The 144,179-nt window shown below is 38.2% G+C and overlaps 5 protein-coding genes across 5 annotated transcripts in view; 3 read left to right on the top strand and 2 right to left on the bottom strand.

The window, feature by feature from the left end:
- Positions 1-12,615: 12,615 nt before the first annotated feature.
- LOC139725216 (uncharacterized) lies at positions 12,616-32,564 on the bottom strand. The gene is made up of 8 exons (XM_071636306.1): positions 32,431-32,564; positions 25,221-25,310; positions 22,761-23,029; positions 21,162-21,339; positions 19,992-20,143; positions 15,733-15,959; positions 13,920-14,024; positions 12,616-12,684 (listed from the first exon to the last, which is right to left on the bottom strand). Exons 1-8 carry the CDS (start codon positions 32,481-32,483, stop codon positions 12,616-12,618), a joined length of 1,143 nt encoding a protein of 380 aa, XP_071492407.1. The 5' UTR covers positions 32,484-32,564.
- A 4,073-nt stretch (positions 32,565-36,637) lies between these two features.
- Positions 36,638-44,933, top strand: LOC139725204 (low molecular weight phosphotyrosine protein phosphatase-like). The gene is made up of 5 exons (XM_071636296.1): positions 36,638-36,798; positions 38,535-38,725; positions 39,484-39,545; positions 43,424-43,523; positions 44,518-44,933. Exons 1-5 carry the CDS (start codon positions 36,756-36,758, stop codon positions 44,602-44,604), a joined length of 483 nt encoding a protein of 160 aa, XP_071492397.1. The 5' UTR covers positions 36,638-36,755; the 3' UTR covers positions 44,605-44,933.
- Positions 44,934-52,410: 7,477 nt separating this feature from the next.
- LOC139725203 (2-amino-3-ketobutyrate coenzyme A ligase, mitochondrial-like) lies at positions 52,411-131,833 on the bottom strand. Its single transcript, XM_071636295.1, has 10 exons — positions 131,782-131,833; positions 129,267-129,511; positions 128,056-128,145; positions 126,695-126,914; positions 126,008-126,104; positions 125,149-125,318; positions 121,918-122,027; positions 120,668-120,769; positions 53,807-53,930; positions 52,411-52,517 (listed from the first exon to the last, which is right to left on the bottom strand). Exons 1-10 carry the CDS (start codon positions 131,786-131,788, stop codon positions 52,411-52,413), a joined length of 1,272 nt encoding a protein of 423 aa, XP_071492396.1. The 5' UTR covers positions 131,789-131,833.
- Positions 55,710-91,277, top strand: LOC139725211 (uncharacterized). The gene is made up of 3 exons (XM_071636302.1): positions 55,710-56,386; positions 86,048-86,131; positions 90,527-91,277. The coding sequence occupies exons 1-3, from the start codon at positions 55,949-55,951 to the stop codon at positions 90,911-90,913; spliced, it is 909 nt and encodes a 302-aa protein (XP_071492403.1). The 5' UTR covers positions 55,710-55,948; the 3' UTR covers positions 90,914-91,277.
- A 10,265-nt stretch (positions 131,834-142,098) lies between the features above and the next one.
- The window catches only part of LOC139725202 (uncharacterized), a 14,627-nt gene continuing 12,546 nt past the window's right edge, over positions 142,099-144,179 (top strand). The window contains exon 1 of the mRNA XM_071636294.1: positions 142,099-142,397. Coding sequence (XP_071492395.1) covers positions 142,149-142,397 — 249 coding nt within the window. The 5' untranslated portion in view covers positions 142,099-142,148. The remainder of the gene's footprint in view (positions 142,398-144,179) is intronic.

Below are 144,179 nucleotides of genomic sequence, written 5' to 3'. Positions count from 1 at the left end.
GAAGATATCCGAATTTGACTTCGCTCCAACTCTCGTGCATCATGTATCAGGATCCACTCTACCTGGTTGACCACAGGAAGAGTCTAGAAGGCCTGGGAAACGAGTTGTCAAAACTTACAAAATTAACGAGGCTTTCTCTCAGCAACTTCTACGGCTCCGAGATCATGATCAGAGTGTTAACGACGGTACTCCCCGAGCTGCCGAACCTTGCCGAGGTGGAGATCGGGCCTTCGGGAGAGGGCCTCGAGCATTATTCGGATGAAATTGAAGAGGCTTGTGGCGGTGTGACTGACGACACGATTCAGGCTTTCATCAAGGTTATCAAGAAGACATCTTCTCTGAAAACCCTGAAGCTGAGTTGCTATGGTAACTTCGAGAAACTTTATCAGTTAATGAGAGCCGAATCGAAAACAAGGGCAAGGCGGCCAAGTGGAATGTAAGTTAATTTATATAACGAATATAGAGCCCTTTAATCACTAATAAGTTCCCATATAGCGCGTGCATAAAGCATTGATCGTACTGTCTTTAATATCCTTGAATGGATCATAGGACAAACGCGTTCATGGTGCATGTCTTTCTCCATCCTTCCATTTTGTTTAATGTTTGACAGAGAATATTACTAACAATTTAGAAAAGACATTGTTCAAAACACAAGTACATGCTCGAGTTGATCTCTTATAAGAAAACTTTTTCTACAAAAATAATATCAAAAAAGTTCCTCCATATTATTTGTTTCACCTCGTCATTGCTACGATTGTAACACTAAATAGTAGGAGCCTACATTGATCAGTATTATTGGAAATGCACTGTACGAGAGAATATCTACTGTTATCATGATTATGACGATGACTATCATTATCATTATTATCAGTATCGTTTTCATCATCTTCATCACCATCTTCTTCATCATTATTACAGGGTCTACTCGCAGGATGGAAGAGAAGAAGGGTATTGGCTTTTCCGACGTTGAGGGCACTTGAGTCTCCCCCGAGATATTCAGAGACCCATTGAACAAAGGACCTGACCCACCATAAACCAACAGCCCCATCATGCAATGGATTCAGGATATCACTGTCGAATCTTCAGCAAATGCCTCGCGTCTTTTTTACACTACTTTAATGATAATAATAATAATAATAATAATAATAATAATAATGTCTTATTTACCCAGGGTGGCCTCTTCAGTGTCGCACTGCTCTACCAGAGGGCCCTGCCATCATTATTACACCTGGATCGAGAGGGACATGGTGGGTAAAAATATCTTGTCCAAGGACGTAAGCACTTGGCGGGATTCGAACTCTGGTCCTCTGATCGGGAGTCGGGAGTCTTATCCACTATGTCACAGCGCCCCCACTTTCGATGCCCAATGTGAGAAAGAATAACACACTAGCGTGAATATTGACACGCATTCACGAAAATAAGAGACGATGACACAAAACTGCGATGACGAAATCGTGCTTCAACTATTGTATCTCAATAATTTGGTTTTAACCTATGTTACGACTCCCGTAGATAAATTATTCGTGAAAGGATAAGGTTTTACTACATAGGGTCTACGGTGGCTTTTGGTACGAAACATGAGATGCGACACCACGATACACTTTCAAAATTTAACCCGTTGTTGTTACTCATTCATTCAGAATTACACAAACTTGAAAAAATTGCAGCTTGTACATCACTTATCGTTGAAAGGAAATTCTTTAACCCGAGTAATGAAGAATGATTATTCATATTGTAATCGAAATTCCTCTTGTATTGAATTCGACAGGCATGTTGCAGGGTCAAAGTTAGATTATTCGTGAACACTACACAGCGGCAGGATGCAAGTTGAGAAATATGTGCACCATAATTTGCCGTTGTACAAGCCTCAAGGATTATGTTTTATAGAGACAGCCCAAAGATTATTTTTGCAAAAAGCCTCACACCTAGTTAAAATTCTCCCTTCCATCAAAATTGCATGTCTTGATTATCACAGCCAAGCTATGATATTTCACGCCTTTGTACACTCAGACTGAATGCTAAAAGGCATTTTAAATACCCTCTATCATTATTATCATTATATTAATATTATTATTACTACTACTACTATTGTTACTGATATCATTATTATTGTTATTGTTACTGTATCATTATCATCATCTGACGCACTCATGTCGTCTGACAGGCTTGATTAACCTTCTATCAAGTTTTGACAACATGAAAAGACTTAGACCATCCAGGAAGAAATACTGCGATAAGCCACGATATTGGCAAACAAAAAACGTTATACAAGTAATCAGCAGATTCCCCATCAGCGCTAGATTCCACATGAGAACTGAAAATCAATATTTTCCACTCTCATGCCCCCACAAAAGTACTATCATTCAAGTATAGGACTTACTAGACCCCCTTTTTCTTCTGGATCTCGCTCTTGTTGACAGGTCTATTTCGCGGGCCCTGCATATAATTATACGAACCACGTTTGTCTCCAGGACCGTATTAATGGAAGCACAATTCCAGAGCTACCAAGTCTCACGCATTCTGCGTGAGACCCAAGCATTTAGGGGCCATCTCACGATCTCACGCATTGCACCCATTTTTCTCACGCATCGGACAAAGTCTGCATCTTGGGCCTATAATACGGAGCATAGCTCAATAGACTAAAGTGATAGTTGCAATTGAAGGTATATTTCCCTTTTGTCTTTCAAAATAAGTGAAAAATAGTCACTTATGTATGCACCTGATCGCACCATTAAGAGCTAAAATTTGAAAAAGCTCCCTACCGTGGGAGGCCACGGGGGGACCCCTCCCACACCCTCGCTCGCGTGCACATTCGCGCGCCGAGATGCCGAGTCATGAAAATCTCACTCATAAAAATTTTTTGAACTTGGCATCCCTGCAATTCCCTGTCAATTACGAGTAGTACCAGGACTACCGGTGACTAGAACGAAACAGGTCTATATTTTATACCCTGTCGTTTTGGCGCTTGGAAATTTATGACAGCCTAGTAAGCTGTGGCATCAGTTCTGGACTTTGGAGATATGTTTTAGTGTTGCCACTATTTAAAGTGACAAGTATTTATGCATGCAATGCTATTATACGAAAAAAAAAAGATGAAGGCAAAGTACTTCAATGCTTAGTTCTGGAGTTCATCTTATCATATCCAAATGAATGTTTTGCAAAATGTAAAAGTCGCGGTATTAAGGGTCTGTAATACGAATATAATGGGAGGAAAAATTAGTGGCAATAATATACAGCATGCCCCTATCATAGGTGCATTCACTGGTAATCATACAGAAGTTTAAGCTTTATGACACCGTCTTTACTTACGTTATTCTTAGCGACACGTTAATATTCTTTGTTATACATATTAATCATCTTGCCTTTGCAATAATTAATTATTAAACATGTTATACTGCTTTCATGTGTATAGGCTATGGATCGAAGTTACGATAAACGTTCAAAGCGTATATTGCCTCATGAAAAGGCTGCTGGCTTGCATTATATCCAGCATAATAATCATGCTTTGAGGTATTGTGATGTCATAATATAAAATATGTTCATTATATAGACGTATGCATAATCTTATGAAAGCGAAGTCCTCTGCGTTACTAAGCAGACTTTGAATCGGTGATAATCGATTTGAAAGGCAATCGACACTGGGGTATGTGATTTGTGTGGTTGCTAACGTTACCTGCTTTGTATGTATGTGGAGTGGCAATCATTCAAAAGATGTATTCTTATATATAAGTGAAGCAGATATCATAAGCTATCGTTAAAATGATATGTGATTCAATAGATAAACACTACTGTTCTATAAAGGCAAAATTCAAGTAACGTAATCATACTTTGTTTATTATCAATCTTATGTATACTGAGACTATAATTATATAATGTACTTGAAATCTATTCACGTATATATCTCGCATTCTGCAATTGGTTTTGGGCATTCGTGTCTTCAAGAATGTCATTTCTAGATAATGTACAGAGATTGGGAATGCTTATTCTCTCACGGTAAGTGCGCGATTGTATATAATGTTGCACATTCCAATTTCGGAGTGTAGTCGGCTACAGCAAAATTTATAAAGAAGTATTAAACTGCACAATAAATGTAATCTTTGCATTGTATTGTATTGTATTGTATTGTATTGTATTGTATTGTATTGTATTGTATTGTATTTATTTTCGGTCATTAAAAAGATATACAAACAAAGATATATTACATAAAATAGACCTTCGACGGAGTAGGGATGACCCTACTCAGCACTGTTATCGCAACAACGCTGTTTTACAGAGGGGTCCCTTACATAAGAAATATAAACAAACAGTATAGTTACATAAGAAGAAAACACAAACACCCGAAGAAATATTTCAGTTGAGAATTATATACAATTATAAACTTCGATGATTAAAAATATACACTGAAAAAAAGACTACGTATATTCAACAGAGAAAGAAACTGAATGAGGAATATACATCTACACGTTACATAAACAATAGTCACATAAAATCAGAAATACAATTTTCTAATCCCTTTAAGAATATATCTGGACTTGAGGTCAATTTCAAGGTATAAGGCAGTGTATTGTATTGCATCGATCCCCTATAATGTGTTGTTCTTTTACAATAATCAGTACGAGGCTTTGGGAGAAGAATGTTACCTGCGTTACGAAGAGAATATGAATAACAGGAAGGCTGGAATATATCATTCATGTATGAGGATAACATATTATGAGTTGATTTAAATACAAACATATTCAAATGCTTCCTACGTCTAGATTCAAGAGAAGACCAATTTAGAACAGAATGAATTTGTAAATTAGACACATGTTCATAAGGATTTGTTTTCATGATAATCCGCCCAGCGCGATTTTGAAGAATTTGCAATTGCTTGATATACTTTTTATGACTTGAATCAAATATAATATCAGCGTAATCAAAAAGTGGGAAGATAATGGACTGATAAATCAACTTCAGATTAGATTCATTGATAAAATGACGAGGTCTGCCTAAATTCTTCACCAATTTCCCTGCTCTTTTACATGAATTCTCGATATGAACATCCCATTTCAATTTGTTATCAACAATAAAACCGAGGTATTTAACATGATCCATTTGTTGTATTGGTATACTGTTCATTAAAAAAAAATAATATTAATCTATTACATCTATTCAACATAATTATACCTTGATCCAATGAGTAAAGATAAAGTCTTTTCAAAATTCATAGTTTATTTGCACACATTCATTTATAAACACAAACCAGATCATTATTAAGATTCATATGTACGCTATCAATATTACTATCAGAAACATACACAACAGTACCATCGGCATATAATTGGATTTAGCAGTTAGGTATATATCTGCATAAATCATTAATAAAAACGATAAACAAGAAGGGGCCAAGAATCGATCCCTGTGGGACTCCATAAGATATAGGTAATGGAGTTGAAAGATGTGAATGGAGTGACGTACAAATGGATCGCCCCTTCAGGTAATCAATGAACCATGGCAGACACTCATCTGATACCCCAATATTGCGTAATTTGGTTAAAAGCAAATTCGCTTCTGCATGAGGAAGAAGAGACGGCAAACATTTCTACGCTTTGGTATAAATATTGTTCTCTGTGATTTTTTTTAATTGTTCATGACTCGGGATTCAAGAAGGTTCATCGTCTCTTTAAAAACACAAATTCGTCGTCCACCAGTAGATAGATAGATAGATACTGTAGATACAATAATCAATTGTAGATAGATGGATTGATTGATTGATTGATTGATTGATTGATTGATTGATTGATCGATCGATCGATTGACAGACAGACAGACAGACAGACAGATAAGGATAAAGAGAATAGATAGTCAACACCTACTACCCATGCACACCGTACGAGAGCCGGGTCTACTTATTATATCAACCCAATTAGGAACCACAAAGGGTTCAGACGAAACCATTATTGCTCTAATTAGGAAAGGTTAAAAAATCAAGTCATCCACATTTAATAAATGTATAGAGTCTACGCGCGACACAACGACAAACGCGTTTAGTCCACTGTATGCACACGTGTTTATTCCTCGAAAATGAATCGGCAACAAGATTATTTAAGTACAATTGTACATGCACAACAATTTAGATTTGTGTAGCATATGAGTGTGTGCAAATGTGAATGTAATGTGTGTGTTTGTGTGTGTGTGCGTTTGTGTATGTGCGCTTGTTCTTCGCTATGTTTTGATGATTTGCAGAAGTTTTTGAAGGAGATCAACATTTCTTGGAAAATGAACTGACACAGCAAAGATGACACGGTAAAAGGTAATAAGATGAACTTTGTTTCAAATCATTGCTTTATTGATAATTGTAAATCATTCGAGTTGCAGCAAAGAAATACCAAATAGAATGTCTCTTCAGGCAGAGTCACTGGAAATTCACTTCCAGTCGATCATTTCATCTATCCCAAAGTTAATCCCTCACGTGACTACATAATGACGTAACTCTGTACGACAAAAGAAAAAAAGTACACAATTCCTCAATTTTCACGAGCAACTAGAAACGACCCTTCCGCTTTCCTTAATCTGACCGACGTAGTACTGAAATAGGATCCGTTGTGACCAAATGACAGCTAACCCCGCACAATTCAAAACGTTGGACAAGCCGCAGAAAAAAAAAAATCAATTATACCCAAATTAATATAAGCAAGTTTTAATTCTGATGGATAATCCGAAAGATTTTCCCACAGCCCTTTTGGACTTGACCTAGACAAGGCTGACTGCACCATCAAAATTCCAGTCGAAATGCTTGCTCCACACTTTTCGTAGAGGAGTGGACAGGAGATACGACCTTATTCCTCCAAGCTGCCCATCTTGACGCAACTCTTATCAATATCCCTAAAAACGCCTGAGGAAAGACTAAACTTTTGCAGCGCTTGAAAGTGTTCAAACAGCATGGCACAATGAAACTCCTTGCAAAAATGTTACATTTAAAGTGTGTTATACAGTGAAAACTCAGTACAACAAGATCATTGGGTTCAAGACAATTTGTTCTTTATATCAGATATTTTGTTATATCAGTAGTTAATAAACAACACAAAACAAAGGAAATAAATTCATTGAGACTGGAAAAATTAGTTTGTTATATCAGGTTATTTGATTTATCAGATATCTTTGTATTGATTTTCCACTGCATCAGGGTTTGCAAAAACACCGACGTACAAAGAAATGTCAAACTTCAGGACCTACAGTAAGTTCACTTCATTGTAACAAGACTTTGCTCAGTCACTGTAGTTAGCATGGAGAGTTCATGGTAGTTTTCTAAGGGTTGGTGTACAAACAACAAGATCAACTACTGATAATGTCACTGACCCTGCAAGAAAATATCCAATTAATAAGCATGCGACAGATGGAACAAAATGACACCTTTTGGGTCATAAAAAATATTACAGACACTGTTCTGACATCTTTTCATCTTTGCAGATTTGACATAATCACAAAATTGATATCAATTCATGCTTTGTTGTCATATATGAATATGATAATTGAAATCAGGAAGGACACAACAAAATGAGTGCAGCTCTTTCATAGGGTGCGTTCAAGCGCTCTAAAGCAAAACAAAGCGAACTGAACCAAAGCGTACCGTACCTAACTGTGCCAGATATGAAGCGTTCGAGCGCTCTGTCGAGAAAGCGTACCTCATGAGCTATTTCTAGAAAAGGTCACGCATTTTTTCGGAAGAATGTCATCCACCTGGCACTTAAACTACTTACAGCTGTCCCGAACAAAGAAAATGATGTCTTTGCATTGTGACGTATGCGCATGATACGCACATGCTTTACAGCGAACTTTCGGTATGCTTTGGTATGCTTTGGTACGCTTTTGGAGCACATCGGGAAGTGGTCCACTTTTGGCTCGGTACAGTACGGTACGGTACACTTTAGGAGCATTCGAGCGCTCCTCTGGCGCGGGTACGGTACGGTACAGTTCGCTTTAGGAGAGCGCTCGAACGCACCCTTAGAGGGTTTTGTTATGTCAAGAATAAAAACAAAATACAAAGCATTTGATCGCAGAATGGGTTAAGCGCTATTTTAGACATTTTAAAGTAAGTCAATCAAATAGAGCAAAATTAAATATTTCAAGTGATATCTCACTTGTTGTACAATAAGGAATATATTTTAAGTTATGATTGAACTTATCTCATTTTGTCTCATTATTTTCTGTTTTTAGCAGGTTTAATCACTAATATCTCAAATTGACAAGAATGGAGTTAATTCCTTTTGCGATGAAACTCTTAATATACATGGAATGGGACCTCCAAAATTACCATTATATCAGGTAAAAAGATATACAGTGCACTCCCGTTATAACAAACATTGTTATAACGAAATTCCAGTTACAACAAAGTAAAAAGTCAGATTATCCGCTCTATGTTTTTTATTATCTATATGTTTGGTTATGAAATTTTCATATAACTAAATAAAACTGTCGTTCCTGAGGACTTCATTATAATGGGAGTCCACTGTACTTGTATCTTGTTGCATCTGACCTCGGCTCGTTTTAACATGGTTCCACTGAAATGTTTAAAAAAGGTTACTTCAATATAGCAGGAGGTAGGTCTGTATCACTTTTCAAGTAAACTTCCCCAAAAAGGCATAAATACCTGTACGACTGTAACACTCACAATGTAAATGTAACATTCCTTGTAACATGTGGAAGAATTCATGTTAATACATGCATCACATGAGAACATGCACATAGATATTTGTAGAATTTCAAATATCTGTATCTGAACATGACATTGGATACATCCCTACCTGCTGAAAAAAAAAAAAGAAGAAAAGTACCTTAAATATGAATTAATGTTGCATCAATGAAGCTTCAAGTCTAATTTTTGGTGACTAGAATTCAGGAGCCAATAAGAAATTTATACAAAATGCTTTAGCAGTTCAATTTCGTCTCATATTTTGCATGGGAAATCCTGTTCCAAGTTATATACCTCTGCAGAAGATTAAACACTGGTCAAGGTCACTAGCGCATATAGATATAAATATATGCTTGACAGAGAGTCCAACTGTCTTTTGGAGGGGATTCCTATTAGGGTGATAGCAAATGGCATTTTCCAGTATAACTCAAGTAGCTTCAAATCCAATAGATTGCTGACTAGTTGCCTTTTGTTTGAGCAAAGCTTAAAGTTCACAACCACACACAGGGTTTTTCAATGTGCCCAAGTTTGTTGCAATGTAGTAATCACGGAATTCTCTCATGAAGTGAAGGTGCAGTACTGGATGATATGGGCGACTGTCAAACTGTGTTAAAACTTGTTCCTCCTTTCGACACATGCATTCTTCATCACCTGAAGACCCAAACTAGCTTGACCATGAGACAAGAAGTTGGGAGAAATGGGTCAAAAGTTATCCCACTACAATTCTCTAGGCATCCTTTTCTCGATGATCACCAAAACAAAGATATCAGTTGTTTTTGTTCACACAGCATCTAAACCAGGACCAAAAATTCAAAAAAAAAATTACATGATAACTGTCTATCATTTCAGGCATATAAAGCTATTGAATATCATGAAGTGGGCAAGGTACAGTTTCCTACTGAATCGTTTCTAATCTCAACTTCACAAAAAAAAAAATTATAATTATAATTAAACTGGAGGTTATCTTGAATTGCACAGTGCAGATGCTTTGTAAGAGTTTTCAAGCATTCCACAAAACTCTGGCTCTTTGTATGCCACTGATTGACCAATAATGTGATTAGTTTGTTCATTCAGCACATGACTGATTCTCTTACAAATAATCATGACCTCTTTGTATTATTAAGCTTAACAGCAATCTCCATGTGCAGCTCTCTCACTCACAATGATAATCATCATGATAAAAGAAGAATTAGTAGATTTTGGATTATCTCCAATTACCCAGAGCTCTTTTCAGAACTCCTGCGAAAACTGGTGGAGAAGGAAGCCAAAGGAAAGGGCAAAAGACCAAAAACACACTGGAATGGATCGGGACTGAAGCTCGCATGTGACATTTTCATTTGGCAAATGATTTTTGTGAGGTTGTACAAGCTGCACACATGATGTTACAGCAAGTTGCAGGGGGGGGGGGGGGAGGAACTACTGATAAAGTGCACCAAATGTCACCTGCTGTGGGAAGTGACCAGTTTCAATCTTGAGATACCACCTGTTTGAACATACCCGTTTTTTCTTCAAGCAGTAATGACCTTGTGCCGCTGCCACCAAACAAGACATGAAGTGATCTTCAACTCCCAAAGTACAACTCACTTTCAAGTAAGGCCATCTTCATCAAAAAATCTCATGTCCACATAGATTTCTTTTGAGGTAACTTTTGTTTCCAGAGTGTAGCAGATTTGAATTCATCCGGTATATTCCGCAAAGGATTCTTGTGATCCATCCCCATGAAGGTCTGATACAGCCGTTGAACATCAACTTTGGGGACTGGAACAACTTTTAAACGCTCATAATTCTAAATTTTCCGGTGACAAATGATTTGTCTCACCTTTGTGGTACTTTTAAACAAGTTATCACAAAATATGGTAGCATATTTGGCAAGAATTTGAACACAGGTTTGACCACATCAGCTCTGAAGTTTGATGCAGTTGCAGTTTGTCAGAGAAAAGGCAAACTAACACAATAGGTCTGTTCAACACACCTAAGTAAAATGCTTCATGAAAAACAAAAAAGGAAGGTTTTGAAATTCAGAACGTTCACAGACTTTTTGAGGTTTTGACAGGAGGTAGTTATGAGATGAATCTTGCAATTTTTCAGGAAATATCAACATTTGCTTCAAGCACATTCACTATTTTGTGCAGGCCTTTAACTTCTCAGGCCTGCGGCTCTATTAAGAATGTAAGCTTGTTTTCTGTTTCTCGTTAATGATTATCTCAACAAAGCCTCATGATTTAAATACAATTTTCTCATAATATGAAAATCATAGTACCGGTACATGATCTTTAGTCAATCGATGAGGTGTAGCTACTTTTCTAAGTTACTATCATATCAGAAGCTAATTGCACACACCATATATTTTGTGAGCATAATATATCAGGGGACAATTTCGTAGGTGGTTAAACTTGCTACCAAGAGCCATAATGATGGATTGAGAAATAGATGGTACATGTATTACCTCTTCACAACAATGATAAGACCATGCAAAGTTTGCGATATCTCACCTCTGAGTCAATATACCGTACGTCCCCCAAAAAATTACTACAGTACCCTCCGCAATGATAACTTTAAAAATAGTGAATCAATCCAAATACAGTTTCAGGGTATGAAACTATAAACTCATTGCCCACATCTTATAGAAAACCCTATTCGATTTGCTTCAGTGGTCAAAGAGAAATGAGGAATTTTGTAGAGCATGTCAGGAATCTCTTCCCTCCAAGTTCTGTCTATTGTGTTCAAACACAAGAGCATCCAAGTGCTAAACTTGGAAGAATCAGACTCATGACATGCTTTACAACAATCCACATTTCTCTGTGACCGCCTAATCAAATTGAATGAGGTTTTCTTCAAAATAGAGCTAAGATGTTAAGACCCTAAGGTAGCATATAGACAGTTAATTCATATTGGGTGTTATCAACACGAAAATTTGATTGTAATTTTTTGGGGGACATACTGTAAAAGTGATTGTACTTTGTGCTGCAGGAGGCAATATTTGGGTATGTTGTCGCTTTTGCGAATACCAGTCGACTTGAAAATATGAAACCGTCACAGAGTACTTGGCCTATACGGCATGAAGAAACCACTTCCCTCCCTTTCTCCCCCAAATGGTGTCTGGTCACACCTAGGATTAAATTGTGACAAAGAGCTGAGAAGATGCTAAACATTAGGCCAAAAGAGAAAAAAAAAAGATGTATTGGCGTAACGTGACCAACCCTAAAAATGTCCCCAACCCTAGAGATTTCAAAAAACAAATCTTCATTATCGGCTTCAATGATAGCACAATATTTCGATATCGATAGTGCAATCGTTATTGCTTTGGCGCAGGCGCCATCTTTTTCCGCATTTCACCGGTTCTCATATAAGTTTCACAACTTCCATCATTTTTTTTTCTTTTTTGCGATTTATCCTCTTGATTTTATTTAATCCACATGTGTAGTAGCATGACTTTTTGCTTTATTTTGGTTGTTTTCACAAGCTTTTTTTTTGTACTTCAGTATATGGAGTTGTCCAGTGTTTGCTTCACTGCAAAGTGTGGCAGTAAAATATTGCGCCATGTCATTCACCTAAAAAAATTAATCTACGTACCCTATTTTCATATAGCCCAGTTATGCCAATACAACTTTTTTTTTTTTTTTTTTGGGGGGGGGGCCTTACTTCTGCTTCCTGGGGCCCGTTGCATAAAACTTACCATTGAATTTCAATGGTAACTACTGTCAAAATTAGGCATAACAGCCAATCAGCATCAAGGATTATAAAATTTACCGCTAATTTGAAGACTTACCGCTAAAAAGGAGCAGTAGGTCCAGCGGTAAGGGTTTTATGCAACAGGGCCCAGATGCACTCTCTAATTCTAATTGCATTTTTCGTCATAACACTCTATGATAGATTTCTTGCATTTCTGTTGTGGTTTTCTATTCTTATCTTTTTTCTTGGAACATACAGTACGGGGGGCGATGTCATCCAAGTATATCGATCTCTTCTTCGTCCGATGCCTCTTCCTTTATACTCTGTGATAGCGAGAGAACCTGGAAAATGGGAGAGAATGAATAAGGGATTTAGTTAAGGAGAACATCCTGACATAAACTGTAAAGCCCGCCGCACACTACACGATTTTGCACCGATTCACCGGTCTTAAGACCTTAAGACTAGAAGTGTGACGTCACAGTCTTGCCATTTTCTAGTCGTACGACTGGGTCTTAGCGCCAGTCGTAGAGATTTGACATGTTGAATTTCTATGACCAGTCGTGAGCTTTCAGCCATTCACAATGCAGTAAAATGCAAGCGCACACAGTGCGCATTGCGCACGCTTTACAGTCGTAAGTATACTCGGTCGTGTAGTGTGCGGTGTCCGGTCGTACGACTGGTCTTAAGACCCAGCTTGGCTTAAAGACTTTAAGACCAGTCTGATCGTGTAGTGTGCGGTGGCCTTTAGACAGGTGATTTGCGACGCTTACGCGAGATACTACATGTACATGTGTATAAAACCAGAAATGTTCGTATGTATTTTAATCATGCAAATTTTGCAAGAGCCGAGATTCACAAAATTCAAATGGACGTCAAAGTTCTTGTCTACACTATGATGCATTGGATGCCAGTGGTAGTTGGTTCGCAAAAATTTCATGCCATGAAAAGGACGTGGGCTCCAGTTTGTAAGAATTTGTGCAGTGAATATTTCTTGCTTTACACAATGCTGAAGTTAATTCTGGTCACTGTTAAGTACACAAAGTCAAAAATAAAATGGCATACAAATGATAGCAGCCAAATGAAAATTTGAGTACTAAACCATACACTTTCATGTGTATAAAACTTTTGCAAATTTCCTCCGGAGCAAAGATTTGCAAATGTCAAATGCACACGAAACACAAAAAGCTTTTGTCAACACAATGCATTGAATGCCAGTTATAATGTATGCAATCACGGTTGGCAATCCAGTATTAAGCTTCATGCCACAGAATAAGTTGTCTGCTCCAATTTGAAAAAAGTTTCACGCAGCAAATGTCTATTGTCTCCCATGGCAATATCTACAGGCACAGGTAAAAAGTGAACAACAAAGAGCTGTAATTTGTTCGAGACAATTTCAAAAAGTACTGACCTCTCTTGTTTCCCCAAATGACAATTCTACAGCAATACCCCTCTATCGGTCATGAAGACTCACGCACTTACAGAAAGAAATTACACATTTGGCAAATTATGAAGAATAGAGGTAAATATCTAACATCAACGGGAAAGAGAATGAAAATTGTGAGGATTTTTAGTCTACCTCTTCCTTGTGAAATAATCCACTCCTTCTCTCCTTCGACGCTTGGCGGTAGTCTTTTCTGGATCTCCTGCGCCACGCCCGTAGTGATTTTTGTCGCTTTGATCTCTGAAAAGGACAAGAAAATTGCAGACATGGTAAGTAGAGATTGTTACTATCACAACAGAGAAGGAGACACACATCAGACTACAACAGTCCATGACTTCACAGCAGGACGGTAAAAAGAAAATAGAAAAACTATAGAAGCACTCTGAGAGACCTCCGCCAAGCATGCAGCTCATTTCCACCTTCCACCACTGATCTTGTTCTTCCATAGAGATCAGTGATTTCCACCCATACGTATGTGTGCTGAAAGTTGCCTGATTTCCCAATAAAGAAGCTTTTGTTGCGTCATCAATTTCTAGCTGCGCGGTGCGCCTCACCTTAGCAGAAACTAGAGCATGCACTGAAATGCACTGAAATGCATATGAAAACCTCAAAAATGTGCAGCTTGAACTCCTAAGTTCATTGACCCTACCTGCCAAAATATATAGGTATCATACCCCTGTATTTCTCTCCCAACAAGTCAAATGTGAATAAATTTCACTAGTGTTCTGTATTCTCCATCCGTAAGGTCACACAAATTTTCACTGAAAAGAAGCAATGAACTCAGGGCACAGCCTATGCGCCAGCACAACCAGATTATGGCATGTTCAACCTAGCAAATAAGCTGCTAAACCACTGCACAAGTAATTATGTAAAGGACTATGCAATTTGCCAAACAGCAACTCGATATCATACAATGAATCAGTCAATCTTAAATGAACAAAGCTTTTTTCTGCAATTAATGAATTACAACTTGTTTTCCTTTTTTGTTATCATCTACCAACCGCTGTTGCTTCCGCGCCTTTGTTTGGGAGCGTACGCGCAGCGCCAACAAGTCGCTTTGCCGAGCCGTCCAGACTACTGCACAACGTGTCCACTGCATTGTAAAGTAAGCTGTGTGAATGAAAACACAAACATGCACACACTTTCTTATACAGGTTTTATTCCGTAGTTTGGTATATGAATATCCCGCACATGCACTCAGTACTCCTTCACATCGAGGGACATGGAGTTTGCGTCATTCAGCGTTAAAGGGACTGTACAGTACCGGTTGAGGTGAGGATTCAGCTTGTAACATTTTGCGAGATACTTGGAAACCACTCTATGAAATGTTAAAGACCATACAATTCTAAGGGGAATCAAAAGTTTATTTGATGAAAATCGGTTTTGAAATGACTGAGATATCTAAAAACGAGGAAAAACAAAGAGATCCAAATAAAAGTCGGGGCTTGTCAATTTTATTAGGATCGCATTTTTGGATATCTCAGCCATTTCAAGGCCAATTTTCATCAAATAAACGTTGAATCCTTCTTGAAATTACATTCTCTTTCATATTTCATGAGAGGTTTCTCTTTATCTCACCAAAAAAAGTTATAAATCTGAATCCTCACCTCAACCAGTACTGTACAGTCACTCTAACACACACACACACATGCACACACACAAAAGAACTAGGAAGCATGCAAAATCAGGCAGAAATGCAAACAGAATTTGTTGTCAAAACTTACAAAAAGAAGGGTGAAAGTTTCGAAAGGAAAAAACATTTTTTTTTTCTTCTTTATGTCGCCAAAGTCTGGATGCCGCTTATGCGGAGGTGCGGCCTTTTCGTCTGAGAATACGGTCCCTAAGAACAGGAAATTACTGTGGCATGCAGAGAGTTAAAAAAGAAGACAAGACTCACAATCTTTTCCAACTTTATCATCGTAGCGACTTTCATGTGCTGCAAACTCACCTTTTTGCTGCCTATCGACGACGAGGAGCCCTCGTCATAGCTCCCTCTATGTTGAGGGGAGGCGGGGAGGCTGGCACACTTTCTCCGCCGCCCGTTGCCGCCGCATCCCCGCTTCCTCTCCGGTCGGGCCAGGAGGAGCTCGGAGTCGCTCACCTCCCCCTTCGCCTCGTTCTCCTCGAGGAAGGTCTCGAGCCGTGCCAGCATCGACTCACTCAGCATGTGGGCCTCTGTGTGTGACAATGAGTAAATGTCTAAGTATACAGTGGAATCATGTCATAAAGAGGTTGAATACAATTCACTCCCATTATTACAAAGTCCCCGGGACCAGTAGTTTTCTTTGGTCATATAAAAATATTGTTTTAGCTGAACAGACAAGTACATAGAAATATAAACATGATAACTTTATGATCTGAATTTTTACTTTGTTGAAGCAAGATGTTTGTTATAACTGTGTTCGGTATAAGCAGAGTCCAGAGTACACTGTCTAACAAAACCCTCTAAATGTGATTTTGCATGCCTTAACACTATATATTTCTTTGGTTTTTGTGCCCTGATATAGTGAGAAACCTGATTACCCACGCCGATGTAATCGGCAGGGGGTTATGTAAAGGGTTCCGTATGTTTGTTTGTTTGTTTGTTTGTTTGTTTGGTTTTTTGTTTGTTTTTTTGTTTGTATGTTTGTTTGTTTGTTTGTTTGTTTGTTTGTTTGTGTACAAGATAACAAGAGAACGGGTGAACGGATTTGCACGAAATGTTCAGGGAATGTTTGGATAATGACAGGAAAGAATCGATTAGATTTTGGTGATAATCGGTTGACCCTTGCAAATTCTGTGTGACCTTGAAGTTTTGACCCCATGGTATAGTGACCACTCTGAACATTTTCCGTTTCTTTGCGATTTTCCGCTACCATACAAATATGGCGCGCCATTTGATCAATAATGCCGATTAACTGTTCATCGCCGAAAAACACTGTTTATCGGCGATAAACACTGAAAAAACACTGTTTATCGGCGATAAACAGTGTTTATCGAACGAAAAACACTGTTTATCAAGTGATAAACAGTGTTTATCGAGAAAAACTATGTTTATCGACCAAGTGATAAAGTGTTTATCGAGAAAAACTATGTTTATCGACCAAGTGATAAACAGTGTTTATCGACGAAAAACTATGTTTATCGATCGACCGATAAACAGAGTTTTTTTGTGATAAACACTGTTTATCGACCGCCGATAAACGGTGTTTATCGAGAAAAATTCTGTTTATCAGTTGATAAAGGTGTGATAAACAGAGCTTCATCTTGATAAACAGATTTTATCGCTCGATAAACAGAGTTTATCGCTCGATAAACAGTGTTTATCGCCGATAAACAGTGTTGTTGGTCGATCGGCGCGCCATATACAAAAGCGCATCTCCCAAACGATCCGACTTCGCTGCATGCAACTCTGTTCGTAAGACGATCCAACTTCGCTGCTCAACACCATTCGTAAGAATTTCGAAATTTACGTTTATTTGAGGAACTATGTCCTTTTTGATTTATGAAAGTTCGGGGTTCGCTCTCCGTCGTCACAAACTGTCCCGTATTTGGTGATTTTTCAAATTAACATTGATTCTTTTTTTGTTTGTTTGTTGGAGGAGCATTCCTCAATCATGAAATAATTTTGCTCGGTCCCAGTCACACTGCACGATATGCGCACTCATTGTCAATGCGTGTTCAAGGCCGGTGAAAATGCATCGCGCTCTACCCTGTTGGCGCAAAATTGCATCGCGGACGTTGCGGCGCTCGTTGGTGACCGAATACTGGTGCAGTAGATATTTGCATTCAACCCTTGCATTGAATAATTGCCGTAGGGGGGTAATTGCCCAGGGGGTACGTAAATTTTGTTTTTCTTTTTCGCTTTTGTGGATGCCATCAAAGATCGTACACTCATACGACGTTTGATACCATCACACTCTCGGCTTGCTATATAACCCGCAAGAAAACGGCGTATTTCTCGATTTTTAGCGTTATTTCAGCGACCCGTAGACCCTAACATGTTACTCTTAAAACGCGCGCTTGGAAAAGTTCCGATTCTGCACTTTTGACAGTGGAATTTGGGGTTTTCGATGGATTTTTGGAATAGACTAAAGGACTTTCGTGTTGTGAATGAGTGTTCTAGTATGTGAAATGATGTGATTTGCGTGTGATGTGACTTTAGAACAAAAGATCGTACACTAAAAGTGTAAGATCTTTGGTAGAACTCACAGGCTGGTGATAAGTCACGCAGAACTGCCCAGTGCAGTGGCTAGTTACCCACGCCGATGAAAATCGGCAGGGGGTTATGTAAAGGGTTCCGTATGTTTGTTTGTTTGTTTGTTTGTTTGTTTGTTTGTTTGTTTTTTTTGTTTGTTTGTTTGTTTGTTTGTATGTTTGTTTGTTTGTTTGTTTGTTTGTGTACAAGATAACAAGAGAACGGGTAAACGGATTTCCACGAAATGTTCAGGGGATGTCTGGATAATGACAGGAAAGAATCGATTAGATTTTGGTGATAATCGGTTGACCCTTGCAAATTCTGTGCGACCTTTAAGTTTTGACCCCATGGTATAGTGACCACTCCGAAAATTTCCCGTTTCTCACTTTGCGATTTTCCGCTACCATACGAAAACATAAACTCCCAAACGATCGGACTTCGCTGCTCAAATGTTCGTAAGAATTCCGAAATTTACGTTTAGGCCTATTTGAAGGACTATGTCCTTCTGGATTTATGAAAGTTCGTTCTCCGTCGTCACAAACTGGCCCGTATTTTGATGATTTTTCAAATTAAAATTGATTGTTTTTTTCGTTGGAGGAGCATTTGCTCGGTCGCAGTCACACTGCACGATATGCGCGCTCAATGTCAATGCGTGTGCAAGGCCGCTGAAAATGCATCGCGCTCTACCCTGTTGGTGCAAAATAGCATCGGGGACGTTGCGGCGCTCGTTGGTGACCGAATACTGGTGCAGTAGACATTTGCATTTAACCCTTGCACTGAATAATTCCTGTAGACACTAATCATAGGGGTAATTGCCTAGGGGGTACGTAAATTTTGTTTTTCTTTTGCGCTTTTGTGGATACCATCAAAGATCGTACACTCATACAACCTTTGATATCAACACACTCTCGGCTTGCTATAAGCAAAATATCCCGCAAGAAAACGGCGTATTTCTCGATTTTTAGCGCTTTTTCGGCGACCCGTCGCGTAGACAATACTCTTAAAACTGGACTTAATTCGCGCGCTTGGAAAAGTTCCGAATCTGCACTTTTGACGGTGGAATTTGGGATTTTCGATGGATTTTTGGAGGAGACTAAAGGACTTTCCTGTGGTGAATGAGTGTTACCGTATGTGAAATGATGTGATTTGCGTGTGATGTGACTGTAGAACCAAAGATCGTACACTTCAGTGTACGATCTTTGGTAGAACGCACTGGCTGGTGATAAAGGACACTGGCAATTAAGTGACCGAATTCTGGTAGATGACCGAATGCACAGTATGTTTACCCCGACTTTGTACAAGGCGTGGGTCTGCCGCCTTTGACGGCCCCTCTCTAGTTAAAAGATTGTAATGGTTTTAGGTCCTCATTATTATGAGGTTCACCTGTATTGCACTGTATGATGCTGTATGGAATACTTTATACCCGATAGATTTCAAGAGTGTAATATATCACACACTGAGACTAATAACAATTTTGCCATTCATGATCAAGTACTGTAATAGCGTGACAGAATGATACTAAGTGTAACCTTTGTCAAGAGAATAGAAAAAGATTCCCTGCCTTGAATATGGTCACTTTATACAAAAATGAGTCCATGTATTGTATTGGAGCACTTCTATTCTTTTTTTAATTTGTCTTTCAGGAAGACTTGACAAAATCAATGTGCTATTTAACATGTTGGTGGCTCATCTTTAAAATCTAAATTCACTGATTTAGCTGTATATCACTGGACAAATATAGGAAGAAAACTCAAGCTCACAGATGTTTTGCTAGGATATCTATGAACACATATCACCATGCTAGAAGGCTTTTTTGACATGATTTATTGTAACACAACAGCTCATGAGAAAAACTGAATACTGTTAATCCAGCTCAACACATTTTCATTGATTTGAAGAATTTAACAATTGTTTAAAAGTTCAATTTTCTTACTTCACACCTTCATTTTTACGCAATATCAGGACAGTTGTATCTTGCTTGACCTAACAGCTTAGATTTATCAATAACAGCTCTACAGAGCAGGACGTACCAATGACGAAATCGTTGTCGCTGAGTTTCGACCGTTTCTCCTGAGACATCATCGACATCACCTCCATCCTCTCACGAGGACCGAGCAGTGAGCGGAGGACAGCAGACAGGTGCTCGGCCACATCTTCCTGCTCCTCTATAGTCATCTCATTCCTGTTAATTGAGATGAGAAGTGATACCAGTCAACTCACTTCACCCTTTGAGTCCCAAGGCACTCATGAGCTACATGTGTAGGTATAGAGCAGCTCTTGATTCGGTTTGACGCGAAAAGTCACCAATTTTCATTTTTCTCTCAAGAAAATTTTTCTTCAGACCTAAGGCCCGTTTCATAAACTTGTCATCAGTGACAACTGCCACATTTCTATGACAAATTTGCTCTCAGCCAATCAGATGCAAGGATTTCAGTAGCTTGTCAAATCTATGACAACTTGTCACTGATGACAAGTTTTATGAAACAGGCCCCTGATTACAATAAGACCAATACATTTTTGCAAATCCTCCTCCGTGGATAAGTTCTGTCTGTTTCTAGATATTTCAGAAAAATGAAAATTTGTGAAATCTTGAATACAAAACAAATGGAAAGTTGTTCAACACCTACATCACACAGAGTTGCCACTCTATCTTTAATACTCTCTAAACTCTGATAGATATAACTTTTGTGTGTAAGTCTGACTTTTTCTAAAAATTTCACTGATCTAACTCACTGATTTTTCTGTTCTGTTTTTTTTTAGACATGAAGCTGTGTAATGTGTGGTAACATGGCAGCAGCCAATAAAATCAAGAACAACATCTAGCTTGACTCTGATGTAGAGTAGCAATGTGCATCAGACTACAGGAAGGTCTTCAGGATTGAGAAAATTCATTTCTATTTCTACCTTCCTCTGGGAAACACATTATACTCATCATATATTTTTGCAAAATTTGTGGATGGGAACTTGTAAGACAATTTTGTGAGAGTTTGTGGAATACCACTGACGGAATGAAAAAGAAGCATTATCACTTTTAAAGAAAGAAAAGAAAAATGAGGATTAGGGGGATTAGGTAATCTCTGTTCATTGGCATTGACAAGTTTCTAAACATCTCTTCTAATCAGCAAACACTGCACTCCATCATGTGTGACAACTGGCGACAAAGCACTGTACAGGTTAAACATGAGACAAGCAGTCCTCACCATCTCTTATCCTCTGTCCTCTTCTTCTTCTGCCTTCTCCTCTGCTGGGCAGTTGACCTTTGACCTGTGACCTTTGACCTACTGCTGTCAGATCCAGTCACTTCAATGCTGCTGCCCTCGTTGATGCACAGGTCTAAGTCAGCGTCCGGCGAGTCAAGGAGGTCAAGGGCCACGGTATCTGGGTTTTGGGGGGGGGGGTGGCAAAGATGAACATGTGGTACACATGACTTGATTGAATCCTTGTACTTACCAGGGTTCGAAATTGGTGATGGTCCGCTGGCCATTGGCCACCCGAAATCACGTCAGACTAGCTAAAAATCGTAAAATTCTGAAGTGACTAGTCCATCTGGCTAGCCAAAATATTGCTTCAGTGTCAAAATTGATTCTAAGTAGTCCGCCTGGCTAGTTTAAAAAAAAAAGTTAAGTGCGACCCCAGCTTACTGGATAAAGGGTGGTTCCATAGAAAAATAAAATTAAACTTGGTTTGAAAACAGACTGGTTGCAATAAGAGCACATGACAAATGTAGATAAATCTTTCACAAATCACAAAATAAAGAATAAAGTACATGGTGACCTCAGTATGAATGTTACAATGGGCAAAAGTGGACACACATCCGACAACTGAGAACAAACGAGCAGTTAAATCTACAACATAATAATTATAAAACCAGAAATATTCACATGAATTTCAATTTGGCAAATATAAAACCAGAAATATTCACATGAATTTCAATTTGGCAAATATCGCGAGAGCCAAGTTTTGCAAAATTAAAATGCACGCGAAAGTTCTTATTTACACTATAAGTATTGAATGCCAAAAATGGCAATTCGCAAAAACTTCATGCCGCCAATTATGTCACCGGTTCCAATTCGCAAAAAATTTCTTGCTTTACTGTGAAACTCTCTCAATTGTAAAAGACTGCAAACAGTATTTTATTTGTCTCAAGTCTAACATATCGTTACAATCATGGGAACCTTAAGATTTACCCATTGGTAATACAAATGTACAATGAAACTCACAGTTGGGATTGAGAAAATTCATTTCTATTTCTACCTTCCTCTGGGAAATACATTATACTGATCATACATTCGCAAGCATAATTTGTGGATGGAAACTTGTAAGACAATTTCATGAGAGTTTTATGAACAACAGTGATGGAATACCAAAAAAGTATCATCACTCCCCCCCCCCCCCAAAAAAAAAAAGAAAAGAAAAGAAAAAAAGATCAGCAATTTCCGACTTGTACATAAACCCCGCATTTCAGTTATGGGAGGCAATATTTTAGCAAATTAGTGAATATCACTTGACTCAGGAATTCACAATTTACTACAAACGAAACAAAACATACTGAATACAAAGTATTAGCAAAGTAAAGAATTACAATAATAACACACAGAGAGAGGAGGGTAGAACACACTCATACACCACAAGAAGAGATAATATTATGTATTAATTATACTACTGAATGATGTTCATCTTTACCATAAAGTATTCGTTCAACTCTGGTCCTCACATCTGGTACCCAAGACATAAGGCAAAAAACAAACAAACAAACAAACTAAAACACAAATTAACAAATTATTTACACAATCCTCTACCTGCAAAACTGGCATCTTGGAGAGAACTTAGATAACCGCTATTCAAGTAAGCTCCACTGATACTAGCAAAGAATCCCTCCGAATCCGCCTCGTCGTCCACCCCTCCTCCAGAAATGGGGCAGTCCTGCGTGCCGGCATGGCATGTCTTGATATCATCAGGCGTTCCCCTCTGGTCGTCGTCGAAGTCGATTGGTTCCGAGTACTGGATGCTGGCTGAGATGGAACTCACGTCATCGTCATCCAAGAGATGGGGAAGTTCGTTGAGTAACCTGGAAACAATAGATAATTTTTTCAGAGCTAAGGAATTGCTTCATTTACTCTATAATGATAATAATCATTATCATCATCATCATAGAGGTATAATGTCCTTTACCACTCAGTCTGAGAGCTCAAAAGGCATGAAAAATTTCTCACAAAGCATAAAAGACAAAAAGAAATGGAGGAAAGAAAGAAAATATTCAGAAATTGCATCATTGACCAATCATATGCTAAATGAAATATTTAACGAGTCTTTTTCATGAATCAAGACTTCGAGACAATTTCGCAAGTGGTTGAATTTTCAATCATGGAGACCACCCGGAGTACAGTAAAGTCAAAGTTGGGAGTGTGAAGAGTAAACCTGCTCAAAGCAAAGGAAGCAATGTTGCATTCACTGTGATGGAATTCGCTATATCTTTTTTTATTTAAAAAAGAAAATAGGCATGCAATTGTCCTCTTTTCTCTGCAGCACGAGACTTCAAACACAAGATATAAATTCAAACATTCCACAAGAATCTGTAGAATATCAGCAAATTCATTTTCTTTGAGTGTCTGTAGATTATGACAACTACATTACTTGTCTATTTTTGTGATTGAAATGCCACATGAATTGTTTACATGCCTCACTCTTTCAAAATGTTGTTTTTCATAGAAGATCAAGGTTTTGTTCACAAAAGATGGAATAAAAATGTAATGTCGCCTCAGTGACCAAATTCATTGTAAAATTTGTAATTATTGTCAGTTGCAGAAATTGCAGTTCACTAAACTGTAGAAACCAAAAGTAATTGATCACTTCTGAGTATTTACGTCATGTTTCATGGTACCATGTAACTGTTACATTTTGTAATGAATTGATTGTGAATTTCTTCATGAATAAAACCTAACACTAAGATGTCTCTAAGATTGATGCAAGATAATTCATCAAAACCTATTGACTTCTAACTTTGTTTCCTGCTTTGTATTCTAAATCTGGATGTCAAGTATCAAGGTATGTATTGCCTACAAAAAAGAATAGAATGTAAAGCAATCTTTTTCTGCAGGAGTCTTGGTTATGTTCATACACAACAAAAACTGTTTAAAAAATAAGAAAAGATTCATCATAAAACAATGTTTCACAGACCCAAAAACAATTTTAGAAATAGGATTTAGATTGTGACTTCTGAAAACGACTGGTCATGTAGGCTCAGTCATGTACAAAATAGCTCATTAGCCCCCCCCCCCCCCCCCCCATTTTTGAAGAGAAGTTAATTAACTCTCTATGTGCCATGTTCGCATGCCGACTTGGTCGATGCAGAGACTCCAACCTCAAGCACCCTTCTGATCTGGAGATTCTCCCGCCTGAATCCCCTAGCAAACGGGAGACTCCAACGTGATGTGCGCGAAGCACGAAGTTCCTTGCTGTCGGGGTCCAACTCTAGGGTCCTAGATGTTATCTCGTGCTATCTAAGGCTTATTTTACAACATACGATGACACAGAGTAAGAAATCATTTCAAGCGGTGAGAACAGGAGATTTTGCAAAAATGGGCTTTCGTTGAAAGTGGGAGAGTTGAAGTCTCTGTCGATGGCGTGCAACTTTGCATATTCTGCTCAAACACACAAAGCTGCTCAAACTAAACATCATAAACTCAAACTAAATATCACAGAACAATGAAAGCGTTTCTTGTGATTCCATTCCTGTTACATGTAGCTTGCATTTTATGTGGTGATTGGCTATATATGAAGCAGTGTTTCCCACTGGATTTTCCACTAAATTTTGAGCCCCTGGCACTATTTTGTGTGCAAAATTCATGCCTCTACAATAATGTAGCTACTGGTCACTTGAAAGAAAAAAAAAAAATGATCATAGATTTGTCATACAGTTTTGCTCATTACATGTCCAGGGTAACAAAAATATATTTAACTTACATATTTTTGAAAAAACAGAATGATTCCTCAAAGAATGATGACGTTGCTTTCTCAGAATAATGTGGCACACAGGAGGTTTAAACCATGGCACATAAAGAGTAATACAAATGTAAGTGTAGCGATACCCCTGCCACATTATTTTGCTCAAACCTAGATTCATTCAAAAGTTATGCAATCTTATCAAAGGAGGGGGGGGGTAGTTTGTGTGTGTGTATGTGTGTGTGTGTGTGTGTGTGTGTGTGGTACAGACTTTTAATAGTGTACATTGTTGTAGGTCTACACCTCATGGTGCTCACCTTGTGTTCTCAACCAATGGGAGCTCGGCGTCCTCTTCGTAGTGCCCCGGAATCAGCAAGTCATCATCAAAGTGCCGGTGGAAGAGGGGGCTTTAGTGGGAAAGAAAAACAAAGCAATGACACATAAACTCAGACTGCAGGATATTATAGTGTCTGTACAACAGTTTTACATAAAGCATGAATCATGCCTCTTTTGATGTGTGAAACAACATTTCCTCTGATATAAATTTATCAGGCTATCCCATTTAGGTTACAACAAAATGAAACACTTACATGTACATAAGCAGTTGGCAAAGCTTTGAATTAAACTTGTGGCATGACTGAGCCACCTGTAATGCACCACGGAAATAAGGTTAGTCTTGCCTCCTCATTTCTCTCACAATTCTTTGTGTTTTGTTTTTTTTTTAAGTCAAGCAGTTTCTGTTGCCCAATGAATGTACACAAAGGAGCACATACACCTATGTGACATAGCCTGAATAAATTTTGTACAGCTGCAGGTGAAGTGTGGACACTCCAGGCTTTCAAGCGGATAATGTAAAAAAGTAGGAATAAAGTAGGAACAGAATCTCTAAAAAAGTAGGAAAAAGTAGGACATGAGAGGGAAAAAGTAGGACATTTGAACAAAAAAGTAGGAATAAATCAGGACATGTGCAGGCAATTTGGAGTAGTTTTCGTCGAGACTCACCAGAACCCTTGATGTTACATGTAAATCTTAATTTGTACTCACAACCCTGCTGCCTCAGCCTCACTTTTGCTCCTAGGAGAGCCTGAAAAATACAACAAAGGCAGACATTCCTTAGAACAATGTCAGGAAACAAACAGAAATGCATGTTCAATCGTACAGGCAGTATGAATCTTGATCACTTACTTTAATACTTGCATAGAAAACACATCATTCTGTGATTGACATGAACACCTACCATTGTGACCCTGCATCGCAACACCAACAAAAGTCGCTACACATGGATTTTTAGTTAAGAGAAGATTCTAAAAGAGCAAACTTTAAGCTTAAAAATGATGTATAACTCGATATAACTGGACTCTCCTAACCTATCCTAATACTGGAATGAAGCACACACTCTGGAAAATGTGAACTGAGTAAAGGGGCTCTGAAGTATAGCGTCTATTCAAGCGCTTAATCTTTATTAAGCAGTGCTAGCTCTGCAATGAATGGAACAAATAACAGGATGTTAACCAATGGAGCAGCAACAATGAAGAGATTAGCAGATTAAGCTTTGCAAGCTTTATTAACACATTCTGTAGATGATCAATGCCGACTTTCAGAGTAGTAGCATCATCCTTCCTAAAGTTATTGGAGTTGAAAGTTAAGAGTATGGACAGTTTTTTTTTTAAAGAAATGAAAAGAGGACTCTATGAGAAACACCTAATCACACTATTCTACCAAAAAAGTGTTCCAGAAAAAGATTGCTAAAAACACAATTTCCTTTTCGTTTTATGATCCCAAACTTTAGTATGATATAGAAGAAGACTTGCTCTTTCAGAAAATATGAAAAACTCAAGATTGGCTGGGTTGGCCCATATTTCAGTCCTAACACAAAATCAGTGTGTAAGACTTATTGTTGGTTTTGTGATGCACGGTCACATAATCTTATCATCCCACAAAATATGTCATAAACATTCCATGATGTGTAAGTTATACACTAATGCCAAAGGTATGTTGTACACTTCCATAATTAAAAGATGACATCTTTTATCTACAGTTATTTGAATGTTTTGAAGTTGTGAAGACGTGCTTCATTTCAAAATGTGAAAATGAGTGGAAATAAGGATATTTGACACAATCAATAAAAAAATATGACACTTTTATCTCCATTCATTTAAAGTTGTGAAGATATGTTTCACTTCAAAGTGTGAAGAAGACTGGAAATAAGGATGTTTGACAAAGCTATTCAAGTAATGCTCAAGACTACTATGCTTTCAAGTTCCAGCTGAATGACCATGAGATAAGCAATAGATTAACTTTCCAAGAGACCTTCAATTTCAAATCCATGTAAGCACGTAACATGTGTTCAAACATTTTAAAATAACAGGAGAATTTAAACTACTTATATGTAGCAGTCAGTATTAGTCTCTGAGAGCATGTGTTATCATAACTTCTGGCAAGACATGCATGAAGAATGGATTGTCTCATGACAGTGAGGCCTTACGAAGTGAAATTATACCTACCAATGCATTAACATCTTTATTTTGCAAATCCTGGCCCACTACAAATCTACACACTCAAATACTGTGAGTTCATGGCACAGTGTCCACCACTGAATTTCCAGAGATATAGATTATCTTGGTACTATCATATGATATAGATGGAAGTATATTAAAGGCAAGCTCAATTTGAAACACTTTAACCAATAGGACACAAAACATCCAAAGAGAGAGAGAAAAAAAATCAAATACTTTACATTTCAGTATCAATCAGGGAAATGTAGTATTGTCACATGTAGAGTAACAGAAGACTAAATATAACCAAATGACTCCACTTTACAAAAGTGAGGAGCATATATGCACATCTGCTTTTTGTTTCCTATTGTCTGTAGTCTTACTGACTTTATAGGTAGCAAAATGACCATTTTTGATAATTTTCTGTAGATAACGAATATAAATCAGTTTTCATTTCTTTGGCGTTCTGTAGATGATAGATTCCATGTATTCTTGAATGAACTTACATTTGTTAATCTAGAAAGAATGGTTGAAACTTATCATTCCGTACTTTCCAATGACTTCTTACTGTTTGCAATTTCTGCCAAATTCACCGCGGATAATTAATAATTCTTTACATTCAACTTCTTTTCAGCTCATCATGACCCTTTTTGTTGAATATACATACAGCTGTTTGATCTTTTTAGGAAGTTTCTCCATTTTGCAATATAATATCATTCCAGGCACTTTTAAGCTCATTCAATATTCTTGAAATCAAATTTCTTCATACAATTTTGAGAATATCGTATCCTTCAGCCTTTGAAATTTTACAAGGTTGAGGTTCTGCTTTTCATTCTCCAGATATTTTGCTGGCTCAGTATTTCAGCTTGTCGATTTTATAAACTACTCTTTACAAGATCTGGGGAATAAACAGTGACTGTTATTATCATTTAAGTCCTTATTTAAGCAAATACACACTAGATGATCTGTATATTTACCATGCAGTTCTCATCCCCCCCCCCCTTAAATAGAGTGTATTTGTGTCCTTTCAATTTTGATATTCTCCATTGTTCTTTTGGTTTTCACCTTCAACTTACAGCTTTGTATGTTGACACAACTGACATGTTACACATCCATCCATTCACTTTTTTCTTCTTTAAGAAATTTCCTTGTCTCACATTTTACCAAGACTCTTTCACATGGTTCAATATTTTGGGTATGTCACTTCAAACGATACATCACACTTTAACCACTTTCATTAAGGGATTTCTGTTCTACCATTTTCTTGCATCTTGTTCAAACTAGCTGGATAATAAAAAGATTTTCAGCCTTAACTAAAATTTGCAAGATCTGTGGAATAAAAAGTTGTCATGGCTTCTAATTTTTCTGCAAGTTGCTTCCACCAAACTTAACAAACTGCTCTTGGCGGTTCAATTTAAAACATTCACACACTTGCTCTTCTTTGTGGAATTAACATTCATTAGCTTTCCTGCTTGTTTGGGTTTTTTTCAGGTATGCTTCAGATGGCTTTTCTCTCTATATATTCCTGTTAGTTCTGTGTCTTCAGGAAGTGGAATTCAACGTCTCATGGTTTCAACTTCGATCAATCTTTAAACGATAGTGAAATATTGTTTTTACCTCCGCCAAGGGAGGAGGTTATGTTTTCGTTACCGTTGGTTTGTTCGTTAGTTAGTTCGTTAGTTAGTTAGTTAGTTTGTCCGTGTGCAAAATAACTCAAAAAGTAGATAACGGATTGGGATGAAACTTGCAGGAAAGGTTGAGAATGACACATGTACCAAACGATTAACTTTTGGTAGTGATCCGAGAATTTTGGGGGAATTTATGAAGGCTTTTTGACATTTTGGCAGGTAGGGTCAATGAACTTGGGAGTTCAGGCTACGTGTATTTGAGGTTTGCCTGCACGCATTTGAGGTTTGCATGTGCGCACTACAGTGCGTGCTCTAGTTTCTGCTGGGGTGAGGCGTGCCGTACAGCTGAGTGTTTATGACGTAACAAAGGCTTCTATATTGGGAAATCTGGCAACTTTCAGCACACAATGCTATAAGTACATATGGATGGAAATCACTGATATCTCTACGGAAGAACAAGATCAGTGGCGAAAATGATTTGTCTGCTTGGCGGAGGTCTGCGCTCTCAGAGTGCTTTTCTAGTTGTGTTTGTTTTCCTTGAAGTTCCTCCATCCTCTGCTTTCTTCTAAGTTCTTCGAGGTAATGTATGTCTTACCTGTGATACAATTCAACCTCTTAAACAATACTTGTAAGATGTAAAAAGCCATCAACTTTTAAGATTGTCCATAAAGAGGTTTCAGCTCTCCTATTAGTCTGTCTTTACCTTTCAAGATGGCTAAGTAATTACTGCTGTTCTCATTCCTTGTTCACAATTTGTGTGATCTGTTAATTACACATTTCTCCCTGTTCATCTGATTTGATGTCAAATTCTACTTTTAAGTGTATGGCAAGCTTACCTGGTAATTTTGAGCGATGATGACAGCTGGTTCAGAACTGCTCCAAGTCCTAGGCTGCAAAATCAGTGGTATCAATCACATAAAGGTCTTCACAGGAGCAAAAGCTGAGGCTGGCAGCAGTCTTGTGGTTGATTGGATTGTGTTGTCCCTCTTTCATGTTGAAGATAGAGGCTCTCCCCATCGGTAAGAATCTGCAACTAGAGTCTACTCATCATTTCTGAATATCAACTATTCAAGTAGCCTTGCACATTTTTTTTTGCGGGTTTTTTCACCAAAAAAGTAGGAAAAAGTAGGAAAAAGTAGGATTTTGAGCAGAAAAGTAGGAAAAGTAGGACAAGCAGTGAAAAAGTAGGAAAAAGTAGGAAAAGTAGGAACACTTGAAAGCCTGACACTCTCTCTGTTTGGAAAGAAATATATTCATAACAATCATCTCGAACTCTGAAGTCCAAATCCAAAAGTTGGAGTAAAACAAAAAAGACAACATGTATGGTAAAGAACAGAGGTTTTTAATTTCATATCTGGTCCAACCCACAGGGGCGGATCCAGGAATTCTGTAAAGGGGGGGGGGGGGGGGGGGGGGGCGTGACAGATATTTCTGGTGCCACTTCCGGGTTTCATTTCATTGTTTTTCTTGTTATTTCTTTTGTTTTTTACGAAAAATAAGGGGGGGCGTGCGCCGCTTGCGCCCCCCCTCTGGATCCGCCACTGCACCCATACATAATGCACTTGTCAATGTAATGACTCACCCCACTACCCGCGGACATGGGTGCGTCATTTCCTCGTTTGGTCCGTCAAATTTGTGACCCAGGTGTTCGTCATTTTACCAGCTTTGTCCGTCAAATTTTTGACCGAGGGGTGCGTCAAAATCCCATCATTGTCGGTCAAAATTTTGACCGAGGGATGCGTCATGGTACGTCACTTGACTATGGAAAATAACACGCATTATTTTAAACCAAGGGGTGCGTCCTGGTACGTCACTTGGCTATGGAAAACTGCACACATTTTTGCACTCTACTACCGGATACACGTACCGCGAGTGAAATTACAGTGAGCGCTGTCCCGCGGCAAGTGAAAATCAAATTCGGGAAGTGTTTTGGAATAAGAGGGGGAAATGCTTGCCAGAATCTGGCAAGCACATAATTTAAAAGCCACCCTTTCTCCTTACATTTTCCCTCCAACAAACCCATGAAATCTGTGGTGACAAAGGCGAATTCTTGACAGTAAAAGAAGCGGCAGCAGAAGAAACTGCCTGCCGCATGCCATTTTCTGCTCGCGGGATAGCCCAACCCAGTGCCGTATACGGCACTGGCCCAACCAGAAGTGCGACGCTGTTAGCTGTGCGAATCTCTACGTACAGCGACTAGGCTGTATGTAGTTACTCGCGGGAATGCCGTGGCGTGGTGTGTACCTCCGCTGCAGCAGTATGCATCCACCGCACTAGCAATGGCCGCGCACACACAGCGCATCTGCACACATGTGATTGTCATGTATGGATTGCATGCACAGAATACATACTACTGTATGGAATATCGTAGCAGCAGCGTGATGTACAGTGAATGACGGTACGGTGCTTACAGGGCCATGGTAAGGGAAACTTGCCGAAACTTTTACAAATTATGTTTACGAACCAAAAGAAAATGAAATTGCTTGAATAACACGTATGCAAAAATCGTTTCAGTATTTACGGGGGTGCGTCAAATGTACCGAGGATGTCCGTCAAAAAAGTGACCGAGGTGTGCGCCACTTTCAACGTGTTGTCCGTCAAAAAAGTGACTGTGGTGTTCGTCACTTGCAGCGTTTTGTCCGTCAAAAAAGTGACTGTGGTGTCCGTCAAAAACCCCGTGTGGTCAGTCAAAAAATGACCATGACGCACCCATGTCCGGGGGTAGTGGGGTGCGTCATTACATTGACAAGTGCATAATTTCAACAGATTTCAATATCTGGTCCCACCCAGCAAAACTCTCCATCACATCAGTGAATCACCAAAATTCCTTCCTACCAATTATAGAACCATTGGGCATTGATCATTGTCCATGTCCATTGAGATTACAAAGCACAACAGTGGACACTGATTTGTCCGTTGTCAAGGCAAATCAATACTAATATTTACAGATAAATTTACAGTACAGTACCAGTAGTAGAAAGAAGCAATCGTTCACATGGTTCATATCATACAATTCATATTTAGATTCATATTTAATATACGGGGGAGATTACTCTGTTACTCAGTCACATGCGTGACTCATTAATTGATAAAAAGTAAATGTCTCACGTCTAGCGTCTGTGGACAGGTGGACACGGTTGCAACGGACCCAATGCAATGCAATGGTATCAATGGTATCTGTGTGTCTTATACACAGCCCTGTCGGTGTACACAACGGCGTCTGGTCGGGCTACTTAGAAAAATATCACCATCGACCGACCATGCACCATCCATCACCGTAAACGCACATGACTTTAGAATCATGAAATCTTCACACGAAGTTCAACGTGTGGGACCGATTGCTCAATCGGATGATATTTCCCAGCTTGTTGGACAGATTAGTGGCATAAATATGACAAACGTACCTCTGCACCGGTGAGAAATTGTAGTCTACAGCGACTGGGTAGTCAGCCAACATTTCGTCAACCGTATGTGGTCCGAACAACGACAGAAACCTCCTATTACACTGCTGTGTAATGTATTTCAACACGGAACCATTTCGGAGAACGGATGCATAATGAATAACAATGGTATGCATGCAACACGTCATGTGAAGATGTGGCAACTGCATAGCTTCTATACGGACTGTATTCATTGGATATATCTCTGGCCCGCCTACCTTACTAACCAATCAAAGTAAAGCTTTCATAAAGGCGGCGCGCTTAATATCTCTTTATGCACGTGGGAAAGATTGGGTTTTAAACTCTGTAGCGCGGGAAAGTACAGGTTGTACTATGTAGGACCAGGGCCTAGGAGGTCTATGGAGTGGCAAGTACTACTAAGTAGTATGTTTGGGTTCAAGGCGTTGCAATGGGATGTCTAGCATTCCACTACGCTTTGAAGTCATGCTCGGCACCGCACTAGTTGCAAGACGAAGTTCGGAGACGAAGAGCGCATTTCACCTTTCGTTGAATGACAAGCTTTATTTCACCGTAAAATTTTAAATGAAATACTCGAATTGATTTAGTATAGTTTAGGAAAGAATTCAATATCATAAACATGTATTTAGTAATTTAGTATTTTCGTAATGCACAAATCGAAATGAAATGAAAATTAGGCCCTGTTAAAAACATGATATTTTTCTATAATGCGCACATATCCGCATGTTAGTTTTCTATCTTTTAATCTGGTATATTTTGATCTTTCAAATAAAGTACTCCACTAAAGCGTGTTCCAGCGTGCTTTTAAACTATTTGCTGTTAAATTTGTCAGTTTTACACTGCATTTTGATTCACTTCTCCAATTCAAGGTACACAAATTCACTGTTGCCATCACATTGAAAGAGAGAGCGAATTGCAGTAGGGGGCATTTAAGTATTTCTAGATGTGAGAGCGCTAGTCGCGATTATTGATGCTCTCTTTTGTCAAAGCACATGGGTAACATCTGTAGTTGAACGCTTTTAAAACTTCTCGGCGGTGCCGCGCATGACTTCAAACGAGAGCAGTAGTTGTCTCTCCCTCTCTAGCACCTCCCTGGTAGGACCAAGGAGGTTTAAGAGTTGGAGTTCCAACTGGCTGTGATTATTCAAACAGCTGTCAGATTTTTATTGATGTACAAAACAATTTCACAGGTGCATTTGTGCCTTTGATGATCGATGTTCGAAGCCGCCGTCTTCCTGAGCAATGTATAGATTCATTTTGAACGTTAACTTTATATTGGCCATATTTTGCTTATTCATTTATTGAATGAAATAAAATGATAAAGCGTGTAAAACAAAAGTCAAGCAGAAATTTGTGGAAAAGTGTAAATCAGAGGTGTATCATGTAAAAATGTTTAAAACTGTCCCATCCTGGAAAGCCGGTTTTATCACTTTTCCACTTAATTCCGACAAAGAAAACTAATATGGAATAATCTTCAAGTATAATTTTGTTATTGATAGATAAATATATATCAGATTAGTGCCCGGGTATGACCAGTAGAGTAATTTTCATCTTTATTTCAGCATTTTTTTTTTTTGCGCAATTATATACTATTCGCACATTCTCGTGTCTGTACCACCAACCTTGAGAAGGGATAGCGAAAAGTAATTACCATCACAAAGACATATCTTCCTAAGGAAGTGGCTGGTGGTTATGCAATGAGACACGATCAAGTCAATTGTCTCCTATCTGCGTGGCAGATCTTGTTTGGCACATGCAACAAATATTTTGATGCATCGAACATAGGAAGGGAAATAAGACGGTTGTGACTCCATTCTCTTGAACTTCCTTGCCCTAACTCACAAGGTCCTGATTAATACTGTCGTTGTGATATAGCTACAAAGAGGTATAGGCGAGCCTAGTCATATCACCTTCTTGCTGGTGATGTAATATGATGATTAAATAGGATTAACAGGTATACATTGATTTGCTGTCATCACATTGGAGCAAGCGGACTGCAGCCTGGCGCCGATCTTCCGGCGATCCTCCAGTTCCTTCTCATCTCCCACTGGAAAAATAGACTCTTTCCCCTGGATTAATTCTGTCCTTCATTCTTTTTTCCATCCTACCTTCCTTCATTTCCTCCTCCTTTAGACATTTTCTTTCCTTACTTCCCTTCTGTCTATCTATCTATATTGATTTCTTACACTTTTTTATTTTTCTTCCACGCACACAATGTACATATACATTTTAGGACTTTACAACTTGTGCACTTTTTAAAGGATATAATACAGTCAGTGTTATTTTCCATTGACAGCTGAATTCATCTAAGTGATTGAATTCTCAAAACACAACTCAGCTTTGCTCGATAAAACAAAAACAACTTGATAATACTGAAGGATAACTCCTTTGCATTATAAAGCTTAGTACCATCGCTTTTATTCTATTTACAATGTAATTTACTATCATGACTATGTACGGGATTGTTGGAAGGGTTTTTTTTTTTCTTTCTCATAATTTTAAATATTGCTTTATGCTCTATACCCTAGGACAGTTCCATAAAGGTTTTGGCGCATTTAAAGGGATGGTATGGTGAAGATGAATATTGAGCTTTGAACCTTTTGCGAAAATACCAAGAAACCACTTATAAAATGTTGTACAGTATGTCCCAAAAAAAATTTACAATAAGATTTTCGCATAGATAACACCCATATGATTAGATTGTCTAAATGTTACTTCAGGGTCTTTAATTATAACATCTTAGCTCTATTTTCCAGAAAACCCCATTGAATTTGGTTAAGCGGTCACAGAGAAATGTGGATTGTTGTATTAGCATGTCATGAGTTTGATTCTTCCAAGTTTAGCACTTGGATGCTCTTGTGTATAAACACAATAGACAGAACTTAGAGGGAAGAGATTCCTGACATGCTCTACAACATTCCTCATTTCTCTTTGACCACTGAAGCAATCAAATGGGATTTTCTGTAGATGTGGGCAATGATAGTTTCGTACACTGAAAAAGTTGGATTGATTCACTATTAGTAAAGTTATCATTGCGGAAGGTCCCATTGTATTTTTTGGGGGGAGGGGTGGGGACATTATGGTATAGAGTATACTATTCTATCAAGAATTCAAAGTTTATTATACAAGGTATGATGAAAATCGGTTTTGGTATGGCCAAGATACGATATCCAAAAACAAAGTAAAACAAAGCGATCCTAAGAAAATAATAATATAAGGTGGGTCCATGCATGCACCTTTTATTAGGATGGCTCTGTTTTGGAAATCTCAGCCATTTCAGAACTAATTTTCATTAAATAGGCCCTAAACGTTGAAAATCTCTCTTGGAATTACATGCTCAATGTTTCATAAAAATTAATGTTAGGAACCTGAAGTTATACGTCTCAACCAAAACTATGCTATCCCTTTACCTTAAAGCTGGATTACTAGGCCTATATAGCCTGTGAGGCCATGTATTGTGATATTGGGGCCTGTCTGTCCATACTTGAAAAGTATCTTTAAAAATGGAGAAAGAGAAAGAATACAAAGACAGGGAAAAAAATACATTCTTCAGACTGAATTTCGATAGGCCCAACACTTTCTTTTTAGTGAGACCCTACTCTACAGGCCATACACAGTAGGCCTACGTGCCTACCGGTATGTTAATCTTCTTCTTCTTCTTCATCTTCTTCTTCTTCTCCTCCTCCTCCTTCTTCCTCTTCTTCTTCTTCTTCTTCTTCTTCTTCTTCTTCTTCTTCTTCTTTTTCTTCTTCTTCTTCTTCTTCTTCTTCTTCTTTTTTTTTTCTTCTTCTTCTTCTTCGATCTTCTACTTCTTCTGGCTCCTCCTCCTTACTAGCTTATCATATTCCTTGTCATTTTTTCTTTTCTTTTCTTTTCTTTTCTTATTTTGTACGTGAGTTACCCACGAGTAGAATATCTTCCATCAATTCGTCAAGTGCCACTATTGGGCATAATTCCTTTTTTTCGTCTGTTGCACTGTATGATCATCCCCAAAGAGAAGAAGAGTTCTGTAACTCGGGATCATCTACTACAGTATCTTCAGAATTGGTTTAGCGGTTCCACCGTGTAGGGCCTACAGGTAAAATCATACGACGTCAATCATGAAGGGCAGAGGTTACCGAAATGTCCGCGTCGCCGCGGCGTGATCGTGATGAGATCCGGAGCCTTGCGACCGACCGCGAACTGCTTCCATTTACTCACGGGCCACCGCTCGCTACAACGTCCGAAAATAATTTCTGGCAATTTGGAAGCCGAGAATCGCATAGTTTGTTATCAGTTCTCTCATAAAGGCGTGATACTTTCTCATAAACATGGCTGTCGCGGCGAATAAATCTGTCCTGTTTGTGTGTTTAGGTGAGTAAAATACAATGCAGAAAGTTGCAGAAACGTGAAATGCTGGAACTAGTCCCATACCTGGATTTTTATGTTGGTCGTAAAACGTAATTTGGCAGCCCGTATTTTTTGTAGGATAGGGCCTACACATGCCATTCTCAAAACAGATGTGCAGAGTTTCTTAAGCATGTTAGGGCCTGCTTCATGTCCTGTGTAGTAAACTTATACCGGTACTGTAGAGCTGTCTAGATGTCTTTCGGTCTCAATGCTGCATAAAATCGTTTTAGATTTGAAAATTATTTTTCAATTTAGACTTTTTTTCTCTAGAATCTAGATCTAGACTAGGAGAGTCTAACGTTGGATTCTACTTAAAGAGCTCTATGGATCTGATTGGAGCTTGCATTCAGAATCATCCATATCATCAGATGATGATAAAGTATCCATAGCATTATGCCATTAGGTAGGTAGGTAATGACAATGCCTTGCCCAGTTTGCAACCCAGGTTGAGGATGCCGGATGTGGCTAAAGTTGGAATGGGCGTGGTTGTTTTGTCCTCTAATTATACCCCTTTTCCAAGTTTTATGCTAAACAAAAGGGGGTCCTGAGCTGAGAAGCTTCCTATAGCAGCCTCAAACAGCCTTTCAGCCCGGTATACACAGACAGAATTCTGAAAAGGAGATCCAGTCGGGTCAGATTCTGAATTCCAGAAGTCACCACCGAAGGTCATTAAATTGCCAGCTAACATTGAATAAACCAGCCAGCTTTCATGACTAATTGCCACTGATAAACGCAATGCCACACAACATGCACACTTTTGCACTCGATCACTTTTGTGGCTATGTAAGAAATTTAAAAAAAAAAAAACTTGTATGGACCTATGGTTACGATTATTGTGGGAATTGATTCAGGCCTGCTAGACTCCAGAGTGAAACCAGCCAGCGCAGTATAGGCAAGAGACCACAACTGTTTTTACAAGTGGGCTTTTGAAACTCCTCACTGCTTGACACTGGGGGTCTGAAACCTGCAGGCAGTATAAACAGGGTGTAAGTTTTACTATATTCTGGGGAACACAGGGAGGTAGAGTTCTTTTCCCGTACCGGTAGGCTATCTGCAACGCGTGCTGCCTAGTCTTCCTGACTTTTCCACCAACTACAACTTGAATCCCAAACTATTTCTTTGAATTAAATTGAATTTTGGCAAAAGAACTGATTTGGAATTTTTTTGGCATTGCAATACATGTAGCGCACAGATTTCTCCCTGAAAGCTCTTTAGGATCCTCCTGTCTGTGATTTAAGTGTACCGGTACAGCTGTATCTACATGTATGTCTATGTATGCCCTGTATCTATTGATTGTTCTAGTCTACTACCCAACTATTGAATACTGTTTTATTTCTCTCTTAGAGGCAGGGAATGCTAGTTAAATGATTAAAAATTTAAGATAATGGAAATTTGTAGCCAACAAGCCATATGTGATTATTATGAACAGTTTCCAAATGATTTCAATACCCATGTGTTCCATTCTAAAGAGATAATAAACAGTCATCTCCTACAAAACATGTAAGCCCTGATGGTTGCTTGCATTTGTTAGCCTGTGGAATCCCCAGTACTAAATTAAAATGGAATAAACTGTTGTTAGTTTGGGGACTTTTTTTTTTTCCTTATATTTAGAATGTACAAGTTTACATTGAATCACAAGTTCCCTGGATTCATCAATCACAGTCTGAATGGTAAGTCCTCGTTTTTTGTTCTTTCTACAGGGAATATATGCAGATCAGTTACGGCAGAGGCACTGTTCCAGGAGATGGCGGAAGAGAAGGGCTTTGCCTCGGACTGGAGGATCGACAGCGCTGCCACCTCAACGTACGAGATCGGCAGCTTGCCAGACAGTCGCACCAATGATACACTTGAGAAGAATAAGCGGAAACGAAGCAAGCACATTGCCCGGCAGGTATGATCATTGTTCTGTCCTGATGATCACTCATAATTAATGGGATCTTTAACTCTGCGGCATGGGGTATTAAAAGTTGTATGGCCCTGAAATGATTTGGTTTTATTGTTTTCCCTCTCTCTTTCTTGAAATATGTTATCTTTAAGACTCTGTAAAAGCTGTTATTTTGATGTACAGACATTTTCGAAAAAGTTAGGTAAGACAGTCTGTTGCCGTGCATTGTGTTTTGTTCTTTCTTTCCTTTTTGTTTGAAAAGCTCCTATGAAAATATGAATTAATGTGCATTTCAATGTAGCAAGTATGATAGTACTTGTAATTGCACCACAAATTCTTTCAGCAAAAGACTTTAATTTTACATTTATAGTTGATTTCTTGTCATTTATTAAGATCTTCTGGATTGCTATGTTGTACTTTTTCCTCCCCCCCCCCCCCCCGAAAAAAAATGAAAATAAAGAATAAAAATGTGTACATTTCTTGTCACTCCATGTATCCCTAAGAGTGTGTATTCAAAGTACTGTGTCATGCACTGAGAGTCAGACAGTTACAGGTAAACATTTAAACTTGCATACCAGCCTGCCCGATTGATCACTTGTGTAATGTGTTCATGACTTCTTGCAAAACTGTGATTTCATACACATAACTTTTGTATCATATGTTTGTTATCAGACAAACAAAATTATTTCTTTTAATGATTCTGGAGCCCAGTGTGGTTTGTATTTCACCAATGTATACTTCACCCTTTACCATTCTCTTTTCAGATCACCAAGAAAGATTTTACTGATTTTCACTACATCTTTGGCTTCGACAGTAGTAACATCAGGTAAGGGTCAAAGTTCAAAGGTCCTTACACTTGGCTATGTGTTTACATACCACAAACTGACTGGCGCCCTCGTGCAGAAGACAGACATGGATCATCACATGAGTTTTATTCCCACCCAAGCTTGACATAGGGCCATAGATTGAGGGCAATGTATCATTGTATTCTCCTAATTCTTGCAAAGTCTGTTTTTTTTTAAAGTACCGGTATATATTCATATCTAGCCTCATTCTTTCATTTTCCACATGATTCTTCTCTCTGTGACCAATGGCACGAGTGATTTCAGTCCATGTGCAGGATTACTAGAACAGGATAAAAAACAGATACCAGAGGTTAAAATGTATCGGTTGTAGACCTGTGCAGGAATGTAGAATTGGAAAGGCCAGTGGATTCATAACAGAACTAATTTTTCCTCGTTTAATTTACGGTGGTTTCAGTGTAAAGTACTTACAGTGAAACCCCGTTATAACGAGTTCGGTTATAACGAGGAACCGCTTATAACGAGGTGATCGCGTTGGTCCCGTTTTCCTTTGCGTGTAAACCTATGGCAGAACGAATCGGTTATAACGAGTTCGGTTATAACGAGATTCCGGTTATAACGAGGACAATTTCGGTGCATCATGATAAAGAAAAACATAAGCAATTTGATCGGATATAACGAGGTTCCATTTCTTGACTAAACTGCCGCTTTCAAACACGCGACAAACGAAACACTGAAAACCGAATTCACGCTATCCACGTCTTTTTTCCGTTTTGCAGAGAACCGTTCCTTCCATGTCTTCTTCTAAATCACGCGTTAAGACACAGGAATGCCTTCCTATGTTTCTACTAAATCATTAAACATAATCATTCGATTTTCTTTTTCGCGAGATACGCGTGCGTGATATTAGGGAAGACGACAGCGCAATGAGAGAGAGAGAGAAAAAAAGATAACGCATTCAAAAACTTTTCATGTAGTAACACTTGTGGCCAAAAATGGGCAATTGGAATGCGTGTACAACTCATCATCATATCCTTTCCATTTTTAGTTCCAACTTCCAGTTCTTTTGCTGGTTAGCAAATATGATTGTGGATGATTAAAGCCTAAATAATTAATGAAAGCATCTCGATCCCGCCAGGTGACAGTAGCGTAAAAATAGTTGAATAACGCATTTTAACCTACTCAATCGGTGTTCAGAAAAAGAAACAAACGCATTTATTAATTTGAATAGATCGGGATTTGATCATTATCATTTAACAGATGATAATTTAAACATGAGTGTGTATGATTAAAGCCGAAATGATTAATGAAATCATAGCGATCTCGCCGGAGGACAGGAGCGTAAAAATAGTTGAATAACGCATGTCACTATACTTAATTGGTGTTCGGAAAAAAGAAACAAACGCATTTAACAGCTCAAGAATGTACAAAACGCGAAGAGATTTTCGAAATAAAATAAAGAATGCAGTTTTAATCCCTTCAGACGCCACTATCATACATTGTATAAAATTACGGCCGAAATGATTCATGAAATTATCGAATTCCCGCCTGGCACCAACAGCGTAAAATACCTCGCAAGTTAACGGTAAACAACGCATACAAGTATGCTACTCTGAAATTATCGCGACCAGGTAACAGTAGCGTACAAATAGTTGAATATCGCATGTTAACCTAGATCAGAGAAAGAAACAAACGCATTTATTAGTTTGAATAGATCTGGGTTTGTTCATTATCACGATTTTAACGCTGCATTTCACAATGAAGATTTTTCTTTCTTTCAGAATGGTCTATGAGGTATACATGTGCGTAAAAAAGGATCACAACGTAACTTTCCACATTCAATCCTGTCGCATATTTTTCAAGAACGGATGTACAAAACGCAACGAGATTTTCGGAAGAAAAGAAAGAACGCATTTTTAATCCCTTCGAGCACACTTCACAATGAAGATTTTTCTTTCTTTCAGAATGGTCTATGAAGTATAGATTTGCGTAAAAAGGATCACAACGTAACCTTCCACATTCAATCCTGTCGCATATTTTTCAAGAACGGATGTATAAATCGCGAAGAGATTTTCGGAAGAAAATAAAGAACGCATTTTTAATCCCTTCGAGCGCAACAATCATATATATTGTACAAGATTACAGCCGAAATGATTCATGAAATCATCGCATTCCCGCTGGGCACCAACAGCGTAAAAATACTTCGCAAGTTACGTAAACAGCGCCAGTATTTTACTCTATTTGCACTAGTTTTAGAAAAAAATTAACAAACATGAATTACAATGAAGTATGAACTTATTTCAACCCCTACTTTTTCGTCTAATTCACAAATAATTTCCCCTTATTATCTCAGTACTAATGATCCATAATTGTGTAATAACAATGCAAAGGATGTTCTTATGATCTGAAGTTTCATTGATGGGTATAATGATGTCGTGCTTATCTTTTTCTTTGTTTTTGATGCGTACGGTTATAACGAGGTACCGGTTATAACGAGGTAATATCGCCGGTCCCACGGACCTCGTTATAACGGGGTTTCACTGTAATAGAATTTTACATACAAATAGAATGTTGAATAGAATTGGACTGATTGATAGATAAGAATGTTTGTTTTTACCTTAAACTTTAATACATTTTTTTTTTTGAGTGAGTGTCAATATGTTGATAGATTGTGGGTTGAAGTAACAGAATGGATTAATGTTAATCCTGGGTTAGAAATATCATTTACATTGGAAGATAAATCATTTGGTTTTTGGGTATTAACAATTCAGCATTGAATTGTATCACTGTGCTTGTGAGATATGAAATTTATGTTTGTAAAATAAAAGTAGTAATTCCTCCTTTAGGGAATATAATGAAAAGGAAAAATGTGTTGCAAGAAATAATCATAAGCTACAAGTGTTGCAGAAAAATCGTGTCTGTTTTGAGAGACATGTGTTCTCTTGATATTTATGATATGGTGTGAATCATGACGATATTTCATTGCCTGTTTTATGGATTAAAATATGGAACTATATAAAAATATGGAACGGAATTCCTCCTGATATTCGAGGCAGCACATCATTACGATTATTCCAAAGGAGATACAAGTTATACCTTCTAAATCAATACATTGAATTTTCTGATTGTTAGGCCGTTTGTGTGTAGGGGTGCGTATGTGTGTGTGTGTGTGTGTGTGTGTGTGTGTGTGTATCTGATAGGTGTGTACAGCCATGTTTCAACTTGCTGAAATTGAGATGTTTTATATTTATCAAAAATATTTCCATGATATGATTTGTTATAATATATGTACATGTATATATTTTTTTCTGGAGACAGGCTTAAATATAAGGCTGTGCCTTTCTGCTTGTCTCCTAACACTATCCAATCATTTTATTTTGTTATACTTCTCATGAATGTTGTTGTAATGATAATGCTTTTGTGTAGTCTAATTGATTGTAATGCTGAATGTTTTCTGTTATATGTTTATTTGTTTTTATGGAAGTGTTAAATAAACCTGAACCTGAACCTGATTACTTTGTTTGAAATAATAATATTATGATGTATTATGTGTTTTGATGACTGCATGTTTGATGTAGAATACTGCATACGCTGAATATTTCGCAAGGTTTTTACTTTGGCGAATTTTGCGAGTCAGGTGCTCTTCGCAAAATTAAAGAGGCGCAAAAATATGGACTCTGATCCCGATGTGAATGTGACGTATACATGCATCTACACTTCTCTGTTCAGTACAGGACTCCATGATCGCGAATTTAACCACTCGCGATGTCGTCGGGAATTCCCAATTTGTGAAAGTTTAGACTTGCGAAATATATGGCGTATACAGTAATAAATATCCCAGCTGGGAAAAAAAAATTTTCCTTTTTTCCTTCCGTCTAATTCTGTTTACTCACCTCTTTAGCAATATCAACCGAGTGAAGCCAAGCTCCAGTAAGTCTGAGGTGCTGCTCATGGGGAAGTACGGCAAGAATGGAAATGAGATTGTGCAAGACCCGTATTATGTAAGTTATCAGCCTTCAGGGGAGAACATTAAGTCTTGTCTCCAGTTTTTTGTCTTTTCCTTTTGATATTCTTTTCTTTTACTTATTTTTATTTTCATGTCATGGTTGTGTAGTGTTCTTTCCAGTCTTTTGCAGATTTCACCAGCAATATGTGATATTTTTTTTCCCATAGATTTAGGCAGCCATGATTATCTTGTATGTGTGTGTGTGTGTATGTGTGTGTGTGTGCGTGTGTGTATTGGATCTCTTTCATAAACATTTGGTGTATGTGTGCAGTGCACATGTCCTATTGTTTTTGTTGCCTTTGTGTTTGTTGGTTTGGGGAGTGGGATCGGTGGTAGAGACTTGTAAATTGTGGGGAGTTGAGCCTAGTGCATTCTGATTCTTCCTTATCATCTACAGTCTATCCCTCCCTCCCTCTCTCTCTCTCTCTCTGTCTCTCTCTGTCTCTTTCTTCTTACCCTTGTCTTTCTTCCTCCTGTAATAGTTGGCTTTGTGTTCCCCCCCCCCCCCCCCCCCATTACATCTCACTTGATCTCCCCACCTTCCCCTGTACATCTGTTATATATTGAGCTTGTATGTGCTGCAGTTCATAAGGATGCAAGAAAAACTTTAATTGTAACACTTTGGGGGCTTTCTGGTATAAAGTGAGATATATTAATCAAAACTGCATAAATCAGGGGGGGGGGGAATAGTTGCCAATTTGAAGGATTAACAATGAATTTGGAGGTTGTGAGTAACCCGAATAGTAATAGTACAACCCAGATGAACAATGGAATAAGCAAAGATAAGGCTTAAATGAAAGAAGTTTTCAATTTTCTCTCATAGAATACTGTAGAATTATGATAAAACAGATACAGCATCAAATCCAAAGATGAGTGATTTCTGTTGATTTGATCGGTCAATGGCTAAGTGTTCAGCTCTGAGGAAGTAGACAAAATAAGAATGAATCTGAATGAAGAATTTTTTCTCTGTTTTCATTCGCATTTGGCAGTACGATCAAGCAGCCTTCGACACAATGTACGAGCAGTGTGAGAGGATGGTGAAGGCTTTCATCGCTGAAGTTGAGCCAGGAAAGTAAATCCCTGCAAAAGACTATCAAACGTGATATTGCCAAATTGGCAACATTGGTAGAGTTTGTGCATGCGGAAATGCTACCGGCTGCCTGTTGATGGTAGCATGGACTTGACTGATTGTAATCTTCTTGGAGAGTAGTGTAAGATTGTGCTGGACTCGAGTTTACCTGCCAGATAATGCTAAAAATCTTGAGTCATCCAATTATAAATCACCCTGCATCGTCTTCTTTGGAACCATTCATAACCTCAGCAACCAAGATATGCCAGGCAGATGGTCCTAAATCTATCCAGAATCAACCCGAATGCCACTGGACCACCTCCTGCAGAGCCATCCTAACCAACACCAATTAACCTGTTGAGGACGGACTGATTTTGCTACAACACACATTTCGAATAGACGCTTGTCCGAGTATACTCGGGACTCGTCCTCAACGGGTTAATGCAAAGCAGTTACATTTTCCAGAATCAAAGCCGGAATTAGTGATGAGATGAGAACTCTACCTACCCATCATCAATCAACCAGTTACTGTACCAGCCTATGGACAAGAGAAGTCACCGAGAGTGTGGAATTACCAACCAGTGTAACTAAGCTTGCCAATACAAAACAGCCAGGTGTATTGTGAGCTAACAAGTTGCAGCTACAATAATATTGTCATCAGCCTTAGTATTATGTGTATGTATATTGAGGTACCGGTTCGACTGTGGAATATCTAGAAGTATTATCTACATTGTATATCAAACTAGAAGCTAAAGTTACTGACTCATTTGATCTGATCTCCAGTATTTTGATCATGGTTTCAATATAGACCTGTATGTGTGCCAGAATTTAAATGTTTGGCAAGTTCAATGACAATTATTTGCACATCTGCAATGTTATATACTGTAGACCCGAGCTTCTCAACATTTTTTAACCTGATGCCAACTTTAGCTCCTTCAAAGTTTTTTTGAGGCTCAGTTACATGTGTATAGACAAAATACAAATATCTTTTTGTCATTTTCACTCTAGGAAGACATAGCAGCCTACTGGTTGAGAAGCACTGCCGTAGACTGTGGTGGTGCGGTCGTTTACAGGTGAATCTATTGTGAGCTTGATTTAATTCTCATGTGGAGCAATTATTTCAGAGCAGAATTTTCATCCGTATCGTCCCTAAAAGACTGTTGAATAAAACAACTCTCTCAGTTGTTTGCAGAATTCAGACGGTATTCAACGTCAGAATGGCTTTCCCTGTCAGAGTTTGATAAATTGTAACTCAAATGCTTTCATTTCTTACACAATTCATGATCAGAATCTGTGTTTGAATGTAAATTTGATTTCATAAACCCCTCAGTCACAGGATTTGTTTTTCTTTCTTTTCATTTTTCTTAAAGGGATCTTTTACTATTGCGCTGTTGTTTTATTCTTCCATTTGTATGAGTTATAAACAAGTGTGTTCTTGGTTTATGCATGTAATTGAACTCATTGTATGAAAAAGAGTTGTTTTCAGGAGGAAGATCAGTTCACCAAGTGGAAACTGGATTTCCATCAAGAAGTTAGTTGTTCTGACTGCAGTGTAAGAAAAGTTACAGATCAATGAAAATTTGAGTGAAGTTAAAAATGTGGCAACCATTTTGATATCAGTTTGAATCATTGGACATGGTCATTCAGCACTTCAAGAGACTTTGTAATGCTGGGCCCATCTTGGTACTGGTCCTGGCCCAATCTTTAGCCTCCTTTCATTAGAGTGTGAAAGAAAGGTATAATTGTGTGCAGTACAGGTATTTTTAGCTTATTTTTTGTTGAAGTTTACAATACATGTATCAGTTAGTGAAATTGCTGTTTTCACATCAGATTGTCTGACTTGTGTATTAGTGAGCACAATGCCTCAAACAAAAATTACAAAATGTATGACATGAAGTCAGAATTGTGTGAATAAACTGGGAGTAGACAATGGCACAGATTGCTGATACTTGATCGCACAGACAATAAACATTTTATTATAGTCAAAGAGAAAAATACACTGATTATGTTTTTGAATGTTTCCAATTATGGGTTTATTTGTTTGTGTTTGTTTTGGATTCTTGTTTTTTAAATGTTGGTATACAGTCAACCTTGTTTAAGTCGACCTTGCATAAGTCAAATAATTGCATTAAAGTGGAAGGTCTTTTCAAGTCCCTTCTCTTAATATTCTTTTGATTTTAATCCCTCAGAAGCCAAATTTTCTCTAAGTCAAAGCTATTTCTTCAGGCCAAATAGATTCGACTGAGGCAAAGTTGACTGTACTTCTAAAAAAATGTACAAGATGTACTTTCAAATAATTCAATATTTCATCAGGAAATGAATGAGTGAAAGCGGTTGAAACTTCACAATTACATGTAGATGAAAGAATGTTCTTTCCTCCCAAAATGTACATGCCAACTTTCGTTGTCTGGAATGCATCGAGCAAAATCAGACCATGCGAAAACACCAACACACAGTCACTCTGACAGAGAAAACACCAAGTATGATCAATAGTCTCTCAAACCATCAGTAGTCAGTAGTTTTATTATTACACAAGTCTTTCAATTCCAAGACATTCATGATTGCAACATGAAACAACAAAATGATTCCCTCCACACACGATATTAACCATTTCCATGATGGCCAAATAAGAATTACAAAATGAAAAGAAGAGAGACACACAAAGACCAGATTTGAATTGCCATACGGCTGTCACCACCATAATGGACAAAGGATTATTGTACACTTTGTTCTTAATCAACCAGTCCAACCGATGGTTACATGCTTGCATGATCAGAGTCTACACTTTGGTATGGAGTTCTGGATGGGAGAATCTCCCGTTTTGGAAAATGCCCTGAGCTGGAGTCTCTGCATTTTGATCACTGGACCAGACATGCACTGTGTACCAGCCTTAATAGATACAGTGCACTCCTGTTACGACACACACAGTTATAACAAAATTCCGGTTAAAATTGGGTAAAAATTCAGGCTGCAATATTATCCACTCTATGTATCTTTATTGTTTACAGTGCACTCCCGTTACAACGAACACAGTTATAACGAAATTTCGTTATAACGAGAGAAAACTGCCAGTCCCGAGCATTTCGTTATAACGGGAGTGCACTGTACTTGTTCAGTTATAACGTAATTTTTATTAATGAAAGAAAACTGCCTGTCCTGAGGACTTTGTTATGACGGGAGTCCACTGTATGTGCATATTTTCGGAGCCCCATATTTTCATACTGACAGCAGGATGATCACAAGTACTGTAAAAACTGTTATTTTCATGAGGGTTTAATTTTCGCACATTTCGCAACTCACTATCAGGCCCCGATTTCAACAACATGCAAAAAATGTCGACATACATTGTATGGTTGGGTATTACTACAACATGTGCAATAGCCTCAGTGTCAAATCGCAAAAACAACATTTCATGAAAATGTCTGTGACCTCCTATGTGAAAATATATGTATGCAAAAATAACAGCTTATACAGCGATGAGACAAACTTAACTTTCAGTGAGCTTTTACTATGTGGGCCCACTAAGCTACACCTTGTACCTGACAATCGATGACAATTTTTTTTTTTTCTGTGTAATGCAGTGACATTACAATAAGATAAAATGTCAAAAGCTGCAATTATATGGCTTATGCTCATAAATGTGGGCCACAATCACCTGGAAGTCAAAAAATAAAAACTGCAAATTTCATTCACAGGTTCCTCTACGGATACATGAATACATCATTAAACGATATGAAGAGTTCAAATATTTTCACACACACACAATCTCCCTCTCTCTTTCTTTCTTCCTCCCTCTCTCTCTCTCTCTCTCTCTCTCTCTCTCTCTCTCTCGCGTTCTCTCTATCCGTCTATCTCTTTCAATCTTTTACCTCTAATCCACCAAAATACAAATTTTCCCACTATCACCTTAAAAAATGTCTATCAAATGTCTTCTGGAGTGTTTCTACACAAACACACACTTCCATATGTTTCAACCCCAATACTGTCAGACATTTTACAGAATACATAATAATAATATATAACCCCAAGAAAGGGAGTGCACTGAGCATTACCACACTAGAACTTTAGCACATGCATAGACCAGAAATGTCAGATTATGTCTTCCTAAAATCAAATACAAGTCTTAATACATCAAGTGAACATTTACTTTTACATACTTAGAATGTTCATTGTTTCACACCAGAAGTTACAACACAATCAAGTTTCAAATTTTAAACTTATGTCGAGCAACATTTCTTTCATGCACAGGAAGCCAGCACATCAATGCATGAAATTTTTGCATGACTTCACACATATATGAACCATTCTTCCACAATAAGGACGCCAGAAGAAGCTAATTGTTAATTGGTGAAACTTTGCACAACACAAAGTTTCTAGTCGAGTTTCTGATTTATAAGAATTGGGAGGTTACAATTCAACTAAATGAATAGTAATCTACATTAGTTTTTTTTTTTTCAAACAAAGTTTAAAATGAACTAGAAATGTCGCTATGGCGACTGATGCCTCCGCCATAATGCATGATTCTCCCAATAGGTGTATAGTACAATGTCTTCACAATGTGTGATGACAGGTTTCACATAACTGGCAAAATATTGAAATGACAGGTTTGTCAGACATATCTTGAATGTTCACTATCCTTGAACTGGGTTTGCTATAAATGTCTAAGAGTGCAGGTACACATATTTGGGGAATTGAGGATTTTTACTTGACTTCTGACCGACCCTCTAATAATTTAATGCAATGAGTAATTCTCAAGATATGAAGAAAGAGTGTTATTACAGTACAAAATAGATTTTTTCTTTGCATTTAAACCTGGCCATTGACCCTTAACCTTTGACCTTCTGGCTGGAAATTTCTCAGCAAATCTCCATTAGGTAATACATGTATATATTAAGTTCTCAAACTAATAATGCAAGCATTGCATATAATAGTATATGAGGGAAAGTTTGAGGAGTTGACCTTGACCTTTGACCCCCCTGACTATTGACCCATGACCCCTAAGTTAGCTAGATAATCCCTGCCAGTCAGTACATGCGTATGTACAAACCAAGTTCCATAATAATACAATGAACCATTTGCGAGAAAAGTGAAATTGTAACATTTTTACCTGACCTTTGACCTTTTGACCTTTGACCTTATGACATGAAACTCTCTCTGGAGAATCTTTACGCAGTAGTACATGTCTACAGTAAGTTTCAAGAAAATACCTTCGGGCATTGCATAGATACACATATGGGGGAAATAGCAACATTTTTAGCATTTGACCTTGACCTTTTGACCTTTGACCTCTTGCCAATGTCACTAAAATCTACTCAACTAATCGCCCCATCATACATCATCCTTGGACCAAGTTCGGTGAAAGCTGCTTCATCCAGTTTTGAGTTATCATGTAAACAGATAAATTTTAGGATTTGACCTTGAGCTTTGACCTTTGACCTCTGTCCGATTTCTCTAAAAAACTAATCAAGTAATTGTCCCATCATACATCATCCTCGGACAAAGTTTGGTGAAATTTGCTAGATTCAGTCTTGAGTTATCACGTAAACAAATACAATTTCATGATTTGACCTTGACCTTTGACCTTTGGCCTTTGGCCGATTTCACCCAAAATCTAATCAAGTAATTGCCCCATCATACTTTATACTTGGACCAAGTTTGGTAAAATTCCAGTCGATATTACTCAAGTTATCGCGTAAACGAATGCAGACGGACGTACGGACGGACGGACAACCCGAAAACATAATGCCTTCGGCACCACTTCGTGGCGGAGGCATAAAAATAGAAACATATCCTTATAATATTTCCAATACCCTGTGGAGAGCAGTAAGGGGTCATAGGTGATAAGAACTAAGTACACTTAGCACTAAATTCCTTTTTGAAAATAAATTGTCTCACTAGAAGTGGGGTTATAAAGTTTCAACCTCTGGGTCTGAATAAGAAATAAAATGGCTTACCAAGGTGCTATCAAACAACAATATATTACAGATGTTTGTGCTGTGTGTGCAGATACTATGTATACAATGAATTCAGTGTCACCTTACAATGGTTCCGTTCTGGGTTTAATATTACATCTGAAATACCATTTATGCTACACACGAAAACATGTATGACACACAATGTGTTGATCTAAGCCTCTGACATGAAAGAAAATAACTTTGGTTTTCTGGAGATTTTGCATTCAGCAGTAGATTACTTTAGTCATGGACTTACTTGTTGTAGGTCCATGCTCTGGAAGTTATGGCATATTCCTCAGTGGGTCTTTTAGATAGTAAAATTATACACCAAACACTGTACACAGTTTTTGAATGGCCGAAAACACATTCAGCTCGGCTTTGTGTGTTTCTGAGAGTTCCATAGTTACTATCAGGTGGAAAATTCTACTAACGCCCCTTGTGTAATGTGCATTTACTTGTGTAGTACAGCTGTATTGACTTCTTGAAAGACAATTAAAAAAATGCATTTAACTTTTGACCTTCCTCCGTGGCCAAGTCCTAAAACCAATGACTTTGGGTAACAAGATGCCTTTGTGTTTAAGGCGTTTGAATTTGAATACTTTAAATGGCAAAGTTGAATATTTATTTTGGCAAAATAAGATATGTCATTCTTTTTTTTTTCTTTATTCTATTCCAGTTGTCTTGTTTAAGGGTTACCATACAGTATTGCATTCGGGTACAAAAGTGTGAAAAGTGGTATACACAGGAGGGAAGGAGCAGATATAAAATAAATCTCAGCCATACTTTAAGCAGTAGCTACCTCTTACCCTGTATGGACTCACAGACCACATGTTGCAATAATGGTACATGAGAAATAAATAGGTGAAAATGATTCATCTCACAACTTACGGTGTATACAGTTTACCACATGTGAAACACACTATCACAATACCCAACACTCTTAGTGAATTAAGTTTACACAACTTTAGACTTCCAGATTTTTTTCATCTCTTTCACAAAATATGTCACTGAGTGATTTCTATAGATAATACTTTGCCATGGGATATTTTGCCAAACTCAAACAATCCATGCTTGAGCTGGGTGTGATGGCAATGAGTATTATTCTTTGCCCCAATAAGTGTGAATAATTTGGCCCTGTTTTATCAAAAGATAAAATCAATTTTAAATTCCTTACCACACAGGCTGCCATAGACTTGCAGTTGAAATCAACTATATAATCAATTGTAACTCTTCATAAAACACGACCCAGCTGATTGCTGGATGAACAGAGAAACATGAGAGGCAAGGAGGGGTGCACAGGACCAATTTCAAGGTGTTCCTTTGATGGCCCTCTACCAATGAAAAATGTGTGTTTGAAATGCAACCAAAGCTGGATGGATATAAACGATGAGTATTGGAAATGGTAAGTACAGAAGGGTGCATAAGACTGGTGTCCAAAATGCCGTGCCCTTAACATCAAAGAATGATATGTGATGCTGGATGGATGAAGGATGTAGGGAGAGGGGTAGAAGTGAGGAAGAAGGGTGCCAATTTAAGACCAGTGGTCAAACCACACCCTCTAACACCAGAGAATAAAGAATGATTTGTGGTGCTGGATGAAGGATGTAGGGAGAGGGGTAGAAGTGAGGAAGGAGGGTGCCTATTTAGGACCAGTGGTCAAACCACACCCTCAACACCACAGAATGAAGAATGATTTGTGGTGCTGGATGGACAAACAATGTTTTTCTTGGGGGGGGGGGGGGTGGAAGAGTGAGAGAGGACAGAAGGGAAAGGAGTGTTGGCTTGGTTTCAAATGGTGGGAAGGAGGGGGGGGGGGGGGGGTAAAAAGAAAAGTGAAGAGGAGAAGGTGGATAAGCTCTTCATATGACCCCGAGCTGCTTGCCGACATCGATGAAGGCCTCAGCACACTGGTCAATCTCTTTCTCTGTGTGGGCAGCTGAAATCTGCACCCTGATTCTGGCAAGACCTGTTGGGCATACGAACAAGAAAATAAAATGAATGAATAAATCCAGCAGGAGATATCAACCATGAACATGCAAGCTCAACAGCATATATTATATTGTCTGTTGGGAATGAAAAGGGCGTTAAGTTGTCTTGGACACAATGAGCTTAGTGACAACTTTTTAACGCCCTAATCATTCTCAACCGATGAAATGACATTTTGATGCAAAAATTCATACAAAAGAAAAAAATATTGCGATGTTACTATCACCAGTCCATGCATTCTGAAGAAAGATTACAGAAAAAAAAATGCAACTAAGCTTCAAGAGATGCCTCAGTTTTCAAACAGACATATATCACCTTCAACTTTGACAAAATATCAAAAAATAGAGAAAAAAAAATCACCATAAAGTAGCCACATCAGTTCTCATCTCCCCCTCCCACCCCTCATGGAGGAGGAGGAAACTGATGAACAAGGCAAGTGCCATAATGTGTTTCGCCCATTCGCGTATGAGAAATTGTACGCGAATAGGATATAACTGATAAAAAAAGAGATATAACAGACAAAAAGAGATATAAAAGAGTAAAAATTTATGGCAAAAAGAAACGTGCCCTAAAAATTTAACATTGAGCCCTTAAAGTTTGTTGACCCCTGCCTGTGACCTTTGACCTTGTGGTGACCATCCACTCCCAAAGGGACATCTACCATCAAAGTTTGGTCACAAATGGAGTTATGGATCAAAAGTTATGACCCATAATAGAAACGCGCCATAAAAACTTAACATTGGGCCCTAAGGTTCATTGACCCCTGCCTGTGCGATTTGACCTTGAGGTGACCTTCATATATGGTAAAATGTGAAACTTTGTATGACCCCTCTTCCCTCGAAGTTTGATTGCAATTGAAGCCAAGAGTAAAGAGTTATTGAAGTTTTTGTAGCGTTACGGACAGACGACGGACGGACGACGGACAGACATACGCCACAGGTGATCCCTTAGTCTCCCCACACCTCCGGTGGGCTTGACAATAAACACTGGACTGTCTTGTCTTCTAAATTGGCACAGGATAGAGTAACAGGCAACAAAGACTTGAAGAAGAACCAGAAGGATCTCGATTCAAGTTGAACTTAGTCTAACAGTTGTCAACCCAAGGGCATGTTGAGATCCAGTGCTGGTGACCTAGTCATATGTCAGCACTTTCGTTTTGTTTGATCACCTGGCTATACTTATACAGTGATTAGCAAAGGGGATCTGTTACAATGGTTATGGATGATGAAAAATAAAAGAACACTTAAGGTGATAAGCAGAGTGGCATACCTTTTGGGACGACGGGGTAACTGAAGCCGATTACGTAGATCCCCCTGGCCAGCATCTCCTCAGCAAACTTCCCAGCCAGACTGGCCTCCCCCAGCATGATGGGACAGATTGGATGGGTCTTACCCTGGTGGTATTATCAGAAAGTTTAGAGACATTAGAAGGCTTGTTTGTTTAACAATATATGTTAATGGCATTACACAGATACTAAAATGACTTGAAATTGCTATACATGTATTGGACAACATGAGATTGGGAATAGTGGCTCTGTCATGTTTTGTATGAGCAGTACACCATTTTTTTGCCTAATATGCACATCATACAATGTAGGACTTACTTGTAACGTATGTCATGAATCGCAGCTAAATATTGGTAAATCATGCAGGGGCGAGCAGCACAAAAAGTACTCATTTTAATCGCAATTTGTAATTTTGGTTAAAAACAAAATAGGGAAAGATGCTCAAATCTAATACACTTTATCTAATTTGTTGAAAAAAATATTTTCTGCATATAACAAAACATATCATTTTATTTGAAATGAAAGGAAAACTTGACAAAATCTGACAAATAAACATACTAGTTGGCAATCCCTAATAACGAGGCTTGGCAATGAAGACGGTCAAGCTTCTGCCAATTTTTTTTTTTCAAAGTAGGCCAAAATATTCATGGGAAAATATTGGTTTTGCCATAGCTAAAATGACATAAAAATATTCTAAGCATTTCATGGGGCTACAATTTTGCATACTTTTATGTTTCTAGTCAAAGCCTGAGGAAACTTGAGGATGATAAAAGATGTTCCTGCAAATAACTAGAAATAACACTGAAGGTGATTAATACCCCCAACTGAATATTTCTGTACAATTACACTGCAAAGGGGATTACAGTGTAGCTCAATCTACAACATTTTTTTTCTCTTTTTAACACAAGCAAGCAGATATCATAATGGCAATGCCCACATTAACATTCATAACAAAAATGAAGCTTGTATATGTTATAGTGGTTACATAGGCCAGATTTCAAGTCATTGCTCGAAAAATGAGGGAATTAGCTAATACTACCCAATATGATTGAATGATTTTTACTGTTACCATGGCAATGCAGTCTTCAACAATAATGAAAGATGTAACTTGCATATTTACACACTATAACAATTAAATGCTCAATAACTACAAGAGTAGGCCTACTCTAAGATAAGTTTGTTGTCATCATGTTACCATAGAAACCCATTACAATGAAGATATTTACAAAAAATATATTTATTTTGAAATGCACTGCAGACACAAGTGCCAAAATTTAAAGCCAATCACCAAAAAATAGAAAAAGTAGTTTGATCAGTAAAATCTGCAACAGACCAACAAACTGACAGCTTGAACACACAATACCTCTGTCAAACTTAGTTTTAAAACAAAACAGAAAAAAAAAGTGGGGGGCTCAATGTTTGATAACAAGCTGAGCTCCTACACGTTGCAGGCTGGGCTTTAGAAATCAAAGCATGTCCATGCATTGGACTGGTAAATCATCAGGAATTTATTGTAATTATTAATTAGCGTTCTGACTGCCAATTTATCACTAGTTTATTTCAATAGCAAACTTGAACCGGAGGCGATAACAATGATAAATTTCCATTAAAAAAAAAAAAGAGGTGAGAAATATAGTGTACACATTAACAATTGGAAGTAACGACCCCACCCCATGCGAGTATCATAAGCTTATTATACTCGCTATCTATAGAGGGTACACTTCAACTTCTTTCCTGAAATGAAAGCACCACTCCGTGATTTCGCTGCTCCTTGCTGCTCCTTGGTTGTTCATATGTTAGCAATGAGCCCTGCTCGCAGTGAGGGTGAACCAAAATCTTTTGCAATTTCCGCATGTCATGTGTGTCGCGATTGAGTATACTATTGTCGAAGATTTAAACTAATATAGCTTTAGAGACATTTGTCCCATTTTTACAGTTGTAAGTGGTAAGTGCATGTGTAGTAGACCTTGCAAATATTACCACTGATCTTTGATCGGACGCAAATAGCACTCTTTTCAACCTTCAACGCTTGACATCGGCAAATACTCCTGGTGACCTACACGTTTAAGCTGCACACATTACAATAGGGCAATCAGTACATACGTGTAGGCACATCGGCATTAACAATGGGACAAAGACTAAATATTCTCATTGTGATACTCAGCTGTGCCCTGGGGATGATATCTTCTGAAAACACAAGGCCAGGCATAACGCTAAATGCCATCGGAACAGACAAGAAATACTATTCAAAGGGAGATATGGCAGGTTTGTTCGTCAATGTCAGCAAGCCACCCAATGACAGACTGGCAAATTACTACTTTTTCTGGAAAAATAACTGTGGAGGATCTGCCAACATCCTGGTAAACGGGACACATTGCCATGATGAACGGGACATTTGCAAATTGTGCACAAATATCATTGCACAAATGACCGAAGCCTCTTCATGGGGCTTTATCAAACTCTTTCAGATAATTGGTACGGGAGATCAGCGACTCTGGGAATTCCACGCCATGACGAAAGACAGTCACAGTACCATCATAAGAGACCACATTGAAGTCACAGTGGTAAGATTGCAGAGCATATGAAAAGAGCACACTCTATGTTTATTTAACAACAACACAAACACATGTATATCAAGTATTGTTTTTGTCTTATTTAGTTTTGTTTGTTGCCGACTCATCATCTTAAAGTCAAAGTGAGGCATATTCACAAGTATGCCAAATACACAGAACTATGAACGGAACTGCTATAAACTAAAAAGTGTTCTATGACTGCGGAAGTCGACGACTTCGATTTATTTGACACTTACAGAAGACCTGTTTTGTTTTTTTTTTCTTCTTTTCAATCGTTGAAACTGTTGCTTTCGTTGACATTCATGATTCATCTCCAATAATATCAAAATGTTTTGTCAGTGCAAAGTGAGATGAAATATTTGTGAATTCCCTCACCTATATCCATATATATGATTATAGATTTGCTCAAATTTTTATTGCCATATTCTCTGACAATAGTTGTTCTTGCACTCAGATTAGCACCATTACTGCTTGCTGATTCACAACAGTATGGCCAAGTTCATGCTCTGACTCTGTTGTCTTGTACACCTGAATAAAGGCAATATTCACACAATTATTGCCTGTCTGTCTGTCTATCCGTCTTTCTCTAACTGCATGTTTGTGTGTGTATGTTTCTCAAACAGTGCAGGTGTACTGAGTGATCAGTTGCATGCATGTACTGTTTCAAAGTCTCACTTAATATGGTACCGTATCAAAAATATTTATATCCTGCATGGTGGTAACATAGAGCTAATCTCAAGCTCTATGTCCCAACACACAATCTTGGTTCCTGCTGCAGAAAGTGTTCTTTTACAACATTTTCTAGATTTATCTTGTTGCGTGGACACTGAAAATTTCATGCATACTTGCCTTACAAGCAAAGTTCAGAACATACTTTGAGTATATAGCGACGGGGAGTGTATAACACTTTGTTCAAAGGACAAATTCACCTTTATATAGTTATTACATGGATGCAAATTGTCAATGCAGCAATACTAGTAGAGCACAGCAGCAAAAGTTTGAGGAAAATCAGACAGTACGTTCAAAAGTTATGAATTTTTGCGCACAGCTTGTGATGTCACATGGATAGAACGATACAAGGAAAATATACAGAGAATTCCACAAAATTAATTCTTTTTGAAGTGCACATTCTCTTGATTTGTTAACTGACATCAATGTCAAGGGTAATATTCATTAAGCATTTCCTCTGACTTCTGACAAAATCAAATCAACTGCTCTTTTATCATCACAGAAAACTGACAAAATGTTGCAATGGCAAGCGATAGCTGCACTGAAATTTCAAAAATAAATAATTTTTATTTTTTATTATAATTTTGATTCCTTCGTTTAACTTTTTGAAATTCATATTACATGTACATGTATGCCTGTGAAAACGTGAAGTAGGTAATGAATAGCTGACTGACACTGCTGTACACTACAACTCATCAGACACATCAATCGCTTCATGCACAGTTATCTCCAGATATTTTAGCCATTGCATATGTCCGAGGGATGCCAACCTCGTATTAAAACAATATTGCAGTATTTTGAGGGCTGAAATTAATAGCATATTTTCTATGAAATAACAGTACTTAATTTTGCCTCTATTGCAAAAGACATGTGTCATGCAATTCAGGAAATCAGTATTCTCGGGCCATAAAAGTTGCAGTATTTTTGGCAAAAACAGTAAAGTTGTATTTATGGCAAATAAACTTTAAGGATGAATTCACATATTATATATATGTGTGTGGGTTGAGTGAATGCAGCAATATTAGTAGAACACATCAGTGAAAGTTTGAGGACAATCGGACAATTCGATGCTATGTTCTAATAGTGCTGCATTCACTCAATCCACACAATATTTGAGTGAACTTGTCCAGTGTAAGAAGAGGTGGCATTACTTGTAGCCCCACCTTGTGACACACTGTGGTCAGTATAATAATGGAATACAGGTTGTACTGTAAAACCAGAAATATTCGCAGCATAAAATTTTCACAAAGTGGAGATAAGGGCCTTTTTTGCCACAAGAAGTATTTGTGAGTTGCTCCTAGCATTCGATGCATATAGTGTAGACATGAACTTTTGCATGCATTTCAAATTTCGCAAATCTTGGCTTTCACAAAACTCACAAAATTAAAATGCACACAAAAATTTCTGGTTTTACAGTAAATAACCACAGATTACCTCCGGCTAATATCAGCTACAGGTGTGAATGGTACTATTATGTCGGAAGAATTATGCATTTGATGTTTTTATGCAGGAGCCAGTTGAAGGATGCTTGCAATTAAATCATTGTCCATTCCGCATTATTTATTGTAAAGCATTTGGAAACAATTTGTAATATGCACTTGACTAATATTTTTTATTACATACACTACTGTAAAAGTGGATATTTTAGCGAGACTTATTTTTCGCGCTGAGCCGGGTGAGAAGAATTTCCTGTGTTTTTAATTCCACGGAATCAAGACAGCAACCACTGGAACATATGGCAAGCAAAAATATTCGCATGCTTTTATTTTCGTGCTAGTTTCTGGTTGAGCGAAATGCGCAAAAATTTCAACACCGCGAAAATTTCCACTTTTACAGTATTCTCAATTAATGACTTGTAAGCAGTACAATGTGACATTCCTGATGGAATTTTTATCAATTCTACTGAGCTCCAAAAACCATTGAAGATGTTAGACCATCTTTACAACTCTCACAGATGCTGTCTTTTTACATCAGACTTTTTAGTCAATGCCTTAGAAAAATTACTAGTAATGACTATAATTTAATGTTATACATGACAGACATTGGGAAAAGTGTTTTGTAATTGCTACTATACAATTGTACATGTAAAAATCAATCTTTGCATGCTAAAATATTTAACCTATCCATCTTATGATACATGATAATCAGTTATTTTCTAATATTTGTATATTCATGTATGTGATCAGTTTCTTCAGTTCTTTATTTGATTTTTTTGTATATTATCCAAAAATTTTGTATATTATCCATCTAATTACGTTATGTGTAGTGTTATGTTCCATCAATTGTATCATTTCATTTGTGTTTGATACATGTGGAACAATAACATCAAATCAAATCAAATCAATCCATATTACTATCGATTTGTATTTGTTTTGATTGCCTCTTAATCACTGTAACTTTGTTTTTAACTTCATTTGTTGTAAATGTCCATGACCTTGTTGAAAACCAGCTAATAGCTGAAACCAGGCTTTTTAATTCTTAAACAACAAACATCACGCCATGTTTCCAGTATCTGTACACTGTACAACATGCTTTGCACATTACCCAATAAACTTGCTTTGTAAATGTACCTACCGGCATGTGCAGACAGTTTATTCTTTGTGTGTGTATTAATGTTGCCTGAATGTAACAATACCATTACAAGCATTCATACAACCCTTCTGCACAGATCATTATCATCACAAAAGCCTGATACACTCACTTTCTCTCACCATGTTACATAAAAATTAGAAAAAAACACTAAAAACACAAACAACAAAGGGCTGCAGTTCTTGTGATAAGAACTAGCTTCTCTTTTCAAAGAAAGTTAAAACATATAAAAGATAAAGATAGGTCACAGATTTTACACAAAGTTATTGTACTTCAAGTTTAAGTGACTATTACATAGAAATGAATCCCAAAAATACATGTGGAATGTGAGAAAGTGCCCGTGAACACATCTGTGAAGAGAAGGAAACAATTTATCCAAAAGTTTTAGATTTCAAGAGGTTTGGTACAGTTTTTGCTGGATGGAGAAGACGAGAGTCTGTGACGTCAATTACTTACAACATTTCGGCAAACTTTCAATTTGATAGCATAATCAAAGAGCCCACAACTTACCTCTTTGAGAAAACATGGAGAAATATACAAGTAATTACCCTTAGTATAGTTCATTATAAAAATGTTGGAGTGAGTATATTTCATTTAAAAAATTAAAATTTGGAGGGATTCTCTTTATATTTTCTTTATTTCTCTTGTCTATGCATGACGTTACTAACTGAAATAGTCTTCTCATCTAGTGATGGTGGCACTGATTTTTTTGAGAATTTGTCATTACCATGGCAACACATCATCCTCAATGAAAGAGGTGTCTTGTACATCTACATCTACCTGTACTACAACTAGCATGATTATATGGGCCAAATTTTTGGTGAATCGCTTTTAAAAAAAAAATGAGGGAGAAGTTCAATCCACAAGATAAAGACTAAGAAGCTTAAAAAATAGCTCAACAAAAATAACAATATTTATGGTACTTTGTGATTATAATTAGGTGATACGCTATCAGCGTATCACCTATTGTGATTGTCAAAATTTCTCTTTTTTTATTCTTCTTTCTTTCTGCCACATTTTGTGTCGTCAATATCTCAACAATGACATTACGGAATAACATGACATTTTCAGTCAACATGTCTCATAACAATATCTAGCCACAATAAGGTTTTCATGACAGTAACATATCTATGACGTCATCTAGGCGCCATTTTGTGATTTTTGGACCTTGTCACATGATCGATCATAACTTCATAACCAGATATCATTTCTGTATCATTTTCGTTGGACATAAAGTTCAGGTCACGCTCTATCTTACATTTTAACGCTAGTTACCCAGGTCATCATTACGCGCGCAAACGCGCGCGTCAAAATTTAAAAAGGCTCAAAACGACTTCCCAATGGAAAATCTCGAAGTTTCAGACAATTTTAAGCGTTTCAAACATTTTTTCGCGTGCGCGTCCGTCCGCGCAATTTCGCGCGCAGAGGGCGTAACTAACATGAAAATGCAATTTTTTTGACTGATTTGGATTTCTGATACTTTGAGTAACAATATTCATTGATTTCCGATCGATTTTGACCTATAACAAAGGAATGCACTGGCGTCAAAGTTGAAATTCCGCGCGCGCGTCTTTCTGCATATATAGTGAAAAAACATGTCTTTGTTTATTTCGCCATAGCTCTTTAAATTGTCCAGTGACCCTATATTTCTATTGCATATTACAAAAGCATATGAATTGGAAATAACGTTTCAAGTACCAATATTTCCAGGAAAACTCATGACGTCATCATATCATCATCTGAAATCAAAAAAGTGGAATTAATTTTTTTGAGGTACTGTTTCTGACATTCATTTACTCGTATCTCTGTTGTTTAAGCTCAATATTATCCCAAATTCAGATATGTTGTACTTTGAACATTTGCCTTTTAAGTCCATGTCATGCTTTTGATATTTGATGACGTCATCATACCTTAAATTGTGATTAAAGGTAAAGACGCAAAATCGGACAAGTTTACGTGTATTGTCTATGGGAGGTGATTTTTTTTTAAACCATGCATTGACTTAACAACGTTTAAGCACCTTTATCTCAGCTGATTTTGCTTCATTTCCTCTGAAACTTTAGTATGTTGTAGCTGAGAAAATAAGCTGCAGTAATCACGCATTTTATTCTTTGAAATCTTCTCATCAGATTGACAATTTTGCAGTTTAAAACTGAAAATGAAAATGGAATGTGGACAAAACGATTCCTCATGTATCTTTCACATACATAAGTTTACGTTCCCCATATTTTCTCGTCGAGACGTATGGCCGAGTGGATAAAGGCGACGTCTCAGAGACTTGAGGTTGCGGGTTCGAACCCCACAAGATCACGAAACAAAATACTTAGCTATTTTACTTTTTTTTTCTTCAATTTTGTATTACATATTCGTCCATGTAGAAATCACGTTCGTATATAAACGCACCTATACACACACACAGACACACACACACGCCATATCCCTCTTTTTTGTGTGTTGGAGACCACATTGCTTCGACTGCAGCAAAATTTTGCAGGTTGACTTTGTCAAACCGATCATAGTATGTAATGACGACGACTGAGGTGTTGTACTTTGAACAATTGTCTTTCAAGACGATGTCATTGTTTTGTAATTTGATGACGTCATTACACTGAAAATTGTGATTAAAGGCAAGGTATGAAAACCAGCCGATTATAGGTTTTATGTCTGTGGGACGTATTTTTCCCAAGTTGCCAGAAATGGCATAGCGACCTCAGTCGTTACAAGGCCGCTTTTCCGTCTAGCAATGCAATAGATGTTCACACGGCCACGTTTGTTGAGTGGGCATTCACTTTCCCCCTGTTATATCTATACATTGGTTTTTTTTTTTTTTTGTCTTACCATTTCCGTGGATGACCCGTGGCCGAGTGGTTACAGAAACGGTTTCGCATGCACGCTCAATATAACTTCAAGGTGCCTATATCACATTCTTTTCTTTGTCGATCACAGATGACTGTCATCTGATGACCACAAGCGTATCACCTAACTCGTCCTCAATGTGACGAGTTTTCATGTCTCGTGTGACTTGTTACTTCTTTCAGGGAAAAGAAGAGTAACAATTATAGCGAGACTCTTTTTATAAAGCACCTATTGTACCTAATAAGATACTCAAGGCGCTGTGGAGACATAAAATAATGTTAAACCAGAGCATCATGAGATGTACACCATTTGTATGTTAAACATAAGAACCATGATGCACATAATGGTGTTGTACAGAAGAAAAAACAAAATATACTGTAGTCATGGGTGAACTTGGCCCAGCAGGTAAACTCGGCTCCCAGCGCGCACATTACAACTAGCCGAGTTCACTCATAACAACGGTATAGAGCACTACAATATTAGCATTCAAATCTTTAGCACTCACAAGTGGTCACCACAAAATGTGCATTAGTATAACCTGTTAACCTACAAATTGTGTCTTTACATACAATAGTAGCACCTAGATACAGTAAGTTAACCAATACACCCCTATCTACAGCTACTGGAATACACTGCACATGATACATTTTAAGCACAACTGATCACTACCGATTCTCTGTATGACTGCAAGCACACGACTAAATGCTTCCGGTTCATGAATGATGCGCTGCACGATAGCTACACGTACATACACACAGGCCTTGATGTTACCGGTTCATGGATGATGTGGTACAATCGAATAGGTACTGTACATACACACGAGTCTTAATCATACGCTGCAGTTCATATCTCCGGGTCATTTTTCATTTTTATGAGTGGTAGAAGTTTCTGCAGGACATTCTTCTATCAGAACTGCATTCTTTGACAGAAATAAACTTGGATCTTTCAGGTGCAACAAATCAATCATCAAACGGACTCCATTTTAGTAGCTAACGCAAGGGACTGTGTGTGAATAAAGTGTGAACAATTAGTTACAGGGTAAAGCCAGCACTGATTCACAATGGTGAGAAGCTTCCCGATTCTCTGTTATTTCGTCTTTATGGTATGCCTTAAGGTTGGGGCATGCCTTGTGGTTGGGGCATCTGCAAACCAGCAAGATCCCATCAGGCTTGACAACATTGAGACAGATCAACAGACCTACAGAGAAGGGGACACTGCTGTTATCACTGCAACATTCTCTCTCCCCAACGACAAAAAAATGGAAGACTACCGCTTCCAGTGGGAGATCATCTGTGCAGGGAAGTCCACTGTCGTAATAACTGATGACAATTGCGTCTGCAGTGACGATTGTCCCTGCAGCACAATACTAACTTGCGAACCAAACCCAGTAAACTTCACGGAAGGAAAAATCAGGATCACCCTGAGAAACTTAAAACTGGGGGCCCAAAAGCTATGGAGGTTGACAGTTTTGGAAGGAAACCGGCCGATTATCCAAGACATCATTGAAGTTTCAGTGGTAAGAACAGCAAAGTATGATTAGTAAAAGACAAAAATATGTAGGCACATAAATTATGATTAAAGACAAGAATACTGTATAAAGCTGTTAGTTTTGCAAGGGTTTAAGTTTCACTAATTTTGCAAATCACTGTTGGACCACGAATTATACAACACGCCAAAATGTCCCCAAGCCCTCGGGTAACAGCTTGCACTTATTTTAGCATTGGTGTCCATTCACGAAAATATCCATATCTCCTCATTTGCAAAAAAAAAAAAATCTGTACGCAAAAAGAACAGCTTATAGAGTATTTGAGTGGATAATACTTCAGGAAAACTGAACAGATATTTAGAAAATTATTGCTGTTTGAGTGGGTGAAGATATGACTTGTTAACTCTTTATTTGCCACGGTGGAAACCCCCTGTGTGCCCCATTATTCTGAGACACGAAGGTAGTCATGTTTGAGAAAGAATTCTGTTTTTCCACTCTAAATAACTTCTACAAATTTCTGTTAAGCTGGGCTTAAAGTGAGCGAAGTTGAAGGGGAATGCCAAGCTTTGCTTTGATATGAATTGCATGAGAAATCTGTTTTCAACTTTTTTTTTGAATGGCCAGTTGCTACATTACTGTAAAGGCATGACTTTTGCACATAAAACCATGACAGAAACTTAATAGAATTTACATGCAAACTTTAGTTGGGAACACCGCTTGATAGTCAATCACCACATAGAATGCAAGCTGTATGTGAGAGGAACAAAAGTGTGAGAAACGCTTTCATTGTACCACTGCATTATGCGTTTTATCGATCGATTTTGGTGGCTTTGTGCATTTGAGCAGAATATGCAAAGATGGCACACCGTCGGCTGAGTCAGGCATGCGAACATGGTACATAAAAAGTTAAAGCTCAGTTCCTGCATAGCATTTCATTTAGCATGCTATTTTATGCAAATGATAAAAACGACTTAAGTAATTAAAGTCCGACCTCTCCTATCCGGACATGTCAGGACCAGCCCTCATCCAGATAAGGGATTTGGGAGACTCAATGTTTAATAAATATATGCAGCTGCCTACCCAATGGTAGCTACACAGGGCACTGTACATGTTCATGTAACCTACTGAGGGTAGTACATACACTGAAACTCTCACTCTGCTTTCTGAGCATGATTGTACAATGTATTAAAGCATTTTTTTTTTTACCAAAATGAAATCAATTTGTTTGGAATATCATGTAATTCATGTGAGTTTGTTTTATAGGAAGTTTGTTAGAATTTGAAATCCCCTCTTTCTCCACCGTAATCATTCAGGATTAATGGGTGAGCACTGTATACGAAGAGTTTCAATGCACAAATAATATATCGTCGCTGGGGCGACAAGACCTCATATCTACAAAATGTCAAATGTTCAGGAGAGCAAGGAAACATGGCAGCGAAAGCACTGCATCAAATGGGAGAGGCTTTCCTTTGACATGCTGTGGTGGCTTTATTTTGGGGGTAAGACAGCTAGGATTTGGACAGGACATCACTTTAAGTTAATTGATTATCTGACCATTAATCAACAAAAGTCATTTTCACCAAAATTTCAGATACGAGGTCTTGTCTCCCCAGCGACAATATCTATTTGTATAAATTTGAAATTTGAGATTTAAGCTGCTGAAAAACAAGGTGAATATGTGATAATATTGACATCCCTAAAAATATCACTTGTTGTACAATGAGTGCATTTATCATTGCAAAAGATTGAATATGTCCTCTTTAGATGATGACCTCCCTTTCAAAAGTGTAAAAATGGTAGCTGTCTGTTTTTGCATTCAAACTCTTGTACATGCAGTCACATACTTATATTAATAATGCATCCTCACAAACAACTATTTATACACCATCTCTTCCAAATGTAATGTATACTTGGTATCACTTCTTGCTAAGAGCAGGGGTCACAGAACATTTCTCAATGTGTGTGGGAAGGGGGGGTCAAAGGTCAGTTGTATTATCAATAGATAAACTTGTTTGGTTTTTTTTTTTGCAATTTTTAGTCTCCCAAACTGCAGATTCTGGATGTCACATCTAAATCGCCTACAACAGCAGCCACGACCATCACCACAACGGCAGGCGACAGAAACAATGGCACACTACCCAAATGGGCAATTCCAGTATCAGCGGTAATTATAGCAGGTGTAGTGCTGGGAGTCCTTGCAATTATTATTTGGCGCAAGGTGAGGGAATGGAAGGACGATACCCAAACAGGTCCACAAGGTGGGAGAAGTGATGCAACTGCAATACAGATGGAGAACCTACACCCAAGAGGACCCACGAAGGGAGATTACAGTCAAGTACCTTCTGACAATACCATAAATCTCCATTAAACGTTCAAAATGTGTAATACTGTACTGTACTACAGCTACACTCTTCTTCAGTTCTATTGCCTCCTACTTATATTGGTATCTCTCTGTCTTTCTGTTTGATTTCATCTTTGAAGTAAGATTAATATCACACTTCATCTGAACTCTTTCACACATGTCTTCCTAATATGGCTGAGGGACATAAAAACACATTTTCCTCAATTTCTTTTAACTATTGAAAGATGTCTTCTGAATCCAATATGCTGCTTCCATCTTTTTTCCCCTTTTCTATTCTCACATATCAAATAGTTGTCGAGTTCCAATTGAAATAGGCAGTGCATGAAGTTTAATAGCAAAATGTAGAAATTCATGATGTTTGGGCATTTACTGTCTGATTTTACAGGAAACACAGTGGGGAGTGTTTTCCTAGTTCTTTTTTTTTTTAAATATTCACTGAGTGCATGTACATGTTTGGAGGAGAGTTTTGCTTTAAAGGTATTAGCCCACATTTGTAAACCTGCAGCAATTGGTCTCATTGTTAGCATGGAGTTTGGGTATGATTGCAGTAACATCTGTGCAAAATTTCATTCCAATTAGTCCATTACTTTCATGAAAATAAATGAAAATGCACCGTATGCATGCGTATAACGCTCACTAGCTCCAGTCCACGTACGTACTACATGCATGCGATACATGTGTAAGTTACATGTACGTAGCTAGCCCACGCTATCGTAATTCGATTTTGGGTCGGGTTGACCCGGTTTGAAAATTGATTTTAAAGGGGATGGCTAGTAACCGATCAGTGGGAATCAGTGGGAATGCTGAGGGATGATTGTTCCAATCCTTGTGGGATTCATTTAAGAGTACATTATATATCTACTGTTGTGTGAAAATTATTTGCTTCAGAACGGTCTGATATTCAAGTAATGTGCAGATTAATGCCCCGTCACTGACCAGGGACGCTTACCTGGAAACATTAAACTGCACATTACTTGAATATGAGACCATTCTGAAGCAAATAATTCTCACACAAGAATAGATATATAATGTACTTTTAAATGAATCCCACAAGGATTGGAACAATCATCCTCCAGCATTCCCACTGATTCCCACTGATCAGTTACTAGCCATCCCCTTTAAAACGATGGTTTTCTCTCTTTTATCGAATGGTATAGACAAAGAGTAACAGGTGAGGTATGTTACTGTTATAACTTGTACTTGAAGTCTGTTTTATGCAGTTTTGATTTTCGTGGGTTTGCAAATGTGGGCTAATACCTTTAAAGAGTACATGGAATGTACTATACTTCCATCCATGAGACATGAACAACAGCTGCGCCTTGTAGGAAGGTGATATAAAATCTCTTTTGTACTGATCATCATTATCTTTATTTTGTACCATCACTATCTTTTGTACCATCATTATCTTTTGTACCATCATTATCTTCTGTACCATCATTATCTTTTGTACCATCATGATCTTTTGTACCATCATTATCTTCTGTACCATCATTATCTTCTGTACCATCATTATCTTCTGTACCATCATTATCTGTCTATAGAGAACAATGCCTTTAGTGATGAAAACTCTGTATGGCTAGGGGCTTGCATTTGTCAATCAACAAAGCTATCAAGCATGATGTTAATTCTTAGAGGCAAAAAACTCTGTCCCTTGGAGAGGACATAAAATGGAAGTCCCGTGTATGAGATTCACAACCCATGTGTATTTAAAGAAAAAAAAAACCCACTTCATCCATTCATCCTACAAAGATCGGAATGCATAGCCCAGATTCTCACAACTGGACCCCGTGAATATGGGCTGTCCAGTCATCTAGTGAGATGGAATATGAAAACTAACAAACATAAAAAAACAAATTCCTCTTTTTAGGTGCAATCCCATGGGACAATTGAGGGTTGATGTTATCATTACTGCTCGATCCAGATATTCCAAAATGATTGTGATGAAATCTTTAAAAATCTTCTTTAAAAAAACAATGTCAGGAGAAGTTTCCATAGCCGTGTTTGTTTTGCATTTAAGTTGAGTACGTTTTCCAAATGCCTCCAAGAAATTCTGATTTCAAATTTATGTCATAATCAGTTCTTTTGAATATTTCCCACCACCACAGCATTGTCAGATTTCACTATATTATATTTAATATCTATTTAATATCTTATATCTAATATCTATGTTATAACCAGCTTCTCCGTCCCTTAGTTTGACTATCACTGTAATGCACAGTTCAGTATATTCCTGCAGAAACTGTGAAATATAAATTTTAAATTATTTTCATTATTATCCACCAGGGATCTTTAACTACTATCATAGTTAACATCATGGTTTCAAGAAAACATGTAAAACTTTGCAATTTGTAACTACAATGTATACCACAGAAGGCCTTTAGAAGAGCTATTTTTTAAGGACAAAATTATATGCCCTACCTAAGAAGGTATGCAATCATCTTGAATGACTTGAAGTGACCTCCCCCCCCCCCAAAAAAAAAAAAAACCAACAACAACAATTGCCTCGTAATTAGATGCAGTGTACATGTATCTATGCCTCCATACGTCTAACTTGTATGTAAAATCTACAGTTTGTATGAGTTGTGCATGATCTTGAGTCATACAAAATTATATGAATATATGACCCCTGTACAGTTTATTTTATAGTTAGAATAGAATAAAACGACTGTTTGCATATGGAGGCTAAGTTATTGTTTGTGCTAATGTATCCAGAATATGTATATTTTGTAGTGTTTGAGATGAACAGTGTACATATCATAGGAATGCCAACCTTTTACAACAGCACTGCAGTATTCTAAGAGCTGAATTTGACAACAGATATCCAAATTTTCGGTGGAAAAGCAGTATTTCTACATCTCCTGCATTAGACATGTGTGGTAATGTAATGAATGACAATGAAAGTTGCAGTATTTTGGCCAAAAACATTGCTTCAATTCAGTGTATTTCAGAGGCAAACAAACATAAGGATGAATTCACAAATATATGCACAGACTGAGTGAATGCAGCATTATATAGTGGAACACATCAGTGAAAGTTTGAGGAAAATTAGACATTTCATTCAAAAGTCATTAATTTTTAAAGTTTCAGAGCCACCATCACTAGATGAGAAGATTACTACAGTTTGTGATGTCACATATGACTATTAACAATACGAACTCAGAAAACATAAAGAGTATTCCACAAAATTTACTTTTCTATGAACAAACTTACACATTCCCTCGACTTTACTGTCACATATTGAAAGGTAATATCATTCTTGCCGCTTTCTGAAAATGCCAAGTCATATGCTCTTTTATGGTGCTACGAAAGTGAAAATGTTGAATTTTCTTCATACTTTCTTTATACTGTTCTTCATGTATGACATCACTAACTGTAGTAGTCTTCATCCAACGATGGCTGCGCAAAAACATTAAAAATTCATAACTTTTGAATGGATTGTCCGATTATCCTCAAACTTTCAATGATATGTTCTACTATTATTGCAGCATTCACTCAAACATATTTTTGGGGTGATATTGCCCTGTCATGGTTGGCGTTCCTGATATTCTTGTTGTATCAATGTTAACAGTACCACAGTGAGGTATATTGTGGTCAGTATATCAACAGTATAAGTTTTTCAAGATATGGAGCTGACAGAAGTGGCAGGAAATTTTCACAAATTGCCACCTTTGGCATTCAATGCATACACATGTATAAAGTGTACACTATAGACATGAATTTTAGCATGCATCTTGATATTGCAAATCTTGGTTTCCTCGAAATTTGTGAAATCAAAATGCACACGAAAATTTTTGGCTCTACTATAAATAACCATCTACCTCTGGCTAATATCAGCTACAGGTGTGAATGGCATTATGGGAATAAGTATGCATTTGATGTTTTTATGCAGGAGCCAGTTGAAGAATGCTTGCAATAAAATTATTGTCCATTCCGCATTATTTATTGTAAAGCACTTGGAAACAACTTGTAATACATGTATGCTCTAGACTAATGTTTTTTTTTATCATATCACTACTCTACAAGTGGATATTTTCACAAAACTAATTTTTCGCCCTGGGCCGGGTGAGAAGAATTTCCTGTGTTTTTCATTCCGCGGAATCAAGACAGCAACTATGGGAACATATGGCAAGCAAAAATATTTGCGTGCTTTTATTGTCGCGCTAGTTTCTGGTTGCGCAAAATGCGCGAAAATTTCCACTTTTACATTATACTCAATAATGACTTGTAAGCAGTACAATCTGTGACATTCCTGATGGAATTCTTATTAATTGTACTGAGAAGTCCAAACACCATTCTAGATGTTTGACCATCTTTGCAACTCTCACAGATGCTGTCTGTTCACGTCAATCTTTTTATTCAATGCCTTAGAAAATTTAATGACATACTTTAATGTTATACGTGACAGACATTGAGGAAAGTGTTCTATAATTACTACAATACCAGTAAAGATCAATCTTTGCATGCTATCAAAAATATTTGTTTTAATACAAGTCTATTTCTAATTGTCCATCCTATGTCCCTTATTCACCATTGAAGTCTTATAACCTATATTACAAAATGTATGTCTAGTTTTATGTTCTATCAATTGTCATGTTCTATTGATAATCATGTTTCTCATGTTTAGGATGTGGGACACTCAAATCAAATCAAATCAATCCATGTTACTATTGATTTGTATTTGTTTTGATTGCTTCTTAATCATTGTGACTTTGTTTTTAATTTCCTGCTTTGTTATAAATGTCCATGGCCTTGCTGAAAACCAGCTAATAGCTGAAAGCAGACTTTTTAATCCCTAATTAGATGAGCACAAAGAACAAACATCATGCCATGTTTCCAGTAACTGTACACTGCACAACATACTTTGCACTTCATCCAATAAACTTGCTTTGTAATTGTACCTACCGACATGTGCGGACAGTTCATTCTTTGTGTGTGTATTTGTTGCCTGAATGTAATGATACCATTAAGCATACATACAACCCTACTGCACAGATCACTATCATCACAAAAGCCTGATACACTCCCTTTCTCTCACCATGTCACATAAAAATAAAGAAAAACACTCAAAACATAAACAACAAAGAACTGCAGTTCCTCCGATAAGAAATAGAGCTTCTCTTTTTGAAGAAAGTTAAAACATATACAAGATAAAGATAGGTGAATTACAATCAGATTTTACACAAAGTTATTATACTTTAACTGTAAGTGAATATTACATAGAAATGAACCCCAAAAATACATGTGGATTGTGAGAAAGTGCCCATGGAACATATCTGTGAAGAGAGGGAAAAATCTAACGATCTATCAAAAAGTTATAGATTTCTCAAGTTTTGGTTCTGTCTTTGCTGGATGAGAAGACAAGAGTTTGTGACGTCAATTATTTACAACATTTGGGCAAACTTTCAATTTTCTAGCATAATGAACGAGTCTACAACTTACCTCTTAAAGAAAACATGGAGCAGTATTACATAAATGTGTGTGTGTACTGCATGCATATAGAGAGATATATAGACATGATATATCTATAGATGATATGCAGGCATCCCTGACGAAAGGCACCCAAAATTTGGATTTTTAATAAATTGTTGCCATTATATGCATTCCTCTATTTTGACATTTTTTTCTATATATACATATAGTATATTGGTATACATATATATATATATATATATATATGCATATATATGCATATATATATTTATGCATATATGCTCATTTTCTCCAGACTTTCCAGAACACTGCTCAATAAACCCCCTACCTCAAGGTGAGCTCTCATTTCATCCCAGTATGTCACGACAGACACCCTCATCTCAGCTATAGCTGTCACTACAATACCTCAGGAGAGATTTTTGTATCATTTTATATGGAACACAAAGTCCTTTTTTCAATAAAAAATCTTTGGGTGATAAGTCAAATACTCGAGATCATTTTTTTTCGCAATTCTTGTGCCGGATTTTGTTGCATCAAAAGTATCCCTTCACTGAATATTTAGGGAATATGTGATTATATGCATGCGGTACCTCTGACCCCAGAGTGGGGAATGGTGGGGGGGGGGGCATGATACAATTCCCTATAAGAGGAGCGCACTGGAGCAGAAAAGGGTGGGGGGGAGGTGGGGGCAATTCATCAAACATTTTGACAGATTTTACACTTATAACAGTTTGTCGGAAAAAAAAAAGAAACCTATCTGACAAAATACTTGATGAAATGCCCCCAGATTGCATGTGTCCGTTGTGATCACCACGCCACACGCACCTAGTGATTCTTGGGGCTGTATCTTCATTTTTATGAATGGCAAATTGTACACTTTGACAAAATTTAACTAAGACCTATCGTTAACATCAAATTGATCATCCAAGCTCGACAAAGAGAGACACCATTTAGCACTGGATGTGCAGGAAAAAGCAGCATCAGGCCAAAGTAGGCGTGTTTGAACAAAGCGGACAACAGCTCGCACGCCTTCAGTGTATAGGACAAAGGTGACGTGCAGGCCAGAGCAGCTAGGCGTGTCTAAATTACACAGCAAACAACGAGCTCTCTTGACTTTAGGACTCAAAATGGAGAAGAGTTTCCTAATTTCCAGTCACATTTTCTTCATAGTGACATGTCTTATATGTGTGGCTAGTAGTGCATCTGAAATCCAGCAAAATATCACGCTGATAAACGTCACAAAGGATCAAACCACCTACACAGTAGGTGAAACTTCAGTTATCGACATCTGCTTCTTCATCCCTGATGGACAAACAATGCAAGACTACAAGTTCACGTTGGAAGTTCTCTGTGAGGGCCAGAGTATAGTTGTCATAAGCGATGACAATTGCGACTTGAACGCCTGTAGGCTAATAAACTGTACAAAAGTCCACATCCAGATTACCCGAGGACTAATCAGGATCACCCATAGAGACTTAGAACAAGAAGACCAAAGGGATTGGACAATCAAGGTCATACGAGGGGATCACACGATCATTGTTCATACATTCAACTTTCGAGTGGTAAGCATATTACTGAAAAATCTAGCCACATGCAGTACACAAAGACAATATACTAGAGTTGATAATAGCCCAGGTAAACTGGACAAATACTGACAAAAAAAAAAAAAATATTGCTGTCTAAGTAGGACTTGATTTAGTTTTAATGATTCCTGCATACACTTGTAGCATATGTGCTATATAAACAAATTAAGAAAACAACAGTATGTTCACGCCTTAAAGACCTAATAAAATGCATGCAAAATGTTTTAATTTGCAAAAGAAATGTAAAATATATGTCATGATTATCAATGTAAATATGTTGTCAGTGTCGTTCCGGTTTTTATCGCTTCTAGAAACTCCCCCAAATATCACATTTTTGGAGGACCTCGTTGCAGCTTTTGCGAAAAAGATAGTCACGTGACCAACACCCCTGAACCGAATGATGACGTTTAAGCACGGAGTTGTGCTCAGTTAGCAGATGCCGCTCAGCACAAGCACTTAGATTACTAGCTTGGTACACGCGCGTACACGTTAGCTAGCCCGGCCAGGCCAGGGCCCCGCGGGATGTGCGCTCCTGGTCGACCCACTGACTGTCGACATGTACACATTAGTACCACGTACATTATCACTAAGTTAGCTTGCACAAATACCTGGTACCTCGAGCATAATGTCTTCCCCTATATGGGTAAACTTCGACATTGATGATGATGATGATGATGATGATGATGAAGACTGCAGCTCTGACGATAGCGGAGAAGAAGAGGAGGCACATGAAGTTGAAGGGGAAGATGGGGAGGGAGAGGCAGCCGATGAACCAGAACATTAGGGCTGTACCTTACCGATATGAACCAGCTGCATCTCCCCCGCTGCCAGTGCAAGAGCGTATGAACATGGCACCAAGTCCGAGAATAGACCTCACGGAAACGATCGCCTGGGAAATACAGAGTGGTATGTGTGGTATGCCCCTATATAGTTAAACGTTAGAAAGGATATACTGTATTCTACATGATTGACATTGTAAGTTGTAACTGTTTGTCTAGTAAGTAGTAGAAGAACAGACCCAGCTCGCTCACAAAGTGAGCGGCTACTCCGGCCGTAGCCTTTAAACAAGGCGACTCGCTCTGCGTGCCCCCGTATAGCGCGTTTACCCCACAAACCTGTTGGCCGGCGAGTGGAGCGAGCCGCCTTTATCCACTCGTTCAGGGATGTGTACTTTTGTCGTTGTCGTTGCTTTATATTCTTTGACAAATTTGCGCACAAATTTGACGCAGAAAATACACACGGCACCAAGGCAAGCCTCGTTAATATTAAGTAACTATTCTTATTCTACTTAATATTAACGAGGCTTGCCTAGGTGCCGTGTGTATTTTCTGCGTCAAATTTGTACGCAAATTTGTCAAAGAATATAAAGCAACAACAACGACAAAAGTACACATCCCTGAACGAGTGGATAAAGGCGGCTCGCTCCACTCGCCGGCCAACAGGTTTGTGGGGTAAACGCGCTATACGGGGGCACGCAGAGCGAGTCGCCTTGTTTAAAGGCTACTCCGGCCGCCACAAGCGGGAGCGTCCCGGCCGTGGCCTGGCCCGTCGGCCGGCATTAACAAGTTAACTACTAGTAGTAGTCTAGTCCTTAGTAGTAGCAGTCTACTAGTAGTAGTAGTCTACTAATAGTAGTAGTCTACTAGTACTACTACTAGTAGTAGTACTATTACCACTAGGTCTAGTAGACTAAAAAGTAGTAATAGCAGAATCTTTGGTATAGTACAGAGGCTACACTCTAGGGGGATATGTTACAGGGTGGGTGGTGGCTCCAAAAAAAAAAAAAAAAAGGCCTAACCAGTTTCCCATGGACAGTTTTTGCAATATTTGTTATCAGTAATTTAGATGCACCATTTTCTAAGAAAAACGATACCAAGAATGATCGTCAATTTTGGTCGAGTAGTTTTTGTTTTATGCTACAAATCATACTGTGGAAGGAAGCCCCACCGCCTTGCTTATCTACCGATGAACGCCACACAGTGGGGCTGAATTCATGAGTAGGTCTAGGTCTATAAAGCAGGCGAGTCGCTGTAGTATTAGCACAGACACGCAGTGGTGGTGGGGGCTATCATGAAATAGGCCCCACCGCAGTGCGCGTGCACCGTACCCATGCATTTATAGCAAGCAAGGGTAGGTCCTAGGGTTTAGGGTTAGGTAGGGTTGTATTTATGGTTAAATTGGCCGTTAAATTAGTCGAGGGACATACATGTATTAGGAAGTCATTTTTGCCGCATTCACGAGTATTGACTGTGGAAGGCAGCCCCACCGCCGTGTTTACCTACCGATGAACGCCACACGGTAGGGCTGAATTCACAAGTATTTAAACAGGCGAGTCGCCGTAGTATTAGTACAGACACGCAGTGGTGGGGCCTATTTCACGAGTTTGCCGAAAATAATGGTATCCAAGCGTACCACAGTAACTGTTGTAATCTGTATTATTGGCAGTATTAAATCCGATACAATTCATTAAATATTCTTTTGTCTAAAGGCTTAGCCAATGACAATAGTGCAGCGCAGCGCCTGCTATGCGCTCAATAGCTCGCTCCCCCGCCAGCGCTAGCCGCCGGTCGGCTGTCGCTGCACTGCGCTAACATAGCCTTGCTAGCTCGCTGGCTATGGCTAGGCTGGTCGGACAATCAATATCGACGACTCCGATCTTAGACGTCATCATAATTTAGAAGTGATAGTGCGCCGCATGCGGCGAAAGTATAGAAAGTTTTCCAAAACCGAGGAAATTGCATCCATTATGTTAACAAATACAGAACAAAATTCAGGACAGTAAAAAACCCCGCACAACCATAGAATTACTTAGAATTTAACATTTGATATTATTACATCATTAAGAAAAAAATGTCTAAACCATTTTATTAGGTCTTTGTCACAAATGTACACACTAGTAGTTATGTACATATGTATGATGTACTGTATGCATGGCTGTTTTAATGTGTATGTACACAGGTTGACCAGATTAATGGAGAACATTCTATGTGGTATAGATATAGTACATACAGGCTGACCAGATAAGTGGAGAATTTTCTAGGTGGTATACAATGTAGCTATACAGTACATGCATGTAACAGGAAATACATTATAGCTCACTCAATCTAGAATGATTTCACCCATTCCAGAAAGTTCTGGGAAGTGCTAACATATTTGGCTGAGTGAGGCACTGTCCCTGTAGCCCAATGTGATTGGTAGTTATTCTTGGCAATGATGTTTTGTACATAGATAGGCAGTGAGTCATCCAGGATTCCTGGAACTTGGACTGGCTAGTAGGTTGGAGAGAGTTATAGAATGTGCTAGAAGGGGGTGAATGGATAGTATATAAGCCAGAGAAATTCTGCAGTAGGCAGAGTACCCAACACCTCTGCTCTGAGAGTTACGTCACTTCTGGCTCTGAAGCGACTTGTTATAGTCAGTCCTGTGTTACCTGCTGACCTGTTATGTTTGTGGAGATACTTGGCCTGGGAGACATTTTGCCTGTAGAGAATTAATGTGCCTTCATTGGACTCCATATTTTAATGTCAATGGACATTGCTACGGCAAAGCTGTGACGGGCTGGATTCCTAGCTGGACAATATAAAGTGAATCATCATTCAACGCATCGACTGGACGTGGTCGTTGGATTCTGCACATTTCGCTGGGAACATTATACGGTGGATCTATTGTGGACATATACCCTGGATTTATAACGCGGACTATTGTAACCTGTGCCTCTGGATTTACGTCGAAGGAATCATTCATCGGTGCATCACGGATCATTCATTTGTGCATCAAGCATCGTATTTGGACACTACCAGGAAACTGTAGGGATTTCGTGATTTAGTGAGTAAGTGATTCCATTACTGACTTATATTTGTTTCTAGTGATCATTATTGTACTGATGTGAAAACCGATTACGAGTCTGTACCCCCAATATCACTGTTAATAAACCGCCTGAACATCAGTTGATTGTTTCTTTTGTGCGATCATTCTCGGAGTGATTTTGGTCGTAACAAAATTGGGGGCTTGTCCGGGAAGTGAATTTAAAGCCAAAAACTTAGAATTTGGAACGTTCCGGAATCCAGAATATTGGTACAGACAAAATACCAGCTGAGTTGATTGTTCAATTGTATACATGTATTGTGTGTAATACATTGTGACAATGTCAATCAGTACAATGGATGTTCAGGCATTTGTTCAGAGGACAGATTTGTCCCTCAAAGATTTGCAAAGGTTACGCAAATGTGATTTGACCGCTGTTGCACAGCATTTAAATGTTGATGTTCCACAAGGTGCTAGAAAGGCAGAGATTCTCGACTTAGTAGCTGGTCACATGGAGCTCAAAGAAGAAACTCATACTCCTGATCAAGCTCAAATTTCAGATCAGACACGGCTTGAGCTTGCTAAATTGCAAATGAAGGAGAAAGAAATGGAAATGGAGAGAGAGAAGATGAGATTAGAAAGAGAGAGGGAGAAAGAACAAATGGAAATGAGGAAATTCGAAATGGAGCAGCAAATGAAGTTGCGTGAGATGGAATTGACTCATGCACAGACTGTTGGAAATCGTGAAAGGGCTCCCCCTGAATTTGATTTGGCAAAGAACATTCGATTGGTGCCAAAGTTTGAAGAAAACAGAGTTGATGCATACTTTGTGTCATTTGAGAAGGTGGCTAACAGTTTGAAATGGCCACAGGAATTTTGGCCCATGCTCCTTCAAAGTGTGTTGGTCGGCAAAGCAGCCGATGTGTACTCATCTCTCTCTGAAGAGCAATCACGTGACTATGCTACAGTCAAGAAGGCAGTGTTGAATGCTTATGAATTGGTGCCAGAGGCGTACAGACATAAGTTCAGAAATTCGTACCGCAAACCAGGCCAGACACATGTTGAGTTTGCTCGTGAAAAAGAAATGATGTTTGATAGGTGGTACAGATCCCTGAAAGTGGATCAGGACTTTGATAACCTACGTGAGGTTGTTCTTTTGGAAGAATTCAAAAAGAGTGTTGCTTTCAGTGTGAGGTCGCATTTGGATGATCACAAAGTGACAAGTTTGCATAAAGCAGCCTTGATGGCTGATGAGTATGAGCTGACCCACAGAAATGACAACAGACCACCTTTCAGGAATTTCTCTGGAAATAAGAGAGACAAAAATCAGTCGAGCAGTCCAAAGAATGCTGGTTCTGAAAAAGGCACAAGTTCTGAAACTTCATCGGCACCAAAGCCTCAATCTGACAAAGGGTCCAGTACAAGTGCAAATGTCATCAAATGTTTTCACTGTAACAAGACAGGGCATGTAAAGTCACAGTGTTGGAAGTTGCAAAACAAAACAAAGAAGGACTTGGGATTTGTTATGTCAAAAAGTGTCCTACCCGAAAACAGTGTCCCGTTCAGTGAAACACAGGCCATTGAAAGTCAATCTCCCAAATTCAAAGATAGGATGAAGCAGGTGGATGAGAGCTATCGTAGCTTTTTGTTTGATGGTGAGGTGACCCCATGTACTTCTGGTGAGGCAGGTAAGCCAGTGGTCATCCTGCGGGATACGGGGGCCTCTCAGTCGTTGATGGTGGATGGTGGTATGACTTTTCCACCAGACAGTGCAGTGAATGCAAAAGTCTTGATTCAGACTGTTGATGGCAGTTATATGTCAGTGCCACTGTATAGAGTGGATCTGAAGTGTGACCTAGTTTCTGGTCCTGTGACTGTTGGAGTTGTTCCTGAGTTGCCCATGGCAGGCATTGACTTTTTGTTGGGGAATGACTTGGCTGGGGACAAGGTGGTTGCGTCTCCAGTTGTTTCGGAGAAACCAGTGGTGGTTGCTGAAACTGAGCAGTTGCAGGAGGAATTTCCTGGGATTTTCCCAGATTGTGTTGTGACTAGGTCTCAGGCTCGTAGAGCTGTTCAAGATGATGCGGATTCTGTTGATGTGGAGGAGAATTCCGGTGTTTGGTTGGCAGAAACCTTTTTCAAGGATTTGAATGATGGGGTTGCTGTATTAGGCTCCGAGGCTAACAGTGATGGGCTGTTTAGCAAGTCTTCCTTGGTTGAAGCACAGCAGGCAGACTCTGAGTTGAAAGGCTTGTCTCAGACGGCGTGTTCTGAGGCTGAGGCTGAAAAGGTCCCTGAGTGCTATTATGTCAAAGATGGCATTTTGATGAGGAAGTGGAGACCTCCCCATAGGCCAGCTGATGAGGATTGGACGGTGGTCCGTCAAGTTGTTGTCCCTCCTAGTTACCGCGGTGAGATCTTGAGGATTGCTCACGAGTTACCTGTTGGCGGCCATTTAGGCGTCAGAAAGACAAAGGATCGGATCATGAGGCATTTCTATTGGCCGGGGTTGAATGTGGATGTGGCTGAGTTTTGCAAGACTTGTCACACATGTCAGGTGGCTGGTAAACCACAGCATTCGGTGAAGCCGGCGCCATTGATTCCGATACCTGCGTTTGAAGAACCATTCAGTCGGGTTCTAGTTGACTGTGTTGGACCTTTGCCTAGGACTAGGTCAGGTCACAAGTACCTCTTGACAATCATGGACATGTCTACACGGTTTCCAGAGGCTATCCCATTGCGAAATATCACTGCTAAGACTGTGGTAGATGCTCTAGTGCAGTTTTTCACTAGGTATGGGTTGCCCAAGGAAGTGCAGTCTGACCAAGGGTCAAATTTCATGTCAGGCATATTTCAAGAGGTGATGTATCGTTTGGGTGTGAAGCAGCTGAAGTCGTCAGCTTATCATCCCCAATCCCAAGGTGCGTTGGAGCGCTACCACCAGACCCTAAAGACAATGATTAGGGCGTTCTGTGAGGAGTATCCCGAGGATTGGGATAAGGGCATCCCTTTCCTGCTGTTCGCAACGAGGGACTCCCCAAATGAGTCGACGGGTTTCAGCCCATTTGAGTTGGTGTACGGTCATGAAGTTAGGGGCCCACTGAAGCTCATCAAAGAGAAATTCATGACTGAGGATGATGAGGTCCACCTACTTGACTATGTGTCAAAGTTTCGTGAAAGGCTTTCAAAGGCTTGTGAGGTAGCTAGGGAACACTTGAAAGTGTCACAAGACTCTATGAAGAGAAAGGCAGACAAAAATGCCAAAGCCCGAACTTTCAACCCAGGTGACAAAGTTCTTGTACTGCTGCCCATACAAGGTGAACCACTGAAAGCCAAGTTCAGTGGCCCATACAGTGTCAAAAAGAAACTCAATGATGTGAACTATGTGATCAGTACGCCAGATAGACGAAAAGATCAGAGGGTGTGTCACATAAACATGCTGAAAGAGTACTATGAGAGAAAGGCTGGTCAGCCGGTAGGCGTAGCTCAGGTGGTAGAAGAGGAAGTAGAGGAAGAGGGAGAAGCTCAAGATGAGCATGGAAGTGAGCCCTCTAGTGCCAGGTTGTCTAACTCAGAGATGTTAGGGAAAGTAGATGAGGCACTGAACTACCTACCTGAAGATCAGAGGAAAGATGTGACTAGTCTGTTACATAAGTACAAAGAACTGTGTAAAGACAAACCAGGCTGCACCCCTCTGGCTGTACATGATGTTGATGTAGGAGATGCTGACCCTATCAAGCAAAACCCTTACAGGTTAAACCCGAGCAAACTGCAAAAAGTAAGGGAAGAGGTTCAATACATGCTAGACAATGACATAATAGAACCGAGTAAAAGCAGTTGGAGCTCCCCAATCGTCATGGTGCCCAAGCCGGATGGGTCTCAAAGATTCTGTATAGACTACAGAAAGGTGAATGCCGTGACGAAAACAGACTCTTTCCCCATTCCCAGACTAGAAGACTGCATTGACAGGGTCGGAAATTCTGCATATGTCAGTAAAATAGACCTTCTAAAGGGATACTGGCAGGTGCCCTTGACCGACAAAGCCAGAGAGATTTCTGCCTTTGCTACACCAGATGGCTTGTTCCAATGCAAAGTAATGCCATTCGGCATGAAAAATGCTCCAGCCACCTTCCAACGGCTGACAAACCAAATCATTGCCGGACTTGACAATTGTGTAGTATACATTGATGATATCCTAGTGTACAGTGACATGTGGGAGGAGCACATTACACACTTGCGGCAACTTTTTGATCGACTCAGGGAGGCCGGATTGGTGATTAATCTGGCAAAGAGTGAATTTGCAAAGGCCAAAGTGGTGTATCTCGGGCATGTAGTCGGTCAGGGACAAGTATTGCCAAGAGAAGCCAAGGTAGAGGCTATACTAGGCTTTCCCATCCCCCAATCCAAGAAGGAGTTGCTCAGATTTCTGGGCATGGCTGGTTTCTACAGGAAATTTGTACCGAATTTCAGCACTGTAGTCACCCCCCTAACAAACCTGCTGAAGGGAAAGGCAAAGTACACCTGGACTGATGAGTGTCAAAGAGCCTTCGAGAAACTAAAGGCAGTCCTTGCTAATGAGCCTGTTTTGGCAGCTCCTGACTTCGCAAAGCCATTCAAGGTGGCAATAGATGCGAGCGATGTTGGAGTGGGAGCGGTTTTGCTCCAAGAAGATGAAGAAGGCACTGAACGACCAGTTAGCTACTTCTCCAAAAAATTGAACACATACCAGAAGAAGTACTCCACAATTGAGAAGGAGGCTCTCAGTCTCATCCTTGCCCTCCAGCAGTACGAAGTGTACTTGACAAATAGCAAAGGGGAGATCACAGTCTATACTGACCACAACCCCTTAGTCTTTTTAGACCGGTTCAAAATGAAGAACAACAGATTGTTCAGATGGAGCATGATGACGCAGCCATATGCACTCAAAATCAAACATGTGGCAGGCAAAAACAATGTAATTGCCGACGCTCTGTCAAGAGTGTAACATGAAGAGAGTATTAAAGGTGAAAAGTTATCACCGCATATCATTTCTAGTGTATGTGTTAAGCATATTCATTAATGTGTGCAAAACAGTTTGATATGATTGTATAAGCTCCGTGAATCCAAGCAATATCATTATAAATGGTATCCATGAAAAGAGAACATGGAATTAATACAGCTATCCAAAAGGCATGTGATAGTATGTGATTATTGTAGCTTAACCTGGATTTTACCTCACATTCATTATAAATAATAATGAGAAATTGTGAAGGTAAAAGAAACCCTTGCTACGGCAAGGCTTTCTTTTTCCCATGGGGGATGGTGTCACAAATGTACACACTAGTAGTTATGTACATATGTATGATGTACTGTATGCATGGCTGTTTTAATGTGTATGTACACAGGTTGACCAGATTAATGGAGAACATTCTATGTGGTATAGATATAGTACATACAGGCTGACCAGATAAGTGGAGAATTTTCTAGGTGGTATACAATGTAGCTATACAGTACATGCATGTAACAGGAAATACATTATAGCTCACTCAATCTAGAATGATTTCACCCATTCCAGAAAGTTCTGGGAAGTGCTAACATATTTGGCTGAGTGAGGCACTGTCCCTGTAGCCCAATGTGATTGGTAGTTATTCTTGGCAATGATGTTTTGTACATAGATAGGCAGTGAGTCATCCAGGATTCCTGGAACTTGGACTGGCTAGTAGGTTGGAGAGAGTTATAGAATGTGCTAGAAGGGGGTGAATGGATAGTATATAAGCCAGAGAAATTCTGCAGTAGGCAGAGTACCCAACACCTCTGCTCTGAGAGTTACGTCACTTCTGGCTCTGAAGCGACTTGTTATAGTCAGTCCTGTGTTACCTGCTGACCTGTTATGTTTGTGGAGATACTTGGCCTGGGAGACATTTTGCCTGTAGAGAATTAATGTGCCTTCATTGGACTCCATATTTTAATGTCAATGGACATTGCTACGGCAAAGCTGTGACGGGCTGGATTCCTAGCTGGACAATATAAAGTGAATCATCATTCAACGCATCGACTGGACGTGGTCGTTGGATTCTGCACATTTCGCTGGGAACATTATACGGTGGATCTATTGTGGACATATACCCTGGATTTATAACGCGGACTATTGTAACCTGTGCCTCTGGATTTACGTCGAAGGAATCATTCATCGGTGCATCACGGATCATTCATTTGTGCATCAAGCATCGTATTTGGACACTACCAGGAAACTGTAGGGATTTCGTGATTTAGTGAGTAAGTGATTCCATTACTGACTTATATTTGTTTCTAGTGATCATTATTGTACTGATGTGAAAACCGATTACGAGTCTGTACCCCCAATATCACTGTTAATAAACCGCCTGAACATCAGTTGATTGTTTCTTTTGTGCGATCATTCTCGGAGTGATTTTGGTCGTAACATCTTTAAATGAGAAATTCTGTGCATGGCCCAAAATCCCAAATTCTGCATGAAGATTCAAGACTCATGCTCTGGGGTTTGTGCTATGCGCATGAAGAGTCCTAGCCCTCTTAAAGATAATAAAAAGTTTTGGTACCTCAAAAGTGTCCTTGAATTTCCTTGTCTTAGTTTGTGTTTCAGGTTAAAGTACCTCTCATATAACTAACACTGTGAGACTTACTCGCCCCAAAGTGCTCTCATGTCGTAGTAATCATGCAATTAACTGCGATCAGCAGCCCCATACGCATAGCGACCAGCAGTCCCATACGCATAGCGTAATCGGGCTTCGCATTGTAGCATTCAGGATCATGACAGATTTAGTATCGCAGGGTAAATGTCAACTTAAAATCCCATAAATTCTTCAATTTGAAGACTTACCAATTAACTTGAAGTATTGAAAACAGGCTTCGGGCAACGTTTGGTTCTGCCTAAGTCCCTTTCTGTTTGAATTGATGACTGAATGTGACTCGGTCGACAGGACCTTAGGAGAGCTACATACAGTACACTGAATACTACAGCCAGTGCATGCGAACACGTCACATGCACACAAATTTCAAATCCATGAACGGATAAGATGTTTGTGTGCGCATGCGCTGGCCATGGTATTCAGTGTATAAGTAGCTCTCCCAAGGTCCTCTCGACCGAGTCACATTCAGTCATCAATTCGAACAGAAAGGGACTATCGGCAGAAACAAACGTTGTTCGAAGCCTGTTTTCAATACTTCAACTTAATTGGTAAGTCTTCAAATCGAAGAAATTTTTGGATTTTAAGTTGACATTTACCCGCGATACTAATTCTGTCATGATCCTGAATGCTACAATGCGAAGCCCCATTACGCTATGCGTATGGGGCTGCTGGTCGCAGTTAGCTATGCGTACAATGGGCTGCACGCTGCTGGTCGCAGTCAGTGGTTTCGTACAATATTTATCGACGCTGGACAGCGTCGGCTCTGGTACGAAACCATTATTGCATGATTACTAAGACATGAGAGCACTTTGGGGCGAGTAATTCTCACAGACAACGTACTTTAACCTGAAACACAAACCAAGACAAGGAAATTCAGGGAAGCTTTTGAGGTACCAAAACTTTTTATTATCTTTAAGCCCGCTGCCGCACACTATACGATCTGACCGGTCGTACGACCTTATGACCGGAAGTGTGACATCACCAGTCTTGCCAGTTTCCAGTCGTATGACTGAGTCTTAGCGCCAGTCGTAGAGATTTGACATGTTGAATTTCTTAGACCTGTCGTGGGCTTTCAGCCCATCAAAATACAGTATTACGCAGAGTATAGAAGCACACGCAATGCCCACTGCGTGAGCTTCCATATACTTACTGGTAAAATGTACTGAAGCCAGAACAGTTGTACGCGTAGTTGTAAGGTCAGGTCGTATAGTGCGCATTGCCAGGTCGTACGACATGGTCTCATGGTCATAAGGTCGTATAGTCATGAGTCGTTTATTGTGCGGAGGGCTTTAGGTAAACACAGCATGACCTCTTAATTGAGGCATTAACCCCTTGCAAGTCTCTGAGAGCCTACCGTAATTCAATGCCCTTGAAAGAGATTCTTTTTGCCTGTCTACAGAAAACGGAGAGATTGGATATTGGCTATGGGATACCAGCCAAGCCATGTATCCTCTTTCCACGGTCAACTGCATGTACACACCCCCAAACAATGCAAAATATTGGTCAGATGCGAGATGTGAATAGAATGTGCATTGATGAGCTAACAAATTCTTTGTTATACACTTGAACACCCGAATGGATACAGCAAAATTCATAATCTAGTGAGCTCAGCCTTGAAGGCTATGTAAATCTCCATACAAGTTATGAATAACAAACACGGTTATAAGGAAATTCAGTTTACAACTGAATAAAAACCCAGGTCACAAAATTATTGGCTCTGCAAATGTATGTTTTTAATTTTATTTTGTTCGGTGCTAATAAAATTTTGATAAATAATGAAAGAAAACTGCTGGTCCCAAGAACTTTGTTATAACAAGAATCCACTATAATGTTGGAAAAAGGTTAATTAGACAAAAATATGTGCCTTCCACTTCTTGCCAATGAAAAGGAAGGGGAGAAAAATTAGGAAAATATGTGTGGCGTGGAACGCACAAAGTCATAATACTTGCATCTTGTGTGCAACGACATACAAGATTTTGGTGGAAGTTTTTAGTTTTATGTATACATTCTTTTTTGGGGGGGTGTCTCTTAAAATGAGGGTACACTACATACACTAAACTTTGTTAGTAATTATGTGAACTGTAACACACAAAGCACTTAATGACAACTTAACAATGCATGCATTTTCCTTTCATGTTTTTTATCGACTTTTGTTTTGTACACTAGACGCCAGTCACTCCAACGCATGGGGTGCTGGACGGGGTTCAGCCTTCCACCCTCGGACCAAATGTTACAACTAATGGCATACAGGTAAAAAATTGTACATCATGTGATATCGATTCAGACCCTTCAAAGATGAAGCAGTTAGACCCCATTTACATTTCACTGTAAACTCTTAATATTAGTGAATAAGCCTCCGGGTTAGACAATAGTTTTCATGGAAATTAACAAAAGACATCGGAATGCACCCTCCCCGAGACCGAGCATACTGTACGAGCTGAAATTTTTGCGGTGGTTTTATTTTCGCGAATCGCCTTTGAACCACGAAAATAACAACATGCGAACACAACAACGCGCGAATAACTAAATTCAGTTAGACCCTCGCAACCGCAAAGTTAACAACACGCGAGAATGTCCTCCAAGTAGCAATTCGCGAAAAAATCTGTACGCAAAAATTTCAGCTCGTACAGTAACTTGCATGTTCTCTCGCCATGTCTTTTGTTAGTCACATTGATATAACAGAAACATGCAAGTTATTCCGAGTCGAGGGGAAGGTGCATGCCAATGTCTTTTGTTAAACATATCAGTACTTTAGCTATGACTGACAAATGAGGTCACAACCAGAATCTTGGTTTGGAAGGATTTTTTTGTGGGCATATCCAAATAATCTGAAGAAAAATAGAAGAAAAATTATTTTAAAAATATATGGGTTGTTTCTACAGTCAACTTCAGATACCTTGAATTCGTCGGGACTGAAGAAAATGGTTCGACGTACGCGAAATTCGAGGTACGCGTACATCGAATTTTCTTCGACTTATCCGACATTTATCGATGTTCATCATGGTATCTGTTATAGTGCCAACCGATTGTTTGCATGCTTGTCAATTGGAATTGAATCGACTTTTATATGAATAAATTGAATGAAAATCGCAATTGAAATCAAAATTTCAGAAATAAAGATTTTGGTGGCCCTATCGCGCCACCAAAAAAAGTTGGATGTTTGCCTTTACTTTTGAAAATTAACAGCGGTAACAATCGGCTCCGTAAGATGCTAAAATAAATGTCAGATGTTTGCTTTTAATTTTGGAAATGAATAACAGTAATATTCGACTCGGTAAGATACTACAATAAATGTCGGGTGTTTGCTCATACTTTTGGAAATGAAAAACGAAAAGACTCAGCTCCGTATGATGCTAAAACTAATGTCAGATATTTGATTTTGCGTTCGGAAATGAATAAGGATAACATTCGGCTCCGAAAGACGCTTAAATAAATGTCGAATATTTGCTTTGATGTTCGGAAATGAAAAACAACATTCAACTCCTTACGATGGTTAAATAAATGTCGGATGTTTCCTTATACTTTTGAAAGGAAATAGCAATAACATTCGGCTCCGGAATATGCTAAAATAAATGTCAGATGATCGCTTTTACCTTCGGAAGTTAATAGCAGCAATATTCCGTTCCATACGATGCTAAAATAACTGTCTGATGTTTGCTTTTAAATTTCGAAATGAATAACAGTTAACATTCAGCTGCGTTCAGAGGTAAAATTAATGTTTGATGTTTGCTTTTACGTTCAAAAGTAAATGGCAATAACATTCAGCTTGAAATGAATAACGGTAATATTCTGCTTCCTACGATGTAAAAATAAATGACAGATTGTTGCTTTTATATTTGGAAATGATTGACGGTATTAATCCGCTCAGTTAGATGCTGAAACAAATAGCGGATGTTTGCTTTCACGTTTGGACATGGATAAGGATAGCATTCAGCTCCGTAAGATGCTAAAATGAATGTCGGTTGTTTGCTTTTACATTTAAAAATGATAACGGTAATATTCGGCTTCATAAGGTGCTAACAGACTAATAAATGTTGGATGATTGCTTTTACAATAAGAAATGAATAACGGTAACTTTCGGCTCTTTACAATGCTAAAACAAATGTCGGATGCTAACAAATGTCGGCAAATGCTCCCTCTTTTTCATTTCAAACGTAAGTTTTGACCTCCTAAATATATAGGCATCAACTTTTATAATATATCTACACCTATTTGCTAAATCTTAAAACACAGAATAAGATGATTGAATTTCTATTCATTTGTTTTAGACATCTCGGGCATCTGTATCACTTTAATAATGCTTAATATTAATTTTTCTATGTTTAGTAGGACCGATTTACTTTTTTTAATGTTTTTCTTCATTTTTTTGTGTCACCAGATTTTACTTTCGACCACCAAAAAATAAAAATCAATTATATTGGTGGCCCGATAAAAGGTAGTGTGGAGCCCTGTCTATTCTATTCTTTATTATACTCGGCCTATAGTTCCAGATCATATACCACACTATTTTCATAATCGCATTGCTGAAAAAAAAAAAAAAATCAGTGCTTGCGTTCACAGGGAAGAATATGAAACATACTTCGTGAAAGGCAAAAAAAAAGTTTAAAAAAGGCACTACGCAGGAGAATGATGTTTGGACAGTGGACCGTGATTAATGCCAAAGATATAACTGTCAACACCTACGCAGGTGCGCCACGACGGTTAAGAAATCTACGCGCACGGTATGACTATCACGATCAAGAATTAAAACACAGTGGTTAAAGAAAAGAAGACGATGGGGCAGAGCGTAGTGCTATCGTAAGCACTCCATTGGCAAGGGTGCTATGTGCATACCGTGTATGTATGTAGGTAGGTGTTGGGTATTTTTTCTTGACAGCTGTGTATACTGGGTATTTCTTTGGGCGTGCGATTGTTCTGGTCTCATACAGTCAAGTGTGAAAAGATTTGTGACATGTCTTCTCTGTCCACGCGCCCTTATTCGGAGATGCTAAGTGATGTTTGCAATTTTGATTCGGGCTACATGCTGGGAAAAACAATAAGTTAATTAAGATCGGGACAGTAGATTTCACTTTGAGGTAACCGAACTTCGAGTTATTTTCTTCGAGCTATGCGAATTTTAATACATGGAAACTCCATAGGAACAATCGGGACTTTCATTTTGCCCCCGAGGTAAGTGATATTCGGCTTATCCGACGTCGAGGTATCAGAAGTTGACTGTATATATTCATTTCACCGCAAAAGTGATGTTGAGGGTATCATGAATCAACACAAATCAACAGGCATTTGTATGTCACAAAACCTTGAAGTGAAAGTGATGATTGATGAAAAAGTCATCATGGCTTATGAATTAATAGCTTTGTGACAGGTAGTAATGGGCATGTCAAACTGCTTTCACTTGCATTATTTTCAAAAATATTGTTTCCCCAGGACTATATATGTTTATGCATATGTGTTTTCCTCAAAGATTGTTTAGCAGTGGAATGAAGGAGGAATATAACCAAGGTAGAAAATTAATTAAAGCAACAATAATCTGCGGTTAAATAAAATAATAAATGAGTTAAGTTCTATGGTAACGACTATTATCTATTGCAGTTTCTGTTCAGAAGCAGCTAATGGATGATGATGTAAATTGGAGAGAAAAGCAATTTGATTTCTTAGAGACCATGATGGTTACAGAAAACTGAGAATCATATAAATATGGTTATTTCGTGTTTTATTTGTATTTAAGTTCAGACAAGTTAACATTTCTCTCACACAAGAAGGTAATTGGAATACGAGAAAGAAGTTGTTGTGTACAATTATCATTGGAATACGAGAAAGAAATTGTTGTGTACAATTATCAATGTTAACAGCTTGGTAGTAGAAGAAAGAAAGTGTATTGTGAAATGGATACATTGATAGATGTTTAAACTGTGATTATGTCATATCATTGAAGAGTTTATTGAAGCTGATATGATAATAAAGTCATTCACATTGTGTCACTGACTGAAGTAAAAAAAAAAAAAAAAAAAAAAAAATATTGTTTCCACTATCAATATAATGTCCTTCAGCATGTAACATAAACCTTACAAACTGAACCATACTTCCCATCTATGAAATTACAATGTGGACACTTTAAATTGTTACCTGAATTGTCAGTGGGTTTCCTAAGTGAGGGTGCTAAGGAATTACAACTGGATTATTTTGTTATTCTATGTAGAAACATCTGATATGTTTTGTTTTAGGATTTGTGCAACCATTTACTATGGAAAAGGGGATTATCTTGCTTGGATTTTGAGCTTAGTATGCTAATTACAGCAATCCTTGACAATGTATAAATGAAGAGTTTAAATGTAAAGTGGATATGGGTATGAATTAATGTGATAACCTTTAAACTTTAGATAGATATTAATTACTTGTTGTGTAATTAATGCAGTATCATTGCAAAAGATTGATTTTTTTTATGACATTAGTCTAAAAAATGAGAAAATGGAGGATGTCTGGTTTAAACATAGCATCTCATCAAAATGTAATACTTGGTATCACTGCTTGCTATTAATGTACAGAGGCCACAGAATGTTTCTCAGTGGGGGGGGGGGGGGGGGGAATCACGAGTCAACCATATTTCTCTGCTTTTTTCTGAAATTTTTGTCTTTGGAACTTTAGGATCTGGTCGTCGCATCAACACCACTTTCAGCCCTAGTCAAGATGGCTACCACTATGGCAGGGGACACCCAGAAAGGCCCACTGCCCACATGGGCAATTATACTCATTTGTATCTTAGTTGTAGCAATTATACTAATCTGTTCAATACTGGCTGCAAGGATGCTTGTATTTCGACTTGTGACTGCTTCATATAGTCACGTGAGGGGTCAAAAAAGTATTGAGGATGCTACCGAAAGAGGTACACATGGTACGGGAACAGATACAGCTGGCCAAGAAATGCAGCCACTCCGATCTGAAGAAACTCAGCCCCTCCGACCGGAAGAAACTCAGCAACTCAGACATGACGAAACTACATGTACTGTAGAACACAATATTTTGGCAGCATGAAATTTTCGTGAGTTGCCTAGAGCTATTAACATTCAGTGCATATAGTGTCAACAAGATCTTTTCACAAAATGCATTTTAATTATGTGAATCTTGGCTCTCTCAAAATCTCGAAATTAAAATGCATGAGAACATTCCTTGTTTTACAGTATAGAAAATGGGGGCCACATCCAGTAGGGCCCTAATACACCACAAACCCTTCTTAGTACTAATAGGACATTGTGCCATTCCACTGGAGGTTCATAATCTGTAAAGGGGGTATCTCACTGATCTGCAAACGTTTGCGAACGTAGCGAATTCGGGATTTTGCCAGGGTTTGTAAAGGGTTCGTTAACAGTTGCAAGAAAGTTCGCAAACGGTTTTTATGGTCGCAAGCAGTTTTTCTTGTCGCAGAGAAATTTTGAACATGTTCAAATTTTCTTTGCGAATTTGTATTTTCGCTAACAGTTGTAAACATTCGCAAAACACTTGTAAGAATTCCCAAACGGTCGTAATACGGTGTCGCTAACATTTTTATTTGATTCGCCACTGGCTAGCAAACAAGTATTGGTTCCCATATAAAAGCTCCTGATACTGTAAACGTGGAAATTTTCGCGGTACATTAATTTTCGCGGATTTCGCACTACGTTCGGCTAGCGCGAATTCAAAAACGTGCGAATATATCTTCGCAATTTTCCATGCACATTTTGAACGGCCTGAATTGTGTGTGCTTCGTTGATGATACTGCTACGTAGTACAGACATGTTTACGCATATAGCAGTATCATCGCACGCACCGAGCCCAGGCCGATTGGTGTGCTACATCCCCGCGACTACAGTACTAGTACTACAGTACATGTATCGAGTAAAATCAAAGAGGTTGAGCGCTTGTACTCGCCCTCGCGCCACTCGCTACGTCGCTTATCGTACGCTGGCATCGCTGGATGAAAACAGCGACTGTGTATTAACCCGCTGAGGAGCGCGAATTTAAGAACCCGCGAATATGTTTTCGAGCCGCTCAGCGCGAAAAATTAATCGCGCGAAAATATTGACGTTTACAGTACAGGCAAGGTTCCACTCTAAGAAAGTTCTTGAGGCTCTTGACATCTCCATCATGTAATTGTTGCAAAAGTTTTTCGTATTGGCCAAAGTCTGTCCTCTGCAACAACCGCTCACTGATCCAGTTTTTCAGTAATCTGTTCTTCTACGTTTCTTGTTTTTCTTCATCGTCTTTCTCTTAAGCTGCACGATAGCTGTAGCAGCAGCCAGGCAAACCAGCTCTTCAAGGATATCAGCACATTGAGCCTCTTCTTGGCAAAAATTCATTACCATATATTCTGGAAATCCTTCTTAAACAGTGGTCACAAGAAATCTGAATGCAGTGGAAAGTTGTACTTTCGTTTTATGGGTCTGACCATACATAATCGCCTGGTACTTTTCCAGGTGCCAAAACATTCGCAAATTGTTGCAAGGGATTTGCAAACAGCTGCTAATATTTGCAAAACTGTCGCTAACATTTGCTAACAGTTGCTAATAGTCGCCACCTGTGTTTCGCAAACACTTTCGCAAACATTCGCTCAAGTGTTGCTACAACTGTAATTGTCGCTTAACATTGCTAAAAGTCGCTAACTGTCGCTAATGGCAGAAGCGAACCTTGATTTTTCGCAAACATTCGTCAGAAAAGTTGGCAAATCTCAAATTTGCTACGTTTGCAAACGTTCGCCGCTCAGTGAGATACCAGCTTAAAGGCATTGTTTACTATTTGCAGATGAAACAAAAACCCAGCATTAGTTCCTTTAAAACAGTTCTAAAATGTGAGTTAGGGATAGAAACAACCACTGTAAAAATTTGAATCCGTATAATCGATGTTAAGTATTGTTAAATACACAAAATGTGAACAATAGTTATAATAAGAATGCTTCCAGATTAAACCTTCTACAGTTACGGTTTATTGAGAAAAATACTGATATCTCCTTATATTTTAGGCTTTATTGCGAAAATTTTATATGGTAGGATGTTTCGTGATACATCAGACTTACACATATGCATCAAATGTGATATCTTGAACATTTTTAAAATCACTGCTCCCAAAGGTAAACTGGACCTTTCAAGTATGGGCAAGAGCCACATACTACTGTTATTTCTATGGCCCATTTTTCCGTAGCATCTCTCTTACCACTCGGACTAATCTTAACTTTGTAATTGTCACATTCAACTGAACTCCTTACCTGCATCCGTGTCTTCCTAATGTGGCTAAGGGATATGAAAGCACACTTCCCTCATTTTTTGTTTTTGTTTTAGTGTGTGTTTTTTTAACTCAGCTGTCTTCTGAATAAACTACACAGCTTCCATCTCTTCTCCTTTTTCTATATTTTCACATGACAAATTGTTGTCACATTTCCACGAAAAAAAGCAGAACATGAAGTTGAATAAACTTTTAGAAATCCATAACCTCTGAGTATTAACTGTATGATTTTACTAGAAAATGAGTGTGTCCCTAGACCTTCAGCATTCACTGAATGCATTTTAAAAATTTCCCTTAAATCCAAAGCAATGAAAGCAGAACCATAGATATCTGAAGAAATCGTTTTATATGTGTGGCATGCAATCATCCTGAGGTGGAAAAGAAAATCAAGTGCCGCGTCATTGGACAGTGTATTTATGTCTTCACACTGTATATGCCATATTTAGCGAGTCTAAATTTTTGCGAATTGGGACTTCCTGATGATTTTGCAAGTGGTTAAATTCACTATCGTGGAGTACTGCACTGAATGGAGAAATGTATATGTGAGCGTCACTTTCATATCGGGATCAGAGTCATTATTTTTGCTTGCCTTTAATTTCGTGAGTAGCATCAGACTCGCGAAATTCACGAAATATTTGGCATATACAGTATCTGGAATGCTATCTACTATATATTATGTGGCTTGTGCTTGACCTCAAATTTATATTTTGTATCACATGATTAAATGTGATGGATATGTAGCTCATATGTGCTGAGTTATCTCAATAGAATCACAGGGCTAGAGTACAGAGTGTTAGGAGAAACTACATCTGTGTGGTAGAAAAGTTACTTTGGTCAGAGTAAGTGCATATGATACATTGTGTGCTAAAGACCCTAAGAACCGCAATCAGTATCGTGCAACTTCATTGTCGTAGAGATGAGTGAATATATTTATTCCAGGGTATCAGATAAAGTGTAGTGCAGGTAACTGTATATGAATACATTACTTAATTTATTTTACAGTCATGTAGGCATGTATGTTTTGCCAGTTGATCTGGCAAGACTTATATCGGGAGGTTTCTATACCACCTCCCTCTCTTTCTTACTCTTTCTCTCTCTGCCCTAGCCCTCTTTTTCATGAGCATCATGTTGGACCCCCATCTTTCATTGAATTAATGGAATATACATGCACCATTGGCAGGGCTGCCAACTCTCACGCATTGAGCGTGAGACTCACGCATTTTGGTCCTTTCTCACTCTAAAACTTTATTTCATTTGCATGCATTTCTATTGATCACACTCATTTTGACTCCTAAATTATACATAGCATTGGCCTATGGGAGTCTCACTCTCAACTACTTTCCAGTGTTGGTAGCCCTGCATTGGTTACCAGCTCACTGTTAGCCACATTCTGTACTGTACTTAATAACACATTCTGTCATGTAATTATGTTATGTGTAACTAAAGATGGCTGAATTTGTTGGAAATAGCCACTGTGTGTACCATTGTATGTATGATATTGTTTGATGATATTGCCGAAATGCAAGATATTGTGAAGTGATTAGATATAGAGAATAAATAAATCAAGTCAAATGCCTAAATCAGGGCCGGCGCAGTGTTTTCAAAAGTGTGGGGGGCCCACTTCCGGGTTTCATGAGCTAACAAGCAAAAAAAAAAAAAAAAAAAAAGAGTTCTCAGCTCATCTCTCCCTGTCCACTTCCGGATTTCTTCAGCTGACAAGCGAGAAAAAAAAAGGGGGGGCCTCAGCTCATTCTCTCCCCTCCCATTTCCAGGTGTTAGCAAAAAAAGGTCTTCAGAGAAAACACATAAGCTTACCACCGCCATACTTCAAGATCTCTATCTATTTCTATTTTAGTGCCACTTACGTACTTCCAGGTTGAAAAAAGTGTGGGAGCCCAAAGTGATGACACCTTATGTATTCCTTTGTATGGTGCACAAAAAGTGTGGGGGCTCGAGCCCCCATGGCCCCCACGGCTGCGCCGCCCCTGTAAATGACTACAAATATGGTGAGAGTGATGGTAATGTCTATAGAAAGTTATCAAAATAGGAGTTAATTGGGTAAAATACCCTTACTTGTATAGAGAACCACTATGAAAAGAATTATATTTGTGAGATATTGTGTCAAATTTATCTGCAAAGAAACAAGGAAACCTAGCTAATTCAGTACAGGTTTGTGCATGTGCAGTACACTTGCGCATGTACACAGTACTCTCCAGTGATTGAAACTTTAGGTCAGTTTTATATGTTAGTCTGCACAAAAAGCAAGTGTTAACTGTTTGTATATTCTTGTAGAAAAATAGTGTGAGGAAATAAGTTTGAATTAAGCCATACATGTGTAAATGGATTATGTAACTTGTGTAAAATCATCAGTGTCATGGCTGTTTGGTGTTACCTTTGAAAGAAGGAGATATTTCTTTATAATATGACAGGGGTGCAAGAGTATTTGGAGAAAAAAAAATCTGACAAAAAAAATTGAAACTTGCGAAAGAAAATGTGTGAAGTGCATTGAAATGCGAACATTTCAATGCATGTGAATTGCCAAAAAGTTTGAAAACTTTCTTTTTGGAAGAGATAGGATTAAACTCAGAATTCTCTCATCCCAATGAAAAGTGCACATAACCCCGCTGTATGTTGAACACTGCTGGTATGTCCTTATGCAAAGTTGAGTGTATTCCTATAGAAACTGCGTATTATAATTTTACATTTGTAACCATTGTATATCATTATCATTATCGTCATCATTATTGTCATCATCATAATTATTATCGTCATCATTTACCATTACAAATATTATGGTTTCAGGGAAATGTGTGAAACTTTGGAATTGGCTTCCATATTTCTTACTGCTATCAGAAGTGCCTAATAGAGAGCTATTTTCAAGAAAAAAATATTATGCTTTCTGTGACTGATATTGATAACACTGTATGCCATCACATGTACATGTATGCGATCATCATGAAGGGACCAAAAAGACATGCGACATGTAAATAGACAGAGAGTATTTATGTCTCTACGTATATCTGCCTAGAAATTTATTTATATGACTTGTGCATGATCTCAAGTTTTTATTTATGAATATGGAGCCCATGTGCAATTCATTTGTACATACAGTTCAGCCAGCGATCAAGTTCCCCCTAGATCGCGATCACGGGCGATCAGTGATCGCATACGCGATATGTTGCAATCAATTGATTGTATGCCGAATTGCATACAATCAATGATCGCGTATGCGATCACTGATCGCCCGTGGACGCGATCTAGGGGGAACTTGATCGCTGGCTGAACTGTATGCAGGCTAATTTATTGTGTATTCAGGCAAATTTCTTGTGTGCACTTGTGGTGCATCCCTGAACCTACATCATTCTTTACATACAAGGATTCATTACAGGGTGAATCTGGACAAGTGTCCAGAGAAAGTCTGAATGGAAGGGCTGATTTTTACATGCACAACAGTGAAAAGTATAATGGCATCACCAATTCTTTATTGATTGCATGTAAAAAAAAAAAAAAAAATTAAAAAATTAAAAAAATAAGATAGAATAAAAAATTAAAAAAATAAAAGTACTTTAACTATGGTATAAATGTATGTTATTCCTGGCTGAATAATAAAAAAAAATAAATAAAAAAAATGACCAGCCAATTATATTCGGAATTGAGACTGTGGTAAGCGTAAAATAGATTTTGTGACTGGTGTACAGTGATCTCATTTATGTCATAAGTCTCATAACCTCATATCATGGCCTTTTAATTTCGAAGAAGAAAAGATGTTGTAGAGTTTGATATCAGCAGTGCATATGTCCGAGGGATGCCAACCTCGTATTAAAACAACATTGCAGTATTTTGAGGGCCGAAATTAATAGCATATTTTCTATGAAATAACAGTACTTAATTTTGCCTCTATTGCAAAAGACATGTGTCATGTAATTCAGGAAATCAGTATTCTCGGGCCATAAAAGTTGCAGTATTTTTGGCAAACACAGTAAAGTTGTATTTATGGCAAATAAACTTTAAGGATGAATTCATATATATATATATATATATATATATATATATATATATATATATATATATGTGTGTGGGTTGAGTGAATGCAGCAATATTAGTAGAACACATCAGTGAAAGTTTGAGGACAATCGGACAATTCGATGCTATGTTCTACTAATAGTGCTGCATTCACTCAATCCACACAATATTTGAGTGAACTTGTCCAGTGTAAGAAGAGGTGGCATTACTTGTAGCCCCACCTTGTGACACACTGTGGTCAGTATAATAATGGAATACAGGTTGTACTGTAAAACCAGAAATATTCGCAGCATAAAATTTTCACAAAGTGGAGCTAAGGGCCTTTTTTGCCACAAGAAGTATTTGTGAGTTGCTCCTAGCATTCGATGCATATAGTGTAGACATGAACTTTTGCATGCATTTCAAATTTCGCAAATCTTGGCTTTCACCAAAACTCACAAAATTAAAATGCACACGAAAATTTCTGGTTTTACAGTAAATAACCACAGATTACCTCTGGCTAATATCAGCTACAGGTGTGAATGGTACTATTATGTCGGAAGAATTATGCATTTGATGTTGTTATGCAGGAGCCAGTTGAAGGATGCTTGCAATTAAATTATTGTCCATTCCGCATTATTTATTGTAAAGCATTTGGAAACAATTTGTAATATGCACTTGAGTAATATTTTTTATTACATACACTACTGTAAAAGTGGATATTTTAGCGAGACTTATTTTTCGCGCTGAGCCGGGTGAGAAGAATTTCCTGTGTTTTTAATTCCACGGAATCAAGACAGCAACCACTGGAACATATGGCATGCAAAAATATTCGTGTGCTTTTATTTTCGCGCTAGTTTCTGGTTGAGGGAAATGCACACAAATTTCAACACCACGAAAATTTCCACTTTTACAGTATTCTCAATTAATGACTTGTAAGCAGTACAATGTGACATTCCTGATGGAATTTTTATCAATTGTACTAAGCTCCAAAAACCATTGAAGATGTTAGACCATCTTTACAACTCTCACAGATGCTGTCTTTTTACATCAGACTTTTTATTCAATGCCTTAGAAAAATTACTAGTAATGACTATAATTTAAAGGGGAAGGCTAGTAACTGATCAGTGGGAATCGGTGGAAATGCTGGGAGATGACTGTTCCAATCCTTATGGGATTCATTCAAGAGTTCATTGTATATCTATTGTTGTGTGAAAATGATTTGCTTCAGAATGGTCTCATATTCAAGTAATGTGTAGTTTAATGCTTCCAGGTTAGCGTCCCTGGTCAGTGACGGAGCATTAATCTGCACATTACTTGAATATGAGACCGTTCTGAAGCAAATCATTTTCACACAACAATAGATATACAATGAACTCTTGAATGAATCCCATAAGGATTGGAACAATCATCTCCCAGCATTTCCACTGATTCCCACTGATCAGTTACTAGCCTTCCCCTTTAATGTTATACATGACAGACATTGGGAAAAGTGTTCTGTAATTGCTACAATACATGGTAAAATCAATCTTTGCATGCTAAAATATTTAACCCATCCATCTTGTGATACATGATAACCAGTTATTTTCTAATATTTGAATATTCATGTATGTGATCAGTTTCTTCAGTTCTTTATTTGATTTTTTTGTATAAAATATTTAACCTATCCATCTTGTGATACACGATAATCACTTATTTTCTAATATTTGAATATTCATGTATGTGATCAGTTTCTTCAGTTCTTTATTTGATTTTTTTGTATAAAATATTTAACCTATCCATCTTGTGATACACGATAATCAGTTATTTTCTAATATTTGAATATTCATGTATGTGATCAGTTTCTTCAGTTCTTTATTTGATTTTTTGTATAAAATATCTAACCTATCCATCTTGTGATACATGATAATCACTTATTTTCTAATATTTGAATATTCATGTATGTGATCAGTTTCTTCAGTTCTTTATTTGATTTTTTGTATAAAATATCTAACCTATCCATCTTGTGATACACGATAATCACTTATTTTCTAATATTTGAATATTCATGTATGTGATCAGTTTCTTCAGTTCTTTATTTGATTTTTTGTATAAAATATCTAACCTATCCATCTTGTGATACACGATAATCACTTATTTTCTAATATTTGAATATTCATGTATGTGATCAGTTTCTTCAGTTCTTTATTTGATTTTTTTGTATAAAATATTTAACCTATCCTTCTTGTGATACATGATAATCAGTTATTTTCTAATATTTGAATATTCATGTATGTGATCAGTTTATTCAGTTCTTTATTTGATTTTTTGTATAAAATATTTAACCTATCCATCTTGTGATACATGATAATCAGTTATTTTCTAATATTTGTATATTCATGTATGTGATCAGTTTCTTCAGTTCTTTATTTGATTTTTTGTATAAAATATTTAACCTATCCATCTTGTGATACATGATAATCAGTTATTTTCTAATATTTGTATATTCATGTATGTGATCAGTTTCTTCAGTTCTTTATTTGATTTTTGTATAAAATATTTAACCTATCCATCTTGTGATACATGATAATCAGTTATTTTCTAATATTTGTATATTCATGTATGTGATCAGTTTCTTCAGTTCTTTATTTGATTTTTTTGTATAAAATATTCAACCTATCCTTCTTGTGATACATGATAATCAGTTATTTTCTAATATTTGTATATTCATGTATGTGATCAGTTTCTTCAGTTCTTTATTTGATTTTTTTGTATAAAATATTCAACCTATCCTTCTTGTGATACATGATAATCAGTTATTTTCTAATATTTGTATATTCATGTATGTGATCAGTTTCTTCAGTTCTTTATTTGATTTTTTTGTATAAAATATTCAACCTATCCATCTTGTGATACATGATAATCAGTTATTTTCTAATATTTGTATATTCATGTATGTGATCAGTTTCTTCAGTTCTTTATTTGATTTTTTGTATAAAATATTTAACCTATCCATCTTGTGATACATGATAATCAGTTATTTTCTAATATTTGTATATTCATGTATGTGATCAGTTTCTTCAGTTCTTTATTTGATTTTTTTGTATAAAATATTCAACCTATCCATCTTGTGATACATGATAATCAGTTATTTTCTAATATTTGTATATTCATGTATGTGATCAATTTCTTCAGTTCTTTATTTGATTTTTTTGTATAAAATATTTAACCTATCCATCTTGTGATACATGATAATCAGTTATTTTCTAATATTTGAATATTCATGTATGTGATCAGTTTCTTCAGTTCTTTATTTGATTTTTTTGTATAAAATATTTAACCTATCCATCTTGTGATACATGATAATCAGTTATTTTCTAATATTTGAATATTCATGTATGTGATCAGTTTCTTCAGTTCTTTATTTGATTTTTTTGTATAAAATATTTAACCTATCCATCTTGTGATACATGATAATCAGTTATTTTCTAATATTTGTATATTCATGTATGTGATCAGTTTATTCAGTTCTTTATTTGATTTTTTTGTATAAAATATTTAACCCATCCATCTTGTGATACATGATAATCAGTTATTTTCTAATATTTGTATATTCATGTATGTGATCAGTTTCTTCAGTTCTTTATTTGATTTTTTGTATAAAATATTCAACCTATCCTTCTTGTGATACATGATAATCAGTTATTTTCTAATATTTGAATATTCATGTATGTGATCAGTTTCTTCAGTTCTTTATTTGATTTTTTTGTATAAAATATTTAACCTATCCATCTTGTGATACATGATAATCAGTTATTTTCTAATATTTGTATATTCATGTATGTGATCAGTTTATTCAGTTCTTTATTTGATTTTTTTGTATAAAATATTTAACCCATCCATCTTGTGATACATGATAATCAGTTATTTTCTAATATTTGTATATTCATGTATGTGATCAGTTTCTTCAGTTCTTTATTTGATTTTTTGTATAAAATATTCAACCTATCCTTCTTGTGATACATGATAATCAGTTATTTTCTAATATTTGAATATTCATGTATGTGATCAGTTTCTTCAGTTCTTTATTTGATTTTTTTGTATAAAATATTTAACCTATCCATCTTGTGATACATGATAATCAGTTATTTTCTAATATTTGAATATTCATGTATGTGATCAGTTTCTTCAGTTCTTTATTTGATTTTTTGTATAAAATATTTAACCTATCCATCTTGTGATACACGATAATCAGTTATTTTCTAATATTTGTATATTCATGTATGTGATCAGTTTCTTCGGTTCTTTATTTGATTTTTTTGTATATTATCCAAAATTTTGTATATTATCCATCTAATTACGTTATGTGTAGTGTTATGTTCTATCAATTGTATCATTTCATTTGTGTTTGATACATGGAACAATGACATCAAATCAAATGAAATTAATCCATGTGACTATTGACTTGTACTTGTTTTGATTGCCTCTTAATCATTAAAACTTTGTTTTTAACTTCGTGCTTTGTTATAAATGTCCACGGCCTTGCTGAAAACCAACTAATAGCTGAAAGCAGATTTTTTAATCCCTAATTAGATGAGAACAAACAAATACACATTATGCCATGCTTCCAGTAACTGTACAGTACTGCACAACATGGTATGCACTTCACCCAATAAACTTGTTTTGTACATTGTACCTACCGGCATGTGCAGACAGTTCATTCTTTGTGTGTGTATTTGTTGCCTGAATGTAACAATACCATTACAAGCATTCATACAACCCTTCTGCACAGATCATTATCATCACAAAAGCCTGACTTACTTTCTCTCACCATGAAATCTAAAAATAAAAACACTAAAAACACAAATAATAAAGAGCTGCCGTTCTTCTGATAAGAAATAGCTTCTCTTTTTAAAGAAAGTTAAAACATATAGACAAAGTAAAGATAGGTCAATCACAATCAGGGGCCCGTTGCATAAAAGTTACAATTATGGTAACTTTGCCGTCCAATGGTAACTTCCATGGAATTCTTGATTGTGATTGGCTGTTGAGTATTGTTGCCATGGTAGTTACCGTTGGATGGCAAAGTTACCATAATTGTAACTTTTATGCAACAGGCCCCATATTTTACACAAATTTATTGTACTTTATCAAGGTTAAGCGAATACTACATAGGAATGAATCCCCAAAATACATTGTGGATTGTGAGAAAGTGCCCGTGGAACCCATCAGTGAAGAGAGGGATACAACTGTAAATCAGACAATCTATCAAAAAAAGTTATAGATTTCTAGAATTTTGGTACAGTCTTTGCTGGATGAGAAGACAAGAGTTGGTGACGTCAAGTACTATTAACATTTCTGCAAACTGTCGATTTAAAGCATAAGGAAAGAGCCCACAACTTACCTCTTTATAGAGAATATATATTATATAGATATAAGTACATGTATGATTACCCTTATTTTACAACACCTATTTAGAATGTAGCTATCTGATGAAAGAATGAAAAGAAGAATGAAAAGAAAATGAATGAAAGAGTCCACAACTTACCTCTTTATAGAGAAAATATATAAGTACATTGTACATGTATAATTACCCTTATTATACAACACCTATTTAAAATGTAGCTATCCGATTGGTCGATTGCCCATCACGTGACATTTAGGGAAACGTTTTATTGCACGCTCTGGCTGTCTCAGCTGTGCAATTTTGGTTCAACCAAAATGTTCTATTGCACGTGCTCTGATGTCACAATAAACATGTGCGGCCCGCACTCAACAATTACAAGCGCGTACTTTTGTTACTCATTTTTTAAAGAACTTCGTTTCACATGTAAGTACAATTTGTACGTATGTACGTACACATGTAGTGTTATACAGTAACCGCGACCGTGAGGCTACTCATTCATCTTTCACGGAAAATGGTTGCCATTTCTGTGCTAAATTCAAGGATCTGTGGGTACCAAATCTGTTGACGTTCGAGGTGTTGTGTAAAACAAAGAGTGTATGGTCTTTACTCGTGCAATGGAACCAGATTTCGCACTCCCTGAAAGATGAGGCGCACTATTCAACTCGGCTTCGCCTCGTTGAATAGAGCACCTCTATCTTTCACCTTGTGTGAAATCTTACCATTGCACTCGTGACCATTCACTATTTGTACATGTATAATATATTTCAGTATCAAAATGTTATGAGTATATTTCATTAAAACATTGAAATTTGATGGGTTGCGGTGAGTTGCATAGTCGGTAGCGCGTCTACCTCACAATCACTCGGCCCGGGTTAGAACCCGAGTCTGGACTGATGAGCAATGTTGTGTGTAAGCATACCGTCCCCTCTAGCACGAGGCAAAACTCTCTGTCCCTCAGATAGGACATAAAATGGAGGTCCTGTGTATGAGAGAGTCACAACTCATGCACATAAAAGAGCAAAGAGCAGGGTGTTTAACCCGGTGAAGTAGTCCCACCTCACATCCAACTGGACCCCATGGAAGAACAGCTTAACGTAGCTGAATATGGGCTATCCAGCCATCTTCTCAGATGGAAATGAACAAACAAACAAACAAACAAACAAATTTCTGTTGTCTATGTATGACGTTACTAGTATTATAGTAACTGCAGTAGTCTTCTCATCTGGTGATGGCAGCACTGATTTTTCTGAGAACTTGTCATTACCAGGCAACACATTATACTCAATGAAAGAGGTGTCTTGCATATCTACATCGACCTGTACTACTACTAGCATGATTATATGGGCCAAATTTATGAATTGCTTTAAAAAAAAAGGAAAAAAAATGAGGGAGAAGTTCAAGCCACAAGATAAAGGCTTAAGAAGCTTAAAGAGTAACTAAACAAAAATAACAATATATGTTACTTTGTAATCTTAATGTGACATGTTACTTCTTTCAGGGAAAAGATTAGTAATAGCAAAACTCTTATAAAGCGCTCATTGTACCTAATAAGATAATCACGGTGCTGTGGAGACAGAATATAATGTTACAACAGAGCATCATGAGATGTACACCATTTGAAACATAAGAACCATGATGTACATAATGGTGTTGTACAGAAGAAAAATATACCGTAGTTATGGGTGAACTCGGCCTGGCGGGTAAACTCGGCCCCCACAGCGAACATTACAACTAGCTGTAATGCAGGGCTGCCAACCTTGAGTGAGAGTTTGGCGTGAGACACTGCGAGGGAGCGGAGCGACCTCCTGGCTAGCGCCTGGCGGCCTGCTGTGCGGCCGTACGTAAGTACTACGTACACAGTCGGTGTATGTAAAGCGATGTAAAGCACACGTCATAGCCATACATGTACTGTAATTTGCCAAAAGTACAAGCTACGCTCACGTGGTATGGGTAGAAACCAATCGTAATCCAATAGCTCCTCTTTGCGCGCGAACCGAAAACGATTATTATTGGTAAAGCTTTACACCCGCACGGGAAAATCTTGAAATTTTGGGCTTGGGCATATCGATATTTTGGAATATCAGAGAATTTAGAGATATATTTATTTTTGTAGTCATGTACATTCCATTTTGGGGGTTTAGCGTGAGATTTCGTTTATCAGAGTGAGACAGTCAAAATTGCTTGAATTGCGTGAGTCTCACGCTCAATGCGTGAGAGTTGGCAGCCCTGCTGTAATGTGCGCGCTGGGGCCGAGTTTACCCGCTAGGCCGAGTTCACCCATAACTACGGTATATGCTATACATTAGCATTCAAGTCTTTAGCACTCACAAGTGGTCGCCACAACATGTCCATTAGCACCACCTGTTAGCCTACAAATTGTATCTTTATATAGCACCTATACAGTAAAGTTTAATAACCCATTCATCCCTATACACAGCTACTGAAATACACTGCACGTATACATTTGAAGCACAACTTGTGCATTACTGTAGGGCCTATGCCTGTGAGTGTGTGACATAAGGTATAGACGCTGCACACTGGCACTGGTCCGACAGTCCCTGACCAGTGAAAATCACTGTCGGACCAGTAACTTTTTCAGGAATGGACCAGTAAAAAAAGGAAAAACCGGGTACCGTCCTACTGGTCCAACAGACTGGTCGGAGCAGTAGAAAAAAAAAAAAAAAAATGTGTTTAGTGTGCAGCCCTAGTCATACACACATATTTGCTGTAGTACACACAATGTTCAACCCAGCCTGAACAGGAAAATAAACACTGTGCCTGCTTCATAATAACCTTTGACCAAGTCGAAAAGGACTGAGTTATTTGCCTCTTGAACCCTGTGCTTCAATCACACATACCAGTAATGACTCATCACATCACTAGCACTCCGATCTTGAAAACTAGGCAATATAACAATGTTCTGCCATCGAAAAAGTGTACACATAAATACACTGTAACTGAGAGACCGCATACCAACTATTTACATTTCAATAAATATAGAAAGAAAAAAAAAACTATTCAACAAATAGACCATGCTCTTCATAATCCCATAGACAGTAAAATTTCTATTGTGCTTTCTGTGACATTGTGACAATTCACACAATGCAAGTCCATAAAATGACTAAATATAATTTCTTCTATCAAATAAAGTCTGCCTGCACTCAAATATTGATGCAGAGCATTACTACGCACAATGAAGAGGACGATATCTAATTTTTTTTCTCTCCCTCTTGAAGGAAAAAGAAACACTAATTATTGTGATTGTAGATGGAGCACATACTTCAATACAATTGCATACAGAGGGCGCTGATCACTATACCGATTCTCTGTATGATTGCGAGCACACAACTAAGTGTTTCCGGTTCATGAATGATACTGCACGATAGGTAAATACGCACAGGTCTAAGCATTCACAGTTCATGAATTACGTAGCACAATCGACTAGGTAGTGTACATATGCATGTGTCTCTTTCATAGGCTTCAGTTCATATCTCTGGGTTGTGTTTCATTTTTATGAGTGGTGAAAATTTCTGCAGGGCAAATATCTTCTATCAGAACTGCATTATTGACAGAAGTAAACTGGGATCTTTCAGGTGCAACAAATTGATCATCCAAGCCTGATACAACTGACTCCATTTTAGTACCCAATGCGAGGGACTGTGTGTGAATAGAGTGTGAACAATAGCTACAGGGTTAAAGCCAGCACCGACTTCAGAATTCACAATGGGGAAGAGCTTGCAGATTCTCTCTTATTTTGTCTTCATACTGGCACGCCTTCAGGTTGGGGCATGCTTTGTGATTGGGGCATCTGCAAACCAGCAAGATCCCATCAGGCTTGACAACATTGAGACAGATCAACAGACCTACAGAGAAGGGGGCACTGCTGTTATCACTGCAACATTCTCTCTCCCCAACGACAAAAAAATGGAAGACTACCGCTTCCAGTGGGAGATCATCTGTGCAGGGAAGCCCGCTGTCATAATAAGTGATGGCAATTGTGTCCCAGATGCCTGCAGCATAATAAATTGTGATCAAGTCCAAATAAGTTTCTCAGACGGACAAATCAGGATCACCCTGATGAACTTGAAACTGGAAGACCAAAGGATATGGATGCTGGAAGTTTTTGAAGAATACCGGTCGATCATAAACCGCACCATCGCAATTCCAGTGGTAAGTAAGGACAGCAAAGTATGATTTAATAAAAAAAAAAAATGTAGCCACATACAATATGAAGACAAGAATACTGTATAAGCTGTTAATTTTGCCAGGGTTTAATTTTCTTAAATTTTCTGAATCACTGTTGGGCCGCGAATTTAACAAGATGCAAAAATGTCACCATGTGCCGGGTAATAGTGCACCAATGTTAGCATTGGTGTCCATTCGCGAAAAAAAACATCTCACAAAAATGTCCATATCTCCTTATTTGTGAAAATATCTGTATGCAAAAATAACAGCTTTATACAGTACTCGAGTTGATAATACCTCAGAAGAACTGGACAGATATTCAGAAAATTACTGAGACTGTTTGAGTGGCTGAGGATTTGACTTGTTCTAGCTCAATTCCTGCATAGCATACATGCTATTATATATATGCAAATTAAATGATAAATTCAGTACAGTCCACCATCTCCTATCCAGACATGTCAGGACCAGCGCTCATCCAGATAATGGATTTGGCTGGATATGAGAGACTCAATGTTTAAAAGTGAAAACAAAGTTCTGGTGAGGGCTTGAGAACCCGTCTGGCACCATTTCATATTTGCTTGCAACATATCGAAAGAGTCTACTAAGAAACTTACCTGGAAGACGCGGTTTGCCGGAATGATGAGTCGTTTTGGAGTATTTTGAGAAAAATGATAAAAGTCGGAAAACCGACTTTTATTCCAGAAGGCTCCAGACTAACTCGGTCTCAGGGAAAACTCCACCCTAATTCAGACAATTTACACGCAGTTCGTGATCGCCATATTCTACTGTATAATACCAAACGAGGCCTAACTGAACACACAGGAAAGTGCGTGCTAATCCTGTACAAAACAAATGGACAGCGCGCGGTCCTCAAGCCTATACGCACATCACCTCAGTTGCTGAGACGCGTGGTCTTTGAAGTTTTTGTTGTTGTTTATCAAGCGTCTTTGATTGTTTTTACAGGTGTTTGATAGGCGCACACTAATTTTGCATGCGCGCCAAAGAGGTTTTTGATGCGCGCAAGGACCATACTGCGAGTAGCCAGAACGCGAAGCGCTTCAATGTAGTTTATACAGGCCGCTCCCATAGTACAACACTGTACAATCCAGAGTAGGGACAACCAATACAACTCAGCCCGCCGTCAAAGTGAGGCCGAGTTATCCCCGAGTCTGAGTTTAGCCTGACCCATTCAGGTAAGTTCTGAGATGAACCTTTTTGGTTAATATTTCACATTTTCGTCGTTACCCATCGAATATCTTGTTATTACAGAGTTATTCCGCACATTTCCTAGGCATACGTTCACATTTGGGAGCAAAATTTGACAACTTTTGCAGGCGTAACAGAACTTTGTTTGGGCTTTAATGAACACAGCTGCCTACCCAATGGCAGCTACACATGGCACTGTACATGTTCATAAAATGCATTTTCCTTTTGTTTTTCATTGACTTTTGTTTTGAACATTAGAAGCCAGCCACAACACCAGACACTGCCATGAATGGGACTCAACCTTCAACCCTTGGACCAGATGTTACAGCTGATGGCTCAAAGGTAAACCTGGGTGAAAAAAAAAAAAAAACTTTTTTTTTTTTGCAACCGTTCACATGTACAGAAAATTAATATATTTATTATTCTTGTTCCTCACAGTGGTGTGGAGAGCACGCTGTTGTGAAGTGCGCTTTGAAACACATCACTGTGGGGCAAATTAGCGCGCTTATTCAGAAATAAGAGCAAGATTTCTTGGGTCTAGCATCGTGCTGCTGATCACGTTAATTTGTGGGTTTCTTGTATCCACAACTGTCAAGTGCAAAAAACACAAGTTTGCGAGCAGGTTTAGTACAAATCTCGAGTTTTGCACCATGAATCCCCCTAATCGCTTTCGTTGGGAACTGAAATAAAAGGGATGATTGATCATAAAGTCATTATGACTTCATGAATTAACAGAGCTCTGTATATTTGTGACAGGTAATTCATTCAAATAAGAGAGAAATTACAAACAAAAAAAAAAACACTTTGACAGAGAAACAGGATGCATAAATTCCTCCCCCCCAAAAAAAAATAAATAAATAAATAAATAAAAAAGATAAAAAAATAAAAAATAAATGAATTAATAAATAAATAAATAAAAAGTGGCCCAAATCAAACTAGAAAAGCACTCGGAGAGCACAGATCTCCGCTAAGCCAACAACTCATTCCCACCCATACGCACGAAAAAATTTCCCAAAACATATAGAAGCCTTTTGCTACATCATGATCAGCTTTTAGCTATGTGGTGCCTTGCCAAAGCAGAGCATGCGCTTTGTGCGCGTATACATGTAAACCTCCAGTACAAGTAGCTAGAACTCCCAAGTTCATTGAGCTTATATGCCAAAAGATGAAAAATCCTTCAAAAATCCATAAAAATGCCCAGATCACTACTGTCATTATCAACTTTTCCTGCAAATTTCGTTCAAATCCGTCCATAATTTTTTTTTGTCATTTTGCAAACAGACAAACCCACGCCAATGATCACTTAACCTCCCCCTTCCTTGGTGGAGGTAAAAACAAGTTATGAATTCAGAGATGAAGAGGACTTACTTGAGTTGTAACAATTATTATTAACAACAAAGAGCTCAAAATGATTGACAACTTTAATTCTACCATGTGCAACACTTACATTTTTGATAGTGAAAATCATTCATCCAGTTTTGAGTTATCACATAAACCGGTAAATTTTAGGATTTGACCTTGATCTTTGACCTTTGACCTCTGTCCGATTTCACTCAAAAATCAATAAAGTAATAGTCCCATCATACATCATCCTCCGACAAAGTTTGGTGAAATTTGCATGATCCAGTCTTGAGTTATCATGTAAATGGATACAATTTCATGATTTGACCTTGACCTATGACCATTGAACTTTGGCCGATTTCACCCAAAATCTAATCAAGTTATTGCCCCATCATACTTTATACTTGAACCAAGTTTGGTAAAATTCCAGTCAATATTACTCAAGTTATCGCGTAAACGAATGCGGACAGACGTACGGACGGACGGACGGACGGACGGACGGACGGACGGACAACCCGAAAACATAATGCCTCCGGCACCACTTCGTGGCGGAGGCATAAAGATGGGCCTACTGCATCAGTCACACCACAGAAATGTTGTCTATGTGATTCAACACGCAGGTTAATCCACAAAGGCATCCTTCCCTGATTTTCTTTTGCTGACTTACAATGGCCAAGACTTTCATCAACATTCATATCATTGGGGATTACCCGTATGCATACAGTTCAGGTGTCCAATTATGACAACAGTAAACCTATCGCACATGTCCACCAAAGTGTGCATGTTGGGCATTTGCTTGTGCATTAGCCTATTGGAAATGTCATGGATGCTTTTGGATACTATATACACTAAGTTGTTATTTTTGCGATTAAATTTTTGCAAAGTTCATGAATCACTGTTCGACCGCGAATTTAACAACACGAGAAAATGTCGCCATGCACAAGGCTAATAGGGCACTTACAATTGTGACCGCGCATCACAAACGAACAAAAAGTCGCACCCCTTGATTTTACGTGATGACTCAAAAAGGTGAAATGGGTCAACCGAGTCAATCTTGAGTTTTTCATATTTTCTGAAAGAGCTATCCTTCTTCTACATTATACTTTAGTTTAGGATCATAACATGAAAGGGAAAGTGTGTTTTCAGCAGTTTTTCTACAACCCTTTCTTGGGGCAAGAGTAGAATGATCGGATATGTCTTAGAGGCCCCTTTTCATTTCTTGATATCCTCTGGACACTCTTCACTTTTAAGCCTAATAACTTTTGAAATAATAATGCTACTGCTTTGAAAGTTGACATTAATCATGGACAGAATGTGTGAATTGAACATGCTCAATTTCAGCTTAATCTGATAGACCTTTCATTGTTGCTGCTCTTGTGGTTTACATCCTGTGTTTTGTCCCTTTCATCGCACAGCTAGCACAGCTTGGTAAAGATTAAAGCGCTCAGAATCTGCCCTTAACTGAAAATCCATGTCTGGCGACTTTTTGTTGGTTTTGCAAAGCAGGGTCACAATTATACTTAATAGCCTCATCGTCAATTCGTGAAAACATGTTTGCATGTTTTTGTCTTTGGTGCATTAGACGCCAGATGGAATGACAACACCAGCCAAGACCGCTTCCAACATGACTGAGAACACAGGAGCTGATCACAAACTAGTACTTGGGTTAAGTATCACAGGTGCAATAGTAGCTGTAGTACTCATTGCTGTCGTTTTGGTTCTTCTGTACTTGTGGCGTCGCAGACATCAAGGACAAAAGGACCAGAACAATACCCTACAGCTGTTAAAGCACACAGTAACCCATCCAGCCTAAACCCGGCACCTGTATATGACAGCATCCCTTTGGAGGAACAGGTACAAGGCACTGAGTAACACCATCTTACATAGTGTAAGATGAACAGTTATACAAGTCAATGCTATTGTAGCTGCCAAATTTTGCTACGTACACAATGCCAGTTCAACACTATTATGATGTGCGTAATGTTACTACAATAATGAATATTTTTAACAATTTATAACATTTAGGAAATCATACAAAAGGGGTTAGGCTAACTTATTTGATCTGTGCAAGAAGTGGCAGGATATTTCTTACAGTATCTTTTCCTCCAACAGTAGGTATTATAGTAACAAAAAACAAAGCCTGCCAAAGTTACAGGGTTCTCAGGAACTGTATAAAGTATTCACACACTTAAGAGTATAGCATTATTGCTTCAAAGAAAAGAAACTAACACTTAAAATTCAATTTTTCTGATAATAAAGAGAATTCAATTTCCAATTTACATGATAGCAACTCAAAGTTTTTGTTTTGGGAGGATTTTTTTTTTTTCACATTCTGGGAATGATTCTCCTGGTAATGCATAGCAATTCGCTATGCATTTTGGACATGACGGCTACGCGAAATGTCATTTGTGTAAAAATTTCATTTGTAAGACATAAAATTGCATACCATTTTGTTCATAATTTATCCGTTGATTATGAAAGACCCCTGTTACACATAAAAGGCAGCCACAGGCCAGCCTGAGGCCACTTTGTGGACCATTTACACTTATGAGCTTCGGGCCGGCTCAAGCAACAACGCTCCTCATGAACCCTGTTTACACATGGGCCAGCCTCACCTCGCCTTTCCCTACTCTGCTGTAGGAGCACCCTTTTAGTAAGTGGTATACAAACATTTTGCACGGTATAATTTGGTTTTGATACTCTACCACACTCTCATCCCAGCCCTGAACTGCATAGTAATCACATGACCCCTGCAGAAGGTCATGTGACCAGTCAATCGTAGCTCCAAAAGCCGGCCTCGGACTAGGTACCATATCCGGGGCCAGTCTGAGGCCAGTCTGAGGCCAGCCCAAGTTTTGTGTGACATTTACATATATGAGAAAGCCGGCCTTAGGGCGACTTTCTCGTACAGTAAGTGTAACAGGGGTCTAAAATTGCTATTCAATTTCAAGAAGGGCACTTATTCCGTGACATTTGTGCTCTAAAATCTTCTTGCATGAAAAGCAGTATACATTGCCCACCCATATTTTGGTGTCCCAGGGTACGGTGCTAAAAAAAAAATAATAATAATAATAATAATTCAACAAAATGGTGAATTTTGGTTAGTACCTCAGGGTAACAAAAATGCAAAAAGTACCCACGACTGCAGAAGAAGTGGTTGCAGAAGTATGGACAATAGCTGCATCTCACCTACTCTCATTGTTCAGTTGTATGGAACCCTTTTCACCAGGTATCCCTCAGGTTTTCTACCTCATTTAATATTTCATGTGGCTAACCAGACGGCACATTCCACCTAAACTCTTTCCATACACATGTCTTCCGGATATGTGGCTGAGAGACATGAAAACAATGTTCCCTCAATTTCTTTGAACTCAGGTGTTTTGATCCGATCTACATCCTCCATCTCTTTTCCCTTCTATTCTTTTGTGTCAGATTGATGTTGAGTTCTCATTGAAAGAGGATGGTGCATGAAGTAGGCAAAATGTAGAAATACATGACGTTTGTGTATTAATTGTCTGATTTTACGTGTACATGAAACTCAATGAGTGTTTCCCTAGGTTTTTACAATCACTGAATTCATTGTACATGTTGGAGGGAAATTTCGCTTTTAGTACATACATGTACCATGATGATGAACCACGGCTGTGCCTTAAAGGAAGCTGAAATGAAATCATTATCTGTCGTATCATTATTACCACTCTTAAAGAGGAACTTTTAACTCTTCATGTGCCATGGTGGAAACCCCTTGGGTGCCACATTATTCTGAGACACCAACGTAGTCACGCTTTGAGGAAACATTCCATTTTTGAAATCTATGTAATTTTTAAAGATTTCTGTTACCCTGGACATGTAAACTAGTGAGCAAAGTTGTAGAGAAAGTGCCGAGCTTTGCTATATGATGTAAATTGTATGACAAATCTATGACTGTTTTTCTTTCAAATGACCAGTAGCTACGTTGTAAATTACTGTACGGGGACGACTTCTGCAGACAAAACAGTGACAGAAACTTCAAATTTACTCGCAAATCCAGCAGAGCACACAGCTTGATAGTCAATCACCAACACATATTAAAATACAAGCTGCATGTGAGAGGAACGGAATTGCGGTAAATGCTTTCATTGTCCTGTGGTATTTGGTGATTTAGCAATCAGTTTGGGCGGGTTTGTGCGTTTGAGCACAATATGTGAACTTGGCACGTCATCAAGTGAGACAGGCGTGCGAACGCGGCACATAAAGAGTTACAGTAATAGTGATGACAACTTTGTATGGCTATGGATTTGAATTTGCAGATTATCAGAACTATTCAATGTCATTGTGTGTTATCTTGTCAGAGGAAAAATGAAAACAGACAAACAAAACAAATGAAGACCTCTTTTAAAATGAGGGGACAGTATGACATCGTATTTTTATTATTATTATCATCATTACCATCATTATTATTATTATTATCATTATTATCATCATTATTATTATCATTATTATTATCATCATCATTATTATTATCATTATTATTATTATCATTATTATTAATATTATTATGATTATGATTATCATCATCATCATCATCATCATATAGGGCGGTGAGCTGGCTTAGTCGGTAGCACATCTGCCTCACGATCCTAAGGGCCCAGGTTTGAACCTGAGTCTGGACTGAGAAATGTTGTGTGTAAGCATACTGTCCCCTCTAGCAAGAAGCAAAACACTGTCTCTCGGATAGGACATAAAATGGAGGTCCCGTGTATGGGGGAGTAACAATTAACTCATGCACGTAAAAGATCCCACTTCATTCATTCATCGAAAAGAGCAGGGTGTTTAACCTGGTGAAGTGGTCCCACTTCACATCCAACTGTACCCCATGGAAGATCAGCTTAACGTAGCTGAATATGGGCTATCCAGCCATCTTTTTCAGATGGAAATGAACAAACAAATAAACAAATCAGTATCATAATTAATATCATGGTTTCAGAGAAATGTGTGAAACTTGGGAATTGGCTTCCATCTTTCTATTGCTATAAGCATACAACGAAGGCTTTTAGAAGAGCTAATTTTAAGAAGAAAAAAATATATATGTGCCTACCTGTGAATTAAGTACGGAAGTGATATTATACATGCAATTATCTTGAAATGACCAAAAAGACATGTGCCATGTAGTAATAGACACAGTGTATTTATGTTTGAATACCTGTCTTGTAATGTATTCATATGACTAGTGTATGATCTCGAGTATATCACACAAAATTATGTGATGAATGTGTCTACCAATGCACACTTTATTACACACACAAGTACGAATTGAGTGAAGTCACAATTTGTACATGGGGAGCAATTTATTGTGTGTGCTACATGTAGTCTAAAATGATGAATCACTGAGGCTGAGCCATTTTTAGCACAAATTACAAGGGCGCAATACAAGAGGTAACTGGACAAGTTAAAAATAGTCTGAAAGGGGGTAACTCTTACAAGCACAACATTGCAAATTCAATCAAAATCAGCATGGAAGTCAAGAAGGTATTAAAATTTGCCACCTTTTGGAGAATACTTCTCAAACTATTGAAATGAATATGCAAATGAGTGAGCTGATGATGTCATCAGCTCACAATTTTCCATGTATTGCATGTACCAAAAAAAAAAACACATATATATATATATATATATATATATATATATATATATATATAACTCTGAAAATGTATTTTTTTCTGCTATTAAAGTATATGATATAATGTTATTCCTGGATGAAAAATTTCAAAATGATAACATCAAGTCAGTTTATTAGGATTTGGTACTGGGGCATTTGTAAACTGGATTTTTGACTTGTAGAATTTGATATGATGAGCAGGGTATATATATTCCACGGATGTCAACCTCATATAAAAAACATTGCAGTATTTTGAGGGATGAAATTAATAGCATATTTTCTCCGGAATAGCAGTACTTAATTTCACCTCTATTGTAATAGACATGTGCCATGCAATAAGGAAAACAGTATTACAGTTGTATCTGTGGCAAATAAACTTTAAGGATGAATTCACAAATATATGTGTGGATTGAGTGAATGCAGCAGTATTTAGCTGAACACAGTTTTCAGTGAAAGTTTGAGGAAAATTGGACAATTCGATGCTATGTTCCACCAATATCGCTGCATGAACTAAATCCACACATACGGTTTCTTGAGTGAACTTGCCTGGTATAATTAGAAGAGTTGGCATTACTTGTAGCCCCACCTTGTGACACACTGTGGTCAGTATATGGAATACAGGTTGTATTGTAAAACCAGAAATATTTGGGGCATACAATTTTCACAAACTGGAGCTTTTTTGACACATCAAGGATTTACGAAGTACTCATAAGATTCAAAGCATATAGTGTATAAAACATGAAGTTTTGCATGCATTTTCAATTTCACAAATCTTGGTTTTAAAAAAAAAAACTCACCAAATTGAAATGCACACAAAAATTTCTGGTTTTACAGAAAAAAACACACACACAGATTACCTCTGGCTAATATCAGCTACAGGTGTGTAAAATAAGTGAGAAGAATTGTGCATTTGATGTTGTCATGCAAAAGCCAGTTCAGGGTGCTAGCAATATGCTAAATTATTGTCTATTCAGCACTATTTATTGTAAAGTACTTGAAAACCATTTGTACATGTAATATGCACTGGACAAATGTTTCATATTATATATGCACTACTAGTATTCTCAATAATGACTTGCAAGAAGTACAATCTGTTGTGCATTCCTGATGGAATTCTTATCAATTGTACTGAGCTCTAAAAATCATTCTATTGTAAGACAATCTTCTTGTGCATGACATACAAGAATGGAAAGCAGAACAGAAGTTTATTTCTGCCTTTTCACCTCTCACACTCGTTGCCTACTCACATCAATCTCCTTATAAATCCTCAGGACAATAAATGTTATTCATGACAGAAATTAAGAAAAGTGTTTCATAGTTGCAACAACTAATGAATACATCCAAAAGTCAATTTTTGTATGTCAAATATTTTCTCACAGACAAGCCAGTCTATTTCTATTTGTCAAGCCTGTGTCTCATTTAACCCGTTGAAGACTAGTCCTTAGTATACTGGTACTCGGACAGGTGTTTAAGGGAAATGCCTGTTACAGCAAAGTCAACTCGTCCTCAACGAGTTAAGGTTTATCTATCACTTACAACTTTTGTACCTATTTGTACTGTGACACATGATATTTTTTAATCCTTACATTACAGTTGTATATGTTACTCCATGTAATTATTTCTTTGGTTCTAACTTTGATTTTTTTTTTTGTATTATACATTAATGCATTTTCCATGTTACAACTACAAGTAATTTGTATATATATCTTAATTTACAGTAAGACCTCTCCTATCATGTTGAAACCAGCTCTCATAATGGATTTGGCCAGGTGTGGGAGACTCGATTTTTAGTAATGCACGCAGCTGCCTATCCAATGGCAGCTACAGTTGTATTCATAAAAACCTATTGTAGGTAGCGAACACTGCGATGATTTGTAATGCAAGTAGTGAATGTCTGAATGCATGTTAATCAGAATGAAAATTTGATGAAAATACATATGTTAATTACGAATGTTCGGAATAATATGTAATTTATGTGAGTTTGTGTAGGAATTTCGTTTGATTTTGAAATCCCCCTTTTCCCTGAAAATATGAGATTGGAAAAAAAAAATAATGGCAAGACTGCGTCCAGATTATAGAGAGATTCAGATAAAGGTAGGCCAGTTAAGAGAGATCGGGCTGTACTCTCATTTATAGTAACTTTGTCTTTTAATATACAAATGACCACTTTGTCATGAATGTTCATGGACTGGCTGAAACCAGCTCATAACTGAAAGTAGGCTTTTATATGCTTTGTTTTAATAAGAACAAGCAAGCATGATGCAAGTGGCAATAAGCCACACTTCCAGTCACTGTATGCAGCATATGGGCATCGCATAATAAACTTCTACTTTGTTATCAAACCTATCAGCATGAGCGGATGTGCGTTCTTTGTATGTGTATACAGTTGCCTGAATGTATTGATACCATTAAAGCCCCAGAAACATGGGAAAACATAGGTGTCCCAGTACAATTCGCTGTGCCCACGGGAGGCATTTGAAAACCACAAATAGCACCCATCAGCGAATATATGCATCAAAGATGACATTCTGCCGCTGTGTGTGTACTTGCACAGAGATCTGTGATGAAGCTGTACAAAATTTGTTATGTGCAGCCTGGATTCTCAAATCTATCCAAACAAGAAAAGATTTCACAGTCCAAGGTATCCCCACACAGCTGGGTCTCCAACTCAGTGTACATTCAGCACATTCTGCACACCTATCCATCACATTTTGCACAGATCACTTTCATTGTAACACAGAGACTCTAACCCCAAGCACCGTCTGATCGGAAGACTCTCTCGCCTGAAACCCCTAGCAAACAGGAGACCCCAATTTGATGTGCGCAAAGCACACACCACAAGCGCAAAACGTGAAGTTCCTTGCGGCCGGGGTCCAGGGCCCGCTTAAGGGCCCTGGAAGCTCGGTTCTAGATGTTCTCTCGTGCTATCTAAGGCTTATTTTTCAACATACAATGATATTAAAGTAAGAAATCATTTCAAGCGGTAGACACAGAGCCAGGGCGGGAGAAATTAAATCTCAAGCAGGAGAACGGGAGATTTTGCAAAAATGGGATTTCAGCGGGAGATCTCCCGTCTAAAAACAGGAGAGTTGGAGTCTCTGGTAACAGCCTAACTCATTAATTCTCTCACCTATGGTATAAAAAAAAAACAGTCAAAGACACAAACAAACAAAGAAACAAACACAAACAAACAGAAGAACACAAAGAAACAAACACAAACAGAAGAAAACAAACAAAGAAGTGCAGTTTGTGTAATGTGAAATAGCTTCTTTTTTTTTTTCAAAGACAGCCGCAACACACAGAAGACAAAGAAAGGTCAATTAAAGGTCAACTTGGATTCAATACAAAGTTATAGATAATGTCTTCCAGTTGAAGACTAGTCCCGAGTATACTCGGGCAAATGTCTATGGGAAATGTGTGTTACAACAAATCACATTATTCAAAGGATTTAACCACAATGTGCCCACTGAGATTTCAGCCAGAGCTTAGGTAGCTATTCTTTCAAAGCCAGACTTATTGAAAGACTCCCACTTTGGAGACAAGGGTGGGGATATGGCTCATCAGTCAGTAGCACGTCTATCACCATTGCATTCAAGAGCTGGTTCAAGTCCGAGACTCACTGAGCATTCCGTCCCCTCTAGTAAGAAGCAAGACACTCTGTCCCTCGGATGGGACATTAATGAAGGTCCCATGTGTGTGTCAGCCATGATACACGCACGTAAAAGATCCCACTTCATCCATTCATGGCAAAGAGCAGTGCACCAAGCCAGTGAAATAGTCCCCCTACCCACCCATAAAAGAAAACGGGTGAATGAAGCCGACCCCTCATGGTTCGCCCCAGGAATAGTCAGAAAACAGTACAAACCAGGTGCACTGTGCCATATGCTTGAATAAATGAATGAATGAATGAATAAATGAATGGATGGATGGATGGATGGATGAATGAATGAATGAATGAAAGAATGGATGGATGGATGGATGGATAGATAGATAAGCTTGAATAAATGAACGAATGAATGAATGGATGAATGGATGGATGGATAAATGAATGAATGAATGAATGAATGAGTGAAAGAATGAATGAATGAATGAATGTATGGAAGATGGATGAGTGAATGGATGAGTGAATGAATGAATGAATGAATGAATGAATGAATGAATGAATGGATGAATGAATAAATGAATAAATGAATGGATGGATGGATGAATGAATGAATGAATGAATGAATGAGTGAAAGAATGAATGAATGAATGAATGTATGGAAGATGGATGAGTGAATGGATGAGTGAATGAATGAATGAATGAATGAATGAATGAATGAATGAATGAATGAATAAATGGATGAATGAATAAATGAATGGATGGATGGATGAATGAAAAAATGGATGAATGAATGGATGGATGAATGAATGGATGGATGAATGAATGAATGGATGAATGAATGGATGGATGAATGAATGAATGGATGGATGAATGATCAAGGAAAAGTAGAAATTACGCGGTGCGTAATATATGTCCCCGCCGGAAGTAGCATTTAGTAGCAAAATGTACAATATAGGTAAAAAATCAAGGTCAAAGGTCAAAGAAGTCAAAGGTCAAAATTCTGTGTAGAAGTTTTGAAGCTCTCACCTAGTGCCATCACATAAAGGAAACAGAATCGAAATCGGGTTAGAAATGGCGAAGGAGTAGCATTTTGTAGCCAATGTACAATATAGGTCAAAAATCAAGGTCAAAGGTCAAAGAAGTCAAAGGTCAAAATTCTGTGTAGAAGTTTTGAAGCCCTCACCTAGTGCCATCACATAAAGCAAACGGAAGTGAAATCAGGTTAGAAATGGCGAAGGAGTAGCATTTTGTGGCAAAATGTACAATATAGGTCAAAAAATCAAGGTCAAAGGTCAAAGAAGTCAAAGGTCAAAATTCTGTGTAGAAGTTTTGAAGCCCTCACCTAGTGCCATCATATAAAGCAAACGGAATCGAAATCGGGTTAGAAATGGCGAAGGAGTAGCATTTTGTAGCAAAATGTACAATATAGGTCAAAAAATCAAGGTCAAAGGTCAAAGAAGTCAAAGGTCAAAATTCTGTGTAGAAGTTTTGAAGCCCTCACCTAGTGCCATCATATAAAGCAAACGGAATCGAAATCGGGTTAGAAATGGCAAAGGAGTAGCATTTTGTAGCCAAATGTACAATACAGGTCAAAAATCAAGGTCAAAGGTCAAAGAAGTCAAAGGTCAAAATTCTGTGTAGAAGTTTTGAAGCCCTCACCTAGTGCCATCACATAAAGCAAACAGAATCGAAATCGGGTTAGAAATGGCGAAGGAGTAGCATTTTGTAGCAAAATGTACAATATAGGTCAAAGGTCAAGGTCAAAGGTCACCACTGAAATTCTGTGTAGAAGTTTCAAAGCTCCCATGTAGTGCTATCATATAAAGCAAACAGAATCAAAATTGGCTCACAAATGACAGAGAAGTAGCAAATTGAAGATTTTGATCACACACGGACGCACACACGGACACACGGACGGACGGACGGACGGACGGACGGACACACACACGTACGGAGCCCGTTTCATAGTCCCCTGCTCGAACTCGTTCGGCGGGGACAATGAATGGATGGATGAATGAATGAATGAATGAATGAACAAATGGATGGATGGATGAATGAATGAGTGGATGGACAGATGGATGGATGGACGGATGGATAAATGGATGAATGAATGAATGAGCTACCAACACACACCTCAGCGTGTTGTGTCACTCGGTGGAAGATCATACTCACCCAAACAGTGAAGCCAGCGCCGGCCATGTGATCTCGAAACCTCTTGGTGTTGCTTGCGACCTTTGACACCAGGGAGTTGTCCCTCATGATGATGTCAAACACCTGGTGGGTTTCAAAATGATACAAAGAAGCAACCACATCAATCACAGTGTAGTGAACCTCATCATAAAGAGGTCAGATTGTTGGTTGAGAAAGACATAAGGCTACACATACCTTATGGCGTAATAACGCCTTATCTTTCTGAACTAACGAGATACTTATAACACATTTCGTTTGCAGGTCCAAACTCTTTACATTTCTTTGTTCTTGCAACTCTACAAAGTGAGAATTTTTTTTTTTTTAAAGTTGTCACAGTGGCATGTTGCTGGACCTTAATGTGTTTGTTTTTACAGCAAGGTCAAGCGTGGCATGTCGAGCTAAGTGAAAGAAGAGATTTTTCTCATCACCAACAGAGGGCGAACTACATAATGGCGTCTGTGATTTCATGGTGCGTATATGTTACCCACTTAGAAATGGCAGACTCTGTGCTCAAGCAGGTCATTTTGACCATGTGTATGTGAACTTTTGAACTTTTACAAGAATACACACTTCTTGATTTGACTGTTCCACAGTTGCTCGTTAAAGCAACTGCACAGGGCGTATGAATAGTTCGCACTCACGTACCTATTCAAGTTCTTTACAAACTGGACATATAAAGAGCATATTTGAAGCTAAGACCAACTTGGATACTTTTTGCACAAAAATGTACAAGAGATAGAATGATGCTATTTAATTTTTATTGCAACAGTGCTGGCTACAGACTTTGAGATGCAATGTCTTTCCCCAACAGTTAAATGCCAATATACTTCTTGCTCTGTTATTCTTCAACAATTTTGTTTGTGTCTGTCTGTTGGTGTAGCCACAATATATTCATAAAGTGGTAATACTGTGGTTGCTTTATTTTGGGGGCAAGATACCTAGGAATGAATTAATGAATGAATTATTATGAACCGTGTGTTTATTCCTAGAAGTGACCATAGTTGATTTTATTGTGCCATACAGAAATAATACAATGAAATGAAATGAGTTGGACAGGACATCACTTAAAGTGATTATCTGACCATTAATGAAACTAAAAAAAAAATAATTTTCACCAAAATTTGGTTTTGTCACCCAGTGATGATATAAATGCTCAACTGGGAAATCTATTTCAGAACTGCATCATCCTGTTACCATGGTTACCTGCCATTAGCAGGCATCTTCTACCATACCTTGGAAGCACTGGCGACCACTGGTGGGGGTAGTGAGTTAGAGAAGAGGTAAGGGCGAGACTTCTGCCTCAGCATGTCAATGAGACCTTGGGGCCCTGAGGTGTAGCCGCCTGGATTAGGAATTAAAATATATGAGCTTTATCATACAGTAGTAATGATTTTTTTTTAAAATGAAATCAACCAGAACTGCAGGAATGTTGTCTTTTTGCTGCACATACACTCCAACACCACCCACACCTGAAATAAAAATGCATACCCACATTAGTCAGGCAGCCTGTATCATAATCCTACCCCACCCTCATCTACTCCCATCCCACCTCTCCCCCCCCCCCCCCCCACGAGCCCTGTGTTTCCATACATAACATCCTCGCATCCCTTACAACCAAACAAAACTGCATCACATACAACATATATCCACATCGGTTAAAGGACAAGTTCACCTTCATAAACATAAGGATTGAGAAAATGCAGCAATATTAGTAGAACACATCAGTGAAAGTTTGAGGAAAATTGGACAATCGATGCAAAAGTTATGAATTTTTAAAATTTTTGTGTTGGAACTGCTGGACGAGGAGACTACTACAGCTTGTGACGTCATATGAGTACAACAGTATAAAGAAAATGTAAAGAAAATTCAACATATTTTCATTTTTTTCGCATAATAAAAGAGCATTCGACTTGCCTCTTTCTAAAGGTAGGGGGAATGATATTACCCATGACATATGTCGGTAACGTGTCAAGGGAATGTGTACTTTTTTCAAAAGATGAAATTTTGTGAAATTCTCTTTATATTTTCTTTATATTGTTGTACGCATGTGACATCGTACACTGCAGTAGTCTTCTCATCCAGTGGTTACTGCACAAAAACTTCAAAAATTCATAACTTTTGAACAGATTGTCCGATTTTCCTCAAACTTTCAATGATGTGTTCTACTAACATTGCTACATTTTCTCAATCCTTATGTTTATGAAGGTGAACTTGTCCTTTAAACAGCTTCCATTTTAACCTCACCCCATTTCATCGACTTCCATCCATCCATCCCCCCTTTCAGTCCCTGTCTTATACACATACCTTACCCCTTATGGGAACCTGGTACCCAGTGCATATCTTCCAACCAACTAATCCGCATCCAGCACCAAGCACATAGCACCAAGTCATACAGTCTCTATCTTAACATAACTACACCCAATCCCCATCTACTCCCCTCCTCTCCCCCCACCCCCACAACCAACCCGATCTTATTCTCAACCCCCTCCTCTCCCTCCCCCCCCCCCCCCCATTAGCCCTCTTTGCCACACATATCCTCTCAATTTCTTCCAACCAAATAAATCATATCAAACATTAACCCTAACCAGGCCGGGCTTTTTTGGGTGTTCTGTGGCAGAGGAGGGGTTGATTCAAACCCCCCCCCCCCGAGATCTCGGCCGTCGATTGCGCAATCGCCATGAAATTTGGCACATGCATTACCTGCGGCGTAATCTACCAAGCTATACAAAAAGAAATGGAAATTTTCGTCATAATAGTTAATTATGCTAATATATGCATAAAATCATACATTTTGCTCTAAATTTGATTTGATTTGATTTGATTTATTTATTCTCTGTATGCCATTTTTTTTTCAAATACATCAACTTTCTGCAATTTTATTAACAAAGTACAAAATACCGGTAGTATACTTTATACAATTTTCATCATTTTCATCAATTATGCAATACATCTGTAGTATAATTACATGAGTAACATGTTAATAATTTGCATACAGAATGATTGCCAATAATAAGCACAACGCTTGACTGTTTGGCAACCGATAACAAATAATATTATCATGATTATAGTGAAGAAAAACAAGAGGGTCCAACATGATGCTCATGGAATAAGGGTTAGGGAGAGAGAGAGAGAGAGAGAGAAGAAAGGAAGGGGAGGAGATGATAAAAACCTCCGGATACTAGTCTCGCCAGATCAACTCGACATACCTCTATACCTAGACACATACATACATACACATACTGTATTTATACTAATAAATTACAGTCATGTATTCACATAATAAGTGTTGCTTTTGTCATGTAAAAGTTAAATTGAATGAGAAAGAGAGAAAAAGGAGAAGAAGAAGACAAAAAGCAATCATCTGTATACACAGCATCAATTTCTACGTGCCCTTTCAGGGCATGACGTTATAGTGAACCATGATTCGCCCAACATAACATGAATAATGAACAACAGAGAAGGAATGAATCCCAGTGGATCAGAGGAGCACAGTGTACTGCAGGTGCAATCAGAAATTAAAGCTCCTAGAATCCTAATTTTTGGTGAAACATTCTGTGTAGCATTCCTAACAATGTACTTGAAAAAAAAAAATTTGGTATCAAAATCAATTTCTTATGTATTCTATTGTTTTATGAATTTCTTATGTATTTCTTTGTTTTATCGACCTTCTGTTTTATCATTTTTTTTTCGCAAAATTTATGACAGAACCTATATCAAGCATTATTATGCTAAAATTAATTAGTTTCAGCCTATAAAAGTGAAAATAATCATATCTTTATGAATAAGAAGAGAAAACTCCATTTGCATAGACTTTATACACAAAATCATGTTTTTGAGCCATTTTCGGTCTGACAGGCATGTATAAAACGCTATGCAGCATCGTAATGGTATGCACGATTTTCGCAATAATGGTGTCAAAAGATGCGCGAGACTTGAAAGTAAAAAGTCAGCGAACGGCGCGGTCAAAAAAATTTCGCGAGGCGGAGTAGTCGCGAAAAACGTCGAGGGGGGGTTGATTCAACCCCCCCCCCCCGCCTTTTTAGTGTTAAACATGTACCATATTAATGAAACTGCCTCTATCATAATCTTACCACACTTCAATAACTCCTACCTATCTCCCCCATCCCTTCGTTTTCCACACATAATATCCTTTCATTCTTTCTCACCAATTTGTCCCCATCTGACATCAAACACATACCCACATTACTCTCAAACCCCTCCTCTCCCCCACCTACATTAGCCATCTTTACCACACATATCCTTAAAATATCTTGCAATCAACAAAACCACATCTAACATTAAACATGTACAAATCTATACCATATTTGTCAAACAGCCTACATGCTAGCCCCGACAACACTATCTACTCCAATCCACCTTCCCCCTCCCCTTTCCTCCCCCCTCCCTCCTCCTACCAGTTCTTGCCTTACACACATAACATCCTCGCATCTCTTCCAACCCACCTGCTGCCCCACCCAGGGCTTTCCCCAGGGTGGAGTTGATGATGTGGCACCGCCCATCGATACCAAGGTGCTCCTCCGTGCCCCGCCCCGTCTCCCCGAGGAATCCCGTGGCGTGACACTCATCGATGAAGACCAGGGAGTTGTACTTGTCGGCCAGGTCACATATCTCCCTGCAAAGAGAGGGTAACTGCATGACTGTTGCTTAATAATCAACTTATTGTTATCACAGGGTCTTTAATAACTACATTGGTACAATGCAATTGCTATAATCCAAAACAGGGCTTTTGAATAGACTGTCTGATTTTCGTCAAACTTTACTGATTTGTTCTACTAATATTGTTGTAAGCATGTATTACTTAAATGTACATATGATATTTGGGGTAGATTTTCCCTTGAATTCATAAATTCTGATTATTAGTCTGAGTCATCAAGATCCCCAAACTACATTTTCGTAGTTTGATGATGGATTTTCCTGCATATGATCTTTATCATTCATTGCTAATATTTCTTAAGGTAGAATGCACTATTCCTTAATATTTATGAAATATTTTTAGTAAAGTATTGTTGTTTATTTCTATAGAATTATCCCCAGCCTAAAAATTGCTTAATTTGCTTAATTTTGCTATATCGGGAGTGCAATGTAGTCACATCAGAGGACATATCTCCTTCATGGAAACCTACCCTTAGAAAGTTTTCAGTGTGAGTCTTTTAAAACGGCACCCCTTGCTCTCTCTTCTGGTTTTATTGCCCGAGGCAAGGAATTTTTTTCTCTGGATGTTCTCCTAACATTGTTGGGGTAAGGTCCATTAAAGCAGGGCTTAAGATGGGTTAATGAAGGTGAAAACCATTTCACACTTACCTGAGGGGAGCAATGTCGCCATCCATGCTGAAAACACCGTCGGTGACGATGAGTCGCATTCGACAATTTTTTGATTCCTCCAGCTTAGCCTCCAAGTCTACAGGGATCACAAAGAAAGATGAACTGTCACATTCTTACCACACAAACATAATACTAATGAACAAGAGACTTTGCATTTGAGTCTGTATCTGGTGACTGTGCATGTTGGATGAATTCAATGGCAAGTCTGCAGTGAACCCAACTAGACAGAGCTACAAATTTCACTTGCTTTCATTAACACGTTTTACAGACCATTTGATTGAGTGTGGACATTAGTTTGTAGCATAGGTGTATACAGGAGCAATATGATGCCTAAAAAAAAAAAGTCTTTTTACATACTCATAGACGCACACACACACACACTAAAGGAAAGACTCCCAACCGTGAACCGAGTGTCAAGAGGGGCTACCAGGGTAAATTGGGGGCCAAAGGGTTACAAACAAGTCAAACGAAATAGTTTACAACCAATTCTTTGACAATTAAAGGGTGGTAGGTTGTGAGTGTGGTGCCAGATGAACTAGGGATGAAGAAAATCAGATTTTAATTGATATTTACTGAATATTGCTACTTTGGTTGTAAACCGTAAAATGAGAACAAGGTGCGTCCTAACAAACCTTCAGAGGAACGGACTGTAAACCGTCCACTAACCTTCCATGTTCATGTGTTTGTAACGCATGCGCTGCGCTTTGCACAGTCTGATGCCGTCGATGATGGAGGCGTGGTTGAGCTCGTCTGAGATGACCGCGTCGTCCGGAGTGAGGAGGGCCTCGAAGATTCCGGCATTGGCGTCGAAGCAACTCGCGTAGAGAATGGTGTCATCGCGACCATGAAAACGAGAGATCTTATCTTCCAATTCCTTGTGAATATCCTGACAAACAGGAGTCAAATTGAGGATCATGGCTTACACAAATTTTACTAGGTGATCTGGCATTATAGAGGATCATTTTCTATATTCAGTATTTGGTAGTCCAGGGGGTGTTTCATAGAGGATTCAAAATTAAAAATAAAGTTAAGATCTACTTTAATTACGGTATGCTATTGGTTTCCCTCTTCAGTTTTATTCAACATTTCGAATCCTCTTCAAATCATCAAAATTTACTTCAAAAATTCACTAGTTACTCTTTGTATTTTAAACATGGCTTCATGAAAAGACTCAAAAATGTTCATTTACTTGTGGACGTCAGAATATCATTGCACACACAAACAGCATATTATCATTTTATCAAGTTGATCAACATTAATATTTTAAAGATTGACTTAAATTCTTTTATGAAACACCCTAATGAAAATAACATGAACTGTTGGTGCTTTTCTAAACAAAACTCTGAAAAAAACACCCAAAAAATAACAAAATGTAGATCCCTCCAGAGCTAAAGCAAGAGAAGGAATACCAACAAAGCTGGTCAGAACAATGATAGGGTCCTACATGTTATATGGCAACCCGTAATCACTACAACTTGAATTGAGATAGCCTCATCCATGGGAATCTATGGATATGGCAGAAGAAAGAGATGAAATGAAAGGGAAAATATTTTTGTTCAAAGGTAGTGGTGGAAAACAAGAAGATGTAGAAGAAGAAGTAGAAGAAGATGGAGAAGAAGTAGAAGAAGTTGGAGAAGAAGAAGAAGAAAGAGAAGAAGAGGAAGATGAAGAGAAGAAGAAGACAAAGAAGAAGAAGAGGAAGAAGAAGTTGAAGAAGAAGAAGATGATGAATATGATTATGATTATGATGATGATGATGATGATGATGATGATGATGATGAGAGGTAAGAGGAAGCAGAAGATGAAGAAGGAAGAGAAAAAAAACCAAGCACAAGAAGAAGAGGAGGGAGAAGAATTATTTCTGAGAAGAAAGGACAAGAATGCAGTGGAAAGATAGAGCAACTGAGAAAGAGGTGAAAGAAAGAGAGATCATGGAGGAGGAAGAGGTGACGAAAGAAAAGGTACGAAAGAAGGAGGCAGAAAAGAAAAAGAGAACAGATAAAAGGCCTGTAAGTTATATTATTCACCTGTGTGCCACAAATGAACCTGACTGAACTAAGCCCTGCACCATAGTCATCTAGCGCCTTCTTGGCAGCATCCACAACTTCTGGGTGACTCTGGAAAGAAACACAAGGATACAACATACAGTGAAAACAACAAACAAATAACCCCTGAACAAATCATGTTCCGAAACAGATAATGTCAAAATTAAAGCGACTCAACTAACCCTAAAGATATATACAGAAATAGTGATGCTGCATCTTTTGATCATAATTTTTTACTAATCAGTGATAGTATTTCATAAGGTAGATCAATAACAAAAACTTTCATTTCAGCACTATAAAATGCAATCAATGCTACTTTTTTCACTTGCAAAAGTGCTTCAGTAGGTAGAACTATTCCCCCCCCCCAAAAAAAAAAAAGTAAATGAATAAAAAATCTCTTTCACTTAAGCCCTCTATATACCTTGTTCTTCTCCAGCCACATAACATTCCACTTTAAGCCTCGAAAATGTTAGATAATTTACAAAGTGATTTTTAGACTGGCCACTAATTTCTGATGATTAAAGATCCTGTGTCTCTCCTAAATTGGCAACTTTTCTATCATTACAATCTCTTTCTAACTTGTGCAGATTTGATGAATTAAGCAGCAAGTTCCATCTAATCTCCATCCAATATATGATACAGACAGAATTAAGAACTGCCAATTTGATGATAAGATAATGATCAATTTCGGCAGGAAAGTTCCTGCAGGAGTTGGTGGCTTATATGGCATAGTTTCAGATGGGATAAGACTTCAGCTTTCTAACATTTTTGGAAGATTTTTTTTTTTTAGATAATGGGAAACATGTTATGAAATAGGGAAGAGCATATAATTGTAAGAGGAATTCAAAGTTTATTTGATAAAAATTGGCTTTGAAATGGCTGAGATATCCAAAACAAAGTGATCCTAATAAAAGTTGGGACCCACCTTCTATTACGATCGTTCTGTTTTACTTTGTTTGTGGATATCTCAGTCATTTCAAAACTGATTTTCATCAAATAAAATTTGAATTCCTCATAGAATTCTATGCTCTTTTAAAACATTTCATAAAGTGGTTTCTAAGTTTCTTGCAAAAAAAAAAAAGTAATAAATAAATAACTGCTGAATAGTCATCACAACCAATACTATACCATCCCTTTCAATATGACCCACAGAATTATTCATTTTAAATCTCTGTGTGCTCCACCACACTCACTGATAATCCGAGATAATTATTGGCGCAGAAGTTCAGGATCTTCCCGGAGGAGCCCTCCACGCGGATGTCAGCTGCTTGTCTTGTGGTTATCACACGCTCCGGCTTGTACGTGCCAGCCTCATGGATTGCCTCCATTACCTCGTTCATGGCATTGCCAAGGACGGCCACTGGGGCGGTGCTCTGATGGCGGGCGGCCGTTCGGCTGATGAGGAGCCCGCCTTGCAGAAATCTGGACATTCTCTGGGCTGGTGGCAAAATTTGAGGAAGAGCAAGGAGCGTGATACTTAAACTGATTATGAATTTGATATCAGGAACAACCAGTCACCAAACTTAATACCATGAGTAGGGAATTTACATTCATTTTACACACTTTTACAAATCAAAGTACCAGTAATAACAAAAATATGGTTCTTTTTCCAGGGTACAGAGGGTTAAAAAAAAATCAAAATCTGTACCCTAACTTGAAAAATTAATCTTAACCCTAAAAAGACTGGGGGGGGGGGGCCTAAAAGGCCCCCCCCTCGACATTTCGCGCGATTACTCTGCAACACGCAATGCTCTCACCGCGATGCTCTATGACTTTTTTCTTTTGAGTTTCGCGCACATTTTGACACCAAATTTGTGACGCCCGGGGATACGGTTCTGAAGTTACATAACTTTTTTTGTACGTGCACGTGAGGCCGAAAATGGCTCAAAAATGTGATTTTGTGTACAAAGTCAATGCAAATTGAGTTTTTTCACATGGTTCATATAAATATGCTTATTTTTACTCTCAATGGCTAGAATTAATTTGTTTTAGGAGTATTATGCTTCAAAAAGTGTCTGCCACAAATTTTGTTACAAAAAACAACAAAAACAAAAGGTCGAAAAAACAAAGAAATACATAAGAAATTCATAAAACAATAAAATAAAAAAGAAATTAATTTTGATACCAAATTTTTTTTCAAGTGCATTTGCCAAGAATGCCACAAAGAATAATTAGACCAAAAATGAGCACTTCTGGAGCTTTATTTACTGATTTAGATCAAAGAGTCTGATTTCTCGCATAAATCAGCATAATTAATCAAAATAAAATCAAAGAAGACTATTTTGGAAAATTTAAATATGCGATCTTGTAGATTACATCGCACACTACCATTGTGCAAATTTCCGCGGCGATCGCGCGATCCGCGGCCGAGATCTTAAGGGGGGGCCCTTTAGGCCCCCCCCCCCCCCCCCCCAGTCTTTCGAGCTACCAAAATAGCCCAGTCTTTTTAGGGTTAAATATCATGAAACTGATTGATGCTTTGAATCACTTCCAACAAAATTGTACATTTTTCAGCTATCATTCATATCAACGTCAGTGTCATATATCTGATACATGTACATAGTTTTTGATCAAAAGTGGGAAATGTTTTTAGTTTTAACACCTAGTATATGTACCTTATAATTGGTAACTATTATTAGTTAGATCAACCAGACACAATGCTCAGTTCTGAACATCTGTAAAAAACAAACACCTGCACCGTCCAAGGTTTGACATAGCCATTCCAAAATTCGACAAGCAAGAAGAATTTAAGGTTTCACATGTAGGGGTCCTAGCCCGACCATACCCCACGCAGAAACAGCGACTGGGCTAGCGCTAGCTGTGTATAGTTAAATAAGGGGTCCTAAGACTCCTACATTTGTCTAGTGGTGGTAGACTTCCAGCAGGCAGATTTTGAACAGCGATATAGTTGTGGTTTTTGAGCAGCTTGCTTTACAGCGACTGGGCTGTCTACCGGTACAGGCATATATTCATTAGTAGGCACTGATCTAAGTTTTCTAATCACTATCTCGACTTAGTGCCGAATCAGAATGCAAACAAAAGAAAAAAAATGTGTTAATATCACATTAATGATTAGAATCTAACACTAACACTTAACAGTGAGTTAGCTGGAAATTTATTATCATTCCAATGCATAAGTCAAAGTGTTTATATGTTTTTTTATGGCTTTTTATTCACCCACAGTTGTTGCTTTTGAGTCGACTTGTTACTTCAAAACGTATGCACTGTTTGCCAAGTAATTTAGCCTTCTTTCATTGTCTTTTTAGACCTTTTCGTTCATGATTATGGCAGCCATGATTATTGTACTATACTAGTGTAGTAATGGTAGGCCTACTGCTATGCTACGTGTGACGGCGGCATGCTAGACGTACACTTTCAGTGGACAGTCTAACCATGTACACAGCACAGCCGCTGCAGTACTGTGGCCCTGCACTCCTGTCGTTGGTGCTGCGTGTACGCACAGGGTATGGCAGCACAGCAGGTCGAGCTACCTAGCCTAGTGTAGTGGTAGCAGTGGTATAGGTACCTAGATTCTATATTCTGTGCATGTTCAGTGTGCTAGATGCACACGGAACACCATGCGACATAAACTGGACGGGGTCTCCGCGTTTATTCAAACCAAATATCTATAAATTATCTCAAACTTTCTCGTCCTAACGGTAGAATTGCATTTGGTCACGTTGGGGAAATTTTAGACGGCGCACTTACTCAACATTTTGGCCAATCAAGAGTCCAATAACAGACGAGCCTCCTCAATGCCTCCAATCTTTCCTTACGAAATCTGATATTTGCTGCCCTCTAGTGCTGATGTCTAGTGTACGCGAATTCGCGGTCATGCCACGGGTCATGCCTGCGAGGGATTTTCTAAATGCATGCATATTGTGTACAAAGCAAGAAAAACAAAACAAAAGAAGAATGTGTAATAATTTACATCACTTCAAGTTCTTGTCATGACTAGAAATATTGTTTATTAACAACAAAAAAAAAACGCAAAATAAACACTATTAGAAAAAAATCGGCCGGGTGTGCAATGGAAGATAGAGAATCCCGACAAAGTGGAAACATGGTGGAGAAAAGAAAAGTTTGCGTATTATTATTATTATTACATGGTCCTATTGCAAAACAAGTTGATTTAAGCTGCTAAAGACAATGAAAGTGTTGGATATGTTTCATCATAGCTTCAATAATAGGTATTTAACAAGTGAGGTTTCATTGGCAAGGTTTTATTTTGCTCTACATTGTTATTATTTTGATGATGAAGTTTATGTATTTTAAAAACAATTTCAATTCAGTTAATCCATTATGTGATCAATCTCTTATATGAAGAGGGTTTTTCTTTTTGCAAAATGAGCAAAGAGCCATCTTTTTTACATTTCAAAGTCAGTCCATTTATCAGATGGAGCAAAATCAAACTTTTTCCATTAAGTAGTAATACCTCACTTGTGTGTGACATCAAGCAAGAAATGTTCTAGAACTATATGATTAACAAGATCCTATATTTGAAGAGTTTGTTCGCAAAAACCGATAAGTCCATTTTTGAAGATTTTGAAGTACGGTCTCTGTCATAAAGTACAAAATAATACCTTTTAAATATTGGTCACTACATGTAAAGGTACAGTTTTTGAAGTTATGGTCAAAAGAAGCAAAAATTTTCTTTTTCTTCTCTTTATTTTTCTTGACCTTTAATTGAAAATATCTCCATTTGGCAAATGGACTTATCGGTTTTTGCGGACAAACTCTTCATTTCTTCTTATTTTCCTTGTTTTTAGCTGCTTTAATCACAAATATCTCAACCGAACAAGAATGGTCCAGGAGTTAGCTCGTTTCGCAATAAAGCCCTTCATTATTTCATACTTATAGAATCGAAATGTCTATATGAATATTGTTATAACGTCCTCATACATGCATGTATAGCATTATTCGTTGCTTGACCGCACTCCAAAAGGATTAAAATGCTTAACGATGCAATGCAGTCTGGGGCTTGTTTTATAAAGAGTTGCGATTGATCTTACGCTCGATTTATTTAATTATTGATATATAACTTTCAGTAGATTGAGCCCTCTTGCGATCAATCACAAAGTTGTTTATGAAACGCAATTTGGGATCAATTGCAACTTACGCTCAATCTTTATGCACAGGCCCCTTGAAACGTATAACTAAGACAATCTGTCCCAGGTTACTCTTTGATTTACCTGAAGCCTATCTCTCTTTTTAAAAAAAAAAAGTGAAAATAATACACTTTTGATGGAGTGAATAACAAAAAAGATCGAGTAAGTTTCAAGTGAAACTGGAGTGAAAATGTTCATTTTCACTCATTTTGGAGTGACCTCAGGGATCACTCCAAATTCTTCTAGTGATCCCTGGGTGAGGTCACTCCCAAATGAGTGAATAATGAACATTTTCACTCAAATTCACTCCAATTTCACTCGAAACTCAGTCTTTTCTGTTATTCACTCCTTCAAGAGTGAATATTTTCACCCTTCTTTTTTAGAGAATAAACACTAAACCTTTGACACGTCGACTTCGATGTCACAAGTCTAGAGACTATCGGCCGCGAGGCGTAGGCCTATAATAGGTCCAAGACATGAAGAGTTTCATCGCCATTTATTTTTAACATAGGGTTTTTGTACTGTAAGTCCAGCATTAGATAGAGCAAAAGGAATTGAAGGGTTTGTTTGCAAAAACCGATAAGTCCATTTTTGAAGATTTTGAAGTATGATCTCTGTCATAAATAACAAAATGATACCTTTTAAATGATATATTGGTCACTACATATAAAGGTATATTTTTGAAGTTATGCATGGTCAAAAGAAACACAAATTTTCTTATTATTCTCTTTATTTTTCTTGACCTTTAATCGCAAATATATCTATTTGGCAAATATGGACTTATGGGTTTTTGCAAACAAACTCTTCAATTCTTCTCAAAATATACCTCACTTTGTGTAACATTATAGGAATATTCTTGAATTTATAATGAAAAATATCTTGTATTTTCTTATTTTTGTTGTTTTAGCAGCTTTAATCGCAAATATAGGCCTATCTCAACTTGGGCTGGTGGGAATACTTCTTTACAGTCAACTTGTCATCATTAACCATTTATCATTATTGAATTATGATAGAATGAATTATGATTGTATACCTACCAACCATCCAATAATACGCTTTCCGTCAAGAAACCTATAGTATTCAAACTATCATAATTATTTTGTATAGGTCCTCAGAAAAAAAAAACACAACAAATCAGTGAATGCGTATAGATTTAGATATGTGAGTAAAGAAGCCTTCTGTTCTATTTTCATCTCCCCTTTGGGATCTTTACGAGATTACCATAGGAACTTGGTCGGTTGACAACCTGGGAATCCATGGCCCACGACCCGCCAGTGAAGAACCTACAACCGACGTCGGCAATCACCGCCTGAATCGCTGGCCCTGCGTGGTGATCACGAGGGGACCGTTTCATGAAACTTTTGTCAGTGATTTACACTGACAACTGTTAAAAGCTACTGAAATCCTTGTGTCTGATTGGCTGATAGCAAATTTGTCGGTGAAAACCTCCGACGAACTCGTTGATGAAACACCCCCCAGGGGGGCCTTTCATCAACGAGTTCGTCGGAGGTTTTCACCGACAAATTTGCTATCAGCCAATCAGACGTAAGGATTTCAGTAGCTTTTAACAGTTGTCCGTGTAAATCACTGACAAAAAGTTTCGTGAAACGGTCCCCTAGGGGGGCATTTCATGAAGGTACTTGTCGGATGAAATGTCCGACAAGTCAATTATATCCGACAAGTTCAGAGGAATCAGCCAATCAGACTAAAGAATTTCTCAAAACTTGTCGGATAAAAGAGACTTGTCAGATATTTTATCCGACAAGTTCCTTCATGAAACGCCCCAGGAATGCTGCCATCTACGGTCACTGTGTGATGAACGTCGTCTGCTTGAGCTGTTTTCCGCCACAATAGTTTTTGTTTGTTTGTTTTGGAGTGGTTTGTCTTTCTTTTTTCTTTTTTTTTATTGTGTTTAAACAAGTTGAACTTCTTGTGTTTGTTTCTGTTCGTTTTGTCTTTTATTATTATGTGTTTGTAGTTTTTTGGGGGCTTTTTTGGTCCATTTGTTTTGTCTGGATTGCTTTTGTATTTACATGTAGTTGTTTTCTTCTTTTTTCAGTACCTTAATCATGCAATACGGACATGAACAAAAGCAGGATACATTAGCATACATGATTTTGAAACACACACAACAAGCAGATATGTTGGAATAGACACATTTCTACAATCAAATACAAACGAATGAAATACAGTTCTAATCAGTGACATACACGTGTAGATGGAAAGTTCTTCATCTGTGTTTTTGTTTGCTCTTTTTTTTTCTTGCTTACTTTGTTTCATCCTGTTTCAAGTTGAACATACAATGATAGTGAAATGATATACGGTTTTCACACTCAAAGTTCTTGATAATAATAAATAAAAATGATATCTAGTTATAGTACTAGGTAGCTGAAAAATATGAAATGATTTGCCCGTACCTTGACCTTGCCTGAGATTGTACGGTGTGCGGGCGTGCGCGAAATGTGGATCACCGACTGTGCGCAGCGCGGATGAGCTACTAAGTATGACATACTAGTAACTGTCTCGATGTACATACCGATCGTCAGCGCTCGCATTGCGCAATTGTAATTGCGTTGATGATCATCGCGCATTCTCTCGATCTCCAGTGTAAAACGTGTGGATCCATTTTCGTAAGTAGGTCGACCACGGCGGCGATGGTTTCCTCGTTATCTCGTGACAACGCGATCCCCCTTGGCGAGTTTCTTTAGACATTCGTGAGTCAGTCAACTGTAGAGTTTGACGTTGCAGTGATAGGAATTCAGTGCTTGGTGCTTTTGGCTACTTGCATCCCTCACCACAACAGCTCGACCTCTCCCTCGTAGCTGGGAACGGAGCCTTGATATTCACAGCTGCTACTGGTGCTAGCTGCTGGCTGTTTGAGGAGACAACCTCTCAAGGCTGGCCGCAGTAGGCTTTCACTGAAGGTAAGACGGCGGGTTGACCGAAAGATCGGTCTGTATCTGTCCGTCGGGGAATGTTGCGCGGAGACTGCGTCTGGCTTCACGGATCCCCTCCGTATACAGAGGACAGCGTTTATAATGGCAAAATATAAAAGAGTCCTCCGGACAGACGGATCTTTCTGTCTAGACGGCGGGCTGCATCCCCGTGTTCAAACGGGCAGCTCCGCGAGCATACCCGTGCTACTTTAGCACTATCATGGTGTGATAACCGTTCAAAGAAGTGTCCTTTTAGTGTTTGCTATCAATCCGAATTTAATAACATTATATCCCCCGCCCCGTTAATTCTAGACGGCTAAAAATTATATTTCCATCCAAGGAATGTTGCATGCTTATGAATTTGTAGACAAGTAGTGTAACATGGTAGACATTGGTACATTTGTAGATAGATGTTGCTTGTTTGTTGCTTGTTTAAAATTAAAGTTGAACAGTAAATTTGATTGGGTCTGTGTTGAGCTGGATTCTGGAGTCCTCCTTGGCTTGGCCTAACATTAACAATGTAACGCCATTGACCTACAACATGGTAACACTATTAACAGTGGAGATAGGGTTTAATAGGAATATTGTTACAGTGGAAACTCGATATAACGAGATGGTCGGGACCGAGTCATTTTGCTCGTTATAGCCGATGTCTCGTTATATCAGTAGGCATAAAAGAAGGCATAACATAAAGACATTAATTTGCACATGTGGGACTACCCATCATATTTCAATCAATACTGGTAACTTGATAATGATATTGTGTGTGAGGGAATTACTCACCTTTATGGGTAAGAAGATGTTTTTCGCCAAGGAATATCAAGACTGTGTTTCTTATTAATTGTAGATATTTGAATTTGTAAATAATAGCTTGCGATTGTATCAAGATCGTCTGTGGATTGGTACGTAGTTATCGTATGGGTGTGTGTTGTGTGGACAGCTTGAATATGGTCTGCACAATGCTGTGTGTGTATGTGACACATTCTGTATGTACATTATGACTGCGTGTGCGTGAAGATGGGGAATTCCCTTCGTAGAAGACCAATCACAGCATCAGATTGCCTCACACCTGCTAAACGTCGTGATGATGTCATGTATACATATGGCCGTCCCACCACATTTTCTGCATGTATCAGTGTGCGTGCACACACACACTTACACGTACAACATGCAGTGCATGCTAGCTGGAGTGCGCTGAAGAAAATGATTATGTGTGTACAAGACAGTTTTTGGCGCATCAAGCTTTACAATCTCGGAAGATGATAGCACAGGCGAAGTAAAGCTTTACCGAAGGCATTTTGCTTTACCTCGCTATAGCAGGTTTGATTGACTATGTTTTTCTTTGTTTGGAAGTCACAAAATTTATCTCGTTATAGCAGTTATTTCGTTATAGCCGATCTCGCTATAAGAGTAGCATTTTACCCTATAGACTTGTGTGGAAGGAAATTTGGGACCGGGAAAATTTCCTCGTTATAACCGATATCTCGTTATAGCAGTGTTCGTTATACCGAGTTTCCCCTGTATTTAGGATGTGGGTATATATGGTTTGGGTAGTGGGGTTGGGTTGATATTTCCTTGATACAGTTGAACCTCTCCTATCCGGCCTCCCTTTATCCGGATCTCTCTATTATATGGACGCAATCTCGCCGTGATTTTTTTTTTAAAACAATTACGGGAGGAAAGGGGGATTCCCAACTCCTTGAGAACTCCTACACAAACACACATGAATTTCATATTAATTCCAACATGATTAACATACATTACATCAAATTTCCTTCCAAATTGCTTACCTTCAAACATTTTAACACCCCCAAATATCCCCAAATCATCGCAAGAACATGGACAGATTATGCGCTCAAGTTCTCTCATGTAGTATATCGCATTGCCACATATAGGTCCATACACAGCCGTCGATATGACTAGATAGACATGCATTGTTTCGAGTCATTGGCTGAGCTACGAATGACATTGAACACTCAAAAATTGTTCACACACAAAGAGAGAGAGGGAGACAATCTAACAATGGCGACCTACAATCGACTTTGCCGAGCCGTGATGATCGAATTTTGAAACGTAGTTTCGTCGACTCGTACTGTTTATTTTCAAGATCTACTTGATACATTTCTTAAAGGCAGCCGATCGCCATCCCTCATGGTACGTAAACTCCGAATGACCGAAGTTTGTGCATGCAATTGCGCAATGCCAGACTCTCGGTGCTACAACTGTATATCCATAAACGTGTGGGACAATGCTGCCACTGAGACACGTGTGTGTGTGTGCGTGTGTGTACGCATCATACACAGACATTGTCACCGCGAGCTGCGGTGATTGGAGGAGAGAGCCCAGAAGACGTGTGTGTATGTGTGTGTGCATGTGTGTGTACGCATCATACACAGATATTGTCACCGCGAGCTGCGGTGATTGGAGGAGAGAGGCCAGAAAACGCGTGGCTCTTTTGGCCTCTCTTCATGCGCATGCGCACTGAGTGTGTGCGTCCATTCGGAAGCTCACGTGGCTCGCTCGGACAGCCATTTTGGGTTAGGAGATAAGCACAGAGAGCGCTGTCGTGACCTACGCGTTTTGTTCGCTGACCCATTGAGCCAGCGCTATTCTCATTCAGGGTCACTACATTTGATACAGAATGGGGGAGGCGGCGTGTTGCGTTCGTCTCCGTGCCGCACAAACCACTCGCCACGACTGAGTGCCTTTAATAATTATTTAAAGGTAAATCATCCCAAGAATTTATAAAAGAAAATGATTTCATTCTTGCAAACACGAACCTCTATTTTGGGGTCTGTTACTAAGTGTAACAATGAAAAGGTTGCAGTATACACATTACTACATGTGGTACCAGGTACTACAATGGGCTACATCAGTATGTATAAAGCATTGAGTCTCCCGTATCCGGCCAAATCCCTTATCCGGATGAGCCCCGGTCCCGACTTGTCCGGATACGAGAGGTTCAACTATAGTTTGATAGTTTTCCCATTTTAACTTGGCCCCATCAAAACATTATTGAAACATTGTTAAAGTGTCTGTCACCTTCTTTCACTCAGTCTCAGCCTCAGGTTCAGAATTTGAATTAGAAAATAGAGGTAAGAAAAGTGATTTAATGGCAGGTATAGATCTGTACTGTAGCAACTGAAACTGCTTGTAAACAGTAAACTCTTTTCGTCAGATTGAGTGAACAGTGTTACAGTGCGCTGCCGTGTTGACATAGGTGCTGACATGGATGTCTTCTGTATGCAGTGCCCTCGCAGGATACAACATAAACACACCCCCCCCCCCCCTTGAAAAAAAGCTGGTGACAGCCCTGCCCTGGGAGGACATGAGGGCAGCAATATCATAAGAACACATGAGTACATCAGTGAAAGTTTTAGGAAAATCAGACAATCCGTTCAAAACTTACAAATTTTCCAAATTTTGGTGACGAGACTGCTGGATCAGAAGACTACTATGTACAGATCATCAATTAATGCACTATTTATAAAGAAAATATAAAGAAAATTCCATGACGTATCATTTCTTATCAACAGTACACATTCCCATGCTTTCTGAAAGAGGTAAATCTTGTGCTCTTTCATTATGCTACATTATACAAAGTAAAAATATGTTGAATTTCCTATATATATACAAATATTTTCTTTTATACTGAAAAAGTAGTGTGCGACTAATTTTTCGCGCTCGGCTGGTTTAGAAGAGTTTCTCTTGTTTTTAATTCTGCTGAATCAAGACATCAATTACTGGAACGTATGGCAAGCAAAGTGCTTTACTTTCGCGCTACATCCTGTAGCTTCTGGTTGCGCGAAATGTGCGCAAATTACTACTCTGCAAAAATTTCCACTTTTACGGAGTCAGTACATCGTAGTGCGTCTTTATGTGATGTCATGATCTGTAGTAGTCTTCCCCTCAAACTTTCACTGATCAATATACTAAATTTGCTGCATTCACTCAACAAGTATTTCTGGGTATCATTCCCCTTTAATTCTAACCATGACCTTCTGTGTATGGTGGATTGTTGTGCAGAAGATATCTAGCAGTACTGTAGATCGTTTTTGCTTGTTGGCTGCCAACTTATCCTTCCCGACATTGTAGGATTGGATTAAATTCTATCCTGCTTTAAAATTTCATTGTCGTAGAGGAGGGTAACCAGTTGTCCACATCGTGGCCGAAAATGTTTTTTGATGCTTTTCCATCAAATATTTTATTTACCTACAAATGGCGCACTCCCTTGTGGACACATTTTTTCACTTCTCCAACTGGGTGACTTTTCTCATGATTTATTCCCCCCCCCCCAAAAAAAAAAAAAAAAGAAAAGAAAAAAAAAATTAGGTAGGGATAATCTGTGTGCACATCTATCCTTGTGTGTGTCTGTTCAGTAGGTGTGTGCACATCGTCTGCACAGGAATAACTAGGGAAGAATGAGGGAAGCAAAGAACTTTAGATTCCTGAGAGTGGACTGGGAGACCAGCAGAAATGAGAAATCTATGGAGTCTGCAAAATACAGACTATTAATGCGTGCAGCAGCTGACATGATACAATATTGTGCATTATTTGAATTGAGTGACATTCTCTCTCTCTCTCTCTCTTTTCTTTTTTGTTTGTGTTTTTGTTTATTTTGTTTGTTTTTTTTGGGGGGGACATTGCGTGTGTCTGTGTTTGTTTGTTTGTTTGTTTTTTTGGGGGGGAGGGGAGTGGGGGTTGCTTTTTTATTACTTTTTTACTTTTTAAAACTTTTTTTCTGCAAAGGAGAACAGGTGTTTTGTTAATCAAGGTAGAAAAATGGAACAGCAACTGTTGACATTAGGAGCAAAGGGGGAAGAAACAAAATCAAATTGCAAACAGTTGTGCTATTGTCTAACAGTGGCTGGCAGGATGATGGAGTTCAGTGCTATAGTACAAGGTAGTGTACTGTATATTCAGCTACATGGTGTTATGGATTATTCTAACTTGGGAGTTGGTGCCTATTCCAACAGAGTGCGCAAAGGGGCTTTGTACTACTGAAACTTGTTGAGTAGGTAGAAAACATAATGCAAAAATGACTTGAGGGTATGCTGACACACAAGAAGTATGATAAAGGAATGGTATATAGTTTTGGTTAAAGTGAAGGATTCAGATTTGAACTTTTTGTGAGATAATTAGAAGCCACTTAAATGAAATACATGTATTAAAGAGCATATATATGTACAATTCTGATCAGTACTCAAAGTGTATTTGATGAAAATTGGTTTTGAAATGGCTGAGGTAACCAAAAACAGAGTAAAACAAAGTGTTCCTAATAATACATTGTAGGTAGGTCTCATAAAACTCTTCGTTTCTGGGTATATCAGGCATTTCAAAACCAAGTTTCATCAAATGAACTTTGAATTCCTCTTAGAACTGTATGCTCTTTCATACTTTATGAGAAGTTTACTTTCTCGCCATTATCTCACAAAAACATCAGAAACCTGACGCCCCATCACAAGCAAAACTATACCATTAAAACCCTGTAGTGCTTCGTTACACAATTGGCATAGACGTCTGGAAACTAATTGTCAATGATAGAGATTTAATCTAATCCCCAATCTGTATTGTGTCTTAATGGCCTTCGTGATAGAATGAGGCATGTTGCTATACCTTTTTATGCCTCCGCCACGAAGTGGTGCCGGAGGCATGATTAAAATAGCAGTGAACTAAGCTTTCCAGTTCTGCAATTGAAGGGCAAGTTTGGCTGGGGTAGCAGTACCGAATGATGATAAAAGCTTGGCAAGTTCAGCAAATGTGCCTTGAGGGGCACAACACGGGTTGAACAAGAAACCTGCTCTACAGTAGTGTATTATGTATTCATAAGGATGCAGCATTACTTGAAAAAGAAGCATCAAAATTGTCAAATTGTGCACTTTTCTTGAAAATTGAAATCCCTTGTTCATATACTTTTTTTTAGTAAATATGAATACCGCATCGTATTAAAACTTTATCCCCCTATGTAATCCTATAGATTCAGCTCGGACATTGACAGAAGGGAAGAAACTACTTTAAAAGGGAATCCAAAATGGGAGGACTCTTTTCTGGCCCCGAATCTCAGGCCGTCGACCTCGAGAGCCCGGAGGCCAAGTACATTCGAGGAATCACCCATGAGAAGTGTGTGGTAGTCTTCTCCAAGACCTTCTGTCCGCACTGCAAGGACGTCAAGCGGATCTTTGAAGACTTCAGTGCAAACTACACGACTGTCGAGCTGGACAAGCGTGAGGATGGCAAAAAGATGCAGGCCATCCTGGGGAAGATGACGAACGCTTCGACGGTAAGCTTGCTTGCAAGCACAAGTCATCAAACTTTAATCCATCTCTTTGAAATTTAATTTACGATTTTAAATGGTGTGTACAGTTCTGGTTGAGGTGAGGATTTAGCTTTTAATGTTTTGTGAGATATTCAGAAACCAGTCTATGAGATTTCAAAGCTGCATACAATTCTAAGGGGAATCAAAAGTTTATTTGATGAAAATTGGTTTTGAAATGACTAAAGATATCCAAAAACAACGTGAAACAAAGAGATCTTAAAGGACAAGTCCACCTTCATATAAGGATTGAGAGAATGCAGCATTATTAGTAGAACACATCAGTGAAAGTTTGAGGAAAATTGGACAATCCGTTCAAAAGTTACGAATATCTTAAGTATCGGCGCAGTCACTGCTGGAAGAGAAGACTACTACAGTGTATGATGTCACATGCGTACAACTACATAAGGAAAATAAAAAGAGAATTTCACAAAACTTTACTTTTTGAATAAAGTGCACAGTTCTTCGACTTGCTACTGACATACAGGTTAAGGGTAATATTATTCCCCCTGCCTTCTGAAAGAGAGAAGTCGAGTTTTCTTTTGTTATGGGAGAAAAAAGGAAATATGTTGAATTTTCTTTATTCTTTCTTTATATCGTTGTACTCATGTGACATCACAAGCTATAGTAGTCTTTTCATCCAGCCGTGACTGAGCAGAAACTTCAAAAATTCATAACTTTTTAACGGATTGTCCGATTTTGCTCAAACTCTCACTGATGTGTTCTACTAATATTGCTGTATTCACTCAACCTACATGTCTACGAAGGTGAACTTGTCCTTTAATAAAAAGGAAAGGCCTACCACCTTTTATTATTATTGCTTTTTTGATATCTCAGCCATTTGAAAAATAATTTTCATCAAATAAACGTTGAATCCTTCTTAAAAGTACATACTCTTTCATATTTCTGAAGAGGTTTCTCATTATCTCACTGAGGAATGCGAAGCTGAATCCTCCCTTCAACCAGTACTGAACAGTCCCTTTAATAGTTCATGTGCACATTGGAACGTATGACCTGTCTTTTTCTGACTTGGTTACAAGCACTTCACTTTTTTTTAAAGCAACATACTGTAAAATTGGAAATTTTTGCGAAAAAACTAGCTAGTGCGAAAATAACAGCATGCAAATATGTTGGCTTGCTGTATGTTCCAAAACAGTTGATGTCTTGATTCCGCGGAAATAAAATCACACGAAACTCATCTTGCCCGGCCAAGTGCGTAAAATTAGTCGCGCGAAAATATCCACTTTTACAGTAATACATTCAAGTGTGCTTGATGTAATAATGAATGGAATTCACATTCAAACAAAGATTAAACGTGGATAGACCAGGTGACCAGATCCATCAAGTCATACTTTGGGAAACCTCTGTTTCATTCTTTTGAATTGAATTATATATCATGCATTTTTTAACAAACTCTTTCTACAAGTTAGTATTGTCAAATACATGTACCAGGCTTTTAAGCTTGCTGTCAGGTGGATGTGCTGGCAAGCACCATTTATATCAAAGGAATACATAAAAAAATCATCACATCACAGAGCAAATACTGGTCAGTGAATTTAAAAAACCAACATGCCTTGCTAGTGCAAATGACCTTTTTCTGCTCATTTGCAAAGGGAAACCTATGAACTGGCTTGTAGTCACCACTAAATGGTTTCCTTGATACATCTATGGCCTTTACTTCCCTGTGAATGGCTTTAATACCCCTCTCAGATATCATTTTGTTCCCTTGGACTTTTGTGACTGACCGTC

Source organism: Diadema antillarum, unplaced genomic scaffold, assembly GCF_040938485.1.
Source record: "Diadema antillarum isolate AM-2024a unplaced genomic scaffold, OU_Dant_1.0 seq00000024_RagTag, whole genome shotgun sequence".
In the NCBI taxonomy this organism is placed as follows: domain Eukaryota; kingdom Metazoa; phylum Echinodermata; class Echinoidea; order Diadematoida; family Diadematidae; genus Diadema; species Diadema antillarum.
This window is presented reverse-complemented; position numbering and strand designations above follow the sequence as displayed.

Coding starts and splice junctions, on each gene's coding strand:
- LOC139725203 (XM_071636295.1), bottom strand. Junction 126,915..128,055: donor GGTTCATTTGTGGCACACAG/GTGAATAATATA, acceptor CCTGTTTGTCAG/GATATTCACAAGGAATTGGA. Junction 122,028..125,148: donor AGCCCTGGGTGGGGCAGCAG/GTGGGTTGGAAG, acceptor TTCCTAATCCAG/GCGGCTACACCTCAGGGCCC.
- LOC139725211 (XM_071636302.1), top strand. CDS start 55,949: ATGGGACAAAGACTAAATATTCTCATTGTGATACTCAGCTGTGCCCTG. Junction 56,387..86,047: donor ACCACATTGAAGTCACAGTG/GTAAGATTGCAG, acceptor TTTGTACACTAG/ACGCCAGTCACTCCAACGCA. Junction 86,132..90,526: donor TTACAACTAATGGCATACAG/GTAAAAAATTGT, acceptor TTGGAACTTTAG/GATCTGGTCGTCGCATCAAC.
- LOC139725204 (XM_071636296.1), top strand. CDS start 36,756: ATGGCTGTCGCGGCGAATAAATCTGTCCTGTTTGTGTGTTTAG. Junction 39,546..43,423: donor TTCGACAGTAGTAACATCAG/GTAAGGGTCAAA, acceptor TCACCTCTTTAG/CAATATCAACCGAGTGAAGC. Junction 43,524..44,517: donor TTGTGCAAGACCCGTATTAT/GTAAGTTATCAG, acceptor CGCATTTGGCAG/TACGATCAAGCAGCCTTCGA.
- LOC139725216 (XM_071636306.1), bottom strand. CDS start 32,483: ATGTTGGCTGACTACCCAGTCGCTGTAGACTACAATTTCTCACCGGTG. Junction 14,025..15,732: donor CGTCGATAGGCAGCAAAAAG/GTGAGTTTGCAG, acceptor TGTCCTTTTCAG/AGATCAAAGCGACAAAAATC. Junction 12,685..13,919: donor GATTATTTCACAAGGAAGAG/GTAGACTAAAAA, acceptor CCCATTTTCCAG/GTTCTCTCGCTATCACAGAG.